The 144,179-nt window shown below is 41.3% G+C and overlaps 1 protein-coding gene across 2 annotated transcripts; it reads right to left on the bottom strand.

The window, feature by feature from the left end:
- Nucleotides 1-39,643: 39,643 nt before the first annotated feature.
- Nucleotides 39,644-107,480, bottom strand: LOC147428960 (tetraspanin-8-like). Of its 2 annotated transcripts, none has more exons than XM_086495269.1 (3): nt 107,098-107,477; nt 106,697-107,021; nt 39,644-39,690 (listed from the first exon to the last, which is right to left on the bottom strand). In XM_086495269.1, the coding sequence occupies exons 1-3, from the start codon at nt 107,313-107,315 to the stop codon at nt 39,682-39,684; spliced, it is 552 nt and encodes a 183-aa protein (XP_086351395.1). In that variant the 5' UTR covers nt 107,316-107,477; the 3' UTR covers nt 39,644-39,681. The 2 variants fall into 2 exon arrangements, with proteins under 2 accessions (XP_086351395.1, XP_086351393.1); XM_086495267.1 differs by lacking the exon at nt 39,644-39,690 and adding an exon at nt 93,616-94,078 and having other exon boundaries at nt 107,098-107,480.
- Between the last annotated feature and the right edge of the window lie 36,699 nt (nt 107,481-144,179).

Raw genomic sequence — 144,179 nt, 5'->3', positions numbered from 1 at the left:
GTTTGGCTTTGTATGCTTTTAAAAGTGCGTCTAACTGTTCATTTACCTTTTCTGCCAATTAAGATCCTCCTGATCCTGCACTTTTGGATTCTTCTATTTCCTTGGGTGCTATGGTTGCCGTAGTGTGTGAGCTTAGACTAGCTAGATCCTCTAACCGCTCTAATCTATCCCTCGTGTGTTTTAACTCCTCGGATAGAACCGTTTGCTCTCGTTCTCTCCTGACTTTCATATGCGCCTTTCTAGCTTTCCAAGTGCTTCTATGATTCTTCACTTCTGAACTTGGGGCATTGGTTTTTGGCTCTTCAATTATGGGTTCGTTCGTCATTCTTTGAGCTTGGGCTTGTGTCACTGCCTGAATCGGTATTATTGTCTCATTTTCTGACCCTCCATTGGAAGGCACTGCTTCCAAGATGTTCAAGGTAGTTTTTGGTCCTTTGCTAGGGTTCTTAGGGCAATCACGAATCAAATGAGTAACTCCACATTTGGTGCAATATGCACTGACTCTAATGATTTTATCATGAGGACAGTCTCTTAGCCAATGATCTCCACCACACCTGTAGCAAGGTCCTTTAAGCTATTGAGGTGCTCCTTGAGCTCCTCTTTGTTGGTATGCATGTCTCCGCCCACCCATGTCTCCGTTGGCTATGAACAACAATGTTCGTTCATCCAAGCTATATCTTCCTTCTCCTGCTGCGTGTGTAGCTGTTTGTGGTCTTGCACTTCCTATCATGCTCCATGGTTCTGGCGTTGAGGGCTCTTCCGATGGATAATAGGCACGATTTGCAGCATATCAATTGGGATCTTCGTAATATGCATGCATAGGCACCAAATCCGTATCATCTGGTTCAGTTACTGTTGGTGTGTATCTTATGCCGACTGGTCGTAATCGTGGTAGGGGTGGTTGCTGCCCCAACACTGGTTGTGGCCTTTCTACACCTATAGGTCCTGTAGGTTTCCTTGATACCTAGGCTTCGGTGGAAGTTGAGGAGATGCTACCTGAGCCTGGGGAGCATAAGGTCGTTCTCTCACATACCCCTTGTTATAATAACATTCCTCCGTCCCATGGTTTGTCCATTTTTGTTCAATAGCACACCACTTGGGCTGTTTAGCCTGAGGTTTGGCGTACAGGGTAATCTTTTTTAGCACGTCCTCTACAAGCTGCTCCTAATTTACAACTACTTCTCCTTTCGGTGCTGTCTTAGAAGACTTGCTTCCACTTTGTTGTGAGGATGAATCATCATCAAGATCCTTGAATTCACCCTCTTTGTAGACTGCACAATTGTCTACAAGGTAAAGAGCCTCCTTAGTTAACTCGTTTAACGTCGTGCTCCTCTTCATATGTAAGTTCTTCTGGAGATCTGCATTCCTCAGTCCTTGAATAAATATAAGCATAAGTCTGGATTGAGTTGGCAGTTCTTCCATAGGGCAGAACTTAACATATTGTCATAATAATCAATATCTAATTCTCCTAAATGATTTTCTCATATTAAACTGATCATTTAATGTGGGGAAGTGCCAGGGGAGAAAAAGCTAGAATATTGGTTAAGCTAGCAGACCGGCCACTATAGGGATCCAAAGGAGGAAAAATAGGGATCCAAAAGGGGGGCCATCTGCAAAAGAGCCATGTGCAACAATGGGCTAAAAAGACCCTAAGGTTCAGCCCATTAAGACTTCCAAAATGCGAAGGTTCCAAAATTCAAAGGTTGTGTCCAAAGGTCAACCTTAAGGGAATTGGATGCTTTGTGTGTGAACAAAAAAGTCTTTGCAATCCCTACTTGGGAGGGGGTGAGCCTTTCTTATAGGGGATAAGAGAGAAAGCCACACACACACACACAAGCTCCCTTTACACAAAGGGAATGAGGGACACCTGTGAGCTCCCTAGGCCAGATGCCCACAAGGTGTACCCAATTCCTATTGGATGGCCTTGGAGGTGGACCAATGAGAATTAGGCTAGAGTAAATCTAGTTTAATTAATTTAAAAACACTTAATAAAAGAACCAATGAGAATTAAGTCCTCTAGAAGACTATTGGACAGTCTCCCAAGGGGTCCAATGAGAGTTTAGTTGAATTATTAAATTACCTAAAGCTCTCACAAAAGTGGAAAGGGGGACACATGTCAGAAGGCTATCACTTATGCTGCTTAATAGTCATTGGCTTGACCTGGGGAGGTCCAATGAGGGTGGAGGAAGAGCAAATAGCAAGAGGGCTCGCCCAAGAGAGAGAGGGGGCTGATTTTTGCAAGGCATTATCGCACACACACACTGACACAATCTCATGTGTGAAGAAAGAGAAGACTATCTCTTCCCAAGCTTTAATGGAGAGCTCATCACCTACTCCAAGCTTGTGAGATAGAAGCCTACATCGACACACTCTTGGCAAGTGGATGCAAATCCAACCAAGAGCCAAGCTTCTTTGCATGCTCATCTCCTCTACCATGCTAATTACTAAGCTAAGCTATGCTAATATGAGTGATTATGTGAGGAGATGTACATCTTTCTCGTAAGATACTCCTTCTTCCTCTCAATCTACTCTCATACCCTGCTAGCTCTCACCATCTTTGAAGGTGTGTGAGGTCTTGGGTCTGAGACCAAGGATAATTAATGTTGTGTTTGCTAAGTGTTTTGCTTAGTGCATGAAGATTTCATCTTCATTGCACTAGCTAGTCTTGAAGGAACACAAAGAATTGTATTGTACAATGTCTCTCTTGATGGGAGAACAATGCTTTCGAAAAGCTTATCTCTCAACCTGTGCTTACACTACCGGATCTCTCAAAACCATTTGAGGTTCAATGTGATGCTTGTGGTGATTGCCTTGGAGCTGTTTCGCTTCAAGAAGGGCACGCCATAGGCTATGAGAGTCGAAGGCTCGACCCTGTTGAGCAAGCTCTAGGCATATATGAAAAGGAACTCCTTGCAGTTCTACATGCCTTGGACTCATGGAAGCACTATTTATTGGGGACTCCTTTCATTCTGCGAACGGATCACCGAAGTCTTAAGTACTTCATGACGCAGACCAAGCTTTCCGACAAACAAATGAGGTGGGAAAATTTCCTTTCGCAATTTCATTTTCATATTGCTCACATTGCTGGCAAGCATAATCAAGTAGCTGATGCACTCTCAAGACGGCCGAGAGTGAATGCGGTTTCCATAGCCACTCACAATGATCTATCTTCAATGATAGATGAGTACGCTATTGATCCCAATTTTAGAGATGTGATTTCAACCCTTGCATTAGGGAAGAAAGAAGAACCATTTACCTTACAGGATGGTTATCTTCTCTACGACAATAGACTATGTGTTACTAACTCACTCCGTGAGAAAGTAATGTATGAATCACATGCTCCACCTTATGCGGGGCATAGAGGGATTCAGTCTACCTTAAAGGGAATTGAAACATATTTCTATTTGCCTACCATGAAAGTGAACATACAAGAGTATGTTTCTAAATGTGTGGTATGCCAAAAGACAAAATTTGATCGAGGGAAGCAACTTGGATTGCTTCAACCCTTGCCAATCCCTAATTCACCATGGGAGAGCATATCCATGGATTTTATCTTTGGATTGCCTAAATCTATCCATGGGAATACGGGAATATGGACGATAGCAGACAGGTTCAGTAAACAAGCTCATTTTATACCTGTCAAAAAGACTATCAAAGCCCATCAAATGGCAACCCTCTTCATTTCACAAATTTTCAAGTACCATGGCTTGCCAATGTCCATAGTGTCGGATAGAGATCCTAGAATGACCAGTAATTTTTGGAAGGGTCTCTTTGAGAATTTAGGGACAAGGCTAAACTTCTCTTCGGCCTATCATCCACAAACGGATGGCCAAAGTGAAATAGCTAACCTAACAATTCTCGATCTACTAAAAGCCTATGTAACGGAAGTAGATCAAAGATCCCAATGGGAGAAGTACTTACCCTTAGTGGAGTATGCTTACAATAACATCGTACATACTTCCACGAGAAAAACACCTTTCGAGGTAATTGAGGGAAGATCAAAAAGTCCCTTGCTACTTAAGGTACATGGGAAGATCTTCGTTGAGTATAGCCAAGACCTACAAGAATCTTTTCAAAAGATTCAGGATGCTATCTCTATCTCACAGCAAAGGCAAAAGGCTGCTGCTGACAAGCACAGAAGAACCCAAGCCTTTAAAGAAAATGATTGGGTCTTATTAAAGTTTCCCAAGGCTCGATTAAGGCTCACGACGGGCAAGAATCCTACGGGACACCAAAAGTACTATGCTAAACTAGCAAAAAGGTACTATGGTCCCTTCCAGATTCTTATGCCAATCAATGAGATGGCCTATCAACTCAAGTTTCCCAATCATTGGCTCAAACACAAGGCTTTCCATGTGAGCCTATTATAGCCTTACAAAGGAGAGCCACCTCAAGAACCAACTATTGAAGACCCACTGGAGATCGAGGACCAAGAGGAGGTGCTGCAGCCCGAGTCCATTCTCCGACATGAAGACAAGGTATTAAGAGGTGGTAAGACTATCCGACGATATCTTATTAAGTTTAAGAATTATCCTTTTGAAGATGCTAGATGGATGCAAGGCATACAATTAAAGGATAACCTAAACCTTGTCAATGATTACAATGCTTCTCAAGAGTAAGCAAATGTACAAAATGTTAAAAATGAACAAAGTTTTTTGACTTATAAGACTCTGTTTTCTTTTATTGTGCACAAAAATGAGGTAGTATGCATGCTTAGATCAAGTTTGCGGAGACGACGTCTCCCAAACAACTATGGAAGACTGATAGGACTAATGTGCAGACATGCTTGCGGCAGCCTCAGGCTCTCAAGCGCCAAATGGACTAGTCATCCATTGTGGAATGATGTCGTAGGGTAACATAGGAATCCTCTACCCGCTAAGAAAAGGACTCATGAATATGCTTTATCTTCTCTACACCATAGTCGAGGACGACTATGATTTCAAGAAAGAGGTAATGTCATAATTATCAATATCTAATTCTCCTAAATGATTTTGTCATATTAAACCGATCATTTAATGTGGGGAAGTGCCAGGGGAGAAAAAACTAGAATATTGGTTAAGCTAGCAGACCGGCCACTGTAGGGATCCAAAGGAGGAAAAATAGGGATCCAAAAGGGGGGCCATCTGCAAAAGATCCATGTGCAACAATGGGCTAAAAAGACCCTAAGGTTCAGCCCATTAAGACTTCCAAAATGCTAAGGTTCCAAAATTCAAAGGTTGTGTCCAAAGGTCAACCTTAAGGGAATTGGATGCTTTGTGTGTGAAAAAAAAAGTCTTTGCAATCCCTACTTGGGAGGGGGCAAGCCTTTCTTATAGGGGATGAGAGAGAAATCCACACACACACACACACACACAAGCTCCCTTTACACAAAGGGAATGAGGGACACATGTGAGCTCCCTAGGCTAGATGCCCACAAGGTGTACCCAATTCCTACTGGATGGCCTTGGAGGTGGACCAATGAGAATTAGGCTGGAGTAAATCTAGTTTAATTAATTTAAAAACACTTAATAAAAGAACCAATGAGAATTAAGTCCTCTAGAAGACTATTGGACAGTCTCCCAAGAGGTCCAATGAGCATTCAACAGCCCAATGGCTTGCCTGATTCCTATTGGATAGTCTCCCAAGGGGTCCAATGAGCATTCAGCAGCCCAATGGCTTGCCTATTGGCCAGGAGGCAAAGGGGTCCAATGAGAGTTTAGTTGAATTATTAAATTACCTAAAGCTCTCACAAAAGTGGAAAGGGGGACACATGTCAGAAGGCTATCACTTATGCTGCTTAATAGTCATTGGCTTGACCTGGAGAGGTCCAATGAGGGTGGAGGAAGAGCAAATAGCAAGAGGGCTCGCCCAAGAGAGAGAGGGGGATGATTTTTGCAAGGCATTATCGCACACACACTGACACAATCTCATGTGTGAAGAAAGAGAAGACTATCTCTTCCCAAGCTTTAATGGAGAGCTCATCACCTACTCCAAGCTTGTGAGATAGAAGCCTACATCGACGCACTCTTGGCAAGTGGATGCAAATCCAACCAAGAGCCAAGCTTCTTTGCATGCTCATCTCCTCTACCATGCTAATCACTAAGCTAAGCTATGCTAATATGAGTGATTATGTGAGGAGATGTACATCTTTCTCGTAAGATACTCCTTCTTCCTCTCAATCTACTCTCATACCTTGCTAGCTCTCACCATCTTCGAAGGTGTGTGAGGTCTTGGGTCTGAGACCGGGGATAATTAATGTTGTGTTTGCTAAGTGTTTTGCTTAGTGCATGAAGCTTTTATCTTCATTGCACTAGCTAGTCTTGAAGGGACACAAAGAATTGTATTGTACAATACAAAGAATTGTATTGTACAATGTCTCTCTTGATGGGAGAAACCATAATACAAAGCCTTTTGGATGGGGGACTGGCTCCATGAAAATCGGGTCCTCAACTGTTGTCAATAGCTTAATTTCTCTCTCTTTTCAAAGTATTGTTCATGCTATTTAACTAGGTGTTATGCTTTTTGTTGCTCTCTCCACCCAAGCACTCTTGTAATTCTCATTAGGAATCTATTCTAATGAAATGTCCACTATGTTGCTGGTTGGTCCTGGTAGTTGAACGTCTGTGGTCGGGTAGAATGTGCGGTCGCGTCATACTCTTCTGAAAAGGGATTTGTCGACTTGCTAGGGGTGTAGGTGGCTCTTGGCATTTCTTCGGGGGCATATGTTGATGCTCTTGGAACTGTTGCCTTTTCTACCTCCTCTGGGAGAATATGTGTGTATTCTTGCCCGTACCTATCAACAAAATGATATCCTTCCCCATAGCAATTTCATACGAGAATAAGTAAAGAACCTTGTCTTTCCTTAATTCGTTTGGGTAGGGTTCTTTGCAACGAAAGTAAGAGACTATTCCCTCGTTCTCATGCTTGCAAATTCCCACATTCTCATTATAGGTTGAGCAGGTCTTTCTTCAATACAAATACACTTGAGTCCTCGATAGTCAGAATAAACTAGGGCTCCCCTCGAGTTTGTTCCTTCTAAGAAGATTACAGTGAACTTGGAATCATTCAAAGGATTTAGGGAGGTAATTCCTCTTGGCATTGGTCTGTCATAGGTGAAACCTCCTGGCTGTTGACTACCCATCATGAAGAAGGACTTATCTGATGAAGTGTCAGTATCACTACCCTCCTCAATAATCGGTGCTAGTGGATATAGCCTTGCCTGGGTTACACTCTCCTCGGTGGACACTAAACTACCCTGATCACTTGCCACCTTTTGGTCTCTAAAAATGTATCTTCCTGATCTTAAATTCATGAAACTTAGAAATGCAACTTAGCACAAATCCAACCACTCACCTGGCAAAGGATCAGTTTCCGCACAACTTCTTGCTTTGCCGCTGAATATACCTGTACACAAGCGTTTAATTTCGGCAATCAAATCAAAGCATTTAACTACTAGAGGTGGTTTTAGTAATGATTGGTATAACTGGAGAGTTAACCTCAACTACTACTGTATTTTATACACTTCTGATGTTCTGGGTTAGGTTTGCAAATCTGGAACTGTATTTCCCTCGGATGTTGGTCAATTTACACGGAAAGTATTAATTCAGTCTTTGCTTCGTCAAAGGGTCAAACAAGGTCCAAATTCACTTTTGAAAGAAGTTCTGGAATCCTCAAGTCAAATGGAACATCACTGTATGCCTTCATTCAAATTTTCACTTCACTAAGCCCCAGTAGACATCCTACACGTAGGATGTCCCCTGCTGTTTTGCATGGATCTTTGCACTATAGACTCCCCTTGATGTGCTGAGTCCACAGTTGTTTTTACTTTTTGATTTGGACACTTATAAGTTGGTCAATGGATCAGAAATCTGTTCCAGCAGCCTGATATTGTTGGTTTGACTAGTCAAATCAACTCCAATTTGGACCAAAATTGACTAGGAGGCTTGCCGCAGGCTATACAACACCCTGCTATGCCCACAGTCAGCTTCTGGCCTCAATTTCATGCATTAGACATTCTACGCGTAGCATGTCTTTTTGCTCAAAATGGCTTCAAATGCAAAGCACAGACTCCCCTTGATGTGCTGATCGCTTTGGTATGCTCAAAGCTGGAATTGGAGTGCCAGATCACCCAAAACACATCCTACATGTAGGATGTCTTTTTGGCCTGTTTGACCCCAGACTTGTGCCACACCTTCCCCTTGATGTCAGCAACTCAGTGCTATGTTTAGATTTTGGTTTGGATTTCAAAGACCCCAATTTTAGCTGTTCTAGCCTTTTTCAATCAAAAGTGCTAAAGTCTGCTTAGAACCCAATTTTCTCACCCAATTGAGATGAAATCTTTCTCAGGCACTCAATATATCATGCAGATCATGCTCATGCAGCCATCCTATGGTTTTGATCTTAAAATAATGTCTTGGCACAATTTGGGTAGGATGTCTAGCAATTTCTGTCTATCTGGCCTTATTCTGCCAAGATGTGGTTAAATTTTCCTGCAGCCATCCTATGGTTTTGATCTTAAAATAATGTCTTGGCACAATTTGGGTAGGATGTCTAGCAATTTCTATCTATCTGGCCTTATCCTGCCAAGATGTGGTCAAATTTTCACTTTCCAGGTGAAAATAGGGTAAACCCTACCTTCTGAATACACTGGTCAACTCAAAACTTCAAAATTCTCACCAGATCAGCCTGTAGACATCTTACGCGTATTATGTCTCCTGGCTTAAAATTTATTTTTTTCCTCACAGAATTGCTCCTGATGCTCTGCAGCTCTATCAGAAATACTCACAACAACTTTTGAACTTCACTTCAGCTTTCAAACACTCTTTTGCGTCTTTTACAACCTTGTGATGAACCTAACAACAAGTATAACATGCATGAAGTGCTCTAGATCATGAATCATGATGTCCTACTTATCCTACTCCTACTCATCATGTGAAATGGTGATAATGGTGTTTTGGTTGCTTCTTGGCCTCTCCGGACTCTCAAGCTCTCTTTTCACCGCTTCTACCACTCAAACTCCTACTCTCTACACTCCACTAATACCTAAAACTATGTAAGTCTACCTAAGTCTACCTAAGTCGAAGGATCTAGGCCAGACACACGCTCCCTAGACTCCCTCTAAGACCTAGAGAGTTCTCCACCCTTTGATTCTATCTAAATGTAAAACGAGACTCTGGCAAGCCAGAGAATCCCTATCCTCAAGGACTAGTCTCGGTCACCTACCTAGGGTTTTTGTCCCCGGTAGCGGCGCCAATGTTGGCGGATACACCGCGACGGATGTCAGCATAGCGCGAACTCACCTAACAAGATTGTCAGCTAAGGACGAAGCTCGACCTGCAGGCGCGTGGAAGCAAGCATAGGGTGTCAATCTACACTCGATCGAATCTTGACTAATTCCCACAGAGGTCTCTACCCAATGTCTAAGCTACAACCTTCAGGAGTGCATAAGAGGAGATTTCCTACAACGCTTCCAAGAGCCAAATACCCATAAAAAAATATCGAAACGCCATAGAACTTGAAAGAGACCCTACTAACACCAATAGGTCACTGTCCCTAAGGTCTATGCACCAAAATCCCAACCCTAAAACCCCGGTGCAAAATCACGTAGGATGTCTGGTTGAAATTTACAGGTCATCCTTTCCGAACTAAAGTGCCTAATGTGTAGCTCTACTCAATGCGAACACGTGGATATGCTGAAATGCGAAAACGGATAACGTATGCTCACCGAATCACTAGATGAAGCTCGTAGGTCGAGCTCGCAAAACCGGACTGTATGCCTGCAATGTAGGTATTGGCACGTAGCTCTCATCAGGGGCAACACGCTGCACTTCTCCGCACTTGATTACGACCACCTGTGCACGCGTAGCGTCAAGATGAAGCTCTCACTCTCTCTCGTACACAATACGCTCACTCACAGACACTCACAGACAATACTCTTTTTAAAAATGACAAAGTTTTTTCATTAAGGTCAAAAAGTGGTATAAATACCTTACAATCTCAAACCCTAATGTTCCAATTTAACCATCTACTCAATCTAAATTTGAAAAATGGGATACAATCTGGAAACTTCTGTAATACCCAATATTTACAAAGGTGAAATGACGGGTTTTCTCAATAAATGTATAATTACAAAAAATAATAATCCGCCGAGCAGTCATTTTCCGTAGGGTGTGTCCAGCTTCTAACATCTTAATTGATGGTGTTGCGGCTGCTCACTTGGCTGGTATAGTGCACAACGACTTGCACCCGTTTTACATAATGTTGGACTTTACTCGTGCAAATAAACCCCATGTTGGCATCATTGATTGGGGAATGATGCTCAGAATGCTAGCTAAGCGTGAGTCAATTAATAATCTGCATCGAAGCGGACAGTCAGACCCTGCAATTGTGGCGGCGCAGAAAGCAAGGGAAGCAGAGATTGCAAATTGACCGTGGATTGCTCCAGAACTATACGATCCATGGTGCACAGATGCGTACACAAAATAGAGTGACATTTATGCATTGGGTTATCTATTTTGATATGTTGATAGATTTTTGGAGTGCAGCTAGGAAAGTTTAGTTTCCAAAAGAAGTATTTTACCACCCCGACCAAGATGTTATGAGGGCCATTTAGATTAAAATAGATTGTTGGATGAAGTTAGCAGAGCAAAAAAATAGAAGAAATGCATATGATGTTTTGATATTTTTCAAAGAACATTTAAAGACAGACCCTAATCCTATCCAATGACCACTTGTTGAACTTGCACCATCTTTTTACGCGACCTAAACATTTTTGTGATATACATTTGTGTTTTCTGGGGTATTTCATTTGTATTGATGTGTATTATCTGGTTGGGGTGGTTCACCTCATTGAGTCATGTCTTGTATTTCAATTAGATCAATTGTCTTGTATTTTAATTGGATCAATTACCTTTAGTCATTTCAAAATTTTCATGTTATCCGGGGTATTTCAAATTTTTCTTGTGGTTCAATTGGTTCCGTCCGTTGTGATTTTGTTTAGTCGCATCGATTGCGATTTGATTTAGTAGGCTTACGACGTCATATGTAGTGAAAGAAACTGATCTGCTTTGTGTATCTGTGAGACTGCTGAATCGTGAGAATATATTTTTGTCAATGATATTGAATATTTTTTATTTGTACATTGTAGCTCTAAGATAAAACGACCGATGAAGAGCAAGTTTGTAGCCTAATTCTCATTGGTCCACCTCTATGGCCATCCAATCGGATTTGAATGCACCTTGGGGGAACTGGGCTAGGGAGCTGACATGTGTCCCCTATTCCTTTTGGGTAAAGGGAGCCTATGAGTGTATGTGTATGTTTTTCTCTCATCCCCTACTAAAAGGGCTCGCCCCCTCCTCTTTAGGAGTCTTTAAAGACTTTGTGTACACAACCAAGCATCCAATTTTCCTAAGCAATGACCATTGGACTTAACCTTTGAATTTTGGAACCTTAGCATTTTGGAAGTCTTAATGGGCTGAACCTTAGGTCTTTGAAGCCTATTGATTGCACATTGCTCTTCTGCAGATGGTCCTCCTTTGGATCCCTATTTTCTCTTCTTTGGATCGCTACTGTGACCAGTCTGCTAGCCTTACCAATAATCTAGCTTTTTCTCCCCTGGTACTTCCCCATATTAAATGATCAGTTTAACATGAGAAAATCATTTAGGAAAATTAGATATTAGTTATTATGACATGTTGCAAGGGTGAAGGTTGTTGTGCAAAAAATCATGGTGATGCAAGAACTGCAATTTTTGCCGTAGAGCATTGACCATGTGCAAGATATTGTCTTGGAAGTGCTCTTTACTATCAGATGTCTACAAAAACTCTTTGATGGCATTCTTGCTTTCATTCGAGTAGAATGCTTGTATCCACTACTCCACATGGCTGCCCTTCCAACATCTGAAGATAATCATTGGCTGTGGGGAGTGATGCATGATGCCAAGTGACAGGACTATACCTTGGGGTTGGATATTAAAGTGGTGGATTCTTCCATGTCTTGTTGTGTAGTAGTTGGCCTGTGTGGCTGGATCTTGAATACTTTAGCTACATACACAAGGTCTGAGGAGGCAAGATGTTATACACAAATTTACTTGACATATTCTCATCTTCCTTCTCCGAGTTGGGGAGCTTGCAAGTGGAATACATGTCGATCCTATAGAAGATGAAATATAGTGGATCATTGCCTTCGGCTACTTCTTCTACATTGACCAGCTGAGCGGGAGTTTCCACTTCTGTCTCTGGCTTGGTAGGATCAACCACTCTCGGTCTTTTGCTAGGACCTTCTAGCTTGCTCTTTCCTTTCATTTCTACATGTAATTGATGAATCAATTGCATTCTTTCATAATTTGAAGGGAGAGAGCAAACTTCAAGGTTTTGCAGAGCATCAAAAGCAACCAAGACTTGCTTGACAAGCCCCCACAATTGACCACCACTGAAAGTTGCAATATGAAATGTATTGTGGGGAATGATTGTTGTAAGCACTCAAAGCAATGTTTTTTCAATGTATTGACAAAATCATTGAAGCTAGAAGGCTCTACAATTTCAAATCATCTATGCAATTTCTTCTCTTGCACACTGTAGTGAACAATAGCTTCAACGATGGGTTTTTGATGTGCTCATGATAGCTTTGTCTCTGACGTGGCTATTAAAATAAACAATAATATATTAACACTAGAGAATAATTCAAATTTCAAACATGCTGAAATATGAAAAAGTTCAGTATCAAGACTTAAAAAGCTTTGAAGTGAATAATTTGTTGCAACAAATGAAATATATACAAATTTTAATGATTACGATTTTGGAATAAGATTTTGTTATCAATAATCGAATAAATGTACATTCAATTTAGAAAAGAGATGCCTAAAGGTCAATGTTATGAAAAATTAGTCCAACTGTGTGAGTTAAAAACTCTAACACAAGTGTGGACACTACTAAATACAGATCACTGAAAGTTTACATCACACAAAAGTAGTCTATTAGACTATAAAAAGTTTACGATATGCACTAATAGCCCAACTATGTGAGCTAAAGCTAATAGCTCTAACACAAGAGTGGTCACTACTATTATTAAATTGAATGAAAAATTAAATAAACAATCTAGTCACGATTGAAGTGTGAGAAAATCTCTAACACAACGCAACATTCAAACCATTAATCATCACATCTTGAAAAAGGCTGTCTCTCATAGTTACACAACACTCACTTGCAGGTACCAAACAGTGATGAAAAGAGTAGCAAATTTAAAGCTTCAACTTAGCGCTCACTATCTAGTACTATTGCTTAGGTGAGTTAAATACGTAGAACAAAAGCATAAACAATAGTGCAAACAAAATATAAACATTGATACATTTGTAGATGAATATAAATTTAAACTTAACTCGTCACTCTTCAAATGTGGCAATGTGTATACTTTATTTATAACCATTAATCATCACATCTTGAAAAAGGCTATCTCTCATAGTTACACAACACACTCACCTATTGCAAGTACCAAACAGTTATGAAAAGAGCAGTAAAGCGTCAACTTAGCACTCACTATCTAGTACTATTTCTTAGGTGAGTTGGATACGTAAAGCAAAAGCATTAACAATAGTGCAAACAAAATATAAACATCGATGCACTTGTAGATGAAGAGAAAGTCAAACTTAACTCTTCCCTCTTCAAATGTGGAAATGTGTATACTTTATTTATACTATGGTTTAGCTTTGTCTATAGTGTGTAAAGTAAACTATATTGGATATCAAGATTCTAGATATGTTTGTATATCTTGCCAACTTCTGAAGTTTGAGTATTCTCATACACAACACAAAGTGACAAATCCCTACCCCATCTTTGAAGTGCAAGGAAGGAGCCTCTACACAGCACAAGTGGGATTCTACACTCCCTATGGATCTCTCTTGAGTGTGATCGATTGGTCTACACAACCATGAGACAAAGCTCTAATGTCCTATATATTCCAGGAGTGTGATTATGTCGACACAACCTCAGAATAGTCCTACGCACCTGCAAACTAATTCTATGTGCGAGGTGAACCTCTAGCACAACAGGAGTTAGCGAAAAAAGTTAAAAATAAAATTAAAAAATGAAATTATACTTGCTTGCTAGAGAATGTGAGGTAGTTTACACTGTGCCAATGTAGAAGCTCTAAAGGGACATGTATGCCACTCAAGGACACGTTTATGGGAACCATGTACATAGGAACACTTACTAGATTAGAGTGCACGGTGTGTCCCTAGGCTTATAGGGTGCCAATGTAAAATCCCTAAAGGGCATCTACGCCACTCAATGGCACTTAAATGGGCACAATGGACATATGAACTCTAACTCAATTAGAGGGCAACCTATGGACCCAAGGCCCAAAGACTATAGATTAGGTAGTTTAGGCTTACAATAGAGGTGAAATAAACCAGAAGGAAAATTGGTTTTTCCCAGTACATGCATTATCATGTAAAGAGGAAATACATACATCAAACAAAAAAAATCAAGCACGACATTTTTCCAAGAAAAAGTAAAGAGAATTGTAACACAAAAAGATCTTTTGTATGAAGCCCTGCCAAGTGCAGGCAATCCAACAAAATGGTCAATCAATAGAAGGTGATCATTGCAATAATATAAATTTATAATTGATTAAGTAACATAAGCTATTGAAACAATGCAAGTATAATAGGAACCATCCTACAATGGAAATTGCATTGAACCCAACAAATGGCCAATCCATAGAGGACTATAAACCTTAGCTCAAAAACCTGATGCTATGCTAAAACTCTGGCCCCACACAAATTTACAATCCCAGGAATAACTCTACTTTTGTCAGTGCTTCATGATGCACAAACTCATGAGCTACAAAATCCAACCCAAGGACTAAAAAATACACAAAGTACATGTTTTTGCAAGGCAAATACATGAGGTGCTTGTTGTATCTTTTTAGAAACATTCACAATTACATGGAGGGAAGTCTGCAATGGTCCTACCATAAGTAAACCTCTTTTGAACCAAGCTAGGAGTGGTAACATGAAAAACATGCAATGCATTAGGTATCAATATAGCTCCAATATAACCTCTCACTAGATTTTCTTGCATGATTTTTCCCAATACTATCCTCTCATTGAAGTCTTTGGTTAATTTTGACCTCCATCTAACATGCTTTCCATCTTTGAATCTAGCACAAAAAGAACTAGGTTGTGTTCAACATTGCCCACTAGGGTGGGCGTTCTACAGTGCTACTGCATTGTTGCCTTGTAGCAAAACTCTATTATTTTGTAGCATCTCAACCTCCCATGAAAGTAGACGGGTTCCCTCTTCCACAACCCATATCCCCGGGGCTGGCCCAGGAGGTCCAATATTTTGTAGCATCTTAACCTCCCATGAAAGTAGACAGGTTCCCTCTTCCACGACCCACATCCCCGGGGCTGGCCCGGGAGGTCCAATAATCATCTCATCAATATTCCATGCATGAGTGTTAGTGTCGTTGCAAAACCATACAAACCCCTCCACAACTTTTGGTTTGGCATCCATAGCAAGATATTTTCTCCTCCCCTAAAAGCAAGGGACAAGAACACCATTTTGCACATTATCTAAATAGTTGTTTATGAACCTACCATAACTTACTTTCTCTCTAGGAAGAACACCAAACCACATTATTTTTTTGCTAGGATCTATGAGCCTAATTCCCCAAACTCTCTGCATCACCTTCTTCTTTGGCTAGAGACTACGAGAAACTAAAGTATTTTGCTTGCTATGTGGTACAATGTAAACAAGTGTAGTGAGAGTAACAAACTATGGTCTATGGGAGTCTTCTTCAAGAGTTTCATCAGGCTCAAGAAAGATTGACTATGATTTTTGCACACGCTTTTCTTGTAATGTATCTATGTTCATCATGGACTTGGTATTTGCATTTCCAAAATTGTTGATAGAGCTATATCAGCCAATTTTCTATTTGATGCAAGAAATGGTTGATTGCTAATAAATATGGCTGCCAAATTTTCCACATTGTTCCTATGGATGATTGCATGCCCTTCAAGTAGATGTTAGAATGCACACTTTAAAGAACTGATAGTGACATAGTTGTGCAAGTGACTTCATAAAGACCAATGTAATTTTTATAACCAATTGAAGCACACATACTTACATGTTTAGCATTGGAAAGATTTTTTCTTGGGACAAAAGAACCTAACAACCAAGTTTCCAATGCTGATATCATCCAAAATAGCATGTTCTGTTCTCCATAACACTTATAGTTCATCCTTGCACGCTTTATTGCATGTTCTAATGGTGCATGTCACCAATTTCAACACAATATTTTATGCTTCTCTTGAAAAGAGGAGCATATACACATTATAATGTGTTTAACCATGATTTTTCCCCAATGAAAAACACACGATCTCTCTTTCTCAAGCATCAAGCATCTTTTTTTGGCTTCACCAAACTAGACAATATGAATTGCATTTGTCTCATCTTCCATAAATCCTCAAAATTCAGGCTTATCATAACCATGATAGTGATATGATGACCCATAGCATAGATTGAACAAGTGTCAAACTAGAGTGAAACAAAGACCACTTTTTTCAAACCACAATCTCTTGAAAAAGAGAAACTAGTAGTGTTTTTAACCCCTACCACACTTTTCAAGATACTAAGTTTGAAAAGGCAAAAACCTTGAGAGAAAATATTTCAAGAGGTTGTGCATTTTTTCCCCAAACCTCAATCGACTACACCTCTCTCAACTTATTCTCAGTGTTTAATTTTCCTCCATAATGTTAATAAACTACACCTCTATGCTCCATTTTCCTCCTTATTTGCATTCTTTCAAGTTATTATCATTAAAACATCTTCAATGTCTCAAGCTACATCTATCTTATTTTCATATAGTCTCAAAAGAGCTTCATTTTTGAATGCTTTTCAACCCTAGCCATCGTCGCTTCTCGTTGTTCAACTCTGTGCAGAGCATGTAGTCCTCCAAAGCGACGCCAAAGCATGGATCCAAAAAGTGACATCCACCCACCAGGTAGGCGTTGCTCTTGAAGTTTACAAATGTAACAAAAAACCACCAAGACACTGCTCTAATTGCTTCTGCGTCGGCATGGGATAGTTTCCAATAAAGTCCCATTTTAGGGTAGTAAGAGATTGGTGCACGCTATTAAGCAAGGTAAGGAGGGTCTCCGTGACAAACTTACTTCTTTTTGTTTTTAAAATTGAAGAGTTCAATTAGTTAGAGCATGAAGAAAGGTTTATGTGTGGTAGATAAAGGAGTTCCTCTTTGGCCTATCACCCGCAAACGGATGGCCAAAGTGAAATAGCTAACCTAACAATTCTTGATCTACTAAAAGCCTATGTAACAGAAGTAGATGCCTACAATAATACTATACATACCTTCACGAGAAAATCACCTTTCGACATAATTGAGGAAAGCTCTAAAAGTACCCTACTACTTAAGGTACATGGGAAGATATTTGCTGCAGATGAGTATAGCTGAGACCTACAAGAATCTTTCCAAAAGATTAAGGATGCTATCTCTATCTTAGAGAAAAGGCAAAAAGCTACTGCTGATAAGCACAGAAGAGCCCAAGCCTTTAAAGAGAAAGATTGGGTCTTGCTTAAATTTCCCAAGGCTTGATTAAGGCACACGACGGGTGATGCATGTTTTTTATGACCCCTCTTAAAACCACAGTTTTGGCATTGCCAGCAACCAAAAGGAAGAAGCTCCTCTCGACCAAGAAGGCTCTAGTGCATGTATAACAATGTTGGGTGTTGCCACAAAGTCATCTATTCCATCAAAATTAGCCACAAAAAACCTTAAAACAACTCCATAGATTCAACCCTCTCCACCCAATTCTCATTCATCCTCACACACATGTATCTATCCCTCTATAAGTATGGCCCATTCCTCTTTCCTTTTCACCACAATTTGTGAGATCGGTACTAGTCATTCCACAACCTCCAAAGAGGAAGGTGAATTGCTTTAAATAATGACCAAGAATCAACCTCTCAAGTGGCAAGGTGAAGCTTCAAGGTGAAGGCATCAAGAAGGTCAAGGTGGCGGCTCCCAGGGAATCCCAATTTGTCCCCCATTTCAAGCCCTTAATTGTAATTTTCACTAATTGTAATGGGGTGGGAGAGGCTATATAAAGAGCCCCCCATCTCAGCCCAAAGACACTTGAGCCCCTCTCCATTGTAGCATGCCCTAATTAGTTTCTTTGTGCACCTCTAGGCTACCATCATTTTGGCAGGGTGATAGTGTTTACATTCCCATGATTGTAGCGAGCATGCTTGATTTGTGTAGATGCTTTGTGTGTGTAATCAGTCCCTTGGTGGAGGTGTGAAGATTTTCCATTTGATTTCCCCTTAATTAATGATTAATGTCAAGTTTTGTTGTTGTTGTGATGAATGCATTTACATTGGCATGGGTGCGTGTAGAAAGTTTTGTTAAGGCTTGATCAAGGCAATTCTAGTTATATGTGTTTTATCCTTCTCCCACATCCATTTTCAAGCACATTTATTACCCACTTTCTCTTCTCTTTCCTTTCTCCCTTATCCTTCCTCTCTCCGTCACCCTCATACGTATATTTGCTTTGCATGCAGAATTGCAATCATTCGTACGGTTAGCCAAGAGAGGTTTTGAAAATAGGCACCCCTTCAAACCTCTCACTCCAATAATTCATTCCTTGGATCCTTGTTGGTGGCTCTCCTCCTCCTCTCTCTCTCTCTCTCTCTCTCTCTCTCTCTCTCTCTCTCTCTCTCCGTTAAGGATGGGTGAAGGTGTGTGTGAGCACAACTCCTTCCATATGCTCAAGGTGATTCCCTCCCATAAAGATGTCATTCTCAACAATAGAGCGTAAAATCTACTAGCTCTTGGTCACATCCTAGCCGCATAAAATGCTAGATAGTGCCCCTTCAATACCCCCTCAGCGTGAGGCATCCAAGTAGTACATTGGTGTAGAGGCCACCGGGTGCGCTTTGTGTGCTTCATTTTGGTGCCCCCACTGAGGAGGGCTACATAGACCTTCAGTTCACAAACAATGAAGGCGTGCAATTTTCAACATGGATGAGTGGCGTGAGGAGTTTGTAAATTGGAGGACAGAGGAGGAGGAGGCTCTAGAGGCCCTGAAAGCTTTCATTGAGATCTTGTTGCCTCTGGCTGTAGCGTCATCGACGTTCAAGAAGTAAGTCCCTCTCCTTGCCTTGTTCGTGATCGTCGCCAACGAAGAAGGGTGAGGAGAAGAGCTTGATTTACCTCTCCTCTTAACCTATGAATGCTTCAATAACCCCTGATGCACACATAGTTGAAATTCTCTACATAAATACACACGAAAGTATCATAATGCACATTAAAGGAAGAGAGAGTACTACTAGACCTCTCTTTCCTAAAAGGGTAATTAAGAAAAGGAAGATCACATCCACACCTAAGTGGACTAAAGCTACAGCACATGCTCAAGCGTGAAGGTGACATTTGGTCCCATCTCATTTAGTGGGGGTTACACGACCACTTTTGGCAAGAAAAAGGCCAGTGAGCAACCAGCTTCAACATCAAACCTACAGCCACAAATTTCACCCCTAAACCCTCATGAAGCAAAGAGGCGGAGGATTGTCTATAAGATTGCCGCTCGTATGTGTGTGCTCGTAGTGCACTTTGTGAATCTAGACACCACCAATCCTAAGCCAACCTCCTGTCCGTGTGAAGATTTCTTTGGGTATTGTCCAAAGTGCTTTGGTGATCGGGTGAAGAGCCTTCCCGCTTTATCGTTGTTGCTATTTTCAAGAAGCTATCTCAATCTAAAGAGATTGTCCTTGTTGATGATGTTTTGCACATTAATGGTGTAACTTTTGTTTGTCATGTTGATTATGGCAATAGCATCCAACTACTACTTGCAAAAAGGCTCGGCATATTAGAAGTGTTGCCATCACCCCCTACATCTTCACAGACGTGTCAGGAAGAGTAGAAGTGATCCGAGGTGCCGACCTTTTGTGGCTGATCAAGCTCATTGGTCCAAAGATGGGGCAACTAAGCTAGTCTATTTGTGTGGGTAAGTATGGATGCCAATAACGACAATAATGATCCACGGATGTTTCCTTTCCATTTTTTGCGTCATATGCGTGTTAATATATGTATTGATAGGAAATTATTCTATCAGCAAAGAATAGCCTTGTTGTTTGGAGCTGAAAGACTTGGGGAAATCTTGCGCTCTCCTCATCCTATCATTCTACCCTTACTAGATTATCACCACTCTTTTGATGTGTCAATATCCATCCTATTTTGAGCTAGCTATGCTAAAGCTCTAAATTGTACTTATCATACTCTACTTTCAATAAATTGGAGCTATTTGTGTAATTGTGTACTCTCTGAGTTACATTATGGCCTTCCCTAATTTTTATGGTAAGCCTGGGGAGGTTGCTTCAGACTTTTTGGATAATTTGGAAATGGCATTTTTACTATCAGGAAGGGATGATGAGGCCACAAAGCTAAGGGCCTTTCCACTAGTCTTAAGAGAAGGTGCTAAAGTATGGTATCAAACTTTGGCACCCAAAGAAGGAAGAGACTAGGAAGCCTTAAAAACGGCCTTCATCAAAGAATTTCGCCATCATGAGCCTCCAGTGGCGATATGGAGACAACTCTTAGAGCTACGCCAAACATCACCCAATGACTATAGAAGCTATGAAGGGAGGTTTTCCAGCCTGTGGGAGAAGTGGTGTGCATCACTAGGCGAAGGGGAAAGGGTGCCAGAGTGCCTAAAGAAGGACCGTTTCCTAGCAGGGCTTTACCCCATCCTTCGAGAAAAGGTAAAAGGTAAATTCCCAGACACCTTTGAGAAAGCTATGAATTATGTAAGGGAGAAGGATAGGAAATTAAAGTTCCAAGCTCAACTACAAGGAGGAATGGAGCCTCCACTGCTAGCTCAACCTACGGCAAGGGTAGTAGCAGGGACATGAGCAACAGACCAAGAGTCCTCTCAACAAGAGCTGCTTCAACAAATCACCAATCAGCTAGAGAGCCTGTCCATCAATTTGGTTCAAGGTGTAAGGGCTCCCCAGCCAGGAAATGAACGAAAAAGACAAGAAGGACAAAAGCAAACCTGTGAGTACGTTTGCTACAATTGTGGAGAGGTAGGTCATGGCATGTATTATTGCCCTCACCCACGACGCTATCAGGGAAATGGTAATCAAAGACGACCTCCCCACCAACAAGTCACCCCTCCTCGAGCAAGGCCACCAAATGGACAAAATGCACATGTGGCTCCACCAATTCAAATATTGAGACCCCCTCCTCCACTACCACAAGCACCAGTAGAGATCCCGCCACTACCATTAGGAATTGATGAAATGGAAGCTTCAGAGCCGGATAAAGGGAATGAGGGTTCCTCCCAAGTGATAGGAGACAAGGAAATGAAGAGTAGGTCAAGGAGGCACATAGGAGTAGAAGACTTTCCGCTTGGTGTGGAATCCATACCCTATGAACTCATAGCAGATGTGAGTAAGCAAGGACCAAAGATCTCATGGAACCAACTCCTCCACCTTTCCCCAAAGATGCGTAGAAACTGGTCTAAGATGGTTAACACTAGGAGGGCTAAGGCAAAGTCAGTTGGGTCCATTAGCGCAAGAGGCATGTAGGATATTGTGCCAGTCATTGATGCAGAGATTAAGAGTCAGCGAGTCTCCATTGTGTATGTGGATGGTGGAGCCGAGATTTGTGCTATGACAGAGAAATTGATGCACATGTTGGGTTTGGAAGTAAACGAGCAGACTTCCTTACAAGCTACTTAGATGGAAAATAATGTAAGGGTGTCCTTGAGGTTTGAATCTAATCCTTTTTTACACTTGTGTGTGATCAAGGCTCTTGTTATGATGTTTGTGGAATTTTTAAAGTGTTTAACAACACCACATATCCTAAGAGATATGGTCTCTTTTCTTTAAACTAAAAAGAACTCTTATACAAGTGGATAATTGGATTTTGGCACTCATTATACACTCTTCAGATTTGACATAATTGGATTTTCCCAAATTAAATGGGATTCTTTCCATTTTATGTGGGATGGATAAAAGCCTAAGATTACCATTTTATTGGTTATTTTCCATTTTATCTAATATGGTGTTTGAAGGGAGTAACCAATGAACACGTATTTTTCTACTTTCAGATCAAGCTTACTTCTTAGTCCATTCGACACATGCACATAAGCAATACATCCGAACACTTTAAAATCTAATACATGCGGTTTTTTATCACTTTACTTTTCTTCATGTGTCATATCATGTACTGCAACAATAGGGGTCCTATTCATAATGTAGACACATGTAGCAACAACCTTAGTCCAATAACAATGAGGCATGTTCCTCTCATTCATCAAAGCTCTAGCCACTTCTGCAATGTGCTTGTTATTTTGCTCAGTAACACCATTTTGCTGCGGAGTATACCTGTATGAGAACTTCCTTTGAATTCCATGATTTTTCAAAAAACCATTGAATTCATTGGAGAAGTATTCTCCCCCTCCATCTGCCCTCAGGCACTTTACATGTTTCCTAGTCTCTTTTTCAACCATAACTTTGAAATTCTAGAAATGCATAGACACCTCACTTTTCTGCTTCATGAAGTAGACCCATACCTTCCTTGTATGGTCATCAATGAAACTATCATAGTGTCTACATCCACCTATAGATGCAGTCTTTTTCGGACCCCATACGTTTGTATGCACTAAATCCAATGCATTCATGCTTACGTGTTTATCATGAGAAAAGGATGCTTTTTTCTACTTTTTCAAATTGACAAGCTTCACATAATTTTTGCATTCAACAAATCTAAACGTAGGTAAACCTATAACCATCTATTTAGTCTGCATCATTTTTAGCCTTTGCAAATTTACATGACCAATAGATTTGTGCCAAATCTCTATATTTGGAACAACACCTGCACCTTGTGAAAACATGCCAGCATTCACATCGGGCACATTTACATCCAAAATAAACATTTTTTGCACTTTATTTCCTTGTGCAACCAGTCTTCCACTCTTCTTATGCTCTCCGACAAAGAGACCATTGGAGTTAAACTTGACAAGCGAACCCTGCTCAATCATTTTTCCAATAGAAACCAGGTTCTTTGTAAAGCTAGGTTCATGTAGTACATCATCCAAGTACTTCACTTTACCCTCTGTCATAGACAATAGCACATTTCCTATATGCATAATGGGATACATAGTATTATCCCCAGTTTTTGTATAATCAAGAATTTAATAAAGTTTGCATTTCTTTGAACCATTCACCATGACTAGTCATGTGATTTGATGCACTAGAATCCACATACTAGACATTATCATTCAAATTTTCCACATTTGCAGACATAGGATTTAGGGATTTCATTGGCGTGATCACGATCGTGTGGTTATGTTAATAAATCTAGTAATTACATAAATAAATACATAATCACGTTAATTGCTAACGTGACTTTAATGATGACCTACAAAAACCCATATAGCCGGTTAGCCCGTCGAGTAAAAGAATTTTTTGTGCGGGTCCTGTCGGTGTTTTTTTTGCCGCCGGGAAAATAAAAAACCCCGACGGACGTAATTATATAAACTAAACAACGTGCTTATCATGGTGCTTTGACTAGGGAAATCCTTGGGGAGTGTATTCGAGTGTCGGGTATTTTCATCTCCTTGTGAATTGACCTAGAGTTATAGAGTCATAGGTCCTTTTTTTGGGTTCAACGTGATTCTTAATTTGGTAACCACTTCTATAAATATTTAATTCCTTTACCGAACATAAAGGTACAAAACCAAAACAATTAAAAATTTGGAGAGTCATGCTCATTGCGATGAAGCCATTGGTCCAAATGAGGGTTGTAATTGGTTTTAGAATGTGAGCATATGTAAGTGACAAGCCGATAGTCAAGGGTTGGATGTCCTGTACTAGTGTGCTCGGCATATAAAGATCCTGGAAGTCTTGCATTTTTCACCATCATAGATTTGAGTTGATATACATTGTCACTGCACAATATAAGAGATATAATCCTTAATTGGGTGAAAATAGCTTTTATATATTGAATTGGTTGCATAAGGGGGCTACAATCCTTGACTCGGTACAAGTAGTCCTCAATTGTGTGATTATATTAAAGATTTCTTTGCGTTATTTCATGCATTGCCCAATGTAGAGAGTGCATTATATATTATGAAAGATTATTATTGTATGACATAACCAGTCATAGATTTTATGCTTTCGTGTGTTTTTTTGCAAACAACTGACATCGTTCAGTGTAGAAGTTGATTGTTCTTTGTAGCATTTGAAATTAAATGTTTCTTATTGTTTGCAAATCAAAGAGGACGTATAAATTATCATCATAATAATAATTGCATTGAGAAATTCATAGCATTGTTGTATTTATTATGCCGTGCAGAGAATGCATTGCTATGTGTATGTTTTCTCACAACATAGGTGATCGATATGTGGATTGACTAGTGTACATTGCAAATCTCATACTAGGTGCAAATTTGATTACTTTCCTAGTGAATGGTTTTTTAATATATATTAAAAAGAAAAAAAATATTTTAAAAACTAAACATCTAGTTCTTTTGTCTTCAATTTTAATTTAAAAGCAATGGAGCAAAATGTCGGCACAAGTGGTATGAAGAAGCCAAAGAATTAAAAAGCTCATGGCAAAGAGTGGGATTATGCTCACAACATATGCGGTCAATATATGGAGTGGCAATGTAAATTTTTCTTCACAACAAAATCAGGTGGTGCACCACGTATTAGGGACCATTTTCTGGGTAGCATTAAAAAGAGTTGTAAGAAATGTGAACATCCTCAAGCACCTCCAGTTGCAAGCGTTTGAGAGAAGAGATCGCCAAGAAAGGTGGCAAGAGAGAGAAGATATATAGCTCTATTATGGATGCAAGTCAAGAGCAGTCAGAGCCAAATATTAACTCTACTGATCATGTGGTGACACCAACTAACCTTAGAGAATAGCCTGCACAGGGAGAGGAAATTTCAAGCAACATTCCTTTTAAGCGTCACAATGAAGGTGCCAATAAAGAAACACACATGGTCATGTAGATGATGAAATATACAACCAATGTGGATAATTATCTTAGAGAAGCATCAAGCATCAGCTTCTCATGGGAAGAAACCAAGCATAATAACTTTTAGGTGCCTACAAGGTTTAGAAGATAATGATGTCAAGTTACAACAAGAAGAGCTAATAGAAGAGAAGATCTGCTTAGTGAAACAACCACATCAAGCGGACATTCTCGACCTCCCTGCACGTGCAATGAACTTAAAGTAGACTAAGGTTCTTGTGGCTCAAATCTCGATGGTGTGTAAAGAGTTAGATCCATCAACATCAACTACCTCATGGGAAGAATGAAAGTCTTATTATAACATTACAGATGAGATCTACAAATCTCTCTTCATGAGATTTACTCAATGGCTAAATCTCTTGCTACAAAAAGGAAAGAAAAAAGAGCCACTTTGTGGATTACTACACAAAAGAATGGAACTTCTAATTTGAAAATTGTTTTACCATGGACAATCAAGTGCGTTGAAAAGAATTTGGAAGGCATTGAGTGTCATAAAATCTAATATCTAACTTATCCAAATGGTTTTCTCATATTGAATTGATCATTTAATGTGGGAGAATAAATGGGAGTAAGAGTTAGAATATAGAAATGTGTTTATGGATCTATTTCAACACGGGACCAAAGTTAGTGGGTCCAATGGGAGATGGTTTGTCAAAGAGCAATGCTAGCCAATGGAGATTGAAAGACCTTAGGGTTAGCTTCATTAAAGACCTCTAAAGGATATTGTTAAAATTACTTAGACAAAGGACATTAGGTTAAGAGAGGATCATGTTTTAGGTGTTAATGATTAAGGTGCTTGACATGATTGATAGCCAAGGTCCTTGGCCAAGCTGGCCATGTGCTTGAGGTGTCCAAGTCCAAGTCAAAGTTGAGCCCTAGAAAGAGGGGGACGAGCCTACAAGCTAGAGATGTGTGTGTGTGTGTGAGAGAGAGAGAGAGAGAGAGAGAGAGAGAGAGAGAGAGAGAGGTTCAAGATTGAGCTACAAAAGGGGGGGTCGACCAAGCTAAGCGGAGGACTTGCTTAAGGGGTATACACCCTCTCTCACACACTCATTTCACACAATATCACTTTGTGAAAGTGCCAGAGCTCCTTTGCCAATCTTGAGAAGTTGAGAGCCTACACCAATGCTCTTGGTTATGGAATGCAAATACAACCAAGAGCCATGCTTCAATGCTATGCTTTCCATCTTCTTCCTCTCCATTACTATGCTATTATTCTATGCTAAGCTCTATGAGTGATGGTATGAAAGGACACTACTTATTTCTTGTATGTTACATCTCCTTCCTCTTTCCTACCCTCATTCCGTGCTAGCTCTCTCCACCTTTGAAGGTGTTTGAGGTCTTGGGAGTGAGTCCAGGGACAAGTTAATGCTTTCATTTAGCTATGGGTATAATTGTGGTGCATGAATCTCTCTATCTTCATTTCACTATCAAGGTCTCAAGGAACACAAAGCTTGTATTGTACCAAGTCTCTCTTTATGGGAGAAGCTATAATACAAAAGCCTTTTGGAGGGGGGACCAGATCCACATTAATCCGGTCCTCAAATGTTGTCAAGTTCTGTATTTCTCTCTCTTGCAAAGTATTGTTCATGCCAAGCTAATCAAGTATAATGGCTATGTTGCTATTCCTAATCAAGTTTTCTCCTTATTCTCTTAAAGAATTCTCATAAAAATGCTCACTACAATTTTCTTAATTCGAATTTTCTCAATGTTCATAGTCGAATTCCATTACATTGGTGTCAAAGATATTGGTTTCTCTTTTCTTGAAGTTGTCCATGAAAGGTTGAACCTACTCATTGCAAGAGGGTTAGTGGGACATGGATCTATGGTTGAAAAGAACTTAGTTTGAGGTACACCATTGAGGACTATAGACTTACTTTAATGGAGTCTTTTGGGGCTTGCCTTTAGCTTAACTATTATTGTAATTTTTCACATTAAGGTGCTATTGATGATGCCCCAATGTTTGTGAACTATCTTGTTACTAGGTTGCCACAAGCTATGGGCAACCCTGCCTTGCAAGCCAAAGTTACCCAACAACTTTGTGCTACCTCTCCAAGAGGAGAGAGATCTTAGGATGCCTCTTGTTGAGACTCCAAAAGAAGACTCTCTCCAATAATAGAAGAGGAGGAATCCAATGAATGAGAAAGAAGTGAATCTCCGAATTCCTCTAAATATGTGGCTCCACGAAGACAGCGGTCTCGATGCTCCCGAACTCCTCCCAAGAGGAAAAGATCATCCTATTTACTCTAAAAGAGAAGAGAGGAAACAAAGTAAGAGAAAGGCTTCTTAAGCTTGTGGGACCTTTTCCAAGTAGGATATGATTTGCAATGTCCTCTCCTCTTGTACTCGCATTCTTCATCACCTTCCTCCTCTTTCAAAGAAAGCAACAACTATTCTCTTAGAGAATACAATAGGATAGAACATCGCAAATCCTATCCTTCTTGGAAAAGGTCCCACAAGCTTAAGAAGTTCAAAGAGGGAGGAAAGAATATCTCTTTTCTCACCTATGATGTCACCTTTGGTGCTACTGACAAAGTATTGGCCTTCATCCAACAATTGGATGCGGCCTTTGGAGATGAGGGCTTCACTGAATCCTCCAAGCTATTTCATGTAGCTATGCACTTTCAAAATTTACTCGTCAATGGTGGGCTAGTGTAACATTAATGGTCTAGTAACTTGTGTGTAGCGAAAAATAACATAGACATAGTGATCATTTCATTAAGACTAGATTCCTAATGAGCATAGCAAGAGTGTTTGGATGGAGAGAGCAACAAAATCATAACACCTAGTTAGATAGGCATGAACAATACTTCAAAAGTAGAGAGAAATTAAGGGGGCAACTGGGCTAGGAAGCTGACATGTGTCCACTATGCCCTTTGTGTAAAGGGAGCTTGAAAGAATGTGTTTGTGTTTCTCTCTCATCCCCTACTAATATGGCTCACCCCCTCCTAGATAGGGATGTGGGAAGACTTTTTAGTCTTCCCCATGACCATCCAATTCTCTCCCACTTCGAACATTGGTTATTACCTTTGAATTTTGGAGCCTTATCATTTTGGAAGTCTTAATAGGCTGAAGCTTAGGGTCTTTGAAGCCCATTGATGCACATTGATCTTGCAGATGGCCCCCCTTTGGAACCCTATTTTCTCTCTTTTGGATCCCTGTTGTGACTGGTCTGCCAGCTTAACCAATATTCTATCTTTTTCTCCCCTAGTACTTCCCCATATTAAATGATCAGTTTAACATGAGAAAATCATTTAGGAGAATGAGATGTTAGTTATTATGACAACTAGCCTTCATGGAAATGAAAAATATCCAAAGACATGGAAAACCCTACGAGTTTCCATCATGAAGTAATTCCTTGTAAGCGATGCCAAAGATAAAGTGCTACCAAATGGCAGAGTTTGAAGTTACTTTCCAACGAGTCTATCTAAAAATATGTAGAATTTTTTTGGGATTTACATCTCAAAGCTACAATATTTCAAAAGATAGACTTTGTTGAGCAAAAGCAAAAAATTTGTGCGGGGTTACCTGAATAAATCGTTGAGTATGTCAACTCCCAATGGTGTGGTTCTATCACCAAAGTCATCCACATCACTATGGTTGCATCTCATATCAATTTCCAACAAGGGGCTAAAAGGAATTCAAAGCCCATGGAAAACAAAGATCAAAATGATGCAAAGGGGAAGAACAATGCTCAAAGTCCTTCCCAAGGCATTTCCAACAACAACAACAACAAGACCAAGGAGAAATGAGTTTACAAAGGTAAAACTCTCTCCTGAAGAGCTAGAGGCTTTTTGCAAATATCACAAATTCTTTAAGTGTGGGGTGCAAGGACATGGCTATCATTCTTGCCCCAAAAGTAATGCCCGCAATGAGACTCCTAGATCTTCCACGATCGAAGCTCCAAAAGAGGATGCTCATTGCAAAGGATCATCCCTTTCATATGCTTGGGGGAAGGTGAGGGAGCATGATGCCTTCATCCTATTTGATCCTGGCTCTACTCACAACTTCATATCAACGGAGTTGGTTACAAATCTGGGCATACAAGCTTTCGAGATAGGAGATACTGCAACTGCGGATGGGGATTTCAAGGGACAACAAGCCTTTGTTACTCCCTTGATTGGGAGGTTGAGGCTTCATGTCCAAAGCTACATTGACAAAGAAGACCTTTTCATCTCTCCTCTCCAACATGAGGATGTCATCCTAGGGGCACCATGGTTCAACCGCATGTTGCCAACAATAAGTTCCCTGAAAGGAGAATCTAATTCACCTACAGGGAAACAATATGTATATAGATGCTAATGAGTCCGGTCATACTATACCACTTGTAAATTCACCTGCTTTTGATAAGTCAATGAAAGGCTCGGTTTCCTCGTACATGATTTTTGTCAAAGAGTCTCTAAATGATGCTAATGTTTTAACAAAACAAAGTGGTAGGATTTGAGAAGAATTAGACTTATCTAATTTTCTAAATAGAATCCAAGATGTATTTATCAATGAAATCCCTATGGGGTTACCTCCAAAACAAGGGGATGATGACCATAAGATAGAGCTTCTACCTAGGAGCTCACCACCTAATAAACCTCCTTATAGAGTTTCTCAAGTTCAACAAGAGGAGATTATGAGGAAAGTGCACAAACTGGTAGATAAGGGGATGGTGAGGCCTAGCTCCTGTCCCTTTTGTTCACCAGTCCTTTTAGTGCAAAAGAAAGATGGTACATACCGTATGTGCGTAGACTATTGAGCACTAAACCAAATCACTATAAAAAATCAATTTCCCATACTGCGGGTAGAAGATCTATTTGATAAGCTACAAGGCTTGACCTACTTCAGTAGGATTGACCTTAAAAGTGGGTATCATCAAATAAGGATAATGAATGAAGATATTGTAAAAACCGCGTTTCGTACAATGTTTGGTCTTTATGAATATCTTGTCATGCCTTTTGGTTTGACAAATGCTCTAGCCACGTTCAACCGCCTAATGGAGAAAATATTTAGACCAATGTTCTTTGATGACATTATCATCTACTCCAAATCTTTGGAGGAGCACAAGCAACATCCCTAGGTAATTTTTCAAGCATTGAGGGAGAATAAACTTTTCATTAATCAAAAGAACAGTGAATTTTTCCTCCAAGAGATTCAATATTTAGGTTATATTATCTCTCAAGATGGTACTCGTATGGATCCAACCAAGCTTGAGATGATAAATGGATGGACCCTGGGGAGGTCACCTAATAAAAATGTAACCTATCACGTGAGTTCAACAGAAGGGTATTTAAAGTTCTTGAAACTTACAAAAATATATATATAGAAGGGCATTAATTTTTCAAATTTGAAAAAAACTTACAGATTTTAAAAGAAAAGGGTACATTATATTCTTAACAAAATTCACAGATAAGGGGTTTTACAAACATGTCTTGAACGCACGTGATATAATAGTTTTACACATAGTGAACCCCACGGGGGATGGACTAACCTAAGGAATCTACATGAGATGCAAAGCTTTATTGGTATGTGTGCATACTATAGCCGCTTCATAGCTAAATTCTCCCAAATAGCAGGACCACTACATGACTTGATCAAGAAAATTTCTAAGTACATATGGAATGCTAAAGAGAAAAATGCTTCTAAGAAGCTTAAATAAAAGCTTACCTCTCAACTAGTGCTTACACTACAGGATCTCTCAAAACCATTTGAGGTCCAATGTAATGTTTGTGGAGATTTCCTTGGAGCAGTTTTGCTTCAAGAAGAGCGTGCCATAGCATATGAGAGTCGAAGACTCAATTCCGAAGAGCGAGTATTGGGCATCTATGAAAAGGAGCTACTAGTTGTCCTACATGTGCTCGACACATGGAAGCACTATCTTTTGGGGACTCCATTCATCCTACACATGGATCACCAAATTATTAAGTACTTCATGATGCAATCCAAGATTTCCAACAGACAAATGAGGTGGGAATTGTTATTTTTGCAATTCAATTTTCATATTTCTCACATTTGCTGGCAAGCACAATCAAGTAGCTGATGCACTATCATGACAGCCAAGAGCCAATGCAATGTCCATAGCAACTTACAATGATCTATCTTCTATGATAGATGAGTATGCTATTGGACCTGATTTTAAAGATGTAATTTCAGCCCTTGCCTTAGGGAAGAAAGAAGAATCATTCACCTTGTAGGATGGTTATCTTCTCCATGGCAATAGGCTATGTTCTACTCACTCTCTTCATGAGAAAGTGATGTATGAATCCCATGCTCCTCCCTATGCCGGGCATAGAGGGATTTGACCTACTCTTTGAGGAGTAGAGACATATTTCTATTGGCCTACCATCAAAATGGACATACAACACTATGTGTCAAAATGTATGGTATGCCAAAAGACAAAGTATGATAGGGGAAAGCAACCTGAATTTCTCCAAACTTTGCCAATTCCTAATTCACCATGGGAGGGCATATCCATGGATTTTATCTATGGATTGCAAGTCTATCCATGGGAATAGTCACTACAAGAGGTCGCGCAGAATTCGACGCAGGTACCAACGAAATAGCGCTAAATTTTAAACTTAAAAGCATTGAAATAAGGTTCAGAAGACGCACCGATATCATAGAGTAGGTATAACTATCGGTGTGGCTGGCATTGGAATAGGCCTACAAACAAGCATCAAAATAATCAATGGTACAAGCCTTGGTATTAATAAATTAAATTCCAACGCCTATTCAGTGATCCATACCGAAGGTCATACTGTAACTTGTATCGACGACCAAAACCTGCAAATTTTTTTGGGCAGAGAGGGCTGGGAACTAATGCTGCATGTATTGCAACAAAAGAAAACAACCCTCTCTGCCCAAAGGAAGAGTGCACAAGCAACCACACTCCACCTACAAGCTAACGCTAAAGAGCGAGTGTATGGAAATTAGCAAAATTGTAAGAATAACATAACTTGTTAACATGATTAAAACATGAGTCGAAAACTGTAAAACCATAAACATAACATGTGTGCCATACCATAACCATCACAGGATTGCTATACCATCGTAGCAAAACCATAACCATAACCATCACCTGAACCAAAACCATAACCATAACCTCACACAACCATAACCATAACCATAACCATAACCATAACCATAACCATAACCATAACCATAACCATAACCATAACCATAACCATAACCATAACCATAACCATAGAAAAACCATAACCATATCACGATTGCTATACCATCATAGCAAAACCATAACCATCACCTGAACCAAAACCAAAACCATAACCATAACCTTGCACAACCATAACCATAACCATAACCATAGCACAATTGCCAAAACCATAACCATAACCATAAACCATAAACATAAGTTGATTGTCAAACCTTAACCATACCATAAACATAACCATAAGTTGATTGTCAAACCTTAACCATACCATAAACATAACCATAAACCATAAACATAAGTACTACAAAACTGTACATATGCAAGAGGTCACTGAGTGAGAAGCCCTCATGGTAATGCCTCCCAATCGACGTCCTCTTCCTCCTCCTCCAGCTGGATCAAAAGGGCCACAAGTCCATGCTTGTACCCATACTTCTCCTCTTGGCGTGTCGGAAGGCGCTTCACGGCAACTTCCTTCAAAATTAAGGTTTAATCATTAGATAAATCTTCAAATAACATATATACTATCAATAATTTAAAGCATACATATAATACTTACAAACTCATGTTGAAGTGTATCGTAGCCTCCACTCCCAAGATGTGATGCTCCAGCAGACTCCAAATGTGCTCTGGCTGCATCTCTCTACTGCTGAAATCTATTGGGATTGTCTTGTGTCTCTTGTGCAATCCCAATTCACTCCTCTGCGTCCAACCATGTCGGCTTGGGATCGCCATCTCTGGCCTCTGACCGACGATGTGACATTGTGGACCTCGCCATACTCAAAATCCAGGCGTTCGAGACCTTGTCGTACCCCTCTGCAGGCCTATACTCTCTCTGAATGGTGTCGACAATGTAATTCTTTCTCTCAAGATCGAGATTTTCCCAAATCTCCATCAGAGTATGACCAAATTGAATCGTACAGAGTTGTCGAATCCTCTATCGCATTTCCTTTCCCACCCTATCTGCCACAACAGACCCATCCTTGCTCCTGTACACCTTGCTAGGATCATGCTCATGTGATCTCCAAGGTGTACATGGTGTACCCATTGGTGAACTATCTATTGAAGAGAGTGGTGGGCACTCTCTCAATGGTGTGGACGCGTCTGTAGAACCGCTACCACAACAAACACCGCCTCCAGAATGATGGTGACATAATCGCGAGGATTAACCACTCTTCGTTGTAGAGGGCACACGAGTCCTAGGCGTAGGGGGCACACTAGACTGAGGTGTGGGGCCGCTCGGTGTAGGGACCACACTAGTCCCGAGCGTAGGGTCGATCGTAGTAGGTCTAGATGTACCTACACCTGCACCTCAAAGGTGTTATGCCATGGCGATCTGCTCAGGTGTGAATTGAGACAAAAACGAGCCCATCTGCTCGGGTGACATGCCGGCCGGAGTGACTGGAAAACTAAAACTAGGCGAGTAGGGCTCATCGTCATCGGCCATGGCTAATCATACACAAAAAAAACCCACAAAATGCGTTAGTTTATGTAAGAAATGCTTAATCAATACAAACAACAAATCAACAAAACTACTACACAAATGAAACAAATCAATGAAACTGCTACATAAATGACCAAAATATAAAGTGTATTGTAGACTAATAAAAAGAGCCATGCAAAAGGTTTCCTAGCAAAATCCATTAGTTGATCTCTCATCCTCTATGAGATCTGATGCACCAAAGATGTCTATCTCAATATGTACTTCTTCATCTTTGTCGTCGAACTCTTCTCCTTTGTCGCTCTCCGCACCAGCTTCACTATTTGACACCTCATCTCTAGGTTCAGACAAGCTCAATGCTGACATCCACCTCAAAATCTAAACTTAAAGTTGGAGTCGGTCCTGCGCTTTGTTCATGAATCACCTCTGCGAGCTCAACATCCAGTCCTTCACACACTTGCTTGCTACGTGGAGCAACTTGAACGACATAGAGCCAGCAGGGTTTAGATAGATCATTCTCATCAGCTTCTGTCCATAGTGGATTGTGTATGAACACAACTTGTTCACAATGCTGCAGAAGTAGGAATGTATCCCGCACATCTGTCCACACCCGCCGAGAGTTCACTTAAATCAATCCACTCTTATCTTTGTGCACACTTGCATTATGGCCGCTAGTAATAACTTGAACCACTTGACATCAAAGATAAACATATCAAACTTTCTAAAGCTAATCTTCAAGATGTCTTGGATGTAGCCAAAGTATTCAAGCTGGCCAATCCCTGTATTCTCATCCCTAGCACTACTCCTAGTTTCTTGGACAAAGCTTTCCCTAACACCACTATCGAAAGTGACCCTTTGTTTGTCGATCTGTTGCACTTTGAAGTGCTTCCCATGCGACCACAAAACTCCATATTTGTGATACTGTAGCCACAAAATTGAAACAGACTAAAATTTATTAAAGCAAACTAATTTTCATGTACAACTCGAAAAGGAAGTTGTGAAATGTACATGCCAATTGCAACCCCTTGACATCTCCTCTTCCTCTTCAGTAATCAACACTCCACTCCTCTTTGCCTCTGAGAGTGTCGCATCTAACCACCACCCAGTTGGAAAGTCAGGCAATTTTTGAAGATGGTCTGGAAAAGGAAGGTTTCTAGTTGCACGATTGCGCTTGAATTGAGGGCAATCTGTCAAACGTTGTTGCTTTTTCCCTTCGTACCTCTCTAGCCACTTTTGCATGATGTCTGAGTTGAGAAGGCAAAATCTCATAACCTTTTCTTGCATTGTGATGTCCATCTTCCTAACGATGTCTTGTCCCTACGGCTCGTCCCTTGTCACCTTGACGTTGACCTCAATAGTCCACATTTGGGGCATCTCTGGATCAATTGAGACCAAAAATTCACTGATGAGGACAAGAGACTCTTGTACAAGCCATCCTTTGGCCATGCTACCCTCGGGACAAGCCCTTTGACGAAAAAACCCTTTTAAAGTCTTCATAAATCTCTCCAAGAAGAACATCCACCTGCTATGGACCACCCCAGCAACTGCAACTTCATCGACCATATGCACAAGTACATGCATTTGGATGGTAGGAATGTTTGTTGGAAAGTACTTCTCCTCCATGCACACTGCTTCAATAGCATTTAAGCGTGCTGCATCGATGTTGTCTTCTCTTATCTCTTTTGAACCGATCCAGCGTACCAACTCACTGATTTTGTAGATTGTTCTTCTAATGTCATCTGTCAAACAACCCTTTATGGAAATTGGTAAGATGAAATGTAATTTTTTTTTGTCAATCGTGGGACTTAAGACCACTGAGATTGTCATCTCTCGTACAAGACGTTTTCAAACATCGCATGCACCCTGTGGGAGTCTTGAATGAAGATATAGTTTTCTTCACTTGTTGCTCTTCTGCGCGACTCGGAACCCATGGACCTTTTGGTATAGACCACTTTCCATTGGGTTTAAGTCGAGGCCACATCTCTGGCATTCGACCTAGAGCCTGCAGGTCATCTCTTTGGGCCTTGATCTCCCTTTTCCAGTGATGGTCTTCCAGATGATCTCCCCCACATTCTTGAAGATGTGCATTGGGTCGAGCAAATGATTAATCAGCAGGTCACTCCAATACGGGAGATCATGGAAAATAGAAAGTCTTTTCATTACAGGTGGCATCCAATCTCCCCTCTCCAGTCACATGTTTTTCCAATCGCTCGCTTTCAATGGATGCATATCATGTTTGCATATGTTTGGTCCACGTAGCTCATGTCCTTCATGCAAAAATCTACCATGCTCCTTGTAAACTGTCTTGCTCAAATGCTCAGAGCAGCGGAAGCCAAGTCAAAAACCACATTTCGGACATACATGATTGCCTCAGTAAATCAAGCCTGAAACATCACATATTAATATTTAAAAGCGTTGACATAGCCATGAATCACATGCATGTGAGGGTTTTAAAGGCACTTACCTGAGCACTCACCGAACCCTAGCCAATCGTGCATGGTCCACATGAGAATGCCTTGCACATGTACATTCCGTCGTCCGATTGGTTGGGACATATCAACCACATTGATTCCTGTCCACAAGATTTGGAGCTCTTCTATAAGTGGTGCCAGATAGACATCCATGTTCTTTGCTTTGTACTTTCCTAGGATGATCAATGACAACAACAGATGGCCCTTCTTGATAGCGAGCCATGGTGGAAGATTATAATTAACCAGACAAATAGGCCACGTCCTCCATGACGAACTCCCTAATCCGATTGGGTTTACTCCGTTTATTGCCAGACCAAAGCGGATACATTGAGGCTCGTTCTTAAATGTAGGCCAACTTTCCTCTATGTGCTTCCATGCACGAGAGTCAACAGGTACCCGCATAACATCATCTATCGATCTAGTATTTGAGTGCCATGTCATCAAAGCGGCTATGGGCTTGCACTTGAATATGCTCTTTATTCTTGGAATGATAGGAAAGTGTCGAAGGACCTTTGCTGAGATAAATTTTCCCTGTGTGTCCTCCCTGTACTTGTTTGATCCACAATTGGGACACTGTTCCAAGTTTGCATACTCATTGAGAAAAAGTATACAATCATTAGAACATGCATGTATTTTTTGATAATCCAAGCCCAAATTAGTAAGAAGGTTTTTAGCGGCTGGACGGGTAGGGGGCATGTGATTCCCTTCTGGCAAGATTTTCTCATTCAGCAACCTGACGTTACATGAATAAGTCAGCCCATTGATCACTTTATATGAACTGTAATTTGCACTTTACCATGCTTAGGATAAATATGTTTATCTGAAAAGCTCTGTGAGAGTGAGGCGTCAGACCAACCATAGACAGACTGCAAATTAAGCATTGCCAATGCCGTATGGAGAACTGAGAGTTTTGCACCAGTGTAGAGCGGCATGCCTACAAGACTTTGCATCATCTCGCCCTCCTCATCGTTGCTATCATGCCGTCGATATGAACGAGATGGTTGAGGTTGGTCCACAGTACTACGTTAAATGTTTTTGCCTTCTATGTTGGAATCCATGTCAAAGCACGCGTCCAACATTTGCTCCATCTCTACTTCTTGAAATGCCGCTTCAGGTATTGGTTGGGAGGACTCAGTCGATGGCTGCTCGTTTGAAAATCGTCTTCTTTGGGATGAAGTTAGAGCAATATCTACTTGCGGACTTTGACCTTCAATCTCTAGACCATGAGATCGATAACATAGGTCTTGTACTTGCTCTATCGGAAAGAAACCGTGATTACGTATGTGTTAGTCATAGATTTTTTATTTTTGAAAGATCTGATGCTTGCAATGCGCACAAGGACACGCCATCCTATCGTCCATACTTTATTTACCAATGATGCAACAAATAATTAAAACACTCTAGTTGTTATAACTACAAGCTTTAACAACCTCACATTCTCTAGCCAGGCCCGATCCCCGCACACCTCGGTCTAGAGGTGCACGGAGATTAGGACCACAGGGTGGGTAATAATTTCCTCTTTATTGGTCAATGACTATATATTAAAGTTTTTGAAGTCCGATTGCATTTTTTCAACTATTTTTTGTTAGCTCTAACAACCTCACATTCTCTAGCCAGAACCGATCCCCGCACACCTCGGTCTAGAGGTGCACGGAGATTAGGACCACAGGGTAATAATATCGTCTTTATTGGTCAATGACTATATATTAAGGTTCTTTCAGTCTGTGTGCACTTTTGAAGTCCGATTGCGTTTTTTCTACTTTTAATTTGACGTTAGCTCTAACCTAACCTATAATCTAACCTAACCTATAACATAACCCTAATTTAACTTAATGTAATCTTCAAAGTTTGATTGCGTTTTTTCTACTATTAATTTGACGATAGCTCTAACCTAACCTATAATCATTATGCCTAACCTATAATCTAACCTAACGTAAAACCTATACCTAACTTAACTTAATGTATATAACCTAACTTATAACATCTACCTAACCTATAACTTAACCTAACCAAAGTCCACGTTTGCGTTTTTAGAAGTACACGAGTCATCCTCGAAGTCCGATTGCGTTTTTACTACTATTAATTTGACGCTAGGTCTAACATAGCCTATAATCATTATGCTTAACCTATAATATAATCTAGCATAACGTAAAATCAATACCTAACCTAACGTAATGTAACCTATCTTATAACATCTACCTAACCTATAACCTAACCTAACCGAAGTCCGTTTGCATTTTTAGAAGTACACGAGTTACTTCAAAGTCCGATTGCGTGTTTTGAAGCACACACGTGATATGCAAAGTCCGTTTGTATTTTCTTGACTATTATGCCCTCGATAGCTCTAACCTAACCTAGCATATAACCTAAACCTAACATAACCTAACCTAACATAAAAACAACACAATGGTGAGGCGTTTAGCAAAACGACAAGCCGTAGATCTTGCCCACAATGCATATGCGATGTGGGCAAGCTCTATGGCTTGCCAATTTGGCAAACGGCTCACCATTGTGTTGTTTTTAGAGTTACGAAACGATTTTATGGCCTGAAAACTGCTCGTAGACATATAGACAACACCATGGCGATCCGTTGGCAATATGGCAAGCCATAGAGCTTGCCCACAATGCCTACGCCTTGTGGGCAAGCTTTATGGATTTCTGTATTGCCAAACGGATCGCCATTGTGTTCTTTTTAAGGGCACGAGGTAATTTTAGCGCTTGAAAATCGCTTGCAAAGATATACACACCATGGTGAGCCGTTTGGCAATACGGAAATCCATAAAGCTTGCCCACAATGCATATGCATTGTAAGAAAGATCTATGGCTTGCTGTATTGCCAAACGGCTCGCCATGGTGCTATTTTAGAACTTGAAATTCCCTCGCGGACATATAAACAACACAATGACGAGCCGTTGGCAATACGAAAAGCCGTAGAGCTTGCCCACAATGCATATGTGTCGTGGGTAAGCTTTATGGATTATTGTATTGACGAACGGAACGCCATTGTGTTGTTTTTAATATGTGATGTGGGTAAGCTCTATAGCTTGCCGTATTGTCGAACGTAGCTTAACCTAACTTAACCTAATGTAGCTTTACCTAACCTAACGTAATATAACCTAACCTAACATATAAGAGAATCTAGTTTAACTTAATGTAGCTTAACCTAACCTAATATAACGTAGCTTAACTTAATCTAACCTAACGTATAAGATAACCTAACCTAACTTAACGTATAACCTAACAAAACAAAGTAGCTTAATTTAATATAACATAACCTAATCTAACTTACCTTATAACTTAAACTTAACCTAAAATATAAACCCCATCAACTAAATAATTTGAAAAACGACATAATTCAATAAAAAATTTCTTCAAAACAAGATTTTTTCATAAACTTAAGCAAATTTTTTCCATAATTTAAAATGCATTTTTACATAACAAATCCTAATTTTTTTTAAAGCATTGAAAGTTTAAAGCATGATTTTTTTTTAATATACAAAGTAATTTAAATAAACTTAATATGTATTTAAAGGTTTGAGCACTCACATTAGTCCTATTTGAGCAATGAAAGTTGTCGCATAAGTCATAGAACCTGCAAAAACGCACACACAAACACAAACACAAAGTTAAACCCTAAACCCTAGATCTACAAGAAAACATGAAAATAATCTTACCTTAGTGTTACACGCTAACCCACAAGCAAGATTAGCACCTCTGACGGCGTGTATCGCAGCAAATTTGTGAGAGAGGGTGAAGAGGAGAGCTTGAGATGTGGCACAAGAATTAGTAGAAATGCGTAGAGAAAGCCCGCGGTTTTGGTTTTTGCAGGTACCGACGGTACAACTATTGGTATAGGCATCGGAATAGTCAACGGAAGGGGCGTCGGAATGCGCATTCGTGCTGGCGTCGGAAGACTTGCCGAAATAGGCGTCAAAATTTTGAAAATGAAATCTTTAAAAAAACGTTGGCTCCCTCTATAAATACACACACATATACCGACGCCCGTCAGTGACGCCGGTAATGTGGCGCCAAAATTCAAGTGACTTCTTGTAGTGACTAGAATATGGACAATAGTAGACAAGTTTAGCAAACAAGCACATTTTACACCTGTCAAAAAGACTATTAAGGCACACCAAATGGCAACCCTCTTCGTATCTCAAATATCTAAACACCATGCAGGCTTGCCAACATCAATAGTGTAAGATAGAGATCCTTGAATCACCAATAATTTTTGGAAGGGTCTCTCTGAGAATCTAGGTACTAGGCTCAATTTCTCTTCGGCCTATCACCTACAAGCGGATGGCCAAAGTGAAATAGCCAACCTTACGATTGATTGGTAGAAAAGTTAGTGGACACTCAATGTGGGAGGAACGCTATCAAGAAAATGACAAAGCACCATTTGACATCTTGGTATTTTTAAAATTGATTAATTTGTGATTGGTGCATGGAGTTAGTGGCCATTTATTTCATAGAAGGGAAATGATGGAATAGACGCTGTGTTAATAATGATGCATTTTTTTTTGTTTCAGATGATGATGGGTCCCTCTCACTCTTTCTTCCTTGCCGGCATGTTTGCTTGATGAATCTCTCTCTCTCTCTCTCTCTCTCTCTCTCTCTCTCTCTCTCTCTCTCTCTCTCTCTCTTTGCTTGCTGCCAATACTACCATCACATGGGGCCTCAGACACTATCTTACATACCCTCCCTCACCTGCAACCCTCGTCGTAGATTGGAATGCCTCACTCATGGGCACAGCGGGCTGGTTTGAGGCAGTAGGTGGTGGATTCGGCTTGGCCATTCTCCATGCAATAGTAGCCAATGAGCATTGTGAAGAAAAATTTCATGGAGATGCACCCCATGGGCCATTGTTTGGTCTATGTCTGCTACATATATCAGTTGAGACCCATTGGGCCATGTATCAGTCTGCCAACGTCTTTGCCCTATAGCAGCCTTGCAACTTGGCTTGCCTTACATTCTTCCATCTTTGATATGTTTCCTTCAAGGACCCAGAGTGGGTGAGTGCCCTCATTCTGGCTTGACCTACCCTTTTAGACATCTACATCTCCACTTTCAACAACACAATCATGATTGTGAAGAGATTACTGATGCACACATCACCACTCTATCATCTTTCCTCCTTCCATCTGGGATTTTTCTACTTACATGAACGTATCCCAAACAACGTCGGTATTTCTACTCTATCTCTCGGCTATCTGTGTCTTTCCTCCTTCCATCTTGGAATTTTCTACTTACATGAACGGGCCACAGACACAACGTCGACTTCTTAGTGATCAATTGAACAGCCCTGAGCCAACTTTCTCTAGACAGGCTCAACATCTACAGATGGGAACTTCACCACGGTACCACGCTCAACTCACCTCATTGTCCCTTGCAAATGGCATCATCAAAGAGCTCAACGAGATGGAGCATGGCCTATGTGCTGGAGGAGTTCTAGCGTGGGGTTGAATTAAAGGGCTGTTACATGCCAGCATGGCGAAGCAACCCATGCGGGTTGCTAGTCAACAACAATCAATTGTCAATAGTTGACTGAAAAGTTCAACGTGGTCTCTATGTGCAACGCTCGAGCCTGATATTCTCCACTCAAGAGACACCTACCATGCCACTACGCCATGTTCATGCGTTTGCAAGCGAGATGGGCCATGTGCGTGATAAGTTGTAAGCACTTGCTACCCTCCCAAAAAGCACCGTGACCAGTTATGCTAGTCATGCCCACCTACACGTACACTATCATGCCGATATTATCCATTAACGAATTAAAGGATAAAAAATATGCATTGAGATGGTAAGGAGTGCTTGATTGTACATATTGTTCTTCCATGCACACGATGTGATCGAGTGTGACACTGGGCTTTCAGAAGCACCAAATCAAGTTTTTGGACTAGCTGTGATGAGAGATCGAGTCTCTTCTCCTCTTCTCTATAGAACCACATAATTTTCACACCAATAAGCATTGCAAGTGATTGATGTCTAAGGACTTTGTGATTATATTTACATTGTGTGTGTGTGCGTGCGTGCGCGCGTGCGCACGTGCACACATGAGGGATTGGATAACTTCATACAATACATAAGTTATGGTTCTTTGTTACAAGGGATTGCACCATGTGGGAAAAAAAAGGCCCGCCCCCCCCCCCCCCCCCCCCCCCCCCCCCCTTCCCCCAAAAAAAAAAAAAAACCAAAAAAAAAAAAATATTTCTAGTATGATGACTTCCTTGACTTTCATGGACAACACGATGAGTTTTTGCCATTTTGGGACAGGGTATCTTGGTATGAATATGTCCTTCACTCTAATGCCTTTTGTTTTGGAAGATCTTGTGCTCATTTTTGGGTCTCAAGAGCTTCCCAAAGGCCTCTAACAAGGGAGATGCCTTGAGAACTCTTTGGCAAAGCCCCTTGTTGGTGTACCTGGTCTTAATCAAAGACAAGGGATTGGATAAGGGCACACTGGGTGGTTCATAAATTTAAGGTTCTTCACCAGAATTGCGCTATGGTGTTTCTGGAGTCTTTGTCAAACCTGTTGAGTGCCCGTACTTTTGCCCTTTGCTTGTGAAGGGCAATCATCCCATCGTGATACACGAACCCCTAGTATATGTCATGGCATAGTAGGGTAACGTATTGCTTCAACCAAGTTCAATTTCATTACGTTTTGTGAATTTATGTGAATGTTGAAATATATCTTGTTTAGGGTATCTTTTCCTTCATATTTTCAATACCATTCATGAGTGTACGTGAAGTTCAAACCGTTGCATCCAAGGGTAAATCTTTGGTGGTGGCGTAAAAAATGAAGAGAAAAGAAGGTCTCTTAACTTTGACATTTATGCTTATCAATCATTAAGTTTTCCAAACTTATATAATTTGTGGCCCTCGCATGGCAGCCTTGTGATTTTATCACTTGCTTTAGATACCAACCCACCACTTTGGAACTCTCACGTGCACATGTTATCTCACTCAACCTCTCTCTCTCACCTTAGCACTTAAATTAAGATAAGAGAAGTTCTCTCTGTAACCAACCAACCAACCACCCACATTTTAAAAAAAAAGGTGGCTCTATGAGAGGCAAAAAGGAACACACCATGCATTGACTGATTGCAACTATCAAGAATAAACTAAGGCAAGCTCTTCCTTCCTTGAGCTTGGTGCAATGATTAGTTGCAAATAGCTTCACCCACCATCCAAAGACGGACCAAATGTGGAGTGTCCACCCAATAATAGCCGAATTGAGCATGACTTCAAGTAATAAGCATAATTCTTATTGTCTACTAGTATAGCCGGCGGCTTCGCCGCTTCTCTCTCTCTCTCTCTCTCTCTCTCTCTCTCTCTCTCTCTCTCTCTCTGCATCACTGTGTTTCCCGGATGCTACAGGCGACACTGCCGGATTAATCTGCGGTTGACGTGTGTAGGGGGGGGGGGGGGGGGGGGGGGGGGGGGGGGGAACCGGAATTCCTTCCCCCTTTATCTATTAGTATAGATACACATGCAGTTCCTTCTATAGTTTTTTTTACTACAATAGGTAACAAATGGTAAGGTCCACATCTACCATGTGATGGCTATGACAAATGATGACGGAGTATGTCTCCCCAATTTTGGGAAGGAGGACTTCTAAGGGTGAATATGGAGAGATGCCTTGGAGTACTCAAACGGGAAGAAACAAAGAGGCGGAAAAACATGGCAAGTGAGCAGAAAGTGTGGGGGTAGTTGTCGGGTTGCATCGGGGGACGTTCGAATTGAGCGACAGGTGTACCTTGGTCGGACCTCACATTTTTATTTAAGTTGGCGTCAGGTTGAAAAGGCTCCTATTTTCCGTGACAACAATTTATGGTGATAAGTACAGGTGAGTACTTGCTCTATTTGTGGAATGATGTACACATTCTTGGTGCTAGTGATGCTTGCAAATTCTTGCCTTCTTGGTATACTGTTCGTTGGTTCTCATGCCTGCTATGCAACAATGACAAGCAATCTATGTATAGAGATATGAATTGTGTATCTGCTTTATTATAAAAATTTATCCATGTTGTCGTAAAGCTACACTTGAGTGTTATTCATAAGAACTTTTCATGTTTTTCTATAAGACTTACCCGGTTACCCGATTTTTAATTGTTTCCAATTGACATGATGATTATATACTTATTCTTATGGCACTTGAGCCACAATAAAACCATCAACCAGATACATATCTTATTCTTTTTTTGTCAAGATCATACCCAATATGTCTCCCCAAATTTTGGAAGCAAGGTTGTTCTCATGCGTGCTTTGCACTAGTTCTACTGAACTTAGGTTTATATTTTGGTATCATTGCATGGTACATTTGAATGCATGCAACAGTAGGAACCCATTTTTGAATATTGAAATGCAGAAGCTAGTAGTGTGTTTAGCTACGATTGACTTTGATCACAGAGTATCGATGCAAGTAGTTTTGTAATGATGACTGTCTCCACATAGGGAGGATGGTCCGTCTAGAGTCCAAAGCACGGACAAGGCCACGAGCTAGTGAGCCAAATGTCTCAACAACACAAGCCCAAATAAAACAAAGCGGGAGAAGCAAAATCTATAAAAACCAATGAATAAGGTCATGAAAATTAGTGTGACTATCTCTGTAGGCGGCAATGACATAGACATGAACTTGTTAGGACACATGCAAGCATTCCTTGAAGCTGAAACCTTGGTTCCGCTATGTGCAGTGGAGAGGGAAGGTGCTCTATTCCACCTATATTTCCAGATGGTCATCCGATTGTGGGCAACATCATTAATTGCTATGAATAAAAAAATAAAAGCATATTTGGGATGGGAAAGATCTAGACCACGAGGGGCAATTGTGCTATGCCGTGGACTCAAACAACACAAGATGCATACATTTGAGGGCATGGTGGGGTATTGCATGAAAGAGCAAGATGAACCATATTTCCAAAAAGTTACGCACAACATCATGCCTGCCGTCGACATAAATAAAGGCATGGAGCTTTATAGCTTATATGGAGCGAAAGAGCTTAAGAATTACAAGGTATGCCATATGCCAAAAAACATTTTTGATAGAGAAATGTTTCTGGAAATTCAACCTCCGACACCCAATAAGGCATGACTTCCTGTCAACCAACATTGCATAAAATGGTGAAGACCTAAAATTATTATGCATTATCTTCATGGATAACTCCACACCAAGGGAGGGGGGTGCATTAAGGGAAGATGAAAGGCACTTTGGAGGTGTATGATATACCATCTATTACTACATACCAGGACATTGCTAGCATCTTTGTTAACAATGACATGTACTCGACTACGCATCCTCGAGAAGACTGGTTCTTGTCTCAATGGCAAGATAGGAAAAGGTATTCCATTGAAACTTCGTGGAAAAGGACTCATGGTCAAAATTACTCGTGGCACCAAGTGTCTTCCAGAGCTCACCAACAAGAGATACAAATGATGACAATGAGATCAGCCCCAAAACTACGCATGCAGGGATAAGAATTGACTATATCCCACTAGTGCATGAAATTGTCATAGCAATAGTTGCTTTATATGTTAGAGTACTTCCTTTTCTTGCTAACACTGTTTGTTCTCTTGTAACATAAGCATTTCTCTATCTTGTTGTAGTAGGACAATGTAGGAAATTGATGATAATATGACACACACGTGGATGAAACGCTTCCTGGTATTGAAGACCAGCACATCAAGAGGATAGAAGAAGATTTGGTTTCCGTTTTGAAAGAATTGATTGGGGATCGACACAATAACCAGCAATCTCTTCAGTCATAACTTCTTGAAGCGATTCATGCAATAAAATATGCAATTGAGAGTTATAGCATTAACATTGCAAACATCCAAGTCACTAAGCTGGAGGAACAAATCTCATCATTGCAAAAGGAGATCACACTTCTAAAGACCCAGCTGAAATTCCTAAGTACAATAACTTGCAGATTTTCAAACCTCATGTCCAGGGGAGATATGTAATAAGCATCTTTTTGGTGAAAATCTAAATTTTGGTTTGTCTATGCAACGCTTTTTGTTGTCAGATTGTACAAATCATGAATGATTTGGAATGATAATTCATTGTTCCGATCAGTTTTGTTCCAATAAGAGCGTAATCTCTTGCTTCAGTTTCAATTTCTCTTTGACGGCGTTTACTCATATCCTCAAGAAATGTTCGGCTGTATAAATAAGTAACTAGATAGTTACTCTACTTACAAACAAGCGACATTTGGAACAATGTTACATGAGGTATGGGTGTTTTTTTTTAACATTGAGAACATTTTTTCACAAAAGAATGAACATCACTCCTCAAAGTTGGCCAAAAATACTCCAAGTCTTAAGATCCATTGCATAGTTTAATCTTCTGCAAAGTGAAGTCCTACTATGGTAATATGTGCTTGACTTAAGTATTGGGGTTTTCTCCTCAGGATTAATGCACAAGAGCAATATTTCATCTCAATTTCTTTTGTACAACCTTCCAGTTAGCAATTGATACGTAGCCGATTGTTTAATTATCCAGTTATGTTAACCGGCTTCAAAAGGCCATGAGACCAAACTAATACAATTCTTGTGGATCTAAACCAATGCTTGGGTACAAAAAATAAAATGAATTAAAGTGAAAGACTGAAACTAAAAGTCTAAAATCAACAGAGTAAACCATCATCATCATCGTCACTACTCGACATTGTCGGAGAAAGTATTACATTGCTTGCTGAAGAACTTCATCAATGCTCACCGCTATAAGTAACGTTACCGGGAGGGAAAAGAGAGAGAGAGAGAGAGAGAGAGAGAGAGAGAGAGAGAGAGAGAGAGAGAGAGAGAGAGAGAGAGAGAGAGCAAAATGAAATGAAATGTTACATTACTCGTCTTCAAAAAGCCTATGAGACCACACTGATACAATCCTAATGAGATAATCCAATGTCTAGGTATCAAAATAAAATGAAGCAAAGTGAAAGACTGAAAACTAAAAGCCTACAATCATCATATTACAATTATCATGATCATCGTCAGTGCACATGGATGCCCAACATCGAGCGTTGTGCGAGAAAGTATTGCTTTGGTAACCGAACAGCTTTTACGATGTCCGATGCTTCCATGCCATTGACCATCAACTAAGAGGAAGGGGGAGAGAGGGGAAAGAGAAAGAACTTAAATGAAATGTAATAATAAACATCTTCAAAAGGCCAAAATTAAATATGAGGCCAAACTTTATACAATCCATGTGAATGTAATCCAATGATTGGGGCAAATTAAAATGAAGTAAAGTGAAATCCTCAAAAACTAAAACTAAAGCCTAAAAACATCAATCTAAAATTATCATCATCGTTGCCGATGCCTGAGGGTGTTCGAGAAAGCATTGCAAAAGAGCTTCTTCAATGTTCGTCTAGGTAGTCATACAAGGGGGGAAGGGGGGGGGGGGGGGGGGGGGGGGAGAGAGAGAGAGAGAGAGAGAGAGAGAGAGAGAGAGAGAGAGAGCGAGCTCCGTTGCACGTTAGTCAGCATGCGGCCACAACTGCCAAGATGATGATGGGTTGCGTCGCTGCAATTGAAAGGGAGAAAGAGAGAATGAGATACTTGGAGGATTGGCAGAGAGGGATAGAGGGCTTGGTTGAAGTGTGGGCTCCACAAGTAAATTGGGGGGAGAGAGAGAGAGTTGTAGTCAAGCTAAAGAGAGTTGTAGCCCTCTATGGGTGTGTGTGTGTGCACCTCTACCGCATTAACAAGTGGCACAGAGAGAGAGAGAGAGAGAGAGAGAGAGAGAGAGAGAGAGAGAGAGAGAGAGAGAGAGAGAGAGAGAGAGAGTTGTACCCCTCTAGGCTCTATGTGTGTGTGTGTGTGTGTGCACCTCTATCGCATTAATGAGTGGGGGAGGGGGAGAGAGAGAGAGAGAGAGAGAGAGAGAGAGAGAGAGAGAGAGAGAGAGAGAGAGAGAGAGAGAGAGAGAGAGAGAGAGAGAGAGAGAGAGAGAGTCGAAATGTAGAGGAGAATGGCTTAACGGTCATTATAAAAAGAGAGAAAATAGAAATTGGCGTGTCCAAACAAAAAGAAGGGGAAAAAACGGCGGCTCTGGAGTGTGCTCGTCATTGAGCGGCACTAGTTGCATGGTGATGAGGGATTGGATGGAGAAGTTTTCATGGTGGCGACTGGCGCAGAGTAGAGAGCAAAGGCATGAAAGATGTGTTGCAAGAGAGAGATGTTTTTCATGCAAGAGCGAGCTAGAGCTGCTAATTGTAGAGTAGTCACATCCCCTGGATGCCAAGTAAAATATTGATGGAAAAAAGAGTCGTGATGTGAGTGTATTGTGTACTGCAGAGGCTTCCAAACTTGTAGTCCAATGGTAGGTGAGTTGTCGCTGCCTCCTACCAGATGAGAGTGAACAATGGTTGCTGTTTTGCTACATGTTATCCGCCAATGCCGTTGTCGCTACAGGGGGTGCAATTTCAGTACTAACAACTCCATGCACAAATCCATTGCAGGAGAATCTTCTATATTTCCTCTCCATATTGCAACATCACCATTCCCATGTTGTTCCCCTTCTGAGCCTAAAGCGCACACTCTTTTAAGGATAATTGGTTCGCATACATCAAGTAGGTAGCGATGATGGTTAAGAGAGAATCCTTCATCTGCTAATTACTTCCTCCAATCTCCATCATTAAACAATATGGTTCAATTGCTCCTTCTTCTTAAATCTCTATGCGTAGATTATGTATTATAATTATACATGCCCCTTCTATCAACTCAAGAAATCTCACTATGACAAGAGGAATTCGTACGCGTCTCTTGCAATCTTTTTATTCAATCGATCTTTAATACATTGTAATTAAACTTTTTAGTCATGCTAATTCTACTAAATTTCATACTTAATTCTTCTACAATCTTCTTTCAATTCCATGATAACTCATCTTTTATTAAATTTTAAATTAAGAAAGGTTTGTTTTAACTGGATTTTATATTGATGTTTATGCACTTATCAAAATAAATTTTTTATACCAGGCATGATACTAATAACATAAGTAACGTAAAATTAGGTGTGGGATTGAATTGGTCATGAATCTTTTCACATCCTTGTATCTAGTGCTGCCAAGATCTTTTTAACCTTGCTCTAACACCACTGCTACAAAGGGATGTGTAGCAGCCATGCAAAACATACAAATAGCACATAATTGACGATAAATCCAATACATCCACATACCTGCACAATCATGTGTGTAGGAAATCCATAGAAAATCCAGAATGAGATAGATAGAAAGCGAGATAGAGAATGGGAGAGCATGTGCAGGTGCACCTCCTAGAGCAGAGAGCTACACCGACATGGCCGAGAGAGAAGATAGGAGAGGGAGAAGAGAAACGCAGACATTGGGCCCCCCCTGCAAGAGTGAGCCATTTCCGCTTGCACATATTTACTTATAGATTCTTGAATGCTCAAAAAGTGAGTACAAACTGGCCCGCCGATCATAAATGGCCAAAGCTCATAAAGAGCACTTGAATAATAAAATGTACATAAAGTATATATCCGTTCACATAGGCCTAGTACGGTCAAGCCTTTTCCACTTGTCAAATGCAGTAAATACCAAAGTATCAATTCCATTATATCTCCTCAGTTACAAGACAACACAATTGTTCCTTTTTGTTATTGTAGTGTTTTCATGGCATAGAAATGCCTCAAGATTACATTTCTAACCTATAGATGTTGATCGTCTACATTGAGCTATAATCTTTGCTCTATTACGTCTTCATTATGTAGAATCTTACTAGATTTCCTCCTCGTCTTCAATACTGCTGCGGCCATACAGTGAATACAACCCAATCGACACATGGGATTCAAACTCATCCAAATAGATACTCATTTATGTCCTCAACAGCAACCATCTTGCCCAGCTGCGCGTGCTGTCCATGGAGCGATCTTCATAATTAAAAAAAAAAGTAATAGTTTTGAACGCGCCCACCTGACCATGCACCACCTTCTCAGTCTATCACCATGTGTATCTCTGGGCTCCCTATCCCTTCAAAGTAAAATCAGAGCGACCTGGTTGGACGGCCCTCCCTCATCCATCTTGTGTCCTACCACGTCTCCCTACCTTTCTGCCAAATGTTAGCATTGCGAGGCACAACCCTTCAGACGCCTATTCATACAAAGTGATACCTCGCTAGATTGCTAATAAACCCTTCCAAAATCGTACTCACATACTGATCTTTTATGTGTCTTTGTCTTTTGGAGTTTTCCTTTTTGGCAATCAATTAACTTTTGAGCTAGGTGCAATCTATGTGTCATTTCCAACTCTCGCCCCTTTTAGTTCCTCGCAATTGAGAAGGTCTTCTCGCAAATGAGTCTCCTTGGCTGTTTTTTCCCTTGTGCGAGACTAATCTTTCTACTAAGCTTCACACTAGTAATAAGGCCATTATTGTTGCTTTAAGTTATTGCATTCGATCAGCTTCTATATTACAAAGTTTTCATGATTCTTTGTCTTACCATTTCTAATAAATGAGAGATATGATAATGTTTATTTTTCTAAGTGCTCAATTGAGCTTGAATTGCTAAATACTCAAAATATTAAAAAGATCCTTGGCATATCCTTTGCATAGGGTTAACCAAGAAAGAATACATAAGAGGGGCGATCTGACTAACCTTACTACTTTAGCTTGCAGGTCTTTCTACAATGTATTCGCCACCAACACATTTATAAAACAAAATTTGCATCCACGGGCTCACACTTCCCTTGAAAGAATAGTGCATTCCTGGACTACCAGATGACTCTTAAAACCATGGCTCTTACTATGCATATGTTAGTCATAAGATCAAGATCATTAATGGTCTTGAAGCCCATAGGAAGGTCACACCTAAAGAAGGGAATTCCTACATGTGTGTGCACCCTCTCGCAAATCATGCCTATGAAATCTCTGATTTTTGGAAATCTGTTGAACAAATGTGAAAGGGATTCAAACGGGTGCTTACATTTGAAGGAGGTACCATCGGCAAGACCTCTAGCTTTGGCTTTGTCTCCGCTCGGGATGATGCCAAATAGAGCTCTCTAGAGAAAGAGTTTGTCCCTTTCGTCACATTTGGCCCTCCAAATATTCCAAGAACTTGACCCCATTTGCTTGCAGCGCACTTTTGGGACCAAATCCTATTGAGGTGATCAATCCACTCCTTTGCAAAGCATAGCTTTTTGTAGATAGTCTTAGTCTTGGGTGAGCTAAACAGTCTCTCTCCATGCCACTTCCAAGCTTTCCAATCAAGTCATGTGGAGCAGGGAGGAAGGCTTAGGATTAATGCCTTTTCTAGTAGCCTCTTGACGCTCTTTTTGATTAGGTTCGTGTTGGTTTCAAGCCAATGGTTATCAAGGCTCAAACTCTCCACAATGGGGCCCCACGGAGACCAGTGCCTAGCCATCCCTTTCTAGTATCTAATCTCCTCTTTCCACTTGGGTGCCATGATTCCTTTAAAACATTTTTCAATAAACTTTTCGGTAAAACCACCTTCTTGGGCCTTCACACTAGAGGGGGGAAGAAGTATGTTTTGCAGGATGATATTGGACCATAAACCATCTTTAGATTTCATGCGGGCTTCCATTACCATTTCCCTTGCCATGACATCCCAACTATCATAAGAATTGACAAGGATGCATAAAAATTTAGCACATAATCCTACGTCGTGAGTAACAAGGTCAAGAATACCCAGTCCACCTTGAGCCTTCAGTTTGGTGATCGTTGTGCATTTACCCCATTACCAAAGTCTACTAACAATCAAATTATTTCTCCATAAGAACTCCTTAATTGGTTTCAAAAAGGAATTCCAATTTTTTGGGATAACTGTAGGAGCGGCGATGTGAAGGTTATATACAAGATGAAGAAGGTATTAACTATCATAGCTCTGTAGTGGAGGGGGATCGTGATGAACTCCCAACGCTTCATTTTATTTTTTATTTTATTTTCTCCTGAACCAAGTCAAAGGCAGTTAGCTTGTGGCGTAAGATGTTGCCTCTCTTCACAACCTCTCCAGCCCAACCTGCAGCATCAAAGTTGTCACCTTCCATCAAAGAAATAAGCCTTGATTTTTCTATGTTGCATTGAGACCCTGTGGCAAACACCTAGAAAATCTCCAAAGATTTCCCAAAGTTGTATTTTCCCGCTTGGAGAAAGAGTAGCGAGTCATCCACAAACATTTTCACAAAGAATTGTTTTCTATCCTGGACTTGCAGCCCTTGAATCCGACCTCTTGTTTCCAGTTCTTCCAGCATAGCAATGAGAGGGTGGGTGCATGCAAAAAACCAAAGATGAGCTAAGGGGAAACCTTGACAAATAGATCTCTTGACTTCAAAACAACCAACTATTCTTGAGTTGAATAGTAGTTTTGAAGAGATCCCTTCTCCAAGAGTACTGAGAGCTTGACAAATTCATGGACCAAACCCCAAATTTCGTAGCGTTTCTTGCATGAAAGACCAAGTTATCCTATTATATGTCCTATCAAGGTCCAATTGGAGTAGGACACATTCCTGTTTCTTGAACTTGGCATATTCCATACCAATCCTGGCTGCCACGATGTTGTCGTGAATGGATCTTTCTTTAATAAACCCATCCTAATGAAAAGAGATAGAATCAACCAACACTCTAACATTCATTCAGCAATAAGTTTATCCAACACCTTGTAGACCACAATCATCATTGTAATTGGTCTATAGTGTTTGAGTTGAGAACAAGCAAGTTTCTTGGGGATGAGTTTAATCAACCCTTTCCTCATCCCTGATTCAAGCAAGCCTTCTGTAAAGGCTTTGTTAACTATATGCAACAAGTACGGGCCCAGAAAATCCCAAAATTCTTGACAAAACTCAACTAGGATCCCATCCCACCCAGGCGACTTCTCGACCCAGTTTTTTGATAGTCCTTCAACATTCATTTAGGGTAAATGGTCTTTCTATAAAAATTGCTCTGCCAAGGTCAGTAAAGTTGGGGTGGCCAAGAAAACCTTTGCTCTAGATTCTCTAATTAAGTGAGAGGGGGAATCTCCCTTTTTGATGATTTGGATGAGGTGATCTAACATGATTTTGCCCATCTGATCAGGGTTGGTGATCTAGGCTCCTTGGTGTTCAATCAAGGAGAAGATGGTAGTCTGACGTTTTCTTACCTTGATCACTATGAGCAAGGTGTTTTTGTCATCATCCTCATTTTTTATGTGAATTTACTTGGCTTGAAGTCTAAGGAGATTCGTTACCTCCATATCCCTTTTGTGGAGGGTCTGCTTGAGCTTCAACCATATAGTGTGCTCCTGATTTGAGGCCCTGCCTTGCATTTTAATCTGGCCTAGCTCTTCAAATGTAGATTTGCATGTTGATATTGTGTGGTTATTACTCCTTTTAAGCATTAGGCCCACTCTTGATTGCTGATTGTTTTTTTTTCTTATAAACCTCTTCCATGGGTCGGATCTTTCGTTGATTGTGTCTTGGTTAAGCTCTTCCGCATGCGCAAGACACTAGAGCCTTGAAGTGAGCATTTTTAAACAGATTAGGAAGGGTGATGAGAAGTTTCTTTGCACCTTGTGGCTGAAGTGATTCTTCCAAGGAAACTATCAAGGTTCCAAGAAGAGGGAAATGATCTGAGAGATTTTCATTCACGAGGACTTGCATAAGAAAAGAGGAGCGGACTCAAGCGTCATTGTGAGAAAAATATGGCCTGTCAAGTTTGGAGGTTGATGGGTAGATTGGAGATAGTGGTAAGTGAATCCTGCATCAGCTTTCCACGGGTCAATCTGCCATACATCCACCAAAGACCATTTTTCTTCTAGGGAAGACTACTTCTAACGCTCCCCCCCCCCGCAAGGATGCTGGAAGGACCTAGTCTATCTTGTCTTGAATAGACCATATTAAAATTTCCCACAAAAAAAAACTCCCCTTCTATTCGTAATTGTGAGAGTCCATACGATAACATCTTCTAACCCTTGGAGTCATTAGGCGCATAGATGTTAGTGAGGAAGTTATTGCGTACCTTGATAGATACAGCAAGAGCCCTTCCACACGGATGCTGAAAAACAATTTTAGGCTCCAAATCTCTATGGAATCATTTCATCACTCCACTGGAGTCATCAGGAGGGGTGCCGTAGAAGAAAAGAAGCTCCCCAAGCGTTTGCTTTCTCGTTACAAAGTTATCAAGGTGGTTGTTCCTATATACACCAACCATTGATATCATTTCTTCTCTTCGTGAATTGCTAGAGGCTTTCTTGATTTTCTTTCGTTCTTATGCCCTTCACATTCCAGGACAACATCGCCTTAAGTGCGGGGTTCATTGGGAGAGAGGGATGAATTCTTCAACATCCACCAATCTGCATATCCCTGGTACCAGGAGAACCCAAGGGATCCAAATCAGGGGCTATCTTTTGTTGTAGCAGTGCGAAGGGAGGCGGGATGTCACACGTCGCCTCTTTTAGTTGGGTGAGAGGTGGGATGGAGCTTCTCCCTTTCCAAGCTTTTGAAGTCTCAAGTGCCATGGAATCCCTTGCCACTGTCTTTACCCTTTTGGCCCTCTTCAGACATGGGATTTGCATTGCTGACATAGTTTTCATTGTTGTAAACCTAGGTGGAGAAGCCAAAAAAACAAAGGCATTTGCATTCCTTGCACATTTGGGGACTTATAGTGTGGGGTTTCACTTCTCCAAAGTCTTCTCCTGCAACCTTGTGTCCACCTTGTCACTAGCCGTATCCACTTTTTTCTCCCCTACACTTATCCCTTCATTATTTTTTAGATGTTTCTCACTCCCTTCCACCGCAATTTCCTTAGTAGGCACTTTGTTAACATCCTCTTCATTGGAGACCTCGGGGGGTTCACTATGTGTAAAACTACTATATCACGTGCGTTCAAGACATGTTTGTAAAACCCCTTATCTGTGAATTTTGTTAAGAATATTATGTACCTTTTAAAAAAAAATTTGTAAGTTTTTTTCAAATTTGAAAAAATAATGCCCTTTTGTATATATATTTCTGTAAGTTTCAAGAACTTTAAATACCCTTCTGTTGAACTCACGTGATAGGTTACATTTTTATTAGGTGACCTACCTGGGTTGGAGACTTGAGTTGTAGGATCGGTACTCTCTTTAGCCTTCACGGGGCAATCCTTGGCAAAGTGATCGGATTGTCTACACTCAAAACATATCCCAAAGTAGGTTCCAAAACTGAGTGGAATAGTTACCAGCTCAGCTCCAACATTGATAACCATGCTCTTAGGTAGTGTCTTGGAGACATTCCAACCTATGTCGACCTGGTTAGAGGATTTGCCTAGACCTCTCTTGTTAGGAACAAACAAGGGGGTGCCCAATTGGCTAGCAAGCATGCTGATGTTATTTGAGAGAAAACCAGGCAACTCGACAAACTCAACCAAGACTGGGTGAATCCCTTGAAGGGATCCAACTGAGTCAAACACTCGCTTTCAAGGCACCACACAAACAATAGTCCTTCTAAATACAAGAGGTCCTTTATCCAGTATCTTTGCCATGTCAGAGACCTCTTTGGATCTAACCGAACAAAAACCCTTGGCTAGGTAAGAGGTATTTTCAAATGCTCCTCCATGCCCCAGAATTTCATGTCCATGAAGCCATTGAATCAGCTTGTACCTATTAGGACTCTTCCACTGAAACCAAACACAAGCATCAACTTAACTTGCAAAGCTAGATGCTTTTTAATTAGAGCTGGCAATATTTCCACAATAATAGCCTTTGCGATCTCCACCTGATATAACAAAGACTTCTTAAGAGCACTAAAGGCCTAATCTGTCAGCTCATCTTCAAATAATCCACTGCATTCGGCCTGTGAACAAGTTCTCTTGTTTCTGTTTGGATTGAGCTCCATATGCCTGTTGACTTCTTTCAATTCCTCTTTGAGTCGAGCCTTCATATTCTTCATTTTTTCACGGCTTCCACTTGATGCATCTGATGTGACTTTAGTGTAGTCCTTAGTTAGGATCCTTTAGAATGCTTGTGAATGAGATTCTTGGTTTGGGAGATGCAGAGCCACATGCCATCTTGATTCCATTCGCGCAGATCACTCCTTGGGGCTCACCGGCCTTCAGGATCTTTACTTTGAAGTTAGATCCTTGTGCAATATGGTCGATTGCTTTTTATTTTTTCTCAACAAAGGTGATCTTTTCACACGGCATTACTGTATCGACCGGTGGTTGCAAGGGCAGGAACCCTTCACTCAACGCCACTTTTCTATCCGCAAGCATTTGTGAGAGCTCGATGATGTCCTCCTCCGTATAAAAGCCTCAACCTCCATTGCCATCACCTTGGAAGTGGAGCGGTGGCAACACAAAAAAGAAAAAAGGTAGGGTCTTGTGCAAGCGGCCTAGGGCAAGATCACGGTTGGCCACCATGCTTACCACCACATGGCGCTTGGTATGAGACAGATGAGAACGGCCCCCTAGAGTTAAAGGCCACAAAATCCAAGGCTAAACCTTGTTGACGAGGGCCGAGTCTAGATTTCGGACTCTGATCCGATGTGGCAGAGAGCCCGCTTATCGGCAACCGGGATGCTTTAACACGCCCCCCCCCCCCCCCCCCCCCGAGTTCAAACACTAAATATGTTTAAACATGGGCTGGGAACGAGCAAATGCTATACGCTCGTGGTTGAGCATTAGCCTCTATCCACGGGCGCCTATGTTCAAACCCCGAGTTTGATCTCGCGCTGTGTTTAATCTCTTTTTGGAATGAGCATACCCCCTTTGTGCAAGGGACGGGGCTTCCAAAAAGTTTGTCAAACCGTGACTTGTTGCACCGGCTGGGCCGGTCGAGGTGCTCGCCACATGCAGGACTCTCACGATGCCACATCCGTGAGAGTCTGATATCTAGAGAGCCGTTGACGAGCGCAATGAAGATGGAGAAAGAGCACACAGAAGATGCAATATTGAGCGCACAAAAGATGCCGAGATTGGAGACGCTAGGAAAACGTGCAGGAGTTGCTAGCAATAACTAGAGTGCTTCGTTAGCTAAAAATATTGGAAACTGAGAGAGTGTGTGTGTGTGAGAGAGAGAGAGAGAGAAAAAGAGAGAGAGAAGAGGAAGACATTTCATGAAAGAGTGTTAGATTTTTTTACCTGAGATTGTTTGGGATACCGTTCGTTGTGATTTAGTGGTGTACCTCTGCAGAAATTGGTTACCGATCGTAGTGCTTCAGAGGGGTACCTTGCCAAAAACCACAAGGAGTGTTAAGAGTTTTGTCAAGCTCAATGTTCATGATCATACAAGATGTCAATGTTATTAATTCTATGTTGTTTCATTTTTATGTTCAAAAAAAAAGAAAACATGCAAATCTCCTTGCATGGGGGAGTTTGTCCAGACCTCTCCAATTTTTATAATACGAGGGAACGTGCCATTCCCACGGCAGCGTGCAATTTTCAGTGTGTTGATTAACTGCATTCTCAGTGTCAAAAATCAGAAAATGATAATGTTTACTCATCACACGATTTAATGTCTATCGCTAATGGACTTCCTTGCATCAACGATGTTGGGCATCTCCTGCACTTAACCCGCTTTAAGAGACGACATCCCAGGGAGGATACCCTTCAAGAAGATTTTGTGCTATTGTGAGAACACCACATTTTGTATATATATCGATCAAACCACCACCAAGCACGAAATCATACTCCCAACAAACATTGACTAGAGATCATATCGTGAATTCTAATATCTATGGCTGTGTACGTGATTGCATCTACTGATCCGCATGCCTTTCAGATTCCTGTGTAGGCGTAGTTGATTGCATCTGGATAGAGACCCTTCCTACGATCTTGTGGCGACATTCCGCACAAGCAGCTCCTCGAGCTCTTTTCATGCGTTCTGAACAGCACCATATGTGACGTACACATAGTCCCAGGCAAAGCCAAGAACAACTTCTTTCCTGTATCGCTCATTGGCCTTGCTCTTGTTGTGAATATCCCACAGTGAGTGCATTCAAGGAGTCCACACTACAGATAGAAAGATGAAAATAGCCTAGAGCTTTTTGCACTTGCTTCTGCGGTGCGTATCCCGCTACCAATGCATTGAAAGAGACTCCATTCACATCATTTAATGCATTCAACAAGCAACATTTCAGGCAAAATGGTCATGAAAAATATGCCCATGTCATATTGCATCTTTGAAATTAATTTCAAAGCTTCCTCACCTGTCCTTGCTTGACATAGCTGGATATAAAAGCACTCCAAGAGACTTTGGTTGGTGAGAAACAATATAATTGTGAATTTTTGTGCCAATACAAGCTTGTGTAGAGCTACATGGCTTCATGCATGCATACATGATTGCATCTGGAAAGAGGCCCTTACTTTGCATCTGCTAAAAACAAAATAGAGCTTTCTGGCCCTGGCCTTGTGGAGCAAATCATGCAATCAATGCATTCCCCCTGAGCTTAAGCTCGTTGTTTCTTTGATACTCTTTTGTTTCGTTCTTTCCGGGTTCATCTCTCGTTTCCCGTTTTGACTCTCAAGTTTTTCTAATCTATCTTTAGTTTGCTTTAGTTCCTCAGCTAGAATAGCGTCTTCACATTCTTTTCTCAACTTCATGCGCGCTTTTCTAGCTTTCCATGTGTTTCTCTGACTCCGCGGTCCTTGACTAACCACTTCAGTCTCTAACTTTCCATTCTCAGGTTCTCTAGTGGTTTTCTTAGCTTGAGCTCTAGTAACAACTTGCGTTGGTATCAGAGTTTCATTTTCAGACCCACTGCTGGTAGGAATAGTTTCTAGCATATTCAATGTCGTCTTTTGCACTTTGTTTGGATTCTTTGAACAATCCTCAATGAAGTGAGTAACCCCACACTCAGTGCAATAAGCGTTAATTCTAATGATTTCCGTATGTGGACAAACATTCATCAGATGGTCACCTCCACACTTGTAACAGGGTCCTAGTGTTGGTCTTGGTCCCATTTGATTCGTCCTTTGTGGATAGGATGGTCTTTGTATTGTTAACCCTCCATGAGCTATGAACATCAATGTTCTTGCGTCCAAATTGTATCTCTCTTCATCAGAAGCACTTATAACTTTTGGTATTCCAACATTCCCAATCATGCCCCATGGTTCTGGTTGTTTGGGTTCTTCTGGTGGGTAATACACAGTTGGAGACATGTGTGCACCAGATTCTTCATAATAGGCTTGAATAGGCACTAGGGCTTGTTCGTCCTGATTCTCTAAGGTTGGTGCATATCTAATGCCCACTGGTCTTGCTCCCGGTAAAGGTGGTTGTTGTCCCAATACCGGTTGCGGTCTTTCTATCCCCATAGGTCCTGGTACATTTCCCGTTGGGTATCGAGGTACTGGATGTACTTGAGGTGGTGCTAATTGAGCAGGAGGTGCATACTGACGCTCCCTTACATACCCTTTGTTGTAATAGCACTCCTCTGTTGGATGGTTTGTCCATTTTTGTTCAATAGCACACCATTTCAGTGTTTTTGGCAATGGTTTTTGGTATGGTGCCATCCTTTTTAGAGCATCTTCTATCATTTGCTCTACATTTGGCATGGTTGTTGTTTGAACATTCTTTTTAGTGGTAGTCTCGCTCGCTACGAAGGAGGAGCTACTGGATGCAAAATCTGTATCCGCTGACACCTCTCCAAAAACCGTACAGTTATCCACTAAGTACAATGCCTCTCTCGTTACTTGCTCGAAACTTGTACAAGCTTTCAAGTGCAAGTCCTTCTTGAGAGTGTCGTTTCTCAGTCCTTCAATAAAGAGAACAGATAGTCTGTCATCTTGTGGTCGTTCACGTACTGGACATCTCTCATTGTATTGTTTGAAGCGAAGTGAAGCTTCCTTCACTTTTTCGTGTTCTCTCTGTTTAAAAGCATATATTTGTGAGACCGTATTGTGCTTAATCCCTCGTTTTGAGAATTCCTCAGCAAACTCTCTTAGCAAATGGTCAATGTCATGGAATCCTCCTATGTTCAGTGGTTGAAACCGTGTCAATGCCGTACCTTCTAGAGTAACACCAAATCCCTCGTATTGTGTATGGAAATTTGTTATCTGCTCAGCTCTTAAGACTTGCTTAAAGAGTGACACATGTGCATACGGATCTCCTGAACCACCATACTTCTTTGGCATACACTTGGCTACTTGAGATGGTCTCATACGTCTATGGTCTGCTACCAATCTCATTGCTCCTGTGTCCGGGCTAAAGCTTTCTCTAGCATCATGGACTTCATGGGTTACCCTTGTCGGTTCCCCTGCCTTGAATCTACTACTAGGAGGTAAATGTGATGGTTCCACTTCGAACCTTGGACCTAGAGTGGTATATGTGGGGATTGGAACTGCACTACCTCGATTCGTATCCATTGACTCTCTGGAATGTAATGATCCCATTGGTCCGGGCTTCGAGTACTGAGGTTGACTGAAAGAGTCAGCAGCCTGAGTTCTTTGTCCTCCTGTCGTCATTGGGTTTTGCAATCCATTTGTTGGTGCTGGTCTTTGTGAGCTAGAAGTAACATAATACTGATGTAGTGGTCCCCCAAAGTATGTATATCCTTCTAATTCTTTCTTGCCCATTGTTGAGTATTGCCTCCCATACTTGTCGTAAGCAGCAATTTTCACTTCCGATCCCTCTGTGTAGGTAAAGACATAAAGTCTTTTTTGGTCTGTCAACTCTCCGGTGTAGGGTTCTTCACATCTATAATAGAGATCTTGCTCCCCATTATTATATTTATATAGCCCCACATAGATGTTATCAGTGTTGATCCTTGTAGTTTCATTCTCTCTTCTTAACCTCGCATCAAGGAAGTTCATTATTGGTGCTTTCTCCTCAAGTTCTTCATCTACTTTGGCTTTGGTGCCCATCAATCCCCGCTTGTCCACAATGTTAGGTTTTAGGACTACCAAGTACATGGTACCCTCGTCATCTAGATATCTATCTCCGCTATAGCTCACAGGCACTAAGTCCTTGAACTCACTAGATCTCTCCTCTATCTTTACACAATAGCGGTCCATTCCATCTTTGTAGATCTTGGCACCTTGCTCATTGTCGTACTGGTATTTTATGAACAATAGATTCATTGTGGCGAAAGGGTTTGATGATCCTGCTGCCATATTTTCTCTGTTGTTCAGGTTCAAGTGTTCCAAGTGTTCGGTGAAAATCTCGTAAGATCTCTCCGAAGAAGTATCAGAAACACTTCCTTCAAAGATCGGCTCTAATGGTTGCACCCAACTTTGGTTTACACTTCCCTCGGTTGATATGACACTTGCTTGTTCCCCTTGTTTTGGTTGGTTATTCTGGAGATTCCTGCCCGATCTCAAATTCATCAATTCCCCTAAAGGACTTTAACTTCTCCGTCTCGGCAATTTGTTTTCACAAGTTTTTGTGGTCAGAATTGATCCAAACTGATTGATACTTGGTCAATTGTTTAATCTTGTCAGTTGGACAACTTCTGTTTCAACAAGTGAGAATTTTGTTGCAGTTATGCTGAAAAAGACATTATACGCGTATGATGTCTTTTTTCACAAATTTGGACTATTTTGGTTATGCTCACTCTCAGTAGCCCCCTTATGCTCTTTCCACTCACAAAATTCAGTTTGAACTCTGTTTGAGCAAGTTATGGCTAATTTAGGCTTTTCTTGGCAATTTTCCGCTTTTGACTTGTTTTGGGTCAATTGTGATCCAAATGGGATGAAACTTGAAATATAACCTCTAGACAGCTATTACAATGGATCTGTGTTGGCAAAGTATCAAAATATGTCCAAAATTAGGTAAAAGACATTACACGCGTATGATGTCTTTTTCATCAATTTGGGTCAAGACTTGATATTTATGCTTTCTACAGTGTTTGTAACAATCTTGTCAGGTCAGATATAAAAAATAAGCAGTGGATGTGCTAAAAGACATTATACGCGTATGATGTCTTTTGTCCCAGATTTTGACTATTCTTGGTTTTAAGCCTTCTCCAATGTTTATAATTGAGTTTCAAGTGTTTTTGTCAGGTTTGAATATAAAAACAAGATCTGAATCCAAAATTTTCTGTTCTTTGCGTTTCTTGGACTCCGACTTGTCTTTTTGGGTTTCTTTGAGTGTTAATGCTCTTGTTTTAAGTTGAAATTAGGGTATAACCCCCCTTTTGAACACTCTGGTAAAGTCAAAAATTTTGTTTTGGTCTCTGTTTGGTCATTTAGACATCATACGCGTATGATGTCTAAAGTTGCAGATTTCCAGTTTTTTGGCACAGAATCCTTCCTAAAGCTTTCTCAAGTGCTCAGCAGCTCCCCGATACACAGAAAATTTCTCTGACTTTTGTTTATTGCAAGTTTCACTACTAACTTGACGGTTTAGTGATCTAACATGCAATCAACCATATCAAGCAAATACTCCAATGATTGCTAGCTCTAGATCAGGATCAAATGAAGTCCTACCTAAGCTATTCCTAATCATAAAATGGGTTTGGTAATTGTGATTTTAAAGAGATCCACTGTCACTCACGGACTAGCAAATTCCTCTTCTATCGACAACTACTCAACACCAACAAAACAACAACAAATCTAAGCTAAACTAAAAATACTGTCAACACGGAAGACCCAGGAATACCCCACTTCCTAGTATCTCTCGAGATCTTCGGAGTCCACCACTCCTAGATCTTTTTTAACTAAAGTATACAAAGTATTTTATACGACTCACCTCGTAGGACTAGTCTAAGGTCACCTACTTAGGGCTCTCGTCCCCGGCAGTGGCGCCAAATGTTAAGGCGGTTACGCCGCTAGCAGAAGCTAAATAGCGAGAACTCAACCAACAACAGAATTTGTCAGACGAGGACGGAGCTTGACCCGCAGGCGCATGGAAACAACTAGGTGGGTGTCAAATCACCTACTCGACCTTCTAATGACAATCACTACTAAGGAAATCAAATCTAAGTTCTAAAATACGCAAGTGACTGAAATCCGTACTACGAGCGAATGCTATACGAAACAGGATCTAGAATCATTGAATCGATCTCAAACTCAAGGGGAAGTCTATACATTAGGTAAGAACAACACCCTAAAGACTTGAACTGCAAAATCAACCTATAATCACTCCGTGCGGTAAACGCGTATGAAGACAGGCCGAAAAATACAGGTGATCGAAACTTGACCCGATGGTACCAATGTGTAGCTCTACTTGTTGTGGTTCTATAGCTATGCTGCACGCTCCATTCCGACACACGAGTTGGAAGAAAACTCACACCGAAGCTCGTAGGAACTTACCACACATAGAAGCCGATAGCGCGCACTCTTGGTATCTGTGCGTAGCTCTCGCCGTTGCTAACACAATGGCGGTGTCGCTTCTCCAATGGCGGCTCCGTAGCTCGTGTAGCAAGTAGATAAGACTCTCTCTCTCTCTCTCTCTCAGACACAGTCACCGCGCTCCAAAAACTCACTTTGATTAAATAAAACTCTCCCTTTAGGTTACAAAACTTTGGCTTATATACCTCAGCCTTGGAGGTGAGAACATATCTAACTAATTACATCAGCAAGTGAAATTACTTCGGAATTACAAGCTGGAAACTCAATTGAGTCCCGTTACTTAATGAATGGCTCCAATCAAAATCAATGTCGGAAAGACATTTATTACAATCAATGGTTACAAAAATGATGAGTGTGAGCAAAAATGTGGGTGTGATCCTCTGCTGGATCAACAAGTCACCTTGGAGAAGGCATCAAAGCTAGAGGATACATTAGTGATGCCTATTGGGAAGAGGACCACAGAGGATAAGGAAGGAAGAAGTGCCCCAGGTCCTTGTAAGAAGAAAGGAAAGAGCCATGAAGACGAGGATGTCAAGGCCAAGAGGAAAAAGAGAGCTCGTCGAAAGTTTCATGTTTCAAATTTTCCACTAGGGGATGGGCAATTAAGCTATGACTTGAAGGAGGATCTAACAAACAGGAATGCAGATGTTACTTTTGGGCAGCTTATAGAGATGGTGCCTAAGCTAAAGCGACAGTGGAAGAGGATGGTTAACCCAATGGAGAAAGAGCCAGAGAGAGGTTCAGTAAAGGTGTTGGCAATGAATGAGCTACCAGACATTTGTCCAATAGTAGATGTGTGGCATAAAAGGAAAAATTTGGGACAAGGTTATGTGGATGGCGGAGCCCAAATATGTGTCATAACACACTCATGCGTTGAGAAGATGGGTCTCACAGTGGCTGGGGTGTCAGGTTTTCGGATCAGATTGGCAAACCATCAAAAAGTAAAATGCTTGGGTGTTGTAAAGAGCTTAGAAGTGGAGGCATATGATGCAAAGGCAGTGGTTGATTTTCATGTGATGCTAGCAGGGTTGGGAGCATATCCTATTATACTGTGCAGACCATGATTACGTGCAGTGGGAGCTGTTCAAGATTGGCGACATGGTACGATTAGCCTCTATGGAAAGACAGGTACCAAGAAGATTTATAATATGGACACAAGGAAACCATTAGAGGAGCTTTATGAAGATGAGGATCAGTCTATTGATGAAGACTCTTCCACGGTGACAGATGAGGACAGTGATAGCACTACCAGCAGTGATGAGGATGCTGATGTTGCATTTCTTTTGATGGACAAAGAAATACAGGAGTTTGGTTTAGTTGCATTTGCGAATGAGGTTGAAGATGAAAGTGAAGGGCCTTATGAAGTGATTGAAGGGCTAATGCAAACCAAGGTTGAGTTGTCAAAGAAGCAGGAATTGATGACACAAATGATCAGTGGAGACCTCTCAGCTATGGAGAAGGATATATATTTGCACATGCTGGCTAGTTTTCCTGATTTGTTCATTACTTCATATGAAGAGATCAGAGGGTTCAAGGGCGAAGAGATGCATATAGAGCTGAAAGAAGGTGCTAAGCCAGTGCGGCAAAGGCTAAGAAGGATGGGTCAAGAGAAAATGGAAGCCTTGCGAGAAGAGGTGGACAAGTTGTTGAAGGCAGGGTTCATAGTCCCTGTGGAGACCACAGAATGGGTGAGTCCAGTAGTAGTCAGTCCAAAGAAGGATGGGAAGTGGAGGATTTGTGTAGATTTTAAGCCCTTAAATGCAGCCACTAAGAAGAACCCATATCCTCTTCCATTCATCGATCAGATCTTGGATTCAGTGGCAGGTTATGAGAGGTACAGTGTGTGTGTGTGATGGTTTTTCAGGCTATTTTCAATTGAAGATTGCTCTTAAAGACCGCACAAAGACCACTTTTATTACGCCATGGGGCTGCTATTGCTACACAGTATTGCCATTTGGGTTGTCAAATGGACCTTCCTTCTATCAAGAGAGAGCGAATTGGGTGTTGGAACCATTCATTGGTAGTTGTGTTAAAGCTTTTATGGATGACTTCTGTGTTTATAGCAGTAGGGCTGAACACCATGAGAAGCTGCAGATGGTATTGGCTCTATATGATGAATGTGGAGGACAACTAAATCCAAAGAAATGTCATCTAGCACAGCCAAGGGTGAAGTTATTGGGCCACATGGTGTCAGAAAATGGCATTGAGGCTGATCTAGACAAGGTTAAGTCTATTATTCTTCTTCCATCACCTACGAGTACGAAGCAATTGGCAACCTTTATACACAAAGTGAAGTACATGGCAAGGTTTATTCCATTGTCTTCTCAGATTCTTTATCCATTACAACAAGTGGCAAAGCATGATCCATTGCAATGGGATGACAAGTGTGAAGAAGTGTTTCAAGAGGTGAAAGAGGTGTTAGGGGGTTTGTCAGCCATGCAGGCTCCTGATTGGGAGAAAGTTTTTTATGTAAATCCCTCAGTAGGGGATGATGCCATTGGAGCCATGCTATTGCAAAAGGGGAAGGGCAGCCATTATATGAGGCCAGTGTATTGTGCAAGCCGAGTGAAGTTGGTAGCGGAGAGAAAGTTCTCGGAAGTAGAGCTAGTGATGGCCAGTGTAATATTTGCTTGTCGACGATTTCGTCATTACTTGCTACCACGGCCTTTTGTTTTCTTGACGAGTTATGCCTTTTTGCCACAGTTAATTAATGGTACTAACATGTCAAATGTGGTGAAGAAATGGGTAATTGAGCTGCAAGAGTTTGAGTTCTCTTTTCTAGTGGAAGATAGTACAAGGGCTACCCTAGCTGATTTGTTGACCTACAAGGAGAATCCCCTTATTGTTAAGGAAGAGGTGGTGAGAAAGGTAGTTGAAGAAGTGCCACAGATCAGCAATGCACATGTGTTGTTCTTTGATGGTTCATACAGAAAGAGCCATGATGCAGCTTCAGGGGGTATAGCACTTTATGATCCAGAGGGGAAGCTAGTATGCAAGAGAGGGTTCAAATTGGATGCTCATAGTAACAATGAGGCTGAATATGCTACTCTGGAAGCCGGATTACACATTTGTTTGAAGCATGGGGTTCGAAGGTTGAGCATAAAAGGTGATGCCTTGTTAGTGGTGAAGCAAGTGCTGGGTGTGTGGAAGAGCAAGAACACCTCATTGAAGGAAATGTGCTTCAGAATTAAAGGCCTGTTAAAAAAGTTCGAAGCATGGGTGTGTGGAAGAGCAAGAACACCTCATTGAAGGAAATGTGCTTCAGAATTAAAGGCCTGTTAAAAAAGTTCGAAGCATGGATCATCAAACACATTGAACGTACTCTAAATGGAGAGACACATGAAGCAGCTCAAGGCATGATTGGGGAGTTATTTGTGTTGAGGACCACTTTACCTCTTTATCAAGGCCGGGAAAGTTTGGATCAAGAAGAGGAGTTTTTGCTAACAGGAATCATTCCAAAGGAGATTCAGAAGTCTAAGAAGTATGTCTTTGTGCGTAGAGCATACAAGTAAAAATTGATTGGTGATGTCTTATACATGAAAGGGGCTGATCTCGTGTTGAGACGTGTACCTTGGCGGGAGGAGCTTTACAGAGTGTTGGAAGAGAATCATGAAGGCGCATGTGGTGGCCATTTTTCTCTAAAGATCACCTTGCATAAGATTTTGCAAGAGGGGTATGTATGGCCTAGTTTGCACAAGGATGTTCACCATTGGTGTAGGTCTTGCAATAGGTGTCAAGCATTTGGGAAGAGAGTGTTGAAGCCAGAGCTACGAAAAACCATTATGGCGTTTGATGTGTTTGAAAAGCGGGGGATTGATGCAATAGGCCCGTTACCTATCACAAGCAGGGGCAAAAGCTATATTTTGACGGCAGTGGACTATCTTTCTAGATGGGCAGAGGCTATAGCAGTAAAACAGATCACTGCAAAGGATGTGGCAAAATTTGTGTATGATGAAATATGTTGCAAGTTTGGGGTGCCATTGGAGCTACTTTCATATAAGGGGCCTGGCTTTCGAGCTAAACTGCTAGATTTTTTATGTGCAAAGATGAAGATTAGGCACCAGCATGCCACTCCTTATTACCCACAGTGTAATGGCTTAAATGAAAGATTCAATGGTGAGTTGGTATAGATTCTTTCGAAAGTGACAGAGCACCAAGGAAAGAATTGGGATTTGGAATTGCCTAGTGCATTATGGGCTTACCGTACTTCGGTGAAGACAGGTACAGGGTTTAATCCATTTCATTTGGTGTATGGAAAAGAAGCACTATTGCCTGTGGAAGTAGAGTTGCCTGCGGTCAAGATGTTAGAGAAGTTGCTTGGGCCGCCTAGTGATGCATTCAAAGAGAGGCTCTTACAGCTACAAGAGGTTCAGCTGGATAGGATGAGTGCATTGGAACATTATGGGCAGATGCAAGATAGGGCTTTAGCAAAGATAAATGAAAAGGTCAAAAGTAAGGGTATCAAGAAGCATGACTTGGTTTTGCGCTACAATAGTAAGCTGGACAATACCTTCCAAAAGAAGTTTCAAATTAAGTGGGAAGGCCCTTTCAAGGTAGTGGAGTGTTTTCCAAATGGCACATATCAGCTGGCTAACCTGGATGGTGTTCTACATAAGTCAAGGGTAAATGGATTGCGTCTTAAATTGTATCATGCTAGATTGATGATGGTGGAGCAAGATGAGCTGTCTGTGGATCAAGTAGTGTTGGTGAGGGATGAGGAGACCTGTGATGCGACGAGTCTCATATCTCTCTTTACTGCTGCTGATCATGAATGATCTAGCAGGCTAGGGGATGGGCAAATTATGTCAGGAGTTTTTTGGAGCAAGGGATTGCGCATATGTACATACACATGCATGGTGCATCGAATAAAGGATTGCCCAATTTCCATAGCCAGGTGGTTACGTGGGGCCCACATGTGTACAGGTAGGACAACATGTACATAGTGCATCGATTTTCACTATTACCAGTACCGGTGTGTTTTTTCTACAATAAGGAGGAGTTGGTAGCGCATAAAACTTCTCGAGGAAGCTATCCGCGGGCCGACGACATGAGGTAAGCAGGTGCGTCAGATGGCATCTAGTGGCGTCAGGAGGGCGAACGAGGTCAATATTTTCACGCGGATGAGGACGGACACAACGTGGGTGTTTTCTTGTGAGAGTTATGCAAAAAGGTCATCATTAGGACCACTTCACATGGTGGTGAGATGCATTATTGGAAAAAAGCTGAGTGCCAGGTGTGCGAATGATGCAAAAAGGTGACAACTATGCACTGCGAGGTCATTTTTGGCCTGTTCGGGGTCCGTTTGAGGTCATCTAAAAGGCCAAGGGTGCCCAAGTAATAAATCTAAGTATGGGAACTGAAAAAACTGAGAGAAGATCAGAAAAAAACGTGGAGAAGAGAGGAGGAACAGCCCCAGGTGTGTTTTTGGGTTTTTTGGAGTCTGTTTTGGCCGTAAACTGCTCATCCGAAGTCGGATTTGAGCACTTTGACATTGTAGACTGGGGTTTTGGGCCGTTCCGGACGCGATGGCGCTGTCCATTTTTCCAAATTATTCACTCTTTTCCTGCTGTTTTTCTGTGTAAGTTTCTCCTATGAGCGAAGTTTCTGCTCTAGTTTGTGATTGTATCTGGCTTATTTTACCCATATTGTGTGAGTTATTTGCCCCATTGGTGTTGGCCCAAGCTCAATTGTATCTAAACATCAGAAATTCTCCTCTTTTGAGCTGATTTTTTTGGGTGTGTGTGTGTGTGTGTGTGTGTGTGTGTGTGTGGAGTGGGCAAGTGGATAGTCTCTCTCCTCTCATTCTAGAGGTGTGTTCCCTGTCTCGGCCAGGTGTGTTGTCTAAGCCGAGTGGTGCCCCATAGTGTGTGTGTGTGTGTGTGTGTGTATCTTCCCAAGAGTGTGTGTCGGGTCGTTACAGAGGTGCTGTGTGTGTTTTCATCCCGCTCACAACGTTAAAGAAGTTCAATTATAGTGTCAAAGATGTTTCTTGTTCGTCGAGGACGACTTCAAGTTTCAGTTGGGGGAGGAATGTAGACCCCAAGATATTTTCACATTTTGTAACACTTTCAGGTTAATTAGGGGTATGCATGGGCATTTCAGCTGCATTTGCATGTATATAACTGCAATAGTATGCATGCTTGTCCTAATTTGATGATGATTGCATGAATGCATGTTGCTATGCTTTAAATTTTTGCATTGAATAATTTCATTATGCTGTGGATTAGTAAGTCAGTCTACAATTATATTTTTTCTAGCCTAGGTATGCTCAAGTTCATTTACTTACGACCATAGACTAGATGATACTAGAATGTAGTCCGGGATTGTCTAAAGTGGTAAGCAGATTGAGAGTGATGGCTTTACTAATGGGTAAAAAAACCTTGCCAGAATAGCTCTTTAAGGTCTTCTAGAATTGTATGTAAGACATTAAAATATCACTTTCGTGATTGATTTGGCGGATTAGGGGAGAGAGAGAGAGAGAGAGAGAGAGAGAGAGAGAGAGAGAGAGAGAGAGAGAGAGAGAGAGAGAGAGAGAGAGAGAGAGAGAGAGTGAAAGAGGGTTATCCTCTATCGGGCCCAAGTAGGATATAGCGAGATAGAGAGAGGTCTGCTATCTATAAGATTAAGGACAAAGCAAGGAATATCTCAGTTAGCTGGCATAGATCTTAGAGATCCTTTATGATTGTCCGTACGACATTAAAATCTCTCATCTATAGGGTTTGAGTAAGGCAGAGGAAGAACTTTGTTATCTGGAGCATAAAAGGGAGCGCGACAGGTTTTGAGTTTAAGATAGTCGGAGTAGGTCTTTAAAGTCATTAAGGATTGTCCTTACAAAATTAAAAACGTGAGTTTTCGTGAGTGCGTGGAGGGAGTTTACGAAAAAAAATTGGAAACATTTTTTTTTCTTCTTTAATGCCATGTTGGATTTGTGGCAGATCTGTACAAGAAGGTAGAGAGAGAGTAGGTGAGAGAGGTTTTGAGTTTAAGACTAGCTGGCATAGATCCTAGAGGTCGGATGGGATTTTACCTACAAAGTCAGCAAAAGGGTGGAACGTCTTGAGCTTGAATCTTGTTGGGGTCTTTAAGTTCCTGAGGATTGCCCACCTTCAAAGCTAAAATGAGTTTAATTCGGGATTGAAGATTTGAATGGGTTTTATGAGGATCCATAACAAAGTCAAAATAGATTATTATTTTCCATCATGATCAAAAATGTTGCGTGAAGAGAGAGGGCATGCAAGCAGTTGCAGGAGAAGAAGTTGCGGTCCCAGGTTGTTGTGGGAGATGGACGAGAGGATGTTGTAGGGGGGGGGGGGGGGGGGGGGGGGGGGGGGGGTGAATGAGGAGAAGGGAGCCCAAGAGGGATACCCTTGTGTGTGTGTTGATTGCACGGAGAAAGTAGAGCTATCTGCAAGCCAAGTTGCGAGAGAGTGTGGAGCCATCTGAAGCGAGGAAAGAGAGCCGCATAAGAGGAAGTTTCCAAAAATACCCGAGAGGGGGAGCTGAAAGCGAGGAGGAGATGAGAGCATGAGGCTGAGTTTAGTCGAGAGCGAGGAGCCAGTGAGAGCAAGAGGGGCCAAAAGGGTTGCACTGTGTGTGTGCAGAGCATGGGAAGAGAGAGAGGGATTGTCACCATGTAGTGAGCGTAGAGAGTCAAGGTTCCCTGTGAGAGTAGTGCATCCTCCTATATGAGGGGGATGGCTCTCGCTGGCTCCTCACTCTCAACCTCATGCTTTGAGCTCCTCCTCGCTCTCAACTCCCCCTCTCAGGTATTTTTGGCAATCTCCTCTTCTGCGGCTCTCTTTCCTCACTTCAGACGGCTCCACACTCTCACGCGACCTGGTCTGCAGACGGCTCTACTTTCTCCCTGCAATCAACACATACACACAAGGGTAGCCCTCTTGGGTTCCCTTCTCCTCATTCACGCCGCCCCCCCCCCCCCCCCCCCCCCCCCCCCCCCCCCCCCCCCCCCCCCCCCCCCCCCCCCCCCCCCCCCATAGCATCCTCTTGGCCATCTCCCACAACAACCTATGCTCGCGACTTCTTCTCCTGCAACTGCTTGTGTGCCCTCTCTCTTCATGTAGCGTTTTTTATCATGATGGAAAATAATAATATATTTTTACTTTGGATCCTCATAAAACCCATTCACACCTTCGGTCCCAAATTAGTCTCATTTAAACTTTTAAGGTGGGCAATTCACCGAACTTGAAGACCCCAACAAGATTCAAGTTCAAGATGTTTCACCCTTTTGCCAACTTCGTAGGTAAAATCCCATCCGACCTCTAGGATCTATGCCAACTTGTCTTAAACTCAAAACCTCTCTCGCCTACTCTCTCTGTATCTTCTTGTACAGATCTTCCATGAATCCAACATGGCATTAAAAAAGAAAAAAAACCGTTTTGGAATTGTTTTTTGTAAAGTCCCTCCACGCACTCACGAAAACTCACGTTTTTAATGTTGTAAGGACAATTCCTAATGACTTTAAAGACCTACTCCAACTAGTCTTGAACTCAAAACCTATCACGCTCCCTTTTATGCTCCAAATAACAAATCTCTCCCTCTGCCTTACTCAAAGCCTATAGATGAGAGATATTAACGGCGTATGGACAATCATAAAGGACCTCCAAGATCTATGATAGCTAGTTGAGATATTCCTTGCCTTGTCCTTGATATTGTAGATAGTTACCTTTCTCTATCTCACTATATCCTACTCGGGCTCGACAAAGGATAACCCTCTCTCTCTCTCTCTCTCTCTCTCTCTCTCTCTCTCTCTCTCTCCCCCCCCCCCCCCCCCCCCCTATCCGCCAAATCAGTCACGAAAGTGATATTTTAATGTCATACAGACAATCCTAGAAGACCTTAAAGAGCTATTCTTGCAAGGTTTTTTTACCCATTACTAAAGCCATCACTCTCAATCTTCTTAGCACTCTATACAATCCTGGCCTATAGTCTAGTATGAGGGATATTTCTAGGCGAGCACTTTTTGGCGAGCATTTTTTAGGAATCATGTGAGCAAATTCCTAAAAAGATTCTCTCTTCCTCTTTGTGGACTATCTCTATCTCTCTCTTTGAGCGAGAGAGAGAGAGAGAGAGAGAGAGAGAGAGAGAGAGAGAGAGAGAGAGAGAGAGAGAGAGTTGAGACATAGTCAAAGATATGGAAGCTAGACAAATTGTTTCAAAAACAATATAGACAAGGGTACTTAAAACAAGAACTCCCATTAATAATAAAAAATTTACATTTTATTAAACTTGCATTACATAAACAAGAAGTGTTCATCTTTTGGAAGGCCCGGTTTTAGTAGTTGATGTGCTCCCTTCGATTGGCATATTAAGATTCACCACGTTGCTTAGCTGCTACCTCATTTCCTCCTCATCCTCCTCTGTGATGAGCCCAATCTTCTTCCAGCAAGAGAAAGCTAATTGTCCCGTCTCGTTCAAATTGATTAAGCTCCGCATATTGAGTTCCTTGCGGCATTGATAGAGGCGATACACGTTGATGGTTGCCTTGAGAGCCTGACGAAACCAGTGGGCTCCATACAATGCCTCTCCGTTTGGAATGGCTTCCATGGCATCCCACGTAGACTTTATTTTACTCTCAAGATCGTTGGACATCGTGAAAGAAGGAGAGGTGTGCTAGGAAGCTAGTGGACGCTTTCACAAAAATAACTCAAGCTATGGCAATTTATAGCCACTGTGGTAATATTATATTATTTTATACACGATTTGACACATAAACAACCAGTACTCAAATATGAAAAAAAGTTGCAAATGAATGTATCCAAATGTGACCATCCTAAGATAAAATTAGAAAGTAGTACAATTGTTTAGGTAAAGCATACTAAGAAAAAGTGAGCATTGTCAAATGCTATGCATCCATGCCTGTATAAGTCCGGCTTCGACTCAGTGCCCTGAAGATATCAACATCTGCCAGGATTGGTTGATGGATAAACATGTTCTCATTTTGGCTTAGCCCTAGCACACGCAGATAAATAAAATACAAATGTTTACATGCAAGATATGGTTTGGCTCAAAGGGAAGGTGAGCTAGTAGATGCGTACATGTGTAAGTTTTCAATGGCATGGGAGCGGATGTGCAAGGCCTTAGCACCACAGGTACTCCCACCTAACATGATGAACAAGGATAGGTTCTAGGCTGGTCTTTGGGAGAATATATGTTGGAGAGTGGAGCTAAAGAAGCCTAGGATATATGAAGATGCAATAGATGTATGAGGAACAAAGAGTGGAAGCTGAGAAAAATGAGTCAACTAGGAGTAGAGTCTTTGCCCAGGGGGCCTGAGTTTCAGCCTATGAATTCTTTGCAAGGTCGCCTGCTAGGGGTTCATCATGAACCAGTGGTTTTTTTAACTCCTTAGGTAATGCCAGCAGTGGTCACTACAACAGTGCAAGATGATGGGCTAAGGTAAGACATGAGGCAAGTGGTAGATTTAATGAACAATCTCAGTCTAAACATGCTAGGTAATGTGCGAAATAATCAAGGTCATATGAGGTTTGCAAATCAGCCAGGAGGTGAAGAAAAACCCAGAAATGGTGTTGGACAAAGCAATGGTAAGGTCTGGAGGCAGACGCCCACGTGTTATAATTGCGGAAAGTTGGGCCACATCAGCCCACAATGTGATAAGCCACCAAGGATGGGGGGATACATGTATCCATTTCCAAGACAGGTGCAAATTAGGTAAAATGATTATGGCATTGAAATTAAGGAAGAAGAAGGAACCAATGGATTAACCCAAGAGGAAAAGGGAAAGACAAAAGTAATAAGTGTGGTTACTTTGGAGACGGCAGCAAAGCTGGAGGATACATTAGTGATGCCTATTGGGAAGAGGACCACACAAGATAAGGAAGGAAGAAGTGGTGCAAATCCTAGTAAGAAGAAGGGAAAGAGCCATGAAGATGAGGATGTCAAGGCCAAGAGGAAAACAAGGGCTCATCGCAAGTTTCATGCTTCAAATTTTGCACTAAGGGATGGGCAATTAAGCTATGACTTGAAGGAGGATCTGACAAGCAGGAAAGCATATGTTATTTTTGGGTATCTTATAAAGGTTGTGCCTAAGCTAAAGTGACAGTGGAAGAGGATGGTTAATGTAAAACCCTGGGACTGCCATGTCCAAATCCTCTGCCCAACCTCCCTTTTATAGCCTCATGGCCCTAGGATCCCTTCCCATTGGTAGTCGGCCATTGGTCGCCCGCCGGTCCCTGACCTCCAGGGTTGTTGCCCTTGGCATGACATTACTCCCCCCTTGGAGAAGTGTTTTTGTCCTTGAAAACAAGAGTGATGAAATACTAATGTTTTCCATAGTGGAATCCGTCATGGATTGTGAGGTCCGCAACCCCGAGAAGATTGGGGCGACTTGATAGATGGCCTCCCTTTATTCTCCTTTTCCATTGATGACACCCTACTTCATTTACACAAATTAGTAGAGATACAAGCAACAGAAGAGAGGAAGTCCTCTATCCATCATTTACGTAGTTATAAGGGTTATACGCCACAAGCCAAGTTGATAAATCTAGGATCCTGATAAAGTTGTTTCCTAACATAAAGATGAAATCTCATGGACATATTTAGAATCCATAAACAATGCCTTTTTCCCCACGTTTAAGAGGCACAGCCGCCATCCATAAACCATAAATATGATATGAGATTTAGTCTAAACTAAATAGTAATCTTGTGTCACGTAGATTTGGACCATCTCGACTCTTGGCACAATGAGTCTCTAATTTCACTTCTCTTAATTTGAGGGAGCGGAGATTTTCTTGACTAATCAAGACCACCCATCCTTGACTGGCAACCTGAGCCAGCCCCCACTTTCCACCCCACACGCACACTTTTTACCGCACTGTTTTACATATACAAACAATGTTCCTTAATTAATTACAAACACAGGTTCTTTTATACAGCCCTTCAAACAATACCAAAACAATTCAAACAAGGTCTAATGAAGACAACCCTATTATTCAACAAAAATAACTTTTCCAATTTCTCATGAGTTGCCGCTATTCGCGGACTTTCTCTAGCTAACCAACAGAGCCTTTGCAAAGTATTTATTCGTTAACCGCGAATTGTGCAAACTTCCCATCTTGAAGACAACCCTATTATTCAACAAAAATAACTTTTCCAATTTCTCATGAGTTGCCGCTATTCGCGGACTTTCTCTAGCTAACCAACAGAGCCTTTGCAAAGTATTTATTTGTTAACCGCGAATTGCGCAACCTTCCCATCTCGCTAACCGCAAGGTATCCCGCTACCCGTGAGGCACCTTGCTAACCGCCAGGCATCCCGCTACCCGCGAGGCATCTCGCTAACCGCAAGGCATCTTGCTAATCGCAGGCATCCTGCTACCCGCGAAACATCCCGCTAACCACAAGGAACAAAAGATAGCCGATAACCTCAGCTTAATCTCCGCTAACCGCGGAATCATCCCGCGAGGAACAAAAGTTATTTTTTCAACAATTCTTCTCTTTAAATGATTCATCAAACATGATCAACCAATTCTTCATATCAATCAGTAATACTTATCAAACAATAACAATGTATCAAGCAATAATGGTTCAACAAACAGGGACAATTTTTCGAAGAGTTCTTTCACTAATCTATGAAAACATATGCTTGTTTCTTGTGATAGAATCACCTTTCTTGGATAGTTTAAAGGGTTCCCTATGCTTACCTTCCCAAATCAAAGATGAATGCAGAATTATAAATTTGTCTTACCGGATTAGCGACATGTTCGATCACCTTCCGTGTTTGAGGTTGGACGGCTTCGACTTCTTCCGCGATGAATACATCCACTTCAGCAACATTTGGAGTAGATGATACCTTCTTTTTCACCTTCCTTGGAGGTGGAGCGACATGAGCGTCCTTCGAACTTCAAGTCACTCGCTTCGGGGCCATTGTATCGATGTAGGGAAGAGGGAAAGAGAGAAAGAGAACTTCAAAATTCCAAGGACAACATGACGACGGTAGAGATAGACTTAGAGATGGTGATGGTTTGAAGATAAGAGATCGAGGGAGAGAGTTTGAGAGAGAGAAGGTAACTTCGACGTCACGGCAAGAGAGATTCCTCTTCTGAAAGTGTGTGTCTGTCCCCTGAAAGTGAGGGGAGAGGGGTCTTTATATAGCCTCTCAAGGCCATCTAAGAATAGAGGGATAAGTTCGCGTACGTTCGCGGCTCCCCTTTTTGTGCGGACATGGATTCCGATGCACGATTTCGGTTCTCCAATTTTAGAAGAAGCTTGGGTTCCAAGATAAGAACTCTAAACTTAACTCCCTCCTCTTTCTTTCCTAAAAATACTCCTCCTTTCCTAAAATTGCTCTCTATTTCCTAAAATTGCTCCTTCTTTCCCAAGAGTCAACTCTTATCTTTAGATACAATCTTGAGGCTTTTCCCATCAACCTTAGTGTTTTCAAGTGAATAAGGGTCATAACTAATAGATCTAAAGTCCGATTTTTGATCCGATCGTTCCATTAGAATGCTCTTTGACTTAATAAAATGCAAACCTCAAATATTTACTTTGAACCTCAAATATTTGCAAAGTAAATGAAATACTTTTATTGAAAAATCTTGGGTACATTGTATGGATCCAGCTGGTTGCTTGATCGAAATACGAAGGAGGTTCAACGAAACCAAGAGTAACATCTTGATTTTACACCTTGTTGTCCATTTGCAACCACCTGATTGTACTGGTTCCTATTTAATCATAGTGTGTAGACTCCATTTAGAACGAACATAAGCATGCTAAACGAGGTATCATAACAAAGATGTACCCGAAAGAGTACCAGTTTCCATGAAAGTAACTTTTCGACATAACTTATCAGCCAAGTTTAAGTCCTTCACTTGTTCTCAAATTTCATCAGTCAACAACCCCACCATACCTAGTGTTCAAGGTTGAGAACCATACTTCACCATGAAGGAACTAAACTAGTAAAACATGCTTTAACTGATGATAAGGAAACTCCAAGTAACAATAAACTTACAATAACTCCATCTGTAATGTTGTTTAGTAGTACTTGTACCTGAACAAGTCATTCTAAGTATTCGACAATTTTTTGCCATCGAAATTGCTTCTGATACGTCGTGCCAAAAATGGCCTAGAAAATAGATTTGACCAGCACTTAGGGACTTTGTTGTGACATATACTTGAAATAGTGGGCACCAGTGTCAGTCCCAAAGACTCATATTTGCCACATGTGGAATATGTCTCAACTGAGGATGTCTGAAAAAAGAAAATCCTACAAAGTACAAGATGTACTTGTGTGTGGAGGTAGCTGCAAACACGTTACGACGGGAGTGAGAGGGACCCTCATTAGCCTTACTCCACACTGGCTAAATTGAACTCCTTGAGTTCCTAGACCATGTTGCATCCCATGTGACAACATGTGCCAAATAAACCCTACAAGTGGGTCTATAACTGCATACTGCAGAAACTTAATTTGGACAGTACAGCCCAAATGGCTTGGCTCTTACACGACCTTGTCATTTCTCTTAAGAACAAAAAATGGATGATAACAGAAAAGAAACAAAACTAAATCAGATGCATACTTGAAGGGTGAACTAGAGTTCACTAATCTGTAATCAAAAGGCACCTTCCCAAATTTCCCGCTGCAAAAGGCCTAGGAACACTAACTGAAAAATAGTGAAATGCAAGTAGTAGTGTACATGGAACCCTGGATATTGACTTGGCAAACCAGATCCCTTGGGTAAAATCAGCATTGTTAAACCCCTTGGTTAAACGAAGCAAGAAAATTGCTCAACTAGCAGTCGATAGTATCTTAAGTCAACTATGGAAGCTGAAATTAACTACAGCCCCTTGTTAGCTTATGGATTTCTTTCCTTGAAAGTGCAAGTGTGAAGATTCCAAGAATTGACCATCACACGTAATAAGTGATTTAATAATCACGAGATGGGTCTTACCCCCAAACGGGAGCTGTACAAACACTCTTAGTGTTGTACATAAAATAGAAGACCCACTCAAGTTAGAATTGTATTTACAACAGGATCTTGTCTAGACTCAAAATTCATAATCGAGGAGTTTCGTGAATAGTCGTGTTGTCGAAATTGCGTGTTGCATCTATACACCTTGGTAGAGAGACGCATATTTGAGTTTGAGACTTTCAAAATCTCAACTTGATCTTCACACTCAAAGTGTGTAGTGCTAAAATAACACCCAAAAAATTAATAATGGCAAGACACCTGCTTGGCCATTAAAATCAATGGGTACTCAATTGAACAAATTTGATTGATCTGGAAGGCAAGCACTAATGGATGACAAACAGATGGCTCTTAGCCATTACACATAGGTGGCACTTAGCCCTTCAAAAACAGATGGCTCCTAGCCCTGCCTGTTACCATATCGACATAGAAAGATTTTAGAAAAATCATGCATGGTTGCACCTTTCCCGCAAAGAATTAGGAAAGAGAGAGAGAGAGAGAGAGAGAGAGAGAGAGAGAGAGAGAGAGAGAGAGAGAGAGAGAGAGAGAGAGAGAGAGAGAGAGAGAGAGAGAATGATGGGCTGAGGAAATCCCTTGAGAGGATTGTGTTGTATGCCTTGTGCATATGATCCCGTGTAGACCATGGATGTGTCGTAACTTATCTTATAAGCATACAACTACATGCTCTTTTAGAGAGAGATACCAGAATCCACATTTGTACCCACCTATCGTATGTGTGGTCATGAATGTACCATAATAACTAAGGTCTGGCACTTTGCTTGTGAATATACATTAAAAAAAATTTAACATGTCAGTGATTTACCTCGTTCTTGATAGAGTAGTTAGGGTGATAGCGGAAGCGTATACAATGATGAGTGTTGTACGTCCAGCAGACTAGTATATTATGGATGCATATTGAAAAATGGAATGATAAGCCCTTGGCTACAATAACTGTCTCAACCATGTGAGCTGCTGATATACATGCCATGCACGAGTACATTGGTATGGATACCTCAAAGTGCGCCGTTGTGGAAACTATGAGCATATATCCACGTAGTGCTAAAGATGTGTGCTACTATTGTTGATCTAAAGTCAATCAATAAAGTTGTGCACATAAGAGAATCCATACTTCACATAAAGTCAAGCAAATCATGTTGCTTTGTACAACGGCCTTTGATGGAGTCTATCCAAGCACTTTGCGTGGCACGATAGAGAAATATTGTCCAAAAGGAAAGTAAAACATATACAAAACCAACATAATCTTGAAATGGACTAACCCTGTCACCCACGTGTGGCAAGGTTTTTGGGAGTTCGCTCGAATCCGGCTCATAGCCATATGAGCGTATGTAGCATATACACCGTACAAGATGTAAAAACCTGCAACCACGAACCAAAAACCGCAAAGTCTTAGCCTAATCTCAATATTTGGCTTTAGACTTATAAAAATATTTCCAAATCATGTGAAATTTTGTGTACATGACCATAAACCTAGCCCAAATATCATATGACTATGCTCAAAAATGTATTCTGTAAAAACTAACTTTGCAATAAGGGAGTTTTGCTAACAAACTGATCATCCAAAATTGTAAAGTATATCATACCAAGCCTCTACACCAAATTGGGATGTATTGGTCATCACTCACTTCATTTTCAAAAACAAAGTGTCATAGCCTGATTTATGGCCTTAAGCTCAAGAACACTTACCCAATTTCATGTGTACACCTATCACAGCCTTATAAACATCATGGACTAGATCTGCAACAAGTCTGGGTCAAGGATTCTCAAGGAGACTTTATACGCGTATAAAGTCTACAAGCCACCTTGATATGGCAGGCTAGCTGGGATTTAAATCCTTTAGCTCTTGAAACACATCATCATGATCCCTCTAACACACATCAATCACAATTGGAGGTGATATGACCTTCAGTCATTGAGAAAAGCTAAACATGAATAATGACATCTTTTGAAGCCTTTTTAACACAATTCACAAGCCCAAATTCATATCAGAGTTCATGGACACTTTACACAACCCATACAACACCAGCCTGTGGAATTTCTAACTGTTTTTCATCAATAATCTTTATACGCATATAAAGTCTAAACTACTATGTAGGAGACAAACCAACAATTTCTCAACACTGGTTTGTGCACCATGTTGCATACAATGCATACCTTCAATTTGGACAAGTTTGGGCTAGATAATGAGCACTTGCAGTACAAAAGAAAAAATATCCTCCTATGGAGTATTCTAGACCCCATCCAATTAGTCCACATCCAAATGGGAATCAGAGTTGATAATGGGAATCCCAACCACCAAAGGAAGCTACAAAAGAAGCCAAGGCCAGAAAACTCAATGAAGACTTCATACGCGATGGTTTCCTAATAATTAAATGATAGACTAGGGCAAAACTCTACACTCCAAGGCTTTTATCCCAACGAAAGTAACCCAAAGCTCAAATCCCATCAAATTTTGTGGCCATTTACCCATCTTAACCCCAATATCCGAATCCCAAGCTCCATAACTGAAATTCGGCTCCAAACTCAGGAGGAGAATCCAAAAACCAATTTCACTGTCACATATGGGTATAACATGCTAATGACTACTTACATTGAAATTTTGAGTCATTTGTAACACAGTAGACTTCATACGCGTATAAAGTCTCACTACTCTGAAGATAAACCTGGAGGTTAACTTTGACCAATCTAAGCCTCCACAACAGGATTATGAGTACATTTACCCAATTTCATCCCATTTAAGCCTCAAATACTCAGAACTAAACCAAAATACTATTTCAAGCCTGCAAGGAGTCTAATGGTCACAGCTTGTCCAAACAACATCCAAATTGAAATCCAGACATATATTCATGAAGTACATGATGAGTGTTGTGCCTATGTGAAATATCACATTGTTTTGAGCACTTAGACATTATAAGCATATAATGTCTCACAACATCATTCAACACCCAAAATCAATCATCATCATATGCACTACACTCTTAGGCCCTAGTTAGCTTGTTATTCAATTTAAGAGTGATCTGGATAGATAGAAACTGAGAAAATGCAAGATTGGCTAATCATTTGAAGTGTCTGTGGATCTATGGAGTCCAGTAAATCACCAGCAAAGAAGAAGAGGATGTCTGTAAAAGACATTCTTGCAGCCAGTGAACCATATACACTTCCAGAGGAGACACTCAAGCCAACCAAGGCTTGGGTAGACGAGGCCACATTAGAAAAGGAAGGAATTGCAGTGTATCGAGGCACTTTCAGAGACCCACAAGGCAACACAGTGGATATCCCAATGAATCCACGAGAGATGTTAGAAATGGCCAACTGAGAAGAAACCCTCACTGAGCTAGAAAGAGTGGAACTTTATAACTTCTACATGGCACCACCAACAGGTGTGGATGTTCAGAGAGTATATGAGCTAGTCAGCTCTATTCAAAAAGACGGCAAGGCAGTGATAACATATTTGCATGGCCAAAAGATAGAAACTCTAATCACACCTCAAGCCATAGCACATGCACTTGGGATCCACAATAGGGGAAGCTCAGTGTGAGAAAGAAGAGACGAGGTGAAAGTTTACGCAAAAAGAAGTTTAGTCAGACATTCGAGGATCTGGTGGACCCAAGAGCTGCAAGGATACACAAACTATACAACCAATACTTCCACGTTTGCAGCAAGAGGCCACAGAAATACACACCTCCTCCCCATGAAATGGAAACTACTATAGCCTTGGCTTTGAAGAGCAGCATACCAAAAGAGGTGAACTACGCTCAATATCTGTATGAGCAAGCGGTTGGCATAGGCATGGAAAAGTCAAAGTATATTGGAGGAGGGGAAACCTTGACGAAGATTGCTTATGAGGCAATCGGAGCTAGAGGACATTGGCCAAAGTCTCCAACACAGAATGAGTGGTTCAAAATGAAACCTAATATCGAAGATGAGCCGGTAAAGGCAACAACTCCACCCATCAACACAAGGTTAAGAAGAAAGCTGGAAATAGTGCCCGAAGACGAGCTTGTGGAGCCACCAAGGAAGAAAGGAAAAGCGGCATTGGCCAGGGAATCCAAACCCAAGGAAACAAACAGTCAAAAAGCTGCTCGGATTGAAAGACTGATAGAACATTTCAGAGCAAAAAGAGCATTAAAAGGAGATCTTGAAGAGTATTGGGTGCCAGACCCGGTCAAAGTTTGAGGAAGCTCCTCTAAACCATTAGAGGATCAGTTTGATCATTACATCCGGGCATATGAAGAGACGGAAAGGGTAATTGACCAAAAAAACTTAGAGCCTTTCACGATGGAAGAAGTGCAAGACATCAAAAAGAAGTTGAAAAACGTTAAAAACACCTGTGAAGAAGGATCAAGAGGAAGAGCAAATAAAAGAGACAACATGACCTTCTCTACCAAGTTCTCCTACACCCCCTTCGAGTCCAAAACCATCTACACCCGAACCCCAATCATCACCAAAAGCAATAGAAGAGGCCACAGCTACACACGAAGATCAGGAAAACGTTGACAAGAATACTTATGAGGATCTCATTCAAGCGGGATATATGATAGCAGAGACTTCCACAGTGGTTTATGGCACTCCTGACCCACCATGGGATGCAAAGGAAGAAGGAGAAAGACAAGAGATTCCCAAAAACGAGGAAAGAGATGATGAAGAGGAAAAGAAAAAGGTAGACCACAATTCTCAACAAAGAGCTCCAGAAAGATATTCACCACAGCCTGGAGTGCTAGGGATGGTTCAAGTGCCTCTGGTGCCTCAATGGAGACCCTTGGCTAACCCATTTCGAGTACCACCTGCAAGAGTATTGATCAGTACGGGTTATCAGGTTCCATTGGATGATCCAATCAATAGACCCACAGCTTGAAACCTTGTAGCATCAAGTGAAAATGACATAAGATCCGCTTATCAAATACTGGATAGATTCAAGACCACGGTCTCTTACCATTGCTGAAGAGAACAACAGGCTGTGTACCAAGGATGACAACATGCAAATGGAACATGAGAACCTCTCAAATCAGGTACAAGATACCCACCTAAAGGCTGAAGAAGTAGAGAAAGAGCTCGACACTCTTACTGCAACACTAAGGGAATCTGAGAGCAAAAGAGACACTCTCGTGCTAGAGATGACTAAAGCCTTGAGAGTAATCAAGACTCTCCAAGAGACAAAAGATCAGGTCTTGGATGACTTAGAAGCGACAAAAGATGAAGTTCTAGAGTTGAAGGAAAAGTTAGAGCTCCAAGACCTGACAATCAAAACACTAAGGGCTACACCAAGGGTGGTGAGGGCAAGTGCATGGGCAGATGCCCAAGTTATACAAGCCTTGGAAAACAAAAATCACCACCCTACATAAAGAATTGTGGCTAGAGCAAAGATAGTGGATGCATATGGCAAAAGGGTCTCCAACTGCCGAAGAAAGAATGAGAGCCAAACACCAAACTCTCCAAAAAGAACATGAAGAATTTCAAAAGAATTTGGAAACACTGCAAGAAAAAATGGTTGACATGGAAGAGGAAGCTACTCAACAAGACACAGTTGCACAGAGACAGATCACGGAATTGCAAAAGGAAATAGCTGCTTTAAGGACACAGGAATCAGAATCAGGGCACAGTGAAATGGAGACAAATGCTAGAGATGAGCCCATGGAAGTTCGTAAAGGTGCCTAAGATTTACAGCACCATGAAGAGCAGGAGGAGATAGTGGTAGAACAAACACAAACACTGACCGCAGAGGAGGAGACATGCTTGCAGCTTCTGATAGAGAAGACAACAGCCAAAGACCACAAGGCAGCCTTGGAATGGGAATCAAGAATGCTCCATTCTATGGGAGTCCAAGGGTTGGCTGCAAATGTCATTAGGGAGGAATGGATGCAACCCACACTCCCATATCCTCTTCTAAAGTATGAAGTAATACAAATCAGGAAAAGAGTCAAAGCAAAAGCCACATAGCCAATCTATGAAGCAGATGTCAAGAATACTGACGCTGCGGGTAGAGTGGTGGACTCACAACCATGATGGAGAAAAGCCTGGCTCCTAAAGTACCCAAGGTTTTTGAAATACTTGGTGGAGGTCCCAAAGATTAACAGAGATGACCTCCTATTTTGCCCATTCCCTCGTGTTCGCACGAGGTAAAACATTTCAGAATCTTGAACGCTCATCCGAAATGGTTGAACTACCTGTCTATGCCTGCACCCATGGAAGGAGAGAGAATAAGTGTCTCTTATATGGTGAAAACCCTGAAGGGCACCATTAAGATCTTCACAGGCTCTCCAGACTTGACGTGCGTCATGATCAAGAAAATCTGCAAAACCTTGTTGGCTTGTTTTGAAGTGTTCGCGCCTTCTAAAGCAACGTATTCTACACTCCTATAAACAGGTGACATTGTCACTGCAATGACATATGATCTATCAAAACAACCATCTCCAGAGGTTTTATATCTACTGTATCAGAGAATCGTGTTTCTACCCAGCTATCACATGCAAGCTTTTGAAGAAGCTTTCTACATGGGGCTCTTTACTTATGATAGCAAGATATTTGGCCCAACAGTCACTTTGGGGAACATCAGATATGAATCGTATCTAAAGTTGCTAAAACCACCAGGCTTCCACTGACAACAGAACACCTCTCACTAAAGCAAGACCAGTCATGTCGGGGACGACATGGACGTGGAAGGGGGGTGTTGACAATGGAATACAGAAGAGGTTCCAGAATACATTGCACTATTATTTTTGAAGCAGAATGATACCTTTTGTAATATTTGAGCAGCCATTAGACTTGGTGGGAATGAGACTCTATGGAGGAATGTATATAAGTCAATTTTTGTATCCCTAGACCCAACTTTTGAATTAATCAAATCTGGTTATCACTGTGCGTGGTGTCGGAGAGAGAGAGAGAGTGTGTGTGACTTCTTCTCTTCCCTATGCGTGCTATGAAAGGTCCATTGCTAAAGCAACACCACCATTGTGTTAACAACGGCAAGGGCTTCCCTTCAACGCCAAGAGTGTGCGATTCCGACTACGACGCGAAGAGAGCTCCTACGAGCTTCCGGGTGAGTTTTCTTGCAAACCAAGTGTCTGTTTGATGAGTTCTCTGCACCCATGGGTTTATGGCGAGTAGGACTACACATTAGGATCATATGCCATGGAAAATGGTTAACTTTTATAATGCTATCTGTCTTTATACACGATTGTCGCAAGAGGTAGTTTGAGGTGGGATATTGATCTCATGGCAAGGAGAGTGTATCTTGTGAGTTTCGTGACATTTCGAATGCATTTGACCTAGATTCGGTGAGCATTAGCGTTGTAATTTGGATTGTCTTCACTAGTGCATTCTTGGACTCGATTTCCTTGATTAGAGATTGTCTTAAAGGTTGAGAAGTAGTTTCACAACCATCTTCTTGTTTCCATGCGCCTACAGGTTAAGCTTCACGAATGACATAGAGTTGTTGGTTTTGTTCTCACTATGCTAGTATCCGCTCGCGGCGTACCCGCCAACATGGGCTTTCAAAAATTACATCTTGGATACATTGGGGACACCGGTGCTTCTTTATAGAGTGGAGGTGTGAGGTGGTAGCATTGGGAAGTCTACTTGGAAAGAGTTTGAGAATGTCCGAAAGCGTTTTCTCACCAACTTTCTCCAAGTCAAGACACAAACACCCTACATGCTTTTACTTCTTGAGTGCGGATCGCTGCCCATTGAGCTCTTAGGCATGCAAACGGTTGTGGAGTACATGCTTAAGACATAGCTTAGCCCTTTGTATCTACTTCCTAGAATCGCATATGAAGCAAGTCAAAAGGTCTAAAAGACATGCAACAGCAAAATACTAAGTTCGGGGTGGATGCTTGACATCAAGAAATGGTTTGGAAGATGGGATCCATGTCACTTGGTCAAGGTCGCGTCGATCAACTCCCAAGTTAATGAGGCCTTCTTACAACGCCAATGTATCACGCCTTGGGAGAAATCCAAAGGTTTTGGCTTTAGCCATTATACCACACATATTCCCCCAAACTACAATCTCTCTTCTTCTCTGAACAAGGTAACAGAACCCAACCCTACATCCTTGAGCCCATCCTCTTGAGTGCGATCCGCACCATTGCCTCCATTCATCTTAGCTCCCATTTTCTACACTGGCGAGAAGTCTCGTTGACTTTGCACCTTATGCCCTCGTAAGTGCGAGAGAGTGAGTACCACACACTACTTGAGTTCTCATCTTTTGACCACATTAGGTCCTCTTTTCCCCCCATATTCAGCCATGAGCTCTCCCTACATACCTTTCTCTCCCAACCACGATGTGGACTCTCTATTGTGATGCTCATTTAACCATTTCTGAGTATCGAGAGTCACTTATGACCTCCACTCACACCACATGACATGTTCATTTGGTCTCATAGGTCATATTTGAACTTCGAGGATGATAATAGAACTATCTCTCTCTCTCTCTCTCTCTCTCTCTCTCTCTCTCTCTCAAGCTTGCAAAACAACTGACTCCTCTGTGCGCCTCGCGCTTTGTAGTCCCACTACATAACTTTTGCATGAAGAAGGGCGATTAGAATGCAGATATTTTGTGTGTGTGTGTGTGTGTGTATGTGTGTGTGTGTGTGTGTGTGTGTGTGTGTGTGAGAGAGAGAGAGAGAGAGGGGGGGGGGGGGGGGGGGGGGGGGGGGGGGGGCATGTAGACGATGAAGCAAGGGAGAAAAAGAGACATGCAACACACGTTGTGTGTGTGTGTGTGTGTGTGTGTGTGTGTGTGTGAGAGAGAGAGAGAGAGAGAGAGAGAGAGAGAGAGAGAGGAGGGAGTCTACAATAGATGTCGCGAGAGAGCAAGAGAGAGAGAAGAAAGGAAAAGGGGGGAGGGGCGATAAGAATGCAGATATTGTGTGTGTGTGTGTGTGTGTGTGTGTGAGAGAGAGAGAGAGAGAGAGGGGGGACATGTAGACAATGAAGCAAGGGAGAAAAAGAGACATGCGACACACGTTGTGTGTGTGTGTGTGTGTGTGTGTGAGAGAGAGAGAGAGAGAGAGAGAGAGAGGAGGGAGTCTACAATAGATGTTGCGAGAGAGCAAGAGAGAGAGAAGGAAGGGAAGGAGGGGGGGGGGAGGCAAATGAGAATATTTTCTCTTAATGAATTTTTCTATCGTGCAAGCCATTATGTAGAGCTAAGTATATAGTGTGTGTGTGTGAGAGGATGTCCCTTCTATATTGGAAAAAAATTGGAAAAAAAATTTGAATCAATACTTCACATTATGGATCAAACTCCTACTCCTATGAATACTCTTTAATCCTTTGTTCTTTCAAGTCTTTTGCAGCACTCCAAAAAATAATGAAATCACCCTTGGGAAATAGCATTGGAAAGGAAATGGTTTCTTTCTCTTCAATTTTTTAAAGGGACTCATGTCAAGAAAACAAATTTGAATGACCTTCACCCATATGGATACTAAGGTCTTTAGCAAGCCAAAAACAAATGAAACTCCTTCATATCTCAATTTGATACTTATGTTGAATTCATGTGCTATCAATACCCTACTCGCTCTTCTCCCATTTCTACTTCGTGACACGAAAGAAACATTAGCATGATGATGCATGTAGGGTTACGAGGGAGCTCTCAAGTCGTTTCTCTACTACTAGCGAGACTCGAGTGGGCGGGGAGGACCTAGTCGTCTTGCGACAGGGTGGAATCTTGATCTGGAAGTTGGACTGGATGTAGAGCATGGGGGCTCTCTCGTCCATCATGGAGCAAGGTTTCCCTTAGGTGGCAGATCTCAACTGCTTCGCGGACAGTCTTTATGTTCTTTCTCGTACCCTCCCCCATATTTGTGGATGCGGTGGAGTTCGCCCCTCCTTGGCCCCGTGCGGGCTGGTGGACAATGGTAAGTTGTGTGCGGATCTGAGCTATGGTTGGTCCTTGAGGAGGAGGGGAGTGTTAGGAATTGGATCGTGCTAGCTATGGTGGATGAAAGAGAAACATGGTGCAAGTGTGTGAGTGTGTGTAAGCAAGGTTATCACTCAAGTGAATTAGGTTCCAAGATAGAGTTAGCTTGGACTCATAAACACAATCTTGAGTATTGACTTAGCTTAGCACAAGCTCACCATAGACAAGCATGTAGTGCAAATGAAGTTGTTGTTTATTCATTCAAGAAATGAGCTTTAAGTAGCTCTACAGCCTTGCTCCACAGCATGTGGGATAAATCCACTCTCCTCTCCTTGACTCACACCTTAGGACAAAGCTCACACTTTACAATCCTCCCCTTGAGGTTTGGACTAAGACAAGATATTGCAAATGCACGATCCACACAGGCTAACAAAATCCACATAGGATGGTGATATCCACACAGGAAAATAATGTCCACAAAGGATGGTGATATCCACACACGATGGTAAAATCCACACAAGAAAGATCCACAAAGGATGGTGATGTCCACACAGGATGATAAGCTGGTATACACACAGGAAAAATTCCTCCCCTACAAGTAGAGAGTCCGCATCTTCTAAATGGGTCTTCATAGAAGACAACACTGCTCTCATCTTCGTCCTTTTTGTCTTCTACTATGTGAGCTGATCCTCTGTCAAGTTTCTTGCCTTCGTTGCTTCTGTTGTTGCTTCTACTGTTGCTGCTTTCTCCACTGCTATTGCCTCCACTTGAGTAGCACCGAGAAGGAGGGTGTCCCTTCCTACCACATTTGTTGCAAGGTTTGTTTGTGTAGCAATCTTTCACTACGTGTCCCATTCTTCCACATTCATAACACTTTCTTCCGTTTGTCGATGTTGATGGCGAATGCCTTTCCCTTGAAGATGTTGCAATAAAAACTCCTCCGGATGAGGTGAGTGTGTTAAGTATGGAGCCTAATTTACCCTTGTAATTTTCTATGGTAAAAGCGCACATTTGTAAGGCCCCCATTATGAGGAGAAGCCATCGTGCATGAAGGAAAATCACTCACCCGAAACCAAAAATTTCACAGACAAGAATCAGGGGCAACTTTAAAGGCCTATTTTTTTGCCGGAATATTCTTTTTCGTCGGAATATTATGGCCGGACGGCGGCCGGAAAGTAGTCGGAAAACAACCGGTCGGTTGGCCGGTGGCTGGTAGTCAATGGCCGATGGCCGGTGGTCGGAAGTCAATGGCCGGTGGCCTGTGGTCGGAAGTCAATGGCCGGTGGCCGGTGGCCGAATTCAAAAGCGGACTTGTCTTCTCAAGGGCGGCCACACATGGGAGGATTGGAGGGTCCGATTTGGACTTATTCGCACAAGGGCGGCTACACATGGCTGTCTCTCATAAGAGAGGGCAGCCCTTTTGGCCTATAAAAGGAGGCCATTTCTACACACATTTCATAGTGTGAAGTTGATGCAACAAGGTGAGTGTGAGGTGGTGAGAGTGAAGCAAGGCGGGAGCTCCATTAAGGGTATAATCCCTTTGTAAACTACTTCTTGTTTTGAAGTACTAAATCCATTGAGTGGTTGCTTTCCCGTGGACGTAGCCCACATTGGGTGAACCACGTATATCGTGTGTACTCTCTCTCTCTCTCTCGCTACTCTATAATCTCGTGTATATAAATCTGTCTCTCTCCATTAAGTAATCTACTCAATTATCTATTTAGCTACGTCTTATTTCCTAACATAGTGAACCTCTTTGCTTTCTTTCTTCTGCTTGGACTGAGTTGATGACATCTTGGAATGGTGGTGCTGGTTCTTTTTCTTCAAGAATTGTGACTAAGTGGTCATAAGAAGGTGGAAGTGCACTTAATAGTATGGCCACTTTATCATCTTCTGGTAATTCAACCTGGATGTAAGTGAGCTGCGTGACAATGCTCTTAAGCCCGTTCACTAGGCTAGCTATGTCCTCCCCTTCAATCATAGTAACTTTGTAGAGCTGTCTTTTAAGACTAACTTTGCTTCTTTTGGCCCTATCTCCAAAATTACTTTCTAGGACATGCCAAGCTTCATGTGCATGCTTACATTCATCTATGAAATGCACATAGTTATCATGCAAAGAATTGATGATAATTCCCAATGCTTGTTCGTCTTTTGGCCAAATTCTATGCACTTGCTATGAGTGTAGATGCCCTAGTGTGCACTCCATCGGGTTCGGCTTGTTGCTCTAAGGCAGTGCTAATGACAGACCACAAACATTTTTTCATAAGGTAGCCTCTTAACTTCGTTTGCAAAGTGTGAAATCCCTCCCCATTCAATTTCTCTATTCCCTTGTCCCCCAATTGTGCCAATAGAGGGGTCTTAGCTTAGGAGACTCTCCTAGCTAGTGTGTGCCTCTTTACACTATGCACAATTGATGATAGAAAAATTTATTTACAAATTTTGTGCTTGGTTGCAATAATTTGAAGGGTTCATTGTGTGTGTGTGTGTGTGTGTGTGTGTGTGTGTGTGTGTGTGTGTGTGTGTGTGAGAGAGAGAGAGAGAGAGAGAGAGAGAGAGAGAATTCCTTTGAACTTTGTGAAGCTCCTCTTCACCGTCAGTGAAGCCCCTCTTCACAAAAGTCACCTTTGGTCGGGTTCTTTGATGTCTTTGAGGCTTTGAAAGCTTTAGGGTGCCTCGTTGCAGTTTGGTGGGAGCAAACCCTTCGTGGGAATTGGGAGTTAGCGCGTGAAGGGCGGCTTATGCAGGCTTGGCCAGGAGCAGCAGTGTGGGAGCAGGGGCTTAGAGAGCCTTGCCTTGGACCTTTGAGGCCCCAATGCAGTAAGGCAGGACTGCCCACTTATAGAGCTTTTGGGGGCTTGGTATAAGCCGACAAACAAGGCGGCCGCGGGAAGGGGGGTCCCGTAGGGGCGGACCCGAAATTGCCTTAGAAAAAGGTTGAGTGCTTCTGTTCAAGCCCATGACCAGACAGTGAGGATAATTGTTCGCGGGCGGACACGCAGACGATTTGGCAGGCGGGACAAGCGGGTAGGTCGTCGATCGAACGGAGGTCGTATTGCTCTGCGGCCGGCCGGGGTCCATTCGGACCCGAAATTCGAATTTAAAGCGGTTGAGCGCGCCCTTCAAATCCGCCAGTGGGCGCCCAATTTGGGGTGGCCCTTTGACTCTTAAAGAAGGTCAAAAGACACCTCGTTCCCACCACATGCAAACTTGCTTGAGACCTTTTTTGGGCTTATTTTTCCACAAGGGTGTGGTGAACATTAAATGCTCTTTTAGGCACACACACACACACACAATTTGGGCCTTGAGTCTGCAGGAAAAAACCTGAGATTGAGGGTGTGTATCATAGGAAAATTGAGCAAGGTTTAGAATAGGCAAATTAAATGCGATTTTAGCATGGATGGGCTTGATGGAAAGCACTTGAATGGGGCTATGCACCACTTACTAATGGTGAATGCCAATTTTGCTAAAATGAGGAGATGATTTTAAATGAAAAATGCAAGTTCCTAATGGCAAATTAATGAACTTTGACGTTAATTAAGCTTCCAATAAGCCAGTGAATAGTGGCTCAAGAGTCTTTAGCTCAAGAACATGCTCATGCTAGCCAATGGAATACTAATTAGGTATGCATTATGCAATAAAAGAGCAAATCAAATGGATTTATCTAATGATGATAGAGTAACGCTAATTGTACTAACAAACAAATGCATAACAATAATCCTAGCTAGCACACCATGGCTCTGATACCAAATGTTAGGAATTGGATCGTGCTAGTTATGGTGGATGAAAGAGAAACATGGTGCAAGTGTGTGAGTGTGTGTAAGCAAGGTTATCACTCAAAGTGAATTAGGTTCCAAGATAGAATTAGCTTAGACTCATAAACACAATCTTGAGTATTGACTTAGCTTAGCACAAGCTCACCATAGACAAGCATGTAGTGCAAAATGAAGTAGTTGTTTATTCATTCAAGAAATGAGCTTTCAGTAGCTCTACAGCCTTGCTCCACAGCATGTGGGATAAATCCACTCTCCTCTCCTTGACTCACACCTTAGGACAAAGCTCACACTTTACAGGGGGATGGTGACAATCAAGGCCCTGCTCCATGTTCTAAAGGTTTTTGGCTCATGTATGATAGCCTGGTCTTTGGGTTCGGATTTTGGTCGTGTCTCTTTAGTGGTTGATGGTGACTCGTGATGTTGTGGTGGCAAAACAAAGTTCCATGCAGGTGATGGGGACTCTAGGCCCCGCCCCTTCCTCGTCAGTATGTCTTTTCATTTTTCTTGAGAATGCCACCCTTATCAACTAATGTATCTATCAGCTCTCCTTGGTCTCATGGTGGGTTTGATTTGGTGGTTGTACCATGGGCAGACATGGGTATGCTATGTGTCTAAGATTCTTTGGTCTATTTGGGGATCTCATGGCCCGACTTGGACATGGCATGATTATGTAATTTTTTTGGTTTTCGTAATATGCTATACTCACAATTGTGAGTTCTGCAAAAAAGAAAATATGATGATGCATGTATCGATCTCTGGCAACCCCGAACAGAATAGAGGTCCTCGACTAACCATCCTATCACCCTTGTCTCACTAGCTTCCCTGTTACATCCCGACCTTTGCGTATGGTCCCATCATATAATGCACGTTCGCGTACACATGTGCCCTGCTCCTAGATATGCATCTTTGCTACCACCTCTTTGCATTTTCTCATGGCAGCTATCGGCTCCTTCCATGCATGTGCCTTTTTGGCTTTCTAAAAAAAACCCTGAGTGTTGTGTTGGGTTAGGGAGACTCCTTTCATTTCACATCCTGACATGATGGAGACTTACCTTTCATTTCACGTCCTGACATGTCTTTACTTTTCTTGAATTCTATTGTCTTAGAATGCTAAAGTGAAGCTTCACCTTGCATAAATTTTACACACCCACATACATGTTTTTTTTGCATTCTATTGTTTTACAATGCTAAAGTGGAGCTTCACTTTGCATAATTCTAATAAATTCTATACACACACATATATATTAATTAGTTCGTTTTATTTCACCTTTCATTTCACAACTTCACATGGCTTTACATTTCTTGCATTTTATAGCTTGATTCTAGTCAGTGTTAACGTTTGAGAAAGTCTCTTTTATTAAGCGGCTGCTGATGGAGTTTCTTCCTCACAAAGAAGAAAATAATATATACTAGCAAAAATTTTGAGATTTGCAAAAAAAATTCACGACTTTCTCACATATTTCATCGGTTTTTCTTCCGTTTACCATGGTTTGCAGTTAGCTAGTCTCGATTTTCAATCGGCTCAAGACTAAGCTGAGGCAATCCTTTCCCAAACACTGATACTAGTTTAATTCAACCTAACAATTTTATCACTTTCTTATTGTTTTTGAAAGCCTTCATGACCCTTTCACTTGTTCAATTGGGAGTTGTCCCCGTGATGCAATTGCCCTTCCCCCGGGCCCCCATTTCCTTTTGCTTTCCTTTTCCAAACGGTATCTACTTGAGATTTGCCTTAAACAAATGAACCTAAGATCGTAACCACATACACTAGATCACGTTGACAAAACTCCCATAATGTCAAAATGTCTCTAAAAGGTATATTTATTCAAAGAGGAAGAGGCATCTTAGTGGGAGAAGGTGGGTAGGATTGATCGTGATGCAAGGGGGGGCGTATGTGGAGGTGGTGGTGGCGATGGCGTTTGGAGGCATTTTGGGAGACACAACAAGCAAGGGCATAGATGAGTAGGAGAAACATCAAGATGGAGACATTTAGTATAGCCACTTTGCTCCAGTCTCGTTGGAGATTTGCAAGGAGTCCTGCCTTGCATGTCGAGCATTCAAGGCAACGTTGTGCTGGCATGTTGGACCAAAGCACACAATCTAGTGTTGCACTTGGATTCATAGGTTCCTCCCACTCACTTCCATTAACATTTGTGTACTGGCATACTGCTGGTGGCTTGCAACAACCCACCTACCATCGACAACAACATTGTTAATTCAAAAAAAAGTATTTCACAAAGATATTTTTATGGTTTAAAAATCTTTAAGTATTCTATAATATTATGATGTTTAATACAATCCACTCACGAATTGTGAGCTTTTCCAAAAATAATAAAAATAGAAAAAAATCTTGAAGTATTTGAGTGCAAACACAACCAAATTTTGACATCTATCAATACAATTTATGCCAAGGAATTCCCTGTCATATGGGCTGCATGAATTAAAAAACTTCGAAGTCTATGTTTATCTTTCCGAGACCTTAAACTTCTACAAAATTTATTGGCTACTAAGACACCAAATTGTCAGATTGCTAAAGGATGTAAAAATAAGAGCACAAAGGTTGTTTTTTGGAAGTTCTAGCGTTAATATTGCAAAAAGAAAAGTTTTATGTCCCTAGCCAACTTATTTATATTTGCAACCTAATCTCCCAAAAAATCATGCTTTTTCTTATGCCAAAAATTCATATAGCTCCTCTTAGATGTGGTGACATAGTGACACCACCGCTAAAGAGGTGGCGAGTTTTGGGGAATTATAGATTCTACAATAATTAGTAGAAATCTTCTTGCAATCTGTAACAATTTTGTATATATGTGATTTAAACAATTATATTTTTCTAGTATGTATAGATTTCAATTGAAAAAGTCTAGAGGGCTAATGCTAGAATCTCTCCATAGCTACCATCTAGACATTCACTCTAAAGTTTGCATCACTCTCATTTCCCTTTCCCTTTCCACCTGCTCTACATAGCTCTCTATAGCTTCCATCTACAATCTTTGTTAGGTGCATGCCATATTCAGCACTGCTTATCAAGACTCTCTCAAAGCCCACATGCATGATTACATATCCCAAATGATGCATATATATGTATACATGACTCATGGACCTTTCTAGACATAGTATACTTGCATATGAAGCCCATAGATAGGTAAAAAATAGCCCCAAAAAAATATACACGAGTTTTCCCACTTGACACTCTACTCTTGGGTTGATTTGAATGATCTCACACGCCTCACTGATGATGCAAGCAAGATACCTCTCCCTTCTCCTATATAAAGAGCTCAAATGCTAATGACTAAAGAAGCTACATTATGCACTTTCCAATCATGAATGGCTCACTCATGTTTCTGCCATAACCTTTCATGTGGTATCACAACTTATGATGTAATTAGCATCCCGTAATTGGCTAGCCTATTCTATATCCCTATGCTAGATCTAGTGTATGCACACACACTTTTATGGATATCTCAATTTTCCTCTCTCTCTCTCCCCTTCCTAGAATAATCCTTATCAATCCTTGATCAGCTCATTGAAGGCATGCCCATGGACTACTACCTTCATGAGTTCATTAAGGGTTGATTGTGGTTAGGATTAGTGCTTTTTCATTAGCCATTTCCTTCTAGCTAGAGCTCATTTTGACCTATTTAGTTAATCATTAGAAAATCTTGTCTTAATTTCTTAAGTACATCCATTGATAGCGCTCTACAAGAGCTCTCCGATGCACTCACCTCTAATTGTTTTTCCATTAATAGGTGTGTCTCTGGTTTTTGTGTGTGTGGACCTCTGCTAAGCATAATTAATATTTTCTATTTTTAGTTCTTTTGACATAATAAGGTCACGAGGATTGGTGGTTTACATGGTTGACTCTACTTTGTTGGAGCCCCATATGGTTGGAGGTTAATCAAATATCCCAGTTTTAGCATAAATTTCGCAGTAAAATTTGTTGAAGGAACACATCAGATATGTAGGGGGAAGTTCCCACACTCACGAGTGGAGTTGAATTTTTCTCCAATGGAGCTCACTCATGTGGTCGAGTACGGCCCAACGTCGCTACCAAACTAAGCAAAAAAAAAAACTCACCTGATAGCCTATCGACCATTGCTCATTAAACACAAGCCACTACTTCTCCCTGGTTAGCTGGCTATGCCCAAGGCTGGCCTCCCATGGTACCTTGCTACCAAAGGGATAAATCCACCTTTCTCGTGCTGCCACAACAGAGTTCTCTTCAAGCTTATTTCTATAGGAACAAATCTGAGACCAAGAAATGCTTCACAACTGACTTTGATATGATCCATGGATTCGCTTCAACATCAAATCAAAATGTGCCACTTGGAGTCAAGCTCCTTTTACTAGCACATACTCTTTTAAAATGTATGTATATTTTTCAATGTATGAATCACTCCAATTTTTATGGAGCCAATTTGGTACTAGTGCATCAAAGGGATAGACACTACCATGGAGTCCTTAGTAAGACCCCCTTGCACAACACTATCTTGTGCACAAGCTTTAAAGCTCCACACAAATTGTATGTAATGCCAATCAAAGAGTTTGCACTAAGCTATGCACACAAGAGCACTCCAAGCTTCTTTACACTTCAAGCAAGAAAAAGGTATTATAAAAAAGAATCACCAACAACGACACACAAATTCAAAGAAGAAAATGACATAAACAATGAGGTCCAACACAACACTCTTTTGTATTACATGAAGATGGAACAAAATTTGATGATGACATTCACAAACAACTTTGCAAATTTGAATATGGCATCAACAACACATATGGCCTTGTGACATTGGGGCCACATACACAAAATCTTTTGAAATCACCACATTTATATTTGACCTACCACCTAGTTGCCTACCATTATCTAGAGGAGGTGCACATTTTGATCCTACATCCATTTGACAATTATCTAGTAAGGATGATTTGATCTTTGGTCCTACATCTCTAGGGAGGACACCTTTGTACTCTTGGGTGCTACATATGCCACTCATGGGGAGGCATATTAGGGTGCATGACATATTCTTCTCTACTTATGGAGACTCTCCACCCACAAACATGATTACATATCCCAAATGATTCTCATATGTGTATACATGACACACATACCACTCTAGACATAGTACACTTGCATATGAAGCCAATAGATAGGTCAAAAATAGCCCCAAAAAGTTGTACATGAGTTTTTCCACTTGATAATCTCCTCCTGGGCTGACTTGCATGATCTCTCAAAATCACTAATGATGCAAGCAAGATACCTCTTCCTTCTCCTATATAAGGAGCTCATTTATGCACTTTCCAATCATGAATGGATCACTTGTGTTTCCTCCATAACCTTTCAATCTCTTGAGCTCAAGCTCTTCCACCTATCTTGAGTCCTCCATCTCTACCTTCTACATTTTTTGAAACTCAAGCTAAAGCTCAAACTCGACCACCTTCCCTTGAATCTCCACATATGTCATCTACACTCTCCCAAGCTCAAGCTCAAGCTCTTGAAAATTAGTCCTCTACACATCTCTTCGTCCACCTTTGCACGCTTTGGTGCTATTGTATGTAACAATTTTACCTCCACTAGCCATAGAAGACCCCAGGATGACATCTTTTGCACAACACAAGAAATGATGATTGGTGAATAAATTAAAGTTCATTTCAAAAAGGGTGATTGTGTAGTACCCATGGGTCCTCATTGTCTACGCAATTGTGGTGTATTGGAGCGACATTGGTAAGGGAGGCTTCACGGTGTCAAGCATATGAAGGGTGGCATGGTGTCACTTGTACAACATCTTTACTCCACCTCTAATATTCACATACACCCAACAAAAAACAACTATCAAGACTTACCCATTGTACTTGTGCACTTTGTGGTTATTACTTCCATAAAATGTATGAAATAAATGATTCCATCTTATTCGTGTTCTTTGTGCATGTTTGTTTTCTTCTAATTTGGTAGAAGAGCAACATCTCTATAGCCTTATTACCCTGAATGGCTCTCCATGTTGGCATTGGTGATAGTATGCTCTCCCAAATGTTCTTTGTGCATGTTTGTTTTCATCAACTTTGGTAGAAGAGCAACATCTCTATAGCCTTATTACCCTGAATGGCTCTCCATGTTGGCATTGGTGATAGTATGCTCTCCCAAATGTCCTCCAAGCTACTTATGGAGAGGCATATCTTTTTTTTTCCCACTTGTATGCCCTTATTAAAGGCTCCCACAATCTATGGCATGTTGAAACTAATTGACACATCATTGAATCAATTTAATGAATGGCCACAAGCGCAGATGAATGGTTGTCGATAATTATTTTTTGGCAAAAAAATGGTAAGAAATATTCAATCTAAACTTGAGTATGGCAAGGCCAGTAGATCCACCGGTTTTAGTTGTGACTACCTATGCATCTCTTTGTGCAAGTTTTTAGAGTCTTGCCCCTTGCCCAAATGCCTATGATATGTTCTTTTGCAAGGATGCACATTTAACGATCTTTGATGGTGTGCTAGGGGCAAATTGGAAAATTGCCAAGATAATTTATAATGGAGAGAAATTTCATAGTGGAGACTGATTTTCTACCCCTTCTTGGAATGACCACAAGCTACTCAACTCCAGACATTGCTATGTTGAGATGGATTGCCTACACAAAGTCCTCAAATCCAGAATTTGAGCATATTGCAGGGAAAGATAATCCAGTTGCAGATTTTCTTTCAGGAGCAAGGTATGAAAATGAAGAAGACATGGTTATCGAGGGCCGATGATATAGGCACGAGGTTCTATAGTATCTCTCATGCCAAGAGTGATCATGTTTTCGTGTCAAATGCACTTGGGTCATTTACAGAGGACCTATATCAAGGTGACTAGCTGCTCATTGGACGCTATCTGAGCACTTTGACAGGGCAAGAAGGGTGGACTGATCAAGAGTTCAGAAGAATACAGAGAAAGGACCATGGATATTTTTCAAAAGATGGGTACTTATAGAAGCATTTGAAACAAAGGAATGGAATGCCGTTGAGAGTCATGAATGGTAATGAAGCACAAAATGAGCTTATGAGAGTCTTTATGTTGGACATAGAGGTGCATGCGCCACCTTTACTAAAACTAGTACGGTCGGTCGCCTTCGGCGGCCTCTCTCTCTCTCTCTCTCTCTCTCTCTCTCTCTCTCTCTCTCTCTCTCTCTCTCTCTCTCTCCCTCTTTATCGCGTGCACAAGGGCTTCTCTCAGTTTTGGAGTTTAGCCTTCATATCGCAGATTTTGACATGTGTGAAGGGCTCCCCCTTTCGCCATATTATGTTAGTTTAGATGAAAGAGAGATATTGGTGGAAAGGTATGTATAAAGATGTATCTCACTTTGTGGAGTCTTGTGAAACTTGTCAAATGTATTCAAATGTACATCATTGTGATGGGTTGCACCCTACTTACCCATTGTCCATGCACTATAAGTGGTTAGTAGATCTAGTTACAATGCCATTGGGCTTATAAAAAATGAGCTACATAGTGCTTGCATGTGAAGATTTAACTAACCAAGTTGAAGGTCGTGCTCTAAGAACAAAAAGCACAGAAGGGATATGTAAGTTCCTCTTGGATGATGTAATTAGCCGTTATGGCTGTGTTGTGAAAATCACAGCAGGTAGGGGTGAGTTGGATGCAGACAAAGCTGGAGACTTTTTCTCTAGGTTAAACTTGCTCTTTTACTGCATATAAACCTAAGGGAAATGGTAAATCAGAGCGTAGGCATCCTCCTATCATTAAAGATTTTGCTAAGACTTGCAAAGGTAAAATGGGAGAGTGGCCTAGGATATTGCCTTATGCTTTATGGGATGATCGTACAACTCATAGCTCAGCTACCGGTTATATCCTTTTTGAGTTCATGTACGGTCAGAAACCTATAGGCTATAAGTATGTTAACTTGTCATGCTTTTTGGTGTCCCGGAAAATGCTAACTATCACAATTTTGACATATGCTAACTAGTACAATAACATGAGCTACATCTCCAAGATCTATGACATATGATATATCAGTAGAAAGCTCTTGAAACAAGGAATCCAAATGTACAACCTCTGACAAATTTTGATACGAATTGTAAAAATTTTACCGAACGCCCAACTTTTTTAAAACGTGCTAACTTGAAAGTGCTAACTAGCAAAAAAAGCGCGACACGTTAATATGCTTTCACCCTATAATGCCAATTGAGGATGTAATTCCCACATGGAATGTATTTCCTTGGCAGGGTGGAACGAGTAGGGAAGAACTTCTTACACATACAACAAGTAGAAAGAAGGTCTCAAGATATTGAGATTGCAGTAGTACGATTGAAAGAGACTAGGTTAAAGAATAAGAACCAATTTGATAAGAGGCATATGCTCATACCTTGAGCTATTGAGGAAGGTGGGTGTTAGTGTATGATAGTAGTCTTGACAACCAACATTCAATAATAATAAATCTTTCAAAGAGATGTTTTGTTCTCTATGTGGTTCAACATGTACATGGGAATGCAACTTATACCTTGCCTCAGTTGGATGGGACAAAAATAAAGATTTCCATCGTAGGGAAAATAATCAAGTTGTTCAAAAGAAGACGTGATACAGATCCCTTGGATTCACAAGAAAGTCAAAATGAAGGCTCTAATGAAAATGATATGGATGAGTATAAAAAAAGAGAGGACAATGCATTATATTTTGTTGGAAGTGATGATGAAATTGACATGTATGTTGACTTAAATGAAGACTGAACCTGCTACAAAAAGATATGTGTGGCACATACTGGAGAATGTGCAGGTTTAGAGGGGGTGGATGTCGTGCTGTGGCAAGTGTAAAATGTGAAACTCAAAATATCTACCTCACTCTTAATGTTTTTGATGTGTGGGACCAAATGCTACAATGTACATAGTGTGATATATATTTAAAAACGGATGACATGGTTACAGGTGTGTACATACCTTGTCGGACAGGCGAAGCCGAGACGTGGCACCGTTTCATGTTTTACCACAGTAAAGTATGCCTAGTTTTCTTTAGGAATGTACAAATGTCAAGTGTTTCGAAGTGGAACACTCATTTTGCATAGAAAGTTCAATGCGAGTGATCTTGGCAAAAAATAGCAAGTTTCGTGCGTAGTCGTAAATGATGTTTCCAAAATTCTTGCCAAGTGAAATAATGAGGTTTAAAATGAAATTTGAGACCGATTGGATTTTTCCACAAATTTAGGGATTTTTCTCAACTTGTATGGACATTTTACGAACAAAAAGGGGCAATTCTTTGGCTAATAAGGGCTAAAAATTACCATAAAAACGATCAGAAATAGCTCAAAAATGGCTCAAAATACCGCATGAACGATGGTGCCATCATTTTTCAAGCTAAGAGGGAAGTTTTAGATCCAAGAATGAGCAAGGAGATACAACCATTCTAATCAAGGGTGCCAGTGTAGTCCTGCGCTACTTCTACTATGTGTCCAGGCTGTGAGGCCTTCAATTAGGGTTTCCCCTCCTCAAATAACTACTTGAGCTTCTCCAATGAATTTTTAAAGCTTCAATGAAATGGTCACGAACAAGAATCAAAGCATATTTAGGGTTTTTAACAGGTCGAAAGAGCACTACGTCTGTGCAATTGGGAGCAAGACTACAGCTAATCTTCACACAAACAAGATTTTGAGTTAATCTTGGTTCTTTTTAAAAGTGGAGATCTCATGGCTGAAGTTTTTTTCTTTTTGAGTGTATTTTTAGCTTTAAATATTTTGCGACTTGCTTGACTTTGTTGTGAACTCTCAAAGTCGGAGGCCCGACAATCTCCTAGCCGCACTGCGCACTTCTTGACATCGTCGTTTTCTAAGCTTGATAGTTTTGAGTAATGTGTTGTTCTTGGCCTCCTCACTCTTAATACTCTTCTTCTTGTCCTATATCCCGAGGAGATTAGTCTCGTGCACTTCACTTTCATGCAAGGTGTTTTCTTGAACGTTTAGATTTTGATGATTGTTGTTTATTTTAGATGTATCTGATCATCTCCTTTGAATCAAAGATTTTGGTCTCTAGGTTGCTATTTTAGTCTTTTTGGTCCCCTTAGGGTAATTGAGAGTCTATTGGCTCCTCATGAGCTTACATGAAGATTGGCAAACCTCTAACGAGTCCCTTGAAATATTTATCAATCTAGTGGTTGCATCAATAACACCAATTCATGTTAATCACATTGTTTACTATTTTGTGACTGACTTTACATTCATTCCATACTTTAATGTATATGGAATGTTCCTTGAGTGACGCAAGGACCATTCCACGTATTGCCATGATCGCATGGTGGCTGACAGAGGTTGGAGTCCATTGTTGGGAGCAGAATTGCAGGGAATGGTCACTCAAGGACCATTCTCGACCATCAAGGGTTTGTGGGAGGGGGGCCAACACTCGCTTGTCGAGCTGAGAGGAGGGATAGAAGTGGCAAGTAGCGCAAGTTTAGGAGTGATCGAGTATAGGGCCCACACATAGGATCTTGCAATCGGTTTGTGCACTGTGTAAGATTGCATCCCAAACATATTATGTGTGTTGAGGTGGCTCTTTGGCATTGGATGAGCAGTTGGCATTGGATGCGTAGAGATCTCTGATGGGAATGGGATCGTGCTAGCTAGGGTGGATGAAAGAGAAACATAGTGCAAGTGCATGAGTGTGTGTAAGCAAGATTATCACTCAAGTGAATTAGGTTCCAAGATAAATTAGCTTGGAGTCATAAACACAATCTTGAGTATTGACTTAGCTTAGCACATGCTCACCATAGACAAGCATGTAGTGCAAACTTGAACTATGTTGCTTATTCATGAAAGTGAGATTTAAGTAGCTCTACAGCTTGACTCCATTACATGTGGGATAAATCCTCCTCTTCCCTCCTTCGCTCAGACTTTAGGACAAAACCCACACTTTACAATCCTCCCCTTGGGATTTGGACTAGGGAAATATTGAAGATGCAATATCCACTCAGAATGATAAGTTGGTATCCACATAGGATGGTAAAATCCATACAGGTTTGACAAAATCCATACAGGATGATAATATCGTCACAAGAAAATAAAAGCCCTCCCCTACAAGTAGAGAGGCAGCATCTTCAAAGTATGTCGTCATAGAAGACAAGGTTGTTCTCGCCTTTGTCTTCTTCTACCTGCTCTACCATGTGAGCTGATCCTTTGATGGGTGTCTTTCCTTTGTAGATTCTATTGTTGCTTCTACTATTACTGCTTTCTTCACTATTGCTGCCTCCATTTGAGTAGCACCAAGAAAGAGGATGTCCCTTCTTTCCGCATTTGTTGCAAGCTTTGTTTGTGTAGCAATATTTGCTACGTGTCCCATTCCTCCACATTCATAACATTTTCTTCCAGTTGATGACGTCGATGGTGAATATCTTCCCCTTGAGGATGATGTGACAAGAACCCCTCCTGATGATGTTAATGAGTCTTTTTGGTTTATTTCTTCTGCTTGAATTGAGTTGATGACATGTTGGAAAGGTGAAGTCGGTTCTTTTGCTACAAAAGTGGTGACTAAGTGGTCATAAGAGTGGACGTGCACTTAAAAGTACGGCTACTTTGTCATCTTTCGGTACTTCGACTTGGATGTAAGTGAGCTGCATGAAAATGCTCTTAAGCCTATTTACTATGCTAGCAATGTCCTCCCCTTCAACCATAGTGATCTTGTAAAGTTGTCTTTTGAAACTAACCTTACTTCTTTTAGTCCTTGCTCCAAAATTACTTTCTAGGACACGATAGGCTTCATGTGTATGCTTACATTCATCTATGAAATGCACATAGTTGTCATGCAAGGAGGTGATGATGATTCCTAATGCTTGTTCGTCCTTGGCCAAATTTTTTGCGCTTGCTATGAGTGTGGCTATCCTAATGTGCACTCCATCGGGTTTGGCTTGTTGCTCTAAGGCAGTGTTGATGACAAACCATAAACATCTCTTCATGAGGTATCCCCTTAACTTTGTTTTCCAGGTGTGAAATCCCTTCCCGTTGTACTTTTCAATTCCCTTTTCCCCCATTGTGCTAATAGAGGGGTCTTAGCTTAGGAGACTCTCCTAGCCAATGTCTGCCTCTTTACACGAGCTGAAAAGGCTTCTTAACATATGATGGAAAATTTATTTGCAAGCTATTGTGCTTGGCTGCAAGATTTTTGATTTTTTTTAATTGAGAGAGAGAGAGAGAGAGAGAGAGAGAGAGAGAGAGAATTCCCTTGATGAAGCTCCGCTTCACTGGAATGAAGCTCCTCTTCATAAAAGGGTATTGCCCTTTGCTTTTAATTGGTGATGTTTTGCCTTGGGGTGTAAAGTTTTTCCTCGATGGTGAAGCTTTGAAGCTTGATGTAGCTCCCCTTAATAAGTTGAAGAGAAGGTTTTTTTTTGTTTTAATAGGTTTGCTGCAGCTCAGTGCTTAATGTAGCTCTCTTTTGTAAGCTCAGTGTGAGCCACCCCTTAAAAAAGGAGTTGGATGATTAGCTTAGCTAAGCCAAGCTATGGGAAAAGGCCCTTGGGAAGATTCCAAGCAGCAGACAGAGGTCGAGCAATCTTGGCAAGCACGGCGAGCAAGCCGGACAGTTTTTCGGACAGTCAGAAAGGGCCTCCCGGTAGGCGGGGACAAGTTGCGGGAAGCTTTCCGAGTAGCGAGCGCCAAAAGATTTTGCTGAGTGGAAACGGGGCCCTATAGACTCGACCGAGAGTATACCCTGCAATTAGCTGCCATGGTCACGTCCGTCCATGTTCCTCAAACAGGGATTGATCCCCAAACCTCGTGGGGCCCTTTACAAAAATATATGCCAAAGTAACCACTTGCCCTCTTTGCTCCTTGTGGTGGTTAGCCCACAACACAAAATTATAACATAAATTTAGCAAGGTGCACACACACGCGCGCACGCACACAAAACCCTTTATGCACATCTTTATTTAGAAAAGGTGAATGAGCGGGTTAATGGAGGGCAAATGCATAGCTTAAGCAACCTAATGAAAGCTTAAAGCATGGGGATTTGAAGTACAGAAGGCTAGTAACACATTTAATTGAGAAAAATTGATCAAATTATAAAATGTGCTAATAGAACCGGATTTGAGCGGGGAGATAGTCAATAGAAAGCTCTCAATGATGGCTTCGTATATACACAAACCATGGAAGAAAATGAGCAATACGATGAGAGTAATGGTGCAGTAAATCAAGAAAAAATGGACACAAAAGCATGCAACTAATTGAAAATTGCTCACACATACACAAATATTGAAACACCACTAATCACCAATCACTTACTTAAGAAGGGTAGTGGCTCATCGGTACTACCAAGAACATGCCCAAGCTTAATTAGCGATGCTAGTGATTAGGGAGAGAGAAACCTAATTGAGATGCTAATGATAATTAAAGAATGCTAACCACATTAACACAAATGCATAGCAATAGACCTCGCTTGCACGGCATAGCTCTGATACCACTTGATGGGAATGGGATCGTGCTAGCTAGGGTGGATGAAAGAGAAACATAGTGCAAGTGTGTGAGTGTGTGTAAACAAGATTATCACTCAAGGGAATTAGGTTCCAAGATAGATTAGCTTGGCCTCATAAACACAATTTTGAGTATTGACTTAGCTTTGCAGAGGCTCACCATAGACAAGCATGTAGTGCAAACTTGAATTGTGTTGTTTATTCATGAAAGTGAGCTTTAAGTAGCTCTATAGCTTGACTCCATTACATGTGGGATAAATCCTCCTCTTCCCTCCTTCACTTAGACTTTAGGACAAAACCCACAATTTACACTCTCACGTTCTGAGTTGGTGCTACTTCATCCTCTTTGCTGACTTGGCACGCAACTATTCAATGTGACTCAATAAAACACATTTAGATTGTCTCATTTTGCTGATGTGTTGTACATCTAATAGCCCATGCTCAAAGTATGGCTAGTAATTGCATGCATATAGAGCGCAAGGATTCTCAACTCTCGGACCCCATGCCTTAATGGCAATAGGTTTTTTAATATACTTAATCAGACCTCATATATTCGATCAATCATCAGACAATGAGGTTTTCATTAAGAACCGCCATCGTTCAGTCATGACAACTGGCTAAGCCATGCCGTTAAAGTTTAATCTAGAAGTTATTGTCAGTACAATTCAGAGGAGCCCCCATTTATTCTCAAATGGATGCGCCAAAATATTCCGTAAAAACATCTTATTGTCTGCACTAACACTCTCATAACTCCCAACCTAGACTTTTTGAAAAGTTCCTTTCTTGTAATATGAAATATTTATTGCTATTATGAAACAAAAGAATCTTTTAATGTTTTACCTTTTAGTTTCCAAATAGTATATAGTTTTTTTCTTTCCCTTTTTTTTTTTTTTTGTTGGGGGAGAGAAGAGGAGGAAAGGGGGGAGGGGGGGGGGGGGGGGGGGGGGGGGGACGACTAGGGAACAATATAAATAAACCTATCCGACGAGGAGAGTTGCTTTCCAAGACTATTGTTTGTTGTGTTGGCAGATAAAAATTACCAAGTAAAAATTGGTTTTTGGTCTCATGCATGTAGAAGATGGTGGTCTTGATTTATGTTTAGTGTATATGGGAATTTGGATGCTTTTATTTTATATGACAAGCTAAAAATGCAGCAGTTTCTTATAATCACTCTAAGGTCTTTCCTTTTTGTTATGAAAAATAAGCTTCTTGAGGATGTTATGTCATTGCCTAAGCCCAGATGCAAAAGTACATTGATGCACTGCAAGAGAGATAAAACAAAGATGTGCAAACATAAAGTAATGTAATATAAACCAAAGAATTTGCCGAGAGAGAGAGAGAGAGAGAGAGAGAGAGAGAGGGGAAGAGAGAGGATACCTGGAGGGGGTTGAGGTGGCGGTACAAGAAGTTGGGCAAGAATTGGAGGTCAGCAGAAGATGCACAAACGCCCGCGTCTGCTAGGCAGCTCTTGATCTTGGCCCAGTTCGCCTCTCTCTGCACTCGCTGCGTCAACCAGCCCGAGTAGTAGCCCAGCTGGTACTCGTGGATACTCATCACTGCGCCATCACCCGCAACGCCATCACCGCTTGGCTGTGCAGTGCCGTGCGACTCGTTACTCGTCACCGCCAACGCAAAGGTTGTGAACCCAAGAAGGGTCAAGATGAGCAGGAACATGACAAACAGATATATCCATAGCAGCCACCTGAAGATATGTCCAATATAGCACGGCATGATGGCAGAGACGAATAGAATGAGAACTTGAATAGCATGATATGTACCTGATGGCCCAACAAGAACCCACAAAGCCTGCCATTGAAAGGAGAAGCATGAGGAATCCTATGCAGAGTATGGGCGTCTGCAAGAAGCGTGTGCACTCGGTGTTGTGCTTCGACGCGAGCCAGAAGCCTGTGCCTAGCACGGGAATGGAGAGCACCATCGTCATCAAATTCAGCACAGAAATGCACCTCTGACTCCCGCTACTAGGACCTCTTGTCATGCTCTCCCTCTCTCTCTCTCTCTCTCTCTCTCTCTCTCTCTGCGTCTGTGTGTGTGTGTGTGTGTGTGTGTGTGTGTGCGCGCGCGCGCGCGCCAAGTCTTGGCGGCAGTGTGAGAAGGGCCTTCTTGCTATTCCTCATTCTTTTCCATTGTTTCTTGTTTTGTTGCTGATCCCTCCACGCCACGTGCCTTTGCCCGATCTCAAAACGAAGTGGAGAAGTCTTGGCGGCAGTGTGAGAAGGGCCTTCTTGCTATTCCTCATTCTTTTCCATTGTTTCTTGTTTTGTTGCTGATCCCTCCACGCCACATGGCTTTGCCCGATCTCAAAACGAAGTGTTATCATGTGATTCTTGAGCAACTTGAGTGAGTGAGTGTGAAGGCCCTGAGGGTTTAAAATCCTTCTCATTGTCAATTGAGAAACAAAATGCCACATTTTGACAAGGAAAATGCCACATTAGGAAATGCAATAGCAATTAAAGTTTGAAATTTATGACTTTGTTCCTTCTCATTCAATTTTGTGGAAACTAATCTCTAAAGTTGAACAAGCTTTCAATAACTCGAACCTATCTTAAATCCTTTGCTTCGTGAATCTTCTCCAATATTTTCACGGTGAGAAGTTGATGATAATTATTTAGTCTCTGCAGCCATTGATGGGTAAAAGCATGTATTGGTGGTACTACTTTTTGCACCTTTCTGTGGTGCCCTTTAAAAAAAGTGGGGAGGACCGGTAAATTTTTTGCAAAAAAAAGTCAAAACTTATCGGACTTTATACTTTTAGATTCTACCTAAAAATATATATCCATTGATATATAACATGCTAGTTTAGTTTACATGTAACACATGAAGATGGGGCTTGTAAACTGCTATCAAAGGAGTGTCCAAGATTTCATAAAAACTAATATCTAATACTCCCAAATGATTTTCTTATGTTAAACTGGTCATTTAATATGGGGAAGTACTTATTAGGGGAGTAAAAGCTAGAATATTGATAAGGCTACCAGACCGGTTTCTGTCAGGGATTCAAGGGGACAGTCTGCAAAAGAGCAATGTCCTTCAATGGGGCTTAAAAAGACGTAAGGTTCAGCTCCATTAAGACTTCCATAGGCTAAGGTTCCTAATTTTTGTTCAATTGTCCAAAGGCTATTGTAGGGGAAAATTAGATGGTCATGTGAAGACTAAAAAGTCTTCCCACATCCCTAGGAAGGAGGGGGCGAGCCCATATTGTAGAGGATGAGAGAGAAACACACACGCACTCCAAGGCTCCCCCTTTACACAAAGGGAACACTAGACACCTGTCAAGCTCCTAGGCCAGTTGCCCCCAACCTCCCCTCAAATCCTATTGGATGGCCATACAGGTGGACCAATCAGAATTAGGTTGGAGTAAATTTAGTCTAATCAATCTAAAAATGCTTGATAAAAGAACCAATAGAATTAAGCTCCCTATAAGACTATTGGATAGATTACCAAGGGGTCCAATGAGCATTCAACAGCCCAATGGCTTGCCTGATTCCTATTGGCCACAAGACTAAGAGGTCCAATGAGAGTTTAATTGAACTATTTAAATACCTAAAGCTCTCACAAAAGGGGAAAGGCGGACACATGTCACAAGGCTAGCAATTATGCTTCTAATTTGTGATTAGCTATGCTTTACAGGGGCCAATGGGATGCCATCATGAGCAATTAGCAAGAGGAATCGACCAAGATGAGAGAGAAGGTGGCATTTTAATCTAACTCATTGTTACATACACACACAACTCATGTGTGCAAGAATAACCCCATCTCCTTCTCCAAGCATTGAGAAGTAGAGGCCTACACCAACAACTCTTGGCTATGGAATGCAAATCCAACCAAGAGCGAAGCCTCAATGGCATGCTCATCTCCTCCACCATACTAATTACTAAGCTAAGCTATGCTATTAGAGTGATTATGTGAGGAGAATACTTCGTTCTCATAAGATACCTCTTCTTCCTCTCAATCTATCCTCATTCCCTGCTAGCTCTCACCATTTTTGAAGGTGTGTGAGGTCTTGGGACTGAGGCTAGGGACACTAGGTGTGTTTTTCAAGCAGCATTTGGTGTATGAAGATTCTATATTCATTACACCAACTAGTTTTATCAAGGAACACAAATATTTTATTGTACAAAAGTCTCCTTTGATGGGAGAAGCTATAATACAAAGCCTTTATGGAGGGGGGACCGGCTCCATGTAAATCCAGTCCTCAACTATTATCAATTGTTCTATTTCTCTCTCTTTTCAAGTATTGTCAATGCCAAATTAGCTAGGTGTAAACTTCTATGTTTCTTTCTCAATTAAGTACTCTCTTTATGTTCATTTGGAACTTGCTCTTAATGAAATGCTCACTATGTTATCAATTTCCGCTACACACAAGTTACTACTACATTAAATGTTACATTGGTATCAGAGCTATTTGTTTCTTTTTTCTTGCTCAAGAAGAGAGGTCCTCAAGTGTGCTAAAAATGGTTGGTGTTATTAATTGCAAAAGAGTAAGTAGAATAGGGATTTTTCATCCTTGAAGCATGCCTGCTTTATGCAATTAAAGGAGACGCCGTCGAGAGATATGATCTTAATAATGGAGTCCTACGGGGCTTGCTTATGGCTTAACCATTATTGAGCTATTAGAAGCTTGACAGGAACCGGTGCTCTCTTGGCTCTGTTGAACCCTCTCTTCTATTCCTTGCAATCAATAACATTCAAGCCACGGGTATAGATGCTTGAGTGCTTATCTTTGAAAGTAAAGAGAAGTAGCAACTAGGGCTTGAAGTGCCAAATTACAAGTAAAAGTTTACACCTAAAATTTGCTAGTATGGCTGACAAAGGAAAAGAGATTGAAATGAATGCTGATAGCTTTGATTTTGCTAATGAAAGAGAAACTAATGATGCCCCTATTCTTGTAAACTATCTTGTTTCTAGGCTTCAACAAGCCCTGGGCAACCCATCCCTCCAAGGATAAGTACTAAAGCAATTGCGCACCCATGGTATTCTCCAAAATCCCCACCAAGAAGAGAGAGTACCTAGGAATCCTCCTAGTGAGACTTCCAAAAGAGGACTCTCTCTGATAAGGGAAGAAGAAGAGGATCCGTATGAAGGGCTCAAAAATATACTACTCGGTCGATGACGCATCTCCTTCCCAAAGAAGAACCCAAGTTTCAATGGTAGAGCCCCCACCGAAAGAACGAGAAAGAAGTGACTCTCCGGCCACCTTGGTAGAGATGGCTCCACGAAGACGGCGGGCAAAATACTCTCCAACACGCCCTAAACGGAGAAGACCATCAGTGTATACTTCTTTTCACCATATTCAAAGAGGGACGAGACAAAACAAGAGAAGAAAAAGGCGAGATAGAGGCACCCTCTTCTCCATATTCTTCACCCTCTTCCTCTTCTGAAGAAAGTGATGGTGTAGACGAGGAACAAGGGAAGAAAAAGGCGAGAAAGAGGTCACCCTCTTCTCCATCCTCCTCATATTCTTCCTCTTCTGAAGAAAGTGATGGTTCAGCTCTTGAGCCACCTAAAAGAAGAGGCCATAGGAAATCTTATGACGCTTGGAAGAGGTCGTCCAAGCTCAAAAAGTTCAAAGAGGGAGGAAAGAACATCTCTTTCCTCACCTACAATGGCACTTTTGGTGCTACATGCAAAGTCTTGGTCTATATCCAACAATTCAATGTAGAGTTTGGAGATGAGGGCTTCACGGAGTCCTCTAAGTTACGCCATGTAGCTATGCATTTTCAAATGATATAATCATCTACTCTAATTATTAGACGACCACAAGCAACACCTCCAGGTAATATTTCAAGTTTTACGAGAGAATAAACTTTATATTAATCGAAAGAAAAGTGATTTTTTCTTACAAGAGATTCAGTATTTAGTCCACATTATCTCTCGAGATGGCATCCAAATGGATCCATCAAAACCTAGAAGTAATAAAAGGATGGCCTAATCCAATGAATCTGCATGAACTAAGAAGCTTTATAGGTATGTGTGCATACTATAGACGCTTCATAGAAAAGTTCTCACAAATCGCGAGACCATTACATGACTTAACAAAGAAAAATGTTAGGTATATATGGTCCACCAAGGAGAACAATGCTTTTGAAAAGCTTAAATAAAATCTTATCTCTCAACTTGTGCTTAAACTATCGGATCTCTCAAAGCCATTTGAGGTCCAATGCGACGCTTGTGGTGATTGCCTTGGAGCTGTTTTGCTCCAAGAAGGGCACGTCGTAGCCTATGAAAGTCGAAGGCTCGACCCTGTTGAGCAAGCTCTAGGCATGGGTGATAGCATGTTTAGGTGGTACCACTTTTTGTACCTTCTTTTGGTGGTACCACCAATAGCACCTAGTTGGAGGGAAATTCAACGTTTTTCAAATTTGGGAAAAGAGGGAGAGGGAAATTCTAAATTTGCATGCAATATAATTTATGTACCTATAATCTAGATGCATGCAAGCCATTATGGGGTGGAGTGGGTGCCCTTTTTTTGAACTTATAGTCATCATGGCCTTTGTTCTCTTTCTCCTTTCGTCTCACGCAACTAGCTTGTCACTCGGAATCCTGCTTGTACCTATGTGTTCGCTCTGCTCCCATAGCTTGTGCTCCCCCCATTGCTCGGTTGCATGTGCATTTGTCGAGCATATCCTCTCTCACGATCCCTAGGCAACAGGCGAGGAAGACGCATGCCCTCCTCACTGCATCAAAAAGGAAGACAGGCACAGAGTCATGTGCGGAGCACAAGATGACAGATAGTAAACAACCGTCATCCTCCTAGGCAGGTGACCAAGGCAAAATCCACCAACATCTCTACGTCATCGAGACTTCGTTGGCTGCACGCGTAAGAAGTCCCTCTAAACCCTTGCATGAAGGAGGGTTGAACCCATCCCATGAGGGTAAGAGGCCAACACCCTACCATCCAAGCTATTGAGATTTCTTGTATACAACAAGGCAAGATAGCATACTTGAGTTGACAAAGAAAGCTAGAAAGAAACGAAAGCTACAAACTTCAAGGAAGTAGTTTGTACGATCCAATGTATTGTTGTATACAACAAGGCAAGATAGTATACTTGAGTTGACAAAGAAAGCTAAAAGGAAATGAAAGCTACAAACTTCAAGGAAGTAGTTTCACCCTTCCTTTCCTTTTCACTCCTTAGAGAAAGGCAAGTTTTCTTCCAAAATTCTTTTTTCTTCAAGGAGGAAGCTTCACAAGTGAACAAAAGCCTTCACAAAAACGACGAGTTTTTGTGAAGAATCAACGCAGGTGTTCTTACAAAGAACAAGACGTGAAGCACTACAATTTCCACAAGGCGAGGTTTTCATGCAATGCAAAAGTCGTCGAGCATCAAAAACACAAAGACTTCAAGCTTTACAAGGTACAAGTTGACGTATTTTCTCTCTCTACATTAGCGTTTGTTTACCATGGTCGATGAGGATATCCAACGTACACACACTTTGATTTTGAGTACGCACATCAAAATCCGATCACCACGGGTGCTGCCAACATTAATATAAATGACGATAATGGTCTACGAGATCATGGTCTTGTAGATATGGCCGCTTTCAAGACTTTGTAAAATTTCCAAAGCGTACTTGAATGCAACCTCTCTGCACTAAATGCAAATGCTACAAACCTTACTAAGCTACTGAAATTTATGAATTCACAGAGGGCTCAAGAAGCCCCAGCTGGCACGGTTCAAGGAACCCAAGCTCGTACGACTCAAGGAATCCATGAGGCAAGGGCTTCAAAAGATGCATAGGTAGCAATGTATTACTTAAGAATATCACCATTCTTGAGTTTCACGGTGAAGAGTGTGATCGCAACAAGGATATGGTCAATATGTTCTCACACAAATGGAGTGATATTCATAGGCCGAGACACACCCCATATATTAAGACAAATGTGGAAACAAGTCTATCTCTTAAAGGCAAGGCCTATAAGTGGTGGATGACATTTCCAATAGATGCTCGTCTCCTCAGTCTTGGGTTGCATTTCAAGTTTCTTTCTCCAAAGAGTTTTTGGACTCCAATGAAGAAGATAAGAACTGGCTAGCATGGGATGCATGTCGCATGTGGCCTCTCTCTCACTTGGTATCTTTCTAAGTATCGAGAAATCATATTAAAACTAGAAGGTCTGGATGAATTCCAAAAGATACAGGGTTTTAATAGGGGTCTTGACAAATACTATCGTCCTCATGTTAAGACCCAACATGCAAAAACTTTAGAAGAATCTATCGATCATGCCCAAAGATATGATGATGACCAAGAGAGAAAGGGAAATGTTCCCTACTCCAAGAATACTTTTGCTAAGAGAAATTTGGCTAAGAGCCGATGGCGAGGTAGATCTCCCACACGTTCCAAGAGGAACAAGAGACAATCTACCTCTCCGTGCCCACAAGAGGCTAATAAGCCTAAGTAATCACGAGATACTTCACGTGGGTCTCTCAGCACTGCCGATTTTGAGCGTGCAAAGAAACATAGTTTTTTTTCAGACGTCTTTTGGACCATCATAACAAGAAGGATTGTCCTCTTTTGCAAGGTAAAGAAAAGGCCACGCACACGGTGCAACAACTCACATTAGATTAATCTCCTAAATATTGTGTTGTAGAGGTTTTTCACATGGAAGAAAAGCACAAGTGTTGTGTGCTTGCTTCAATGTGGAAGCCCACTTTTGGCCCCCATGTGTTGATTCACATATATGGCACTATTCACAAACAACGTGTTCATATTTTAGTAAATGATGGTGCAACTCATAACTTCCTAAACTATAAGCTAGTCAAGAAATTGAAGCTTACACAGACTCCCTGCTCCCACAAGTATGTGGTAGAATAGATGTATGAAAATGATAAATAAGTATGGGACACGGTATTTCAAGGGGTTGGGCTTATTATTCAAGATCATACAATGATCCTTGACTTCAAGTTATGAACATGGACCATGTTGATGTAGTTTTAGGACGGGAGTGCCTGCATGGTTTAGCAAACACATTGCACACTAGTTATGAACACAACTTCTTATCCTTTATGGCCAATGGTAAACATGTACTTTTGCTTGGTGAGAAAAATATACCATCTGCAACTCTTAATTGAAATAAATGTTGATAGCTTTGATTTTGCTAATAAAATATCAAATAATGATGCCTCTATGCTTGTAAACTATCTTGTTTATTGTTCAACCAAGCTTTATAACTTACAAAAAGAAGATTTAATATATGAAGTCTTTTTGTGCTACTGCTTGTCTCCAAGTCTTATGAATTCTCAAGAGCAAAGTGCTGTGGATTCTAGTTATGGTATGCAAAGTGCAATGAATTTTAATGAAAAGCAAAGTGCTAACAATTCTAAAGAGAAAACTGCTCTCAATTCTAATTATGTTGAGAAACAAGTAACTATTGTAAAACAAAAATTAAAGGAATTACAAGATGGACACTAACAAGGTTGCTGCCATTCTTCGATAGTCACATGCCGACATGGTTGAGAAGCTTCAAATTTTCTTAGGCATGGCTGAATTTTATCGACAATATATATGTGATTGTGCCAAAATTGATGTTCCTATGACGAAACAACTTAAAGAAAAAGGTAAGACCTCTTCTTGGGAAGAATTCCAACAAAACAGTTTTGGATAGCTCAAGGTACTAGTTGTAGCCATTGCTCCCATCCTAGTAATCATTGAACCACTTAAGCCGTTTGTGGTAGAGACTAATGCTAGTGATAAAGAAATTGGTGTGGCACTTCTCCAAGAGGGCAGACGTATAGCCTTTGAAAGCAAAAAGTTGGATAGAGCTCAATAGAATTACTATGTCTATGAGAGGGATATCTATGCCATAGTTCACGCTTTACGAAAGTGACGTCACTATTTATATGGTGTCGAGTTTGAAGTAGTTTTGAACCATGAGAGTATAAAATGGTTTACTACTCAAACGGACTTGAAGGGTCGTAAAGCTAGATGTACAGAGATTCTTTAAGATTATGATTGTAAGATACGATATCGCAAGGGGCGATATAATGTAGTAGCAGATACACTAAGCCGGATGACTCATATTAATTCACTTGCTTTCACAAAGATAAAGAGTGAATTTTTGGAGTCATTACGTGGCAAGTGTGCACAAGATATATACTACAAGATATATTAAGTTGGAAACTACACTTAATCTTAGTACGGTTGATCATCCAAAAATAGATGGTCAAACCAAAAGAGCTAATCAAGTGCTAGAGGATATGCTACAAACGTACAATAGATGGAAGTAAACCAATTGATACGACTACTTGCCTGTATTGGAATTTTCTTATATTAGTCCAAAACATGTGTTGAGTATGGAGCTTGATTTTACCCTTGTAATTTTTTGTATTAAAAATGCACATTTGTAAGGCTCCCATTATGAGGAGAACCCATTGTGTGTGAAGAAAAATCACTCGCAAAAAACCAAAATTTTCACTTCGAGTCTCGAGCTTTTCTTGAGACTGGCTTTGCCAGAATATTCCTTTTTGCCAAAAATATTGTGGTTGGACGACGGTCAAAAAGTGGTCGGAAAACGGCCGGTCATTTGGTCGGTGGCTGAAAGTCAGTGGCCAGTGGATGATTTCAACGGCATAATTTTCTTCTCAAGGGCTGTCACACATGGGCGGATTGGAGAGTCCAATTTGGATTTGTCTACACAAGGACGGCTACACACTGCTGCCTCTCATGAGAGAAGGTAGCCCTTTTGACCTATAAAAGGAGGCCATTTCTACACACATTCTGTAGTGTAAAGTTGATGCAATAAGGTGGGTGTGAAGTGGTGAGAGTGAAGCAAGGCGGGAGCTCTATTAAGGGTATAATTCCTTTGTAACCTACTTCTTGTTTGAAGTACTAAAGCCATTGAGTGGTTACTTTCTCGTGGATGTAGCCCACATTGGGTGAACCACGTATATTGTGTTCTCTCTCTCTCTCTCTCTCTCTCTCTCTCTCTCTCTCTCTCTCTCTCTCTCTCTCTCTCTCTCTACTCTATAATCTCTTGTATGTGAAAATTTGTCTCTCTCCATTAAGTAAGCTACTCAATTATCTTTTTAGCTATGTCTTATTTCCTAACACTGGTATCAGAGCAAGGTTTGTTTATAGCTAAAGTATCTCAAGGAAAGGATTCCTTGAATTGAGTGGGAGTAATGGCGGAGGAAGGGAAGCTCAAGATCAAGAAGTTCAATGGCAAAAACTAACAACATTGGAAGATGCAAATTGAAGACTACCTCTACCAAAAGGACCTTTATTTGCCACTAGGCGGTCTTGCAAAGAAGCCCGCAACAATGGTAGATGAAGCATGGATTGTCCTTGACTGAAAGACATTAGGAAAAATCCGGCTAAGCTTGGCATTAACGGTGTCCTTCAATGTTCTGGAGATGAAGACCACAGAGGACTTGATGAAGTCACTTGACGGCCTCTACAAAAAACCATCGGCATCCAATAAGGTATTTCTCATGAAGTGCTTGTTCAATCTAAAGATGGTCAATTGCAAAACACCTAAATGACTTTAACACCAACATAAGTCAATTTCAATCGATGAAAATCAATTTCAATGATGAAGTGCGAGCTCTCCTTATATTATCGTCTCTATTGGATAGTTGGGACAGCCTTGTAATGGTTGTAAGTAACTCTATCTCTGGCACAAATACTCTTAAGTTTGATGACATTGTGGGTGTTCTCCTAAGCAAGGAAATGCAAAGGATAAGCATAGGTGAATCATCAAGTGTTGTTATGTTAGTGGAAACAAGCAGAGGTTCAAAACCCAAAAGGGTCGTGATCGCTCAAGGTGGAACAAGTCACCCACAAAGTCAGTTCTTAAATGTTGGAAATATGGCAAGAAGAGCCACATCAAGAAGGATTGCTGGTCTAAGAAGAAAAAGGAGTCTAAGTCTCAAGACAACAAGTTAACATTAAAGGCCAATGTGGCAGGTAAAGTAGAGCAAGACACTCTAATTCTCTCATTTCACAATGTGTCTAATCCCTGGACAGTAGATTCCGGGGCTTCTTTCCATGCGACACCACACAAGCAGCAAACACCAAAAGTAATTATGGGTATGTATACTTGGGAGATGATGAAGCTTGTGAAATTGTCGGTAAAGGTAAAGTTTGTGTCAAAATTGCTAACGAAAATGAATGGAAGCTTAAAGATGTTAGACATGTTCCTTCTCTTTGCAAGAATTTAGTCTCTACAGGACAATTGGACGATGAATGTCACAACATTGCATTTGGAAACAAATGGTGGAAGATCTCAAAGGGATATTTGGTGGTTTCCAAATGAGAAAAGGTTGGTACACTTTACTTGTGTACTGTCAGTACACAATCTTCAACTAGTGCAATAGCTACAGAAGTCGACAGTGCGGTGTGGCACTACCGACTTGGGCATATGAGTGCCAAAGGAATGCAAATCCTTCAATCAAAGAAGCTTCTAATAGGTTTGAAATAAGTGGACTTAGAGTTCTATGAAGATTGTGTTTACGGTAAACAAAAGAGGGTAGAATTTCAAAAATCAAGAAATGAAAGAAAAATAAAAACTTGAGTTGGTTCATTCTGATGTTTGGGGTTCTGCAAGTACACCATCACTTGGTGGCTCATTGTACTGTGTAATATTCATAGATGATGCGACTAGGAAAACATGGATTTATGTAATGAAGAATAAATCCGATGTGTTTTCCATATTTCAAAGGTGGAAAGCCTTTGTGTAAAATGAAGCAGGTACCAAGGTTAAATGCCTCAAATCCGACAATGGAGGCGAATATTGCATCCAAGATTTTGAAAGCTTTTGTGCTAGCAATGGCATTCATAGGCAAAAGACAACCCCAATGACACCTCAATAAAATGGGATTTTGAAAAGAATGAGCAAGAAAATCATGGAGCGAGCACGAAGTATGCGGCTACATGCAAGCCTACCGCTTGAGCTTTGGTGGGCGTTGGAAGTACATATGTGTACTTAATCAACCAGTCACCCTCACTGGCATTGGATGGGGGAGTTCCAGCAGAGGCATTAAGGACAGGTAAACCGATGAATTAGGCCTTTTCTCAAAGTGTTTGGGTGTGATGCTTTCATGCACATAGATAGAAGCCTAAGGTCAAAGCTAGATTCAAAGTCCAAAATGTGTTTCTTCGTTGGCTATGGAGAAGGTGACTTTGAGTATCACCTATGGAATCCTAAAGATGGTAAAATCTTTAGAATTAGGGATGTAATTTTCAACGAACAAAATATGTACAAAGATTACTTGAAAAGAAAACAAACAAAAGAAACAAGTGATGAGTACATGGAGCTTGACGACGGTGAAGACTCAAGGAGAACAAACAGTGACAACATGCAACAACGTCAACCAAATGAGGAGCCTCAACCTATTCCCCAAAGATCCACAAGAGCAAGTAGACCTCCAGAAAGGTTTATTCCTTCCTTCAACCATCTCTTGATCTCAGATTCTAGAGATCCAGAATCATACGAAGAAGCTATGCATCACAAATCCAAGAATAATGGATGAAGAGCATGTAAGTGGAGATGGACTCATTATACATCACAACCAAACATGGGAGTGCCTAAAGGTAAGTAGGAACTGAGGAAAAAATGGGTGGTTAAGCTGAAGAAAGAAGAAGGTGGGAAGAAAAGGTACAAGTCCAGGCTTGTGGTAAAAGGCTTTTCTCAAAATAAAGGTATTGACTTCAAAAAAATATTTTCTCGACCTGTTGTACAAATGAACTCAATTAGTCTTGTATTAAGCCTTGTGGCTTCTCATGATTTAAATCTTGATCAAATGGATGTAAATACAGCATTCCCTCGCAGTGACTTAGAGGAGGAAATTTACATGCTTCAACCAAAGGGGTATAAAGTAAAAGGTAAGGAGAAAATGGTTTGCAGATTAAAGAAGAGATTGTATGGATTAAAGCAAGCATCAAGACAGTGGTACTACAAGTGCTAAAATGCAGGACATCAAAGACCTAAAAGAGGAGTCTCTAAATCTTTTTCAATGAAATAATTAGGTACTGCAAAGAGGATACTTGGTATGAAGATATCAAGGGACAAGACAAAGAAGATACTAAAGCTATGCCAAGAGGATTACGTCAAGAAGGTACTAAAAAAGTTTACAATGCAAGATGCAAAAACTGTTTCTACACCTTTGTCTAGTCACTTTAAACTAACCAAGGATATGTGTCCAAAGACACAAGAGGAGATAGCCTATATGTCTAAAGTTCAATATGTTGCAGCGGTAGGTTCTCTAATGTATCCTATGGTCTAGAAAAGGCCATATATTGCACATACAGTGGAAGTTGTGAGTAGGTTCATGGATAATCCATGGAGCATTAGCAAGCTGTGAAGTGGATACTTAGGTATCTAAATGGGATAACCATGAATGCTTTTTATTTTGGAGGCACTGACATTTTCTTGCAAGGGTATGCTGATGCAGATATGGCAGGTGAGAAAGACACTTGAAGGAGCACTATTGGCTACGTATTCACAATTGGAGGCACAACAGTAAGTTGGGCTTCAAAGCTACAGAAAGTGGTCTCACTTTCTACCACGGAAGAAGAATATGTAGCAATGTTGGAGGCAAGCAAAGAGATTTTGTCGCTTTATAGATTCTTAGAAGAGCTTGGATTCAAACAAGACAATCATTAGGTGAAATTTGGACTCACAAAGAGACCCTATAAGGAGTTTGACTTTACCTCTCTCTACCAAAACGGGCGCATGGATAAACTTTTGCAAACAAACTCCGAAGTTGGCGGAGGTTTGACACTTAGAATGTCCTCTTCAACCTCTATCTACTGATATATAGCACGCCATGAGATTCCTCATATTTTAGAAGATTCTTTTTTTTATTTACTTAGATTCCGACGACAGAGTTGTCACATCATAAGTGAATCAAAAAAAGAATCTTCTAAAATATGTGGAATCTCATGGCGTGCTATATATCAGTAGATAGAGCTTAAAGAGGACATTCTAACTATCAAACCTCTGCCAACTTTGGAGTTTGTTTGCAAAAAATTATCCATGCATCTATTTTCGTAGAGAGAGGTAAACTCAAACTCCTTAAAGGGCCCCTTTGTGAGTTCAAATTTCACATAATGTGTGTCTTATACAGTGATAGCCAAAGCGCTATCCATCTTACAAAGAAATCAGCCTTTCATTCAAGGACAAAGCACCTTGAGGTGAGATATCACTTCATATGCTGGAAGAGGGATAGCTAAAGTATTCAAGGATAAGAAGCTAAGATGAAAAGAAATCACATGTTTGGTTTGGAGATCAAACTCCAAGTCAGAGATTGTTAAGTATGGGCGTGATTTACCCCTTGTAATTTTTTGTATTAAAAATGCTTATTTGTAAGGCACCCGTTATGAGGATAAGCCATCGTGCGTGAAGAAAAATTACTCGTCGGAAACCAAAATTTCACTTCGTTGAAATATTATGGCCGGAAAGTGGTCGGAAAAAGGCCAGTCCTTTGGTCGGTTGGTTGGCGGCCGGTAGTCAATGGGCGGTGGCCGGTGGTCGGAATTCAATGATTGGCCGATTTCAAAGGGAGACTTGTCTTCTCAAGGGAGGCCACACATGGGCGGATTGGAGATTCCAATTTGGACTTGTCTACACAAGGGCTGCTACACACGGCTACCTCTCATGAGAGAGGGTAGCCCTTTTGGCCTATAAAAGGAGGCCATTTCTACACACATTTTGTAGTGTGAAGTTGATGCAACAAGGTGGGTGTGAGGTGGTGAGATTGAAGCAAGGCGGGAGCTCTATTAAGAGTATAATCCCTTTGTAACCAACTTCTTGTTTGAAGTACTAAAGCCATTGAGTGGGTGCTTTCCCGTGGATATAGTCCACATTGGGTGAACCACGTATATCGTGTGTGCTCCCTCTCTCTCTACTCTATAATCTCTCGTGTGTGAAAATTTGTCCCTCTCCATTAAGTAAGCTACTCAAATATCTAGTTATCTACGTCCTATTTCCTAACAGCATGTGACTACATGGTTTAGTCCATTTATGATTTTTTATGGTTTTCAACCTAGATCACCCGTTACGGTGGGGTTGGCTATGAAGGAGATACAGCAAGCGAAGGATTTTCTCCAAGACCATTTTGATATACTTTGAGTTGCTTGATAGAATGTTAAGCAAAATCAAGATCGATATAAGAAGTATGCATATAAGCATCATCGTCTTGCTACTTTTCAAGAAGGAGACAAGGTTTTCCTCAAGGTTTTGGAGCATTCAAAAAGTGTGAAGACAGGAAAAGTTGCTAAACTTTCACCATGATATTGTGGACTGTTTACCATTCTCAAACGTTGTCGGGGGATAAATGTGCGAAAGGTGAGCCAGGAAGGCACCCGGCCCCTGGCTGTGAGAGGTGCGTTTGGAAAGAGGTGCAGAAGACACAATTATCGACAACAGAGCTCAAAACAAGCAGGTCGCTTAATTCTAGTTAACCAACAGTATCCATGACTAATCAATCACTAATGGAGGCTTAATTCTCCTTACAAGATGAAACCTGGCTTAATCCAGGGGTGCTAATCAAGGAATTTAATGATGACATGTTTTGCTCCTTCCTGCTGCTTCAAGGTCGAGAGAGAGATCTTCTCTTCAGCTACGGCTTCGGGAGAAATTGAATGGTTGATCAAGCTTGAAAGCGTTGGCTAATGAGGTTTAAAAGCTCAGCTTGGCTTATGATTGAGGATTAGAGCTCAAGCTTAGCGAGGGCTTTGGCTTCAACAGATCAAACAAACTTGGATTAATCTTAAGATTACGAAGGCTAAGAAGAATCCCCGAGAGTTGGCTTAGAGAGGTTATCGTTAAGATGCTGATGAGATCCGGATTAAGAGAGAGATTAGGCTATGAATCTTGGCTTATGGAGGTTAAGAGTAGGTTAATGATAGATTTTGAGGTTAAGCTTGAGGATTCGAATGGCTAAAAATACTTACCTTTGATAATCCGGGCTTAATTGCCTTCCTTGAGTAAGCAAGCTTTGGCTTCGCTTGATATTCTCCTCCGGAGAGAAGAGGATGAATTCGCCTTAGGCTTGGATTAGGCTTTTGAGATTAGGATTAGCGCTCTTACAAGAGCTTAAGAGCTTAAGCTTGAGGGATTCGAGAGGTTTAGGATGGTTTATGGCTTAAGCTTGAGGATTCAAATAGGTTTTGGATGGAATATGCGGTTTAGAGTGGGTTAAGGATGGCTTGTTAAGCTTAAGAAGATGTGCATGGTTAAGGCTTAGAGAGCTTTAAGCACGATTCATAAGATCTTAGGGGTTCTTAATGGGAGCTTAGTGCTCTTGACTCTTCTCCAGGAGAGAGCGTTTAATGAGATGATGATTCCCCCCTTTTTGTAGATTGCATGGGGAAAACCTATTTTCGGCCTTCCCATTAGCGATATCGCTAATGGGAAGGGCCTCTTGATGACATGGCAGGTCGGGTCTGATGGATGGCACGGAATTCGACCTTGCTAGTGCCGAAACAGCACGCCATGGCAACCTCGTCATTTCTCGTCTCATTGGCTCGTGCTCATCGGAGCATCCCGGCAGCCTCTGCATCTCTCCTTCTCCCTCCACGCTGCCTGCGCTCCTGTTGCCCGCCATGCTTTCTTCTCTTCCTTTTCTTTTATTCCTTTTCCCATTTGCCCTTATTAATCCCCTTATTAGGCGACCATTGAGAAGGCCTTTGGGCGGCCGGCCTTTGTAAAGGGCATCACATTTGGCATACAAATCGGCGAAGGCAATTCCAAACACTCGGCAACCTTGGCACCTCCCCATTTGACATACATACCGATTAAAGCATTGCCATTAACAACATCTTTCTGTAGCCGCCGTCTTTGCATTTGTTGAAAATAGCAAGCTTCCTGGCCCTGCTTCTGTTAGGTTTATCCCGCAATCATTGCATTCCAAGAGACGACATTCCAAACCTGATACTCCTCAAATCAATTACTGCTCCATGCACTCCAAAACCTGGATGAAAGACAGAAACTCCCAGCGGAGACACCAACCGAGCCGACCGGACCGGTACGGAATCGGCCCCCGGTGAATATTTAATGGCCAATATCTTGGCAACCGTAAATCCAATCACTGATCTGAAAAGACCGGCGCGCTCCACAAAGTGAGCCCTTCAGTCTGACGCATTCATTTCATTCTTGTCCCTTCAACTGCAGTTGGCCAATCTGGTACAGATCTGCTATTGACTCAACTTAAAACTGTCATAACTTCTTACCCATAGCTCCGATTGACGAGCCGTAAAGACAGGCATGTAGAGCTTTTTTGAGTACTTCAACTTGGATTAATAAAGTCCCAGCTATGACCACTTCAAGCATACTCACTGTTTAGCATTACCAAGACATCTTCTAACCCTTAGAGCCGCATCTGGCATACTTTCAGCTTAAAATTGGCTTGTTAGCAAGCCCTTATAGCCGCTAATTAATCATGTAGGATTCAAATAAACCTGATTTGCATTTCTTTGCTCATTTTCTTGTCATGGGATCAGAGCGGCATGACATTCACCCTCTCTGAACCTGCACAGCCTCCGATCTGTGCCAACCAGTCTTCAAGTTGCATCTTCTATAAATACCTTAAGCTACTTGTCATCAAGCTCACGTAGTTGATAAAGCTATGTAAAACAAAAGAAAGTGTAAATCATAACATCAATAGTCTAGCTCAATTATCTGGTAGTTGTCCCATCAAAAATATTTGAACCGTAGTGGTCGTATCTCCAAAGCATGCTATGCCAGGATCTAGCAGAAAGAAACCACAATGTAGACCCAAAAATACCCATCGATAATGAAGCTGCTTTTGATGATCTTTCGAATGTGACCTGGATCAAATACCATTAAAATCACATATCATTGATGGCCTCCGTAATATCCTAGAGCTTCACCTGAAGCATAGTGCAGCAACCACATCTCATAACCTTTTGTTAACTTAAGGTCGTTACCAGCAAGAATTAAAGAATTCTGACTCCCTTTTATTGGTAGCCAGGACATCACTGACATAAGAAGTAGGAATAATATCCAAATCCAACCACATTTGGCACATTGTCCAAGGAAACAAAAAATCCTGTGTACTTTATGTACCTTTGCTTGGTTGCTCAAAATATGGTCCTTTGAAGTTGAATCTGCTTCTTCCAAAGTTGTATTTGCCTTGGCTTTACTTCTTGCAGAAATATGGTCCCAAAATTGATCATAATTAAGGAACTGCATCTGCTCCCCTTCTTCTTTATAGAAAATAATCTGGCCTTGTTCATTAATCTCCTTCATTGTTAACTCGATAATTCTTGAGCTTTCATGAACAAAACCATCTGCAAAATAGTCCCACTCCGTGGGATATGTTTCGGCCAGTTCTCGTACCTTATCTTTAAACTCAAAGGTTACCACTTCTTCAAAGGTTAAAATCATCTGATCTTCTGGAATTCCTCGGCTCTTCATCTCCGCTTGATAGCATGCAAGGAGTCCATCTGGATCATGCCCTTGAAAAATCCCATACTGTTTGTGTACGGCATCAAGTGCCATCTCCACTGTGTCATCAATCTTCATAGCTTTTACTTCTTGTAAACATCTTCGAACTAAGCCCAACATTTTTGGCAGATCTGCAGTTGCTAGATTTTTATCAAATCTATTCAAGTTATAATCTTCAATAAACTGCTTCAATTCTGCTGGAATCTCCATCCTAACCTCCCACCCTGGCTCATTTCACGTCGGGTTCACCAAGAATGTCGGGGGATAATTGTGCGAAAGGTGAGCCGGGAAGGCACCGGGCCCCTGGCATTGAGAGGTGCGGGAGCTCATATAAAAGTCAACTAAACCTAAAATTCACTCACTCTCTCATTTGTGCAATAGAAGAGTGCTCTTTCTCCATCTCCATCTTCTTCTTCTTCACCTCCTTGTGTATGTGTGTATGTGTGTGTGTGACAGAGAGAGAGAGTGTGCGATCGAGCATTGCGACGACAGCACGACGGCGAAGTGGTTGAGCGTGGCGAAGCGGCGGCTCCTTCTTCTTCACGGCGAGGAATCCTCCACGAAGCAAGCGTAGAGCGGTGAGTGACACACCATCACCTTCTTTGAGCTTACTAGTTTAGGCTTGTTGTGTGCTTGGAGCCATTTGTGGCTCGCACACGGTGTATCGGCAAGTTCCTTGCATTGACACGTGCGACATACGCGCACTTTTCTGGCGCTGCTGCCGGGGAATGCCGTGCATTAAGCTCGAGTAGCACTCCGTGCTTCTCCGTGGTCCACTTTCAATTATAAGAAAGGTAGGGAAGGAGTGTGTGTGTGTTGAGAAGAGGGATTTGGTGTTATACTGTGTGTTTTTTTGGTTAATGGAGTTTTCAAAGGTACTGTGTTTATTCTCTGTGTATTAAGGTAGTTAGTTTTCTTTGTTAATGGAGATTTCAAAGGTTCTGTGTTTATTCTCTGTGTATTAACACTAGAATGGTAACAGGACACTTTTATGTCCTTGGACACTTTTGTGTCCTCTTAAGTGACCATTTTGCTTGAATTATTTGAAGAGTAAAATGAATTTCTAGGTGCTATATATCCACAAAGTTGCCTTATGAGCTGAAAAAAACTTAGCATTTTTTTTGGAGTATCGATCTCACCATTAACCTTACTCTTGCACAACATTTTTGAACCTAAACTGTGTGAAAAAACGGGTCCTGTTTTTGGCTTTTTTTCAATTTTTGGCAACTATACCACTCTAAAGTTTATGTTTGTGAGGTTTAGATGGCTAGAGGTTAGGCCTTCATAGTTCTCAACATGTTTTGATGCTTGTAGGGAGAGCTAAGTGTTAAAATTGAAAGTTATGACCAATTTACAAGAATTGTATAATCCTTTTTTTTGGGCAAAATTAGCACTTTTATGATTTTTTTGGTGGCTTTCTTGATATCCAAATTCAATTTTGATTGTGCAAGTGTAATGTATAACATAAAGCTAATCGTCCTTGAGTTTTGGGAGACCTAATATGGTATATAGCATAGTATATGATGATGGTTGAGTTTTTTGATTGTTGAAGAATACGATACATTTTAGAGTTGCAAGTATAACTTTCTCAATATTGCTAGTTTCTTAGGCCAATTGTGTGTATTTTGTAGGTAGTAACCATATCTAATTATAGACTACAAACTTGGCTAGATATTGACTAGTTTCTATGGGTTTGTAGAGGTCATAATGCTAAACCCAGTTTTTTCATGTTTGCTGTATTTAGCACTTTATCATTGCCCCCAAGGTTCCAGTTGTAAGAGACCCATTATCCTTTTGACATGCTCCATGGATCCTTTTTAATCCAAAGGCCCAAAGAGAACTAAGAAAACATGTGTATAGTATCTTTATTGAGCGTGACTATAGAAACTTTGATTATAGGTCTGCAGAATGGCAAAAATGCAACTTTTTTGTACCATTTTTTTTAACCCAAAAAAAATTTAGTGAGGTAAAAGCAACCATATGTTTTGGTCACCAACCCATTGAAGTTAACGGGGCAATTTATCTCAAGTCCTAGAAAAATCCCCACTCTTATTTATATGCAATCAACCGTAAGAAATTGCTGTTTTGGGCAAAATGCACTGGTCCATCAACTTTGGAGGCTTGTAGTAACCAAGGGATGAGAAAAATTACAAGTTTCTCATTTTTTCCATATGTAGTAGTTATTGAACTATAAGCTCATGAAAGGATTTTTCAAAATGAGTGGATCTACTATGGTTTTGGAATTTTTTCCCAAAACCTTGAAAGGACACTTTTATGTCCTGTTAGGTTACCATTCTAGTGTTAAGGTAGTTAGTTTTCTGTGTACAGTAAGTAGGAAGTAGATTAGTGAGAGTTAATAGAGTGTGTTACTGTGTAAGAGTAAGTGTATTAGCTAGAAGTAGGTAGATAGAGTGTGTGTGTGCTCTCGCGCAGGCCGCGACGACCTTATCCTTTTAATTTTTATTTTTTTAAAAAAATTAAAATTAAAAATTAAAAAAATAAAGGTAGGACCGGGATCAGGAATATCTCCTAGACCCAAGCTCAGACCCAAGCCCAAGCTCACGCTCAGGCCTAGGCCTCAGTCGCCTTTTAAAATAACGAATTTTAGCTTCATAAATAGCTAAAAATCGATTTTTTGAGGACCAACAGAACGTCAGATGCCCGAAAATTGTGCTGTAAAGCACACAGTGACCCTCTAAGTGATACGCTCGTTTCGAGCTATCACACACTTTAATCAAAAAAATCAAACATTAAAAAAATTTCAAAAAACATCAAAAACAAGAAAAAATCAAGTAGAAAACGGGGTGCAAAACACCCACAAAGCAAAGCAAGTAACCTTTGAGTGTACTTGCCGACACTTGTAGGGCATCCAAAGCACATGTATCTATGCTCTAGTCGTGTGCTAGAGTCCGAACAACTAGCTAGTGCTTCGATTTATAGGGGTACTCACTATCCTTCCACGTTAGGGTCTACGCCCTCGACGGGGACCCAAGGTAGTGCAGCCCAAGACCCAAATATAGCGGCTAGCGACTCTTCCTCTGACTACGATATTATGGAAGAGCATCTTACACAAAGCCCCAGGGGAACAAATGAAACCGTGCCTAGCTGGGCCCAACAACTTGGAACTAGTGTTTTTAGCCGTTTGATGGAAACTTTTAGTAGAGCTACGCGCTCTGAACCTACGGCTAGTGAAGTAAACGAAGGGGGTGGGAAAGTAGAATCACCATTCACATCTCGTGTAGACCCCACACTCCCTCAGAGTGTCCACGTGGACATTCTACCTACCTCATTTAATGAGGGCCCTACCGAGCTACCACCTTCCAAAGTCGCCTCTAAGGTAGCGGTGACTAAAAGTCAAAACACGGGAAGCAACATTGCATCCACCTCACGGCAACCCTCTAGTACACCAAGTTTGGACGGGGTATTTCTCAATGAAAATTGGGAATATGACCTACACATGGAGACTTTGACCGACCTATACATGGGCTACACATACCATGTGGGTTGGTTAGAAGTTGTACAATCCAAATCTAGTGCCACTAGTCTAGAGGAACAACAACACATGATCTGCAATGTCATCCATAGGATTATCCAGTCTGAGAGGAAAAATCAAGGAATAAACATACCTTCGATGGGTCCTATGCAATTTTTAGACACGGGAAAAGGGAAAACAACCCACTCTATCACAAATGGAGACTCCCCCAGTGAGTCCCATCGATCCCCCATATGTTGTTTCGCCAGGGGTCTCAATGCAATCTGAGCCCACAAGTGATAGCTTTACTTTTCCAAGTTTAGCTCGTCTTTCCCTGGATGACACCACGGATACCATGCCTACCCCAATGATGGCCATGCCAAGAAACACACCATGGACCTCGTTTGTTAGTAAAGCACCGCTACATGGTAGCGCAATGCCTGCAATAGTACCTACAAGTGCGTACCAATCGTATGCACCTATGGGTCCACGTACTCATGTAGTCCCTACCCCTCCCATTGTTTCAACTACCTATGCTCCACAACCACAATACACAAGTTCTTATTTCCATGGGACTATACCAGCTAGCATTAGCATGTCACATCCGACGTCTGCTATGCCTAGGGCCACTCATATGAACTATGGACCACCACATGGCACAACATCGTACCCAACGTGGAACCCAAGGGCTTCCTATGCGCCAAGCCCAATGCCAATACCTACTCCACATGTAGTCTCTGGAGCGCCTTCACCCACGGTGCCTGCTCACTTAGGTGACTTGGCAACATTTGCTCAAGCTATTGGTCGATCTATTGCTGAGAATATGCGTAACACTCCTGATAGAGAGCCTAGAAGTAAGGCAGTACAAATAGCCAAGCTCATACAAAAATTTAGTGGAGACGGGGATGTGAGAAAGCATATCGAAGTGTTTGAACAAATATGCGATTCTCTAGGAGAACACAATGACCTACATAAGAGCAATGCTTTAAGCCTAACCTTAAGTGGAAAGGCTGGGGATTGGTATAGAACCCTAAGGGTGGAAGAAAAAACGATTTACCCTACTCTTAGGAGACTGTTCTTAACACTAGGTTGGTAACCTAACAGGACAAAAAAGTGTCCTTTCAGGGTTTTGAAATAAACCTCCAAAACCATAGTAGATCCACTCATTTTGTAAAATCCTTTCATGAGGTTATAGTTCAAGGCCTACTACCCATGGAAAAAATAAGAACCTTGTAAAATTTCTCATCTTTTGGTCACACCAAGCCTTCAAAGTTGATGGACCAGTACATTTTCATCAAAACAGTCATTTCTTACGTTTTTTTGCATAAAAATAAGATTAGAGATTTTTGTAGGACTTGAGATAAATTCCCTAGTTAACTTCAATGGGTTGGTGATCAGAACATATGATTGCTTCTCACTCACTATTTTTTGTTTTGCCAAAAGAAATAGGTACAAAAAGGTTGAATTTTTACCATTCCGCAAACCCATCATCAAAGTTTCTATAGCCACACTCAATACAAATAATATATGCATGTTTTCTTAGTTCCCTATTGTCCTTTAGGTTCATAAGGAGCCATGGAGCATGTCAAAAGAATAATACATCTCTTACCAAGGGGAATCTTGGGGACAAAGATGAAGTGCTAAATACAGCAAACATGAAAAAACTGGGTTCAACATTATGAGTTGTAGAATCCCATAGAAATTATTCAATATCTAGCCAAATTTGATCCTTATGACTAGATGTGGTTACTACCTACAAAATGCATGTAGTTTTCACAAGAAACTGACAATATTGAAAAAGCTATACTTGATATACTATAATGTTTCGTTTTCTTCTATAATTGAAAAAATCAACCATCGTTGTCTACTACGCAAAATAGGGTATTAGGTGCCCCAAAACTCAAGGAATATTAGCTTTATGTTACAATATGCGACATAGAAAATCAAAACTGCATTTGGATATCATGAAAGCCACCAAAAAAATCATAGAAGAGCTCAAATCGGCTAAAAAATAGGATTTGATAATTTTTGTAATTTGGTCATAACTTAGAACTTTAACATTTATTTCTCCCTAGAAGCATCAGGACATGTTGAGGACTACTAAAGATAGTTCTCTAGCGTTATAGACCTCACAAACATAAATTCTAGAGTGGTATAGTTGCAAAAAGTTGAAAAAAGCCAAAAACAAAACCCGTTTTTTCACATAGTTTAGGTTGTGAAATGTTGTGCAAGGACAAGGTTAAAGATGGAATTGATATTCCAAAAAAATGTCGAGTTTTTTTCAGCTCATGAGACAATTTTCTAGACAGATAGCACCTCAAAATCCATTTTGAAACCCTTGACATAATTCAAGGAAAATGGTCACTTAATAGGACATAAAAGTGTCCCATTACCAACCTAGTGTTAAAAGAATACATACGAGAGGGAGTACTTTGGGGTGTAGCCTCTCAGCTCCAGAAAGCCCAACAAGAGGAAGGAGAGTCGGTGAGAGACTTTATAAGTCGCTTGAAGCATTTGAATTCTCGTTGTAATCCAAATGAGCGCTTCAACAATAACCAATTGCTTGATAGATTCATTAGGGGATTACGACATGAGGATATCTACAATGGCCTCGTCATTAGAGGTATCACCACTTGAGAAGCAGTCACCACCAATGCGATCCAATTGGAGGATAATTTAATGATTCAAGGAGAAAGAGTGTCTGTTGAGTCTAAATCTATTAGCTCACAAGCATCAGGGCATCAGCCAATGACCCTAAAGCCTATTGCTAAGGAGCCAAAGATATCTGAGATGACTTTAGCAGATCTCACCAAGGCTATTCAAGAGAGTCTTAGAGACAATCGTGCTACGCAAAACAATCATATGTATCCAAGAAGGGAGCAGCAATGGTGCTCAGTATGCTATGGACCGCATAGTACCAGTGAATGCCCTACTTTTAGAGTAAAATTCAATGGGAACTGCAATGCATGTGGAAGGTATGGTCATCAAGCTAAGGATTGCATAGTATTTAAGCGCGCGATGGCCAATAGACCAACCTTGGCATGGACAGACACACCTCGAGTGCCTGCATTGATGCCGGCGCCACCTCTTGAACAAACATCACAACATATGGTTCCTAGGGCCCAAAATGTTGTTCAAACAACACCCTTACCACCTCCAGTACTAGGACCACAACCACCACATCCGAGAATCACTTTTGTGAATCAAGTGGGTTGTGAGTCATCTATTTCTTGTTTGGAAGGCTATGAGGAAGATATAGATCCTAATATCGCCTATGGGATGGATGTGCTTGAAGAAAGTCCACAATACTACATGGAGGACTATTGGGGACAAGTCAAACCTGTATATCAAGTAGCTGCTCTTGCGGCAAGAGGCCAAAATATCAACTACACTGCTAAGAGACCACCTCTTCAATTCTATGAGTGTGGAGGTCCACATCGTGTAGCCGAGTGTCCTATTAGGTTACAAAAGAACGCCACACTAATGCAAACCAATCAAGCGAGCATGTCTACAATGCCGATACTCATGTGTAATCGATGTGGCATAGATCATTTGATTGCCCAATGTCCAAATAATCCAAATGCACCGAACATCACGCCATTAAACTTGATTGAAGTTACCAAGGAGCCATCACCAAGTACACAATAAACATACTCACACGATCGATGCTCCAAAAACAAAATTATATTCTTGAGGAAAGAGACACAGCATTAATTGCCCAATCTTAGAAAAAGAAGAAAACACGAAGAAAGAGATCGCAAAAAGCAGCGAAGTCAGACCCCATTTCAATGACCAACATAGGGACTGGTGATGACCCCGTATATATGAACGACGATGAAGAAGATTCTAATTCAGGTGAAACCATGGAGACCAAAACAACCACTAACATAGAAACCAACAAGGAAGATGTTCATGAGCCACAATGGCCAGGATCCAAAAAGAAGATAGGAACTTACCCAAACCCTACAGAGGAGATTGAGAGAGTCAAGCAATTAAGGAGTTTGATAGAAGATACCCAAAGGGATCTAGAACCAGCACCTAGGAAGATCCAGATTACAGACACCGTGTTCCCTACGCAACAACAACCTCACCAAGTCCATAGACCCTTGGACATACCTAGTGTCATCCAAGAAGAAAGTGACTTAAAGTCATGGGAAAGTGGCGTACTCACTTCTTGATGGAAAGAATGTTTACAGAGGGACTACCTGATCCTATCGAAGAAATGGAGATCCCATCTTCCCCACGTCAAGGGACTCAAGGCCAAAAGGTTCCGTTAAACATTGCCAAATTGATGGATTTCATGTCTTCAAAAGTTAGAACCACCATCATGTTCAAACTATATAAAGAAGCCGAGCTAGTCTCAGCTCTTCAAGCCTTCCTCAATGGAGAACTGAAGTTTGGGATACCACAATTTGCACAGATGGATGGAGCTGGGGAGTTGCCAATAGAGGAGGAACACTTAGATCCACAACCCAACCTAGATGAGAACCTTGTTATAGAAATACCTATTAACAAGTTGGGACAATACTTTGAGGGTGATGAATCTAATGCGACTATACCAATCACTACTAAGGGATTAACTGTGAAGGGAATCCTTGATGGTGGCGCTGGGGTTAACATTGTGACTAAAAATTACTGGGAAACTATGGGAAGACCTCACCTTGCGACCACAACCATAGTAGTGAAGATGGCCAATGGGTCTATTGTTAAACCTATTGGGATGCTAGAAGATCTCAAGATCAAGATCTTTGGACATAAAATAAGGATTACCTTTATTGTTATGGATTTCTCCAAACACACTATGGCATCGGAGATGATCATAGGACGTCCTTTCATGAGGGAAGCAAAAATGGTCCATGACTGGTCTAAAAACCATGTCTACTTGCAGTTCCAAGATTCTGTCATTCGAGTGGATCTTGTGACGGGTCGAGCACATCCTCTAGGAAACAGGTTTATAATTGATCATAGATCTGACACCACATTTCACTTGGCCCCATTGCAGTATTGTTACACGTGTAAAGCGGACACTGATGTTGGGGAAGATTCTCCTTATATGGATGTACTACCTGGGATGACTGAGTCGGACAATGTGTATTGGGTCCACCTAGCAGCAACCATAGACACTTGGGGAAATAGGGGGACGACCTGGGTAACACCTGAGGGGAATGAAATACCACCACTTGTACCCTTAAACATGCTAGAAGTAATGCATATAGCTTCTGATGATCTACAAGATGAAAGTTTGACTAGCATCGAAACCAGTAGAGCCTCACAAGACTATAGCCCACACGATTTGGGGTCACAATCATCAATTGACTTTGACTCTGAGGGAACGAAGAATCTGAGTTAAATCTTAGTTCAAATGTGGGCACAAACCATTCAGGGCCCAGTGGTAACCTAGATGATAATCTATCCAAGGGAGCTATAGACACAAGTAGTGATTCATTTAGTGAGTCTTCACTAGAAATCGACCGTAATCGAGAATTAAACAAGAAGAGTAAGAGATATAAGAGGCAACGATATCGAGCAAATGTGCATGCTAGAATAAATGAAAAGAAATCTACCGCAGAATGGCTTAGTTATATAGGGACATGTGATGCTCATCAAAAGTTGGTAGATAACTGGGGTGAATACCTTCAAAGAGTTATGTGGTGTAGTCCACAACCCATTGACATCGCACAACTAGAGGCTACAGATAAGCCAAAGTTGAGTTGTACCGTAAGGAGACGACAAAATCGAGAATTAGCTCAACAACAAAAGGAATCAGAAGTTAAATCACAGTCCACATAACAACAGGACCCCACAGACTTACACCCTGCACCTGAACATTTCAAATCCTATACCACAGAGGAACGTAAGGTTGTGTATACAAAGGCTCAAAGAAAACCTATCGATGGGAGCAATGGAGTCTATGATGGTCCAGCGATAGTTAAGGAAATAGAGTTAGCAGGCCTAGGAGAAGAGTCTAAACCTGTTTTCATTGCCCAAGATCTGACCGAGACTGAGGAGTGTGTACTTAAAGAACTTCTCAAGGAATTCAGGGATATATTTGCCTGGACTTATCATGATATGAAAGGTGTTCTAGCTTCCGTGGTGCAACACACAATCCCTATGAATAGCATGGCTAAACCAGTTCAGCAACGACCCTACCCAATGAATCCAAAATATGTAAAAATCGTTCAAGAAGAGATTGAAAAGCTTGTGGAATGCGGATTCATATACCCTATTGAGCACTCAGAATGGGTGTCTCCAATAGTGATTGCGCCAAAGAAGAATGGGAAACTCAGAGTGTGCGTGGATCTCAAGAAGGTCAATGCTACCACTAGGAGGGACTATCGCCCCTTGCCATATTCAGAACATGTGCTTGAAAGAGTTGCAGGGAAGGAAGCTTATAGCTTTTTAGATGGGTACTCTGGCTACAATCAAATCACAATTGCGTTGGAGGACCAAGCTTAAACAGCCTTTATGACCGAATTTGGAGTGTTCGCATTTCGTGTTATGGCTTTTGGCTTAACCAATGCCCCGGCTACCTTTCAAAGATTAATAAACACTGCTTTTAGAGAATATTTGAGGGAGTTTTGTGAAGCTTTCTTAGATGACCTTTGTGTTTATTTTTCCTCTTGGAAAGAACATCTATCATGCTTACGAAAAGTGTTTGAGAAGTGTAGATTGTATCGCATCTCCTTAAACCCTTTTAAATGCCAATTTTGGGTTAAACATGGAGTCATTTTAGGGCATATAGTGTCCAAAAATGGGATTTCCACAGATGAGAGAAAAATTAAAGCCATTGTTGAATTACCACCACCTACAAACTATAAAGGAGTTCAAAGGTTCATGGGCCATGTTGGTTATTACCGACGGTTTATTTTAATCTTTGCCGAGATAGCTTGTCCTTTGTACAAGCTTCTTATTGAGTTCCAATGGACTACGGAGTGTGACCATGCTTATGAGTCATTGAAAAAGACCTTGACTAGCGCTCCTATTCTACGAGTGCCCGATTGGAATGTAATTTTTCATGTGCATATTGATGCATCGAAATTTTCTATTGGGTGTGTTCTAGCTCAACCAGGAGAACATAAACTGGACTACCCCATTAGCTTTGCAAGTCGTCAGTTGAATGATGCCGAAAGAAACTACACCACTACAGAGCGAGAAGGTTTAGGTATGATTTATGCAGTGAAGAAATTTCACTACTACCTTCTGGCCAACAAGTTTGTGTTCTATGTTGATCATCAAGCCTTGTTGTATCTAGTAAATAAACCTTGTTCCACGGGAAGAATTACACGATGGTTGCTAATTCTCCTTGAGTTTGATTTTACCATTGTGGTGAGACCTGGTAAAAGACATTTCATGGCGAATCATTTTTCTCGCATACCCAATGGTGAAGCCCCTACTGGAGTCGATGATGAATTACCCGATACTTATCTATTCCTAGTCGAAACCATACCTGAATGGAGTGAGAAGATTGTGAACTTTCTAATTAATGGTTTTCCACCCAAAGAGCTTCGTAAGGACATAGGTTGAAAACTGTTAAAAGAATGTGAACCTTACTCTCTCATTGCAAGAACTCTCTACAAGCTAGGGAAGGACGATATTCTGAGACGTTGTGCCCGTGAGGATGAGTATTTGTACATACTGCAAGAAGCCCACATGGGTATAGCCGGAGGACATTTCTCGGTGGAACTAACAGCTAGAAAGGTGTTGCAATCACGCTATGGTGGCCAACCTTATTTAAGGATGCATCACTTTTTGCAAAAGGATTTGATGAATGCCAACGTTACAAGATCACACAACAAAAGGATAGGATGCCCTTACATCCTGTTAAAGTGACTCAACCATTTGAAAAATGGGTTTTGGACTTTGTAGGTCCAATTAGTCCGGCAGCTCGTAGCACTCAATCTCGATATATAATCGTTGCCACTGACTATGTGACAAAGTGGGCGGAAGCCAGGGCGACACGTAAGGCCGATGCAAGGTCAACTACCAAGTTTCTCTTTGAGAACATTATTACAAGATTTGGTTGTCCCTTTGAGATTGTGAGTGACAATGGTACTCATTTTATAAATGGAGTAATCAAAGAACTCACTACTAACTTCATGATAGCCCACCATAAGTCCACACCTTATTATCCGCAAGCAAATGGCCAAGCTAAGAGCACCAATAAAACCTTAATCTCTATCTTGACCAAAACGGTGGAAGCTCATCGCACAGATTGGGATTTAAAGTTAACTTCAGCTTTATGGGCTTATCGTACTGCGTATAAAGTTTCCATTAATTGCACACCATTCAAGATGGTATATGGCCAAGAAGCGGTTATGCCATGGGAGTTTGTCGTTCCTAGTCTTCGAGTAGCTTCTCAAGAAGGTTGGGATGGTAACCCCTTAGTTGAGCGATTATATATCCTTGAAAGGCTAGATGAAGAGAGGCAATTAGCTGTACAAAATGCACTTGTGGAGAAAGATAGGAGGAAGAAATGGTTTGACCATCATCTAAAGAACAAAGATATCAATGTTGGTGATAAAGTTTTTATGTATGGAGTGCGTAGCGAAAAGAAAAAGTTGAAATATGTGGGAAAAGAACCATATAGAGTATGTGAGATCACCCCACAAGGAACCATTCGTGTGGAGACTCTTGATGGAGTTGAAACCATTGGATTTCTCAATGGGAGCAAATTTAAAAGATACTATGATCCTTTAAGCCAAGAGGAGTTGCGTGCCATCCATACAAAAAAGGCAGCCAAGGCACAAATAGAACTGAAGAAGATACAAGCTCAAGCTGAGGCTAAGGAGCGACAACAACGTATAAGACGAAAACGAAAGGCTAACCTTAGAGTCACACGTGCATTCCACGTTGAAATCGACGAGGATTGGTTGGACTCTGACACACCTCTACGATATCCTATTGAGTTAAATAGTGCCTATGGAAAAGTGCTATATAACGCCTTATTGGACACGGGTGCTAAATATAATCTGCTATCATATGGGGTGTGGTGTCAGTTAGGGAAGCCACCTCTATCTGAGAGTATTATCCAAGTCAAGGATGTCAACAAGAAAAAAACTACGGTTTTTGGAATCTGGCATACTTCTGTCAATTATGACAATGGGGTTGTAGCTCAAGACTTTTTGGTCATGCCTACTGGAACTATGGAGGGTAATATAAACCTAGGACTCGCGTAGATGATAGCCACCAAATGCACTATTGATTGGGGGACTGGGGGTGTCACAACGCAAAAACCAACTCTTATCCCTACCACTCAAGCCATAGTCCCTGAGATATTGCCTAAGGAAATAAAACCCAAGACATTGCATGTCCAGGAGGTTGAACCATACGTCCCCATAGCCCAACTCTCTAGAGCTTCAACTGATGTAGTTGAAAGAAAACTTGAGACACACAAGAACCATCCTAATATAACAAAGAAAGCATACAAGTGGGTCCCTAAAGCTTCTTTAGTAACCATGGCTGATGCTAAAAAACGGAAGCCTCGTAAGAAAAGTCCCACTTGCTCCAAGAAATGTAAGAAAACGTGGCGCTGGATTCCTAAACGACTATTAAAAGCCCAAGGATACTATAAAGGAAATGATCAAATCTGGGTGCCCAAACGTAAATTGTACTCTTACCTGTCACCTGGCCCATGTAAACCCAATCCTGTGGCTCCAAAACAAATTGAAAATCGTGGAAAGGAAAAAATCACGGAATGCGACACAACTGCTCCAGAGCTAGTTTGGGTACCAAAGAAAGAACAATTTGTTCCACCTAGCTCAGGAACAGGAAAAGCAAATGAAGCTTCTTGCTCTTCATGTAGTTCCTATATGGAAATAGAAGCTTCGACAAAACCTCCACCTACCATTGTACGTATCCATACAAGCAAGAAAGAGTTTGCACCTCCCGTTGTAGATTCACCACCTCCAACAATGTTGCAAATAAAATCATGGGAGAGTACCTTACCACCCTTGCAACTAGATGAAACACATAGGGCGATCGAAAACTATTGGTTAAAGCCTTCACCCATAACAACTTGGAACAATTGGTTTCAAAAGGTGACGACATCATTCCAAAAGGTATGATCTACCCAAGGAAGGGGGGAGTGTTTGCTGACATCCATCATTCACTTGCTTCCCTCTCAACTTTCCTCCCTGACCTCTCAATCTCCAATCCTAGGGAATGTATATATAAAGCCTTATAGTAGTTCTAGCAAACAAACAAAAAAAGATTTTATTTTATTTTTTTAAGTAAAAGAGCAAGAGCGACTAGCAACGAGAGAGCACCCTATCAGATCCTACACATACGTCTAAATTCACCATGTCACATCAAGCAACACACAAAAACAACTCATGTTTTAAAGACCTAACCAAATCTATCTGTATTCTCAGAGATGGCTAGTTCACTAGAGGCATGCGCTTCTATTTTTTATGAAAGGTACCCTTTTCCCTTTTCTCAAGTGTTTCACATCTGCTACCCTGTACTTTCTTGCGAATGGGATTTGGTAGAGAGACTTGCGCGTGAGCGAAATTTTGAGGAGTTAGAATGGCTGATACGTCTATGGATAACTAGTGATCCCTACCCAGTAGCGAATGTTTCTCCGGTGGCACATGCTTATTCTTTTGCACAGGATGAGTATCCACGCATCGCGAGGTTCTTGATTAACACGCTTGCGTAAGATGATGATAAAGAAGAAATAATAGAGATCGAGGAAGACTATGGCCTCACGGAAAATGATTTCGTTTACCTAGATGATGAGGATAGAGGCCTAGCCTTAGGGTGGCCATCCGGTTTATATAATATCCTCTTTCCTTGATTCTAAAAGGGATGACAGATAGGTAGGTTAGGGGTCTGGATTGTGTTTTGAGTTTGTTTTCTAGGAGTTTTAATTTTTTCACACTGACATGCCTACTAGAGGTATAGTGCTTGTTTTTTGGATGTGTTAGGTAGGACTTATATGGATCTCCATTCACATGGCTGAGAACATCCGCTTCGACGAAATGAGCAACTCCATACCTCCAGGTGTACTACTTTCCATGATTCATGTTGGTGGATATTTATAATTGCTAATAATGATTTTTCATGGTTTGTTTGAGTGCAATAGTTATGTTTGTTATCTGTCATTATAGATGTATAAATTTGTCTTTGCTTAAGTTGATGGAACTAGAGTTTAATCTTATGGATGAGCCTTGAGATTAGGAGACCGTGAATTTAGGTTAACTCATTTACTGGACCACTAGGCCTAGCTGATAAAATTATCTGAGTATTTGAGACCTTAGGAATGTTTAAGGTATAGAGAAGCTTGCTCACTTAAACAACAAAAACACTAGTGAGAATACAAAGGAAATAGAAGCAAAAAACATAAGTGCCACAAATGAAAAATCTAATGCTGGAAGAGAAATCCTGGCTTGATTTGGTACTTCACTCACATGTATTGTCTATGGTACTAGAGCCCTAGAGGTTCCCAGTGTGGGCGCTTTTCTTTGAGAAGCAAAAAGCCCCGGACATACAAAATAAGCACACACGTCAAATGATTGTGAACCACAGTAAAAAAGAGAAAAATAAAAAAATGAATGACATTTAAAAGACTTCCATCAAGCTTACAGTTAACATTTCAAGCTTTTGTTTGCAGTTGTGAGAGCTAGTTGGCTAATCAAAGCTGAAAAGCACAATTAGGGAATCTTGCATTTAGATAATCTTCTTAGCTTAGCTAGTACTAGAGTAGTTGTTTTAACTTTAGTCATAGCTAACTAATTGATAGACTCACCCATAAGCCCATAACTCTTGATTAATTAATTTACTCAAAGTGCGATTTATTTGTCTATCATTTACTCAAAGTGCAATTTATTGGTCTAACATTTCATAAATCTTGCATTTACTCATTTCCACATGTACTTTACATTCCCCTCATGATTTATGGCCATATAATTTCGCTTGCTGAAACAGTGACTTTGCCTTGCAGATTCAAATCCAAATGCTCTACAACATGGATATAACAAGCTTAACTCAATAGCTTCCGAGGACGGAATCTACATCAGGAAGGGGGGCATGTTAACCCTCACGGCTCACGGACATCCTATTACCTACGATGGACGTTGTAACCTACGGCGGACATTGTATTATTTATTTGGTAGAGTCAGGTACCGGGCTTGTCGGTCCAATAGGAAAAGGGTAAGAGTGATCGCCGACCAGAGGCGCACTCTAACTGGAACATTCAAGGGATTAGTTGGCTAAGCATGGGCGCCCAAGTGTGAATGGGGCGAGCTCATATAAAAGTCAACTAAACCTAAAATTCACTCACTCTCTCATTTGTGCAATAGAAGAGTGCTCTTGCTCCATCTCCATCTCCATCTCCATCTTCTTCTTCTTCACCTCCTCGTGTATGTGTGTATGTGTGTGTGTGTGTGTGTGTGTGTGTGTGTGTGTGTGTGTGTGTGTGTGTGTGTGTGTGTGTGTGTGTGTGTGTGTGTGTGAGAGAGAGAGAGAGAGAGAGTGCGATCGAGCATTGCGACGACGGCACGACGGCGAAGCGGTTGAGCGTGGCGAAGCGGCGGCTCCTTCTTCTTCGCGGCGAGGAATCCTCCACGAAGCAAGCGTAGAGCGGTGAGTGACACACCATCGCCTTCTTTGAGCTTACTAGTTTAGGCTTGTTGTGTGCTTGGAGCCATTTGTGGCTCGCACACGGTGTATCGGCAAGTTCCTTGCATTGACACGTGTGACATACGCGCACAAAGAAAAATTCTGGCTTAAGTTAGGTGCTTAAACAAGAAATTGATGAAAATCTTCTTACTCTGCCTCTGCTCCTTGATTTGAATGGCTAATGATGGCTTTGAAGCTTTAATTGGGTTTAGAATCAACTCAGTCAGCTTAAAGAGGTTTGGATTATGGGGTTTAGCTTGATTAAGGGTGCAATTAAGCAAAGCACCTTGGTTTAAGAGGTTAAGAATATGGAGTTTGGCTTCTTAATCCAAGAGAGCTTCCCCACAATTAATGCGAGCTTAAGAGCTTTTATGCGAGCTTTTGAGCCTAAGAGATTATGGGGAGATTAAGAACTTGTGGATTATGAAGAGGGGCTTAAGAACTTAATTAAGCGAGCTTAAGATCTCCGAAGAAGGAGACACAGAGCTTAAGAGATTATGTGGCTTGAGAGCTCTCACTTATGAGGAGGTTTAAGAGCTTAAGGAGCTTGAGAGCTCTCGCTTATGAGGAGGTTTAAGAGCTTAAGGGCTTGAAGGTATGAGGAGGAGAGGACCAAGATGATGAGGTCAAGGAATTCCCCAAATCACACGATTTCCCCCCTTTATATGGATGCATGTTCCCTTTGCTAAAAATAGTGAGGCACCCATTAGGGATGTCGTTAATGGGTCCGGCCCCTTGCTGATGTGTCAAGCGATTCTGGACCAGCTCAAAATGCGATGCTGCCCATGCCGAATCTGTGCACGCCGGCGAGATGCTTAACTCCTGCTTCAAGCTTGCACTCGTTAGAGCTCTTCAACGTTGGGCGTGAGCCGTTCTTTCCCTGCGTTGTTGAACGCACGCTGCCTACACGTTTTTCTCTTTCTTTTATTTTTCCCCTTCACATTAGGTTAATTAGAAACCCCTTTTTTGACTTAATGGGCGGCCATTCTTTGTTTGGGTGGGCAGCCGGTCATTTTACTCCACCTTGGGCGGCCATAGGCCCTTGGCCATTTCAAGAAGGGCATCACATTTGGCATAGCATTGCCAGTCACCGCATTGCCGAGCACGACAACTTCCATCAGTAGCATTGCCATGCACCGCATTTTTTTTTCCCGGCCAAAGCTTCCTTCATTGGGCGCCCACATTAGGCGTACATAATGGTCAAGGCACCACCAAGCTTCTCCATTGGGCGGCCACGGTATTTATAAGGGCACCACCTTGGGCATACATTCAGACCAAGGCATCGCCCATACTCACTGCATTCCAAAAGACGACATTTTTGTCAGAGAACTCAACAAGAACTTTTTGTGCCTTCGTAACAGCACCATATTTTCCATACATATGGGCCAAGGCTCTGCCAAGCAACTCAATTTTCTACAGCAAGCCGCATTAGTGTTGGCCTTTCCCCGCAATGTTTGCATTCCAAAACCTGGGTAAAGCTCAAAATAGCACTCCGATCAAGCCGACCAGACTAGTACGAAACCAGCCTCCGGTGTATCTTCAACGGTCAATAACTTGACAATCGTAAATCCAATCGCCGATCTAAAAAGACCGACGCGCTCCACAAAGTGAGCACTTTAGCCTGACGCATTCATTTCATTTTTTATCCCCTCAACTACTATTGCCCAATCCAGCACAGATCTGCAATCGACTTGAACTTTAAACTGCCATAACTTCTTCATCGTAGCTCCAATCGACAAGCTGTAAAGACAGGCCAGTAGAGCACATCAAGCACTACAGTTCTAGGACACAATACCCCATTCATGTTCACTTCAAGCATAACACTTTTTAGCATCATTAAAACATGTTTTGGCCCTTTCAGCCGCATTTGTCATACATTCAGCATTGAACTCGGCCTGTAAACGGCTTGTAAACCAACCCTTAATCACTGTTCATTAAACATATAAGCTTCAAACAAACTTAATGTGCATTTTTCTGGCATCTTTCTTTGCATCGGAGTGGAGCTGCACGACATTCACCCCCTCTGAACCTGCACAACCTCCGGTCTGTGCCAATTGCACTTAATCAGCTTCATTAAAATCATCATCAGACATATCATCTGATGTATACATAACATGATCCTCTGGAGGTAGATCTGAATGAGAATCTTCAAGAACAATCTCGCCTTCTCGCTTCTTGAACAGTTTGATCCTTTTTCCTGCAATAGGCACTTTAAGCATAGTACCATCTAGTTCACATAATTGATATGTTGCATTATCAAAAACATGTTGCACCACATATGGTCCAAACCATCGTTTCACCATTTTCCGCATAGCAAAGTATTGGTTCTCCAAGCTACTGTCATAGACAATTACCCAGCCACCATCTTTGATAGCATGTTGTCGTAGTCTATGCTTTCCATCAAATGCTGCCTTGTTCTTCAATCTTGCCTCCTTAAGCTTCTCTTTAGCCTGCTCTATATCCTCTTGATGCCTCTCAAGCTGCCGAATACGTAGAGCGAGCAAGTCTTCAATAGACATACCTTCTTCCCATGGCATTATGGCCCAAGTTGTAACTGCTTCCTCTGTAGGCATAATGGGTTTCTGCCCCATACATTAATTCAAACGGTATAAATCCTATAACTAGACTGTGAGTAGTGCGATCAGCCCACAAAGTAAATGGCAAGAGTTTAGGCCAATCACCAATATGTCCTTCACATGCCTTTGCTAAAGCTTTAACAATAGGCGGATGTCCTCTTTCACTCTTCTCGTTACCTTCTGGATTATATGTTGTGGTGAGGGCGAGTTTAATGCCCATACGAGCAAAAAACTCTCGAGCTTCATCTGCATCCAGTTCCCCTCTATCTGCAGTAATTCTGCCAACACATCCATACCTAGAGATAACATCTTCAAGCAAGAACTTGCATATTGAACTGGTAGCTTTGGTACACAAAGCTCTGCCTTCCCCCTGGTTAGTAAGATCTTCCCTGGCAATAACAATATATCTCATCTGCCACACTCCTACTGGTATTGTAAGAAGGTCCACCACCCACATGTAGTGCATAGCCAGTGGATAGGTGGGATGCAACCCATCTCTATGTCGCACATTAGAGTATTGTTGACATATTAAGCATGATTCCACAAATTGAATCACATCTTTGTACATACCTCTCCACCAATATCGGTCTTTAATTTTGATAAAGGTTGCCCAGGCTCCTCTGTATCCAGCCCACAGACTTTCATGAAACTCTTTAATCACCTACTGTTGGGTCTCTTTGTCGCAAATCATTCGTTGTGGTACCCCTCCTGGTTACTTCGGTTGCTTCCATAAATGTCTCTCTTTCAGGAAATAGCCATAGGCCTTCTTCC

This window comes from Adiantum capillus-veneris, chromosome 22 (assembly GCF_014529385.1).
Source record: "Adiantum capillus-veneris isolate H3 chromosome 22, ASM1452938v2, whole genome shotgun sequence".
NCBI classification, from domain to species: Eukaryota; Viridiplantae; Streptophyta; class Polypodiopsida; order Polypodiales; family Pteridaceae; genus Adiantum; species Adiantum capillus-veneris.
This window is presented reverse-complemented; position numbering and strand designations above follow the sequence as displayed.

Excerpts from the sequence above, each read along its gene's own strand:
- LOC147428960 (XM_086495267.1), bottom strand. The coding sequence starts at position 107,315 with ATGACAAGAGGTCCTAGTAGCGGGAGTCAGAGGTGCATTTCTGTGCTG. Across the intron at positions 107,022-107,097 it reads GGTTCTTGTTGGGCCATCAG|GTGGCTGCTATGGATATATC; the intron begins GTACATATCATG and ends ACATATCTTCAG. Across the intron at positions 94,079-106,696 it reads GCCACCTCAACCCCCTCCAG|GTGGGTTGTTGCAAGCCACC; the intron begins GTATCCTCTCTC and ends TGTCGATGGTAG.